The sequence below is a fragment of the Cyprinus carpio genome, chromosome A14 (genome assembly GCF_018340385.1).
Source record: "Cyprinus carpio isolate SPL01 chromosome A14, ASM1834038v1, whole genome shotgun sequence".
Classification (NCBI taxonomy): Eukaryota; Metazoa; Chordata; class Actinopteri; order Cypriniformes; family Cyprinidae; genus Cyprinus; species Cyprinus carpio.
In genome coordinates this window covers 16,178,521-16,300,416 of record NC_056585.1, presented here as the reverse complement: position 1 = coordinate 16,300,416, position 121,896 = coordinate 16,178,521, and the positions used below count along the sequence as shown (strand labels likewise).

General features: G+C 37.3%; 2 protein-coding genes and 1 long non-coding RNA gene across 4 annotated transcripts; all 3 read right to left on the bottom strand.

Moving 5' to 3' along the window:
• Window positions 1-433: 433 nt before the first annotated feature.
• On the bottom strand, window positions 434-21,456 carry tapt1a (transmembrane anterior posterior transformation 1a). Its single transcript, XM_042770020.1, is given in 16 exon segments — window positions 434-1,135; window positions 1,270-1,433; window positions 2,291-2,367; window positions 2,603-2,671; window positions 2,826-2,885; window positions 3,017-3,126; window positions 3,634-3,714; window positions 4,458-4,479; window positions 4,481-4,528; window positions 4,675-4,772; window positions 5,100-5,235; window positions 5,457-5,619; window positions 8,134-8,166; window positions 9,592-9,710; window positions 17,887-18,035; window positions 21,229-21,456. Coding segments are annotated over 16 exon segments (1,770 nt in total). The 5' UTR covers window positions 21,425-21,456; the 3' UTR covers window positions 434-890.
• Window positions 21,457-23,458: 2,002 nt separating this feature from the next.
• LOC109074957 (LIM domain-binding protein 2-like) lies at window positions 23,459-85,362 on the bottom strand. 2 transcript variants are annotated; one of them, XM_042770019.1, is made up of 9 exons: window positions 85,105-85,362; window positions 70,414-70,516; window positions 46,067-46,239; window positions 38,033-38,155; window positions 35,947-36,030; window positions 33,925-34,048; window positions 30,811-30,864; window positions 29,992-30,125; window positions 23,459-25,399 (listed from the first exon to the last, which is right to left on the bottom strand). In XM_042770019.1, the coding sequence occupies exons 1-9, from the start codon at window positions 85,234-85,236 to the stop codon at window positions 25,169-25,171; spliced, it is 1,158 nt and encodes a 385-aa protein (XP_042625953.1). In that variant the 5' UTR covers window positions 85,237-85,362; the 3' UTR covers window positions 23,459-25,168. The 2 variants fall into 2 exon arrangements, with proteins under 2 accessions (XP_042625953.1, XP_042625952.1); XM_042770018.1 differs by having other exon boundaries at window positions 29,986-30,125; window positions 85,105-85,361.
• Window positions 85,363-103,115: 17,753 nt separating this feature from the next.
• On the bottom strand, window positions 103,116-105,826 carry LOC122147439. The gene is made up of 3 exons (XR_006161627.1): window positions 105,728-105,826; window positions 103,462-103,548; window positions 103,116-103,386 (listed from the first exon to the last, which is right to left on the bottom strand). It is a non-coding gene; the product is annotated as an uncharacterized LOC122147439 (long non-coding RNA).
• Between the last annotated feature and the right edge of the window lie 16,070 nt (window positions 105,827-121,896).

Genomic DNA, 121,896 nt, shown 5'->3' with positions numbered 1-121,896 from the left:
TGAAACAGTTATTTACTCTTTCATAGCTGGTGTAAACATGTCAATATCATACTTAAAACAAAAATATTCTGTACAGTTAAGACAATGTGGTAAATCAGTGCAAAGTTAAGTCTGCTGGATTGGCACCATGTATATATACAGAGCTGAATTATCAAGCAGCCTGGCATTACGTCAGCCAAACTTCCCTTTCTGGTCATGAGTCACGAGTTTTAAAGAAACTTTTAAGAAGAAAATTAAAAACACTGTATCTGTACAAATACAGACTTCAACTGAAACAAATAATACCTTTACTAGTTCTAAAATCAAATATTTGCCAGACTGATCAAATCTAATGGCAGCATTATTGGCAAACCCGTTTAGCATATTATCTAAACAGGAAAGTGTGTGAATATATACAACTTTATCTGTTTATTATATGAAATCAGTTTTATAAATTGCTCAATTGTTTTTTTTTGTAAGTGTTTGAAAAACTAATAATACAATATATGTTTTTTAGTTTTCACTCAAAGACAAATTTCTAATGGGAAAGCTCTAGTTTGTAAGAAGTTCATGTCTCTTTAATTGTTCAAGATGTTCTGTCTCTGTTAAAATCGAGACAAACATATCCTATGCAACACTAGATTCTATGCCATGTTGATATGCCCGGCTGCCGAGGGCGAAGAGATTCTTTGTTTTGATTTAAAATGCTTTACGCACAAGATCTGCTTCCTTTGAAAGATATTCCACAGGAATAGAAGCAGTGAGGATGGCAAATCGAGTAATTTTCCATTTAGAGATAAAATAGTAGCAACCTCTGAAGAACTCACTCGAAAGTCAATTATGTCAGACTCAGACTCTGAGTCTTCTCCACTTTCGTTCCTGAGCAGTTACTATGGTGATGGGGTTAAAGTTCACCCGATTCGGTTGCCGCATATTGTGAAGCGGTCAATCTCCAACAGATCTTTTTTGATGGTTCTGTGTTTAAGTTCAGTAGGCTGTGGGGTCTCGCTACTGCTCTCCTCTGGTTTAGGAGGAGAATCTGGGGGTGGATCACTGGTCACCTCAGTTACAGGAGGTGGAGCCGGGGGAAAAGGCTTCGCTCTTGGGCTCGGCTGCTTGGTGATGGAGGTGGAGGGTTGCTGCACTTTAGGCTCAGCTAAAAAGAGGTAAAGAAACAAAGAAAAAAAAAAGATTCAAAAATTCTCCTCAGCACACACACAGAGAAAAAAAACACCAGTTTGAGAAACTGACAGAATGTCTGAACTACTGAATAGCCAAAACTGGTGTTACCTGAGGGTGGGGGAGATTTGGCAGGGTTTGCTTTCTTGGGAGTTTGTTTTGAGGTTTGAGCAGTCTGTCTTTTAAACAGCTTACCCTCCATGTTAGCTTCCTTCACATAGCGACAGGACTTGCCCAAAATAACTATATTATTCAACACCTTCATTGTTATCAATCTGCAGAATCAGACCAAACAATCAAAACATTTTTATTTAAACCTACAGCTACTACGGCATAATCTTGTGTTGGGCAAGCTACTCACAAAATGTTTCCAAAATGTTACCAACTACTCTACTATCACACTATTACTCTCTGTACTATCATACTATTACACTACATTAAGCATTTCTTTCTTAAAATACACTACCATTAAAAAGTTTGGTTTGGCAAGTTTTTGAAAAGTCATATGTTCACCAAGGCTGTACTTATCTGGTCAAAAAATACAGTACTATTGTGAATATATATTGTGAAATGTTATTGGAAGTTAAAATATCTGTTTTATATTTTTAAATGTAGTTTTTTTGGTGATGGCAAAGCTGAATTTTCATCAGCCATTACTTCAGTCTTCATTGTCTCATGACCCTTCAGAAATCATTCTAATATGGCGATCATAATCATGAATTTTTAAACAGTTTTTTGAACAGTTGCTTAAAATCTTTGTGGAAATGTGATACTTTTTTTTCTTTGGGATTTAACATTTTTATTTGAAATGGAAATTCTTCTGAAATATTATACAAGTCTTTACTGTCACTTTTGATCAATTCAATGCATCCTTGCTGTATAAAAGTAATAATTTTCTCAGAACAAAAAATTATAAAAAAATTACTGACCCCAAACTTGTGAACGGTATTGTATTTTTTTTTTAAAATCAGCCTTTCCCTACAACTTAATCATATCGCATCACTTCATGATTTCAAAACTGCAAAAGTGTATCCACCTCTATTGTGAAATGTAGTTTACACACTAAATCATGCAGTCAAATGTACACATTACTGTATGTGATACAATACACACTTTGAGCTAACTCATTTACCCAAGATAAAAGAGGAGCAGACAGACAGATGAGAGAGCCCCCTGGATCTTCACTGAGCTCATCACCACTCGAATCAACTGAAGGAAACAATACCATATCCTCAGTATCACATATGCAATCCGTTACAGACTTGAATAATACCTGTAACATATCATTTGTTGTTTTAATGTGTCATTTTGGAATTACTATGTTGAAAAAACACAAAAAAAAACAAACAAATATTGTTTCAGAGAGTACCTTACAAATAAATTGTTATAGTTATGTGCAATAATAACCCAGAGTAGTTAAACAAAGTGAAAAATATCTTCTCACCAGAACAGCTAGAGGTAAAGGAATGAAGCCCATCCTTCTTGCCACTGAATCACTGTAGTCTGAGTAGGCCTGTCCATGAATCAACCACATCTCCTCTTATTTTTTTTTTATTTTTTTTGTCATTTTATGCTGGTAACAGATACTAAGGATAGATTTTATAAAACAAGTGTTTAAAAATGATTACATAGTACATTAATAACTCAGACAATAAACTTTTACTTGCATTCTGTTGTCGACTGCTGACTAGTTCAAAGGCCAAGCTGGCTTTATATTCACTGTAGACCTGAAGAACATGATGGAAAGGGAAAGTTCATATGTGGCGACTATATTTAGGGCTATGTTTGTTGACAACCTCAATGTGTACTTTTGAGATTGATTATCTTTGAAAATCAAATACAAATCTGTGGCGCTCACATCGGCTGTGATGTCATTGAACTTAGTAATGAAGGCGTGCTTGATGATGTCGACTGCAACCTCCGACAGGATTACTATGAAGACATCAGGGAGCAGCACCCAGAGGTGATCTACAAGCAATATCAACACTGTTAACAGATTCACCAAGCATTGTGGAAAAATTTGCTGACAATGTACTTATCCTCAGGCCATCTAAGATGTAGACGATTTTGTTTCTTTAGCATTGCATCACTCGCTCACCAATGGATCCTCTGTAGTGAATGGGTGCCATCAGAATGAGAGTCCAAACAGCTCATAATAACATAATAAGTCCAGGGAAGCGTGTGGATTATTGGTTTTATCAGCTGTTTGGACTCTAATTCTGTTCTAATAATGAAACAAACTCATCTACATATTAGCTGGCCTGAAGATGAGTCAATTTTCCAGCACAATTTTTTTTTTGGGTCAACTATTTCTTCAGGTAAGTACCACGGTCATTATGAATGAAAGTGATTGGATCTGCCTCATAAAGATGCTAGATTGCAATAAACCAACTACTAGACTAAAAAGGAAATAGATTTCACTTGAAAAATGGTCTATTTTTAACTAAGAGTTTTAATCTGAGTCTTAATCCAGACCTGAGTTCCAAGAAAACTGCTCCATGTTCCTCAGGCACACGATGAGGAGCAATACAGAATTGGTGAACCGCTCCTTGATATCTGTATGGTAGAAATATAAACTAAAAAGTCTGCACATCTTATATTCACAAAGCGCCTCTCTCTCCAATCCCTGCAAAATGTGAGGGGAAACGACGGTCAGCAAATAAAGCTCTCAGATTGTAAGATTTCAAAGCACGGTAATCTGTACGATGCACACACTGTTTCCAGCTGGTTGTGTATGAATAGTAACTTGAGGAATTATTTCCTCACAAAGGTTTGCATGGACGACCACAAGACTCAGTAGCCGTTTGAAAGTGGGGAGAGAGTAAACAGCAGAGGGGACAACAGGTGCTGATTACAGTATATCAGTGTGTCTTTCATAAAGAGGATGGGTGCTGTAGGAAACAGGCAACTCAAAATGGCACCACAGTCTGTCAGGGTGTATCTCACAGAGCGTTATCAGCAAGCTCTCGAGAGCTTTGATTAGCATTTCAAAAAGATACTATAACGTTTCTGAGTCAGCCCACACACAACGTTCAAGACTGCAACTTCACCTGCCTTGAAATCAAAGAGTCGCACACCCTATTAGTTACTTTGAATCACCAGAACTGAGGTAGAACAGGGTTTAATCCACATTTAAAGCTTGTTGTACTAACAAAAAGGGAATTAACCACCATTATTTTGAGGGGATTTTGCTTGGTTAGTAATATAGTATACTTTGCAGCACCTTAAATAACACAAACATGGTAAGTCACTAGTAAGATGACATAAACTAACATTTAACAGTTTTGGATTTGACTCACCACTGTTGGACATCTGAAAGAGGGTTGTTCTTCTCAAACTTCTTGAACACACTTCCCTTGATTTCCACAAACTGAAACGTGAACAAACACATGCCTATAAAAACCCTCTTTACACAATTTTAAATATAGTGACACAGTAATTGCTGATCTGGATGATTCTGATTTTGGCGATTCTGCTGTTTGCACAGAAAATGTTTGTGTATGTGAAAATACTCACGTTGTTCGACATCATAATGGTGAGCAGAGATTTGTTATGGGAGTTGAAGGCCACATTTAGTGTAGAGGCCTGGACCATGATGAGGATGGCATGCAGAACTGAGACAAATATATATTGAGGAAAACTAAATCATTTATCATTGATATATTATTTTATTGTGCTACAAGTTGTATATTACTGAATCAGATCCAAAAGAATGTTATTTATAACAAAATCTTTAGAAGAAAAAAAACAAACAAACAAGAAATCGGACATGAAATTGTGATTGGATGAGACATTTGACCAGGACTGGTGAAAAAACCCAATTGAACTACTACACCACAGCTCCAACATCAATACTGAAATAAAGAGTAATGATACAAACACTAAATTATGACATCATATATTCTGAGCACTACAGATGTCTTGTATACTAACAAGGATACAGACATAGAAGACGGCCATGAAGAAATGGGGAATGACTCCAATATGGGCTCTCTTCCGTGACTTTGGCTCAGTGGCTGTCCAGTAGAGAGCGTCCAGAATGTCTTGTCCAAATGATGAAAAGAGACGGTCTGCCACCTGAGTGATGAAATGACAGATATTTAGTTCACAACAAAAAATTTAAATCTCAGTGTTGTTCTAAACCAGTATGCTGCTTTATGCTATATGGAAACACTGCATAAACATTCTTCTACAGATTTGAAACAAAACAAAGAGTGGGTAAAAAAAAAAATTTTCATTTTAATTTTTAGGTGAATTCCTTTATCAGAACTGAAATGGATTTGAGGTCTGTTCGATACCTCTAACATGTTGTAGATGATGTAGAGTTTGATGACAGACTGGCCACGGATCAGGTGGTACATCATGGCGTAGTCGACATAGTGCATCATGGAGTAACAGAGCACCATTATTAAACCTTTCAGCAGGTCACACACCTGAGCCGGCTGCAGGAACCGAGAGCCACTGATAAACACAAACACACAGCAGAAGTGTATTAAACAAGCCAGAGAGTCAAAACAAGTTGCAGAAAAAGCTTAATGAGCACATTAATTATAAATAGCACTTATGAATTTACAAAATGAGGCCAAATGCAATGATTAGACACATCAGCTTCAAAACACCATCGCACTGAAAAAAAAAGCTCTGGCTTTCTTTCAAACCACAGAAACTCACAGATGGGCATGTCTTCAACTACAGCCGAGGGACTAACTAACAGACTTGGCATTCTCTTTTTGTATGAATGTCAAAATTAAAATGGTTTATCATTATTTGCTACTTTTTCAAATTTTTGTATAGAGTTGTTTCATACTTTCTTTGTCCAAGACCCAGATTTTAAAATAAGAAAATCCATTATTCATTTATTTATTTATTTTTACATTTTAAAAAATATGATGACCCAAACATAAAGTGAAATATTCAAAGTCTAGGGTGCTATATATATATATATATATATATATATATATATATATATATATATATATATATATATATATATATATAATTTTGTCTGTTGTTGGAAAAACACCCAGAGAAAACACCAAGGAACAACTTAAAACCCATGCAGATGTTTGATGTATGGTCTTCATGTATAGACAACAAGGGAAAAAATAACACAGGTTCAGCACTGACATCTATCACACCGTGCCTAATTCCCAGTTAGGACACTTTCAGCAGAAAACAAATGAACAGAAGGTATCAGATTTATTTGTGGAGCTGAGCTGCGATTCAGAGGTGTGCACAGATCCTGCGTCTTGGGTGTGGGTGGGAGAATAAAACAGGAAAAAATAGCTGGATGTTTCATTTTCACTTAAGGCATCACACTCCCACTCACAAGGAGGAATCTACACAAACATCCTCAGGAAACAGCAAGACTGAGAACTGGCAACAAAATGCTGAAAGAAGCTGAGCTTTTTTTGTCATAGAAAGATTATGATTGTAAGACTCCCCCATACACAAAAAAGCACTGTGGGGATATCATGGTACAAAAATAAATTAACAGTAACTATAATTTTATGCAGGTAATGCCAAAAGAAAACATTACACTACTGTGCAAAAGTCTGGGGGATTTTTTTTAAATCTTAAAGTATCTTATGCTCACCAAGGCTGCATTTATTAAATCAAAATACAGTTGAAATGGTAATACGGTGAAATATTATTACATTACTATATTATAAATATTTTTGTGCAAATTGGGACTTTTTCAGAACTCTTCAAAGGTACAGCATTATTATTAGAAATAGAAATCTTTCACAATATTATAAATGTATTTACTGCCACTTTTGAGCAATTAAAGGATGCTTGTTAAAAGTATTAATTTCTTTTTTTATCTTACTGAAACTTACAGTTTTTTTGACAAAGCAACTGACAACGCAGAGTTAGTTTACTTAGAATAATTGTGAAGCTTAATAACTACATAAGTACAAAACAACATAAATACAAAAACTGACATTGTTAAATATTTACATTACAAATATGAAATTCATACTCAAAGTTGACAGCTGGGATATGAAACCTGTGTCTCTGTAAACAAGAACTAAACACATACTGATATGTGCCTTTCATCTGCGAAAGCTTCTGCTTGAGCTAAAGTGCCAGGCTTATGCGTAAGAAAGCTTTTGTCCTTTATATCCTTGACTCATGTTGAAAGGATGGGATGCAGAATTTTAATGCTGAATGGTTGTAATTCTGCAAACTGTCCTTAAAGGCTACTGTGATTTTACTTGAAAGGTCTCATTCATTGTGAGGGGTCCTAAAGGCAAAAGTAAATTTGATCAAGATTTTAACAAAACATGAGTGTGACTTGTAAGCTCTTCAGTTACATTTAAATAGGAATATTTTGCACATAATCTCCTGAAGCTGGAAATGTGACCATGAGGTATTAATAAAATCTTTAAGTGTAGCTATGGATCTGAGGATTCAGATAAACCTCTTTGCAGTTTGATTAAAGCGAAGGGAAAAGCCGCAATGAGTTAGGAGATCCTCACCAACTGCACCAGAGTAGAGCATTTGCTGGACTTGTCTAGTCTGAATTGTTTTGGCAGCTGGTCAGGGTGGGAAAGCTGTTGGCCAACAAACTTAAGCAGCTTAAACTAACTAACTAAACTCTGCATCTTAGGCTAATTTAAACTGTTATTTTTTTTCTCCAGCAGGATGGCGTGTAATGTAGCACTTCAATGTCATATTGGTGCCAGACACAGACTCAAGACAGATTCTACAGTCATGAAACACAACCACTGCCAGACTTGACACTTAACAGTTCAAAATGCAACCTCTTCACTTGCCAGCAGATGAGAGTTAAAATTACTGCACTGTCATATTCCAAGCTAAACTGCTGGATAAAGAGTTATCACTGGTATAGTGACATACACCCTCCACCAGGTTGGCAAATGCTTCAGTCACATGCTCGTTATATAAAACGTATGGATCAAACAGAATGAAGGATGGGACTGTTTGAAACACTGAAGTCAGGCATCCTACCTGCTCCGTCTGCAATAAGGGCAAACATTAGCGCTGATGGGAGGAGGGAGAGGCACAAATTAGGCATTATACTGTACTCTGATATGAGGAAAAGTCAATAATAATACACACTTGTTCATTATGATCCTAGCAGAGTTAAAGCACAATGAGAATATTTGGTTTCTAAAACCATTAAACCATCATTTTTTTGACTGATCATTGCCAAATACAGCACGCCCCACTCCTTTCTTGTGGTTTGAAAATGCTTTGCTGCTAAAGCCAAGCGTATACTGCACTCTTTTACACTCTGTCCTGTATAATTGTTATTTGTCAGACTGCATGACAGGCGAGATCTTGGGTAAGAACCAAGACAGACTGAATGACAAACTATCTTTTGTGTTTGTAAAGTATATGTTGGTAAAGACTGAATGGCCATTTTAGTTAAACGTGTTATGATGACATCTTAATTTATATGTAAAATTGAGATTATATTGCACAAACCCAGTAACACTGGCAATGTTGTTCGTAAAAGAAGACAAAAGCACGTCAAGAATCAGAGTGTCAGGAGTCAGACGTGGATGGGCAACCGAGGTCACTGATTTCAATGCAAGCTTAAGGTCGTTTTGATGGTATGATCATAATGTGAAGGGAACACTATGTTGTGTATCATGTAGTATCAACATTTTTAACTAAATGTCTCTCTACTTTGTAATAAAAAGACTAACAATTACAAAAATTTGTCTCAGTCAGCAAAAAATAAATGAAAAAATGAATAAATAAAAATAAAATAAAAATTGTAGCAGAAATTGCACAGTGTGCATATGACTTTATTTGAATCTAAACTTTAGCTGTAAGGTGACTGGTAGCAAAACATCCTCAAACTTTAAGAATTTAGTTTAGCTGAAATTACACTACTGCTCAAAAGTTTGGGGTCCGTAAGATTTTCTTTTCTGAAATAAATTTTGTAACATGCTTTCATTCAACAAGCATGAATTAAATTGATCAAAAGTAACAGAAAACACATGATTTGACAAAAGATTTCTATTTCAAACAATGCTTTTTCTTCTATTCATCATATAATTCTGAGACAAACATATCAAATATTGATCGGCACAACTGTTTTCAACATTTATAATTATTAGAAATGTTTAAGAACACAAATCAGAATATTAGAATGATTTCTAAAGAATCATGTGATGCTGAAGACTGGAGTATTGACTGCTGAAAATTTAGCTTTGCGTCACAAGAATCAATTACCTGTACATTTTTAAATATGATAAAATAGAAAATACCTATTTTATATTGTAATAATATTTTACTGTTTTTACTGTATTTTTTATGGAAAAAAATGCAACCTTTGTGAGCATAAAAGTCTTTTCAAAAATATATATAAAAAAAAAATCCCAAAACCTTTGAACAGCAGTGTCTCTTTATAAAAAAAAAAAAAAAAAATTAAAAATGTAATATTATGCATGTTACCCAAGGCCGCAGCAGGGTATCGTCAACAACCTCAGAAAGGCCAGTAAAGTTCTCAGGGGCAGCAGGGTGAACACATACAGAAAGGCATCCAGACACAGGAAGAACCCGAAGCTCATCAACTGTAGAAAGACAGAAACAGCGACATTAGCACCTGCACACAGATATGCAATATGCAAAGCAGAAATTCATTTGTTTTGTTCGTGTTCAGTCATGTTATACAGAAATAACAGTGACATCATGATAAGAAAGCCCTCAGCCCTGAATCCTGATGCTTCACATGCTTGAGCACACAGAGGCGTGTAATGTGTTGAAGGAGGCTTTGAATATATCTTCCAGCAGTCAGGAACCTTAAAATATTTCTTATCTTTAGGAGGCACTCCTCCGTTTCAGAGAAAGACTGTTAAGAACAAATTAAAATATTAACATGCTCCGCAAGCAACTGGCTCTTTAAAGACGAGTGTGAATCCTGGGGGACAATTTTTACCAGCAGCTAGAAGACAAAGAGAGCTTGTTAGGAGATGAACACAGACCACTAGAACCCTCTCAACAAAGGACAAAGAAAATAAAAGGCAGTGGAATATAAATGAAGACAGGGCTTAATAATAAGGAGCTTTTCTGCAGGGCTGTAGTTCAGATAGGAACTTGCAAAGACACTGTCATCAACCTTTCAATAAAAATTTATTTTAAATATTTGTATATGTCATTTTTTCCCATTACATTCATGGTGTATTCATTCTGTACAAAAAAAAACCTAAAATAAATAATTACAATAATAGCAGGAACTATACAGCCATGTAACGCTGTGATCATTAAAATTTTATAAACATACTTTTATATTGGTTAGTATACTTTTTTTTTTTTTTATTATTATCGAGCTTAAACTTTTGAACAGTAATGTAAATATATATGTTTTTGACAAAACCTCAGCTGTTTAAGTTTGCAAAGCATAAAAATATGCACATGACAAACAAGTGTAAAATATAACGAAACCAAGTACTGGTCAGTAGATCAGATGACAGTTTCAATAGCTGGACCCATCAGCTATTCTTATCATTGAGCTCTGCAAGATGATGAAAACATGCTACCTGCTCAGAGTGAACACACTGGCTGTAAGTTATCATTCTGAATCAACGTGGAATCTCTCTCAGGTATGCAGCTCAACTTTTTGACCGACTGGATGGTGCTTCCAGAAAAAGCATGCAAAATCATAGGAAAGGAAAACAGCAAATCTGTTTTTGGCGTATATGGTCTTCAGTCTATCTGTACTGACCAGGAATCAGTAGTACTAGATCTAGCCTCTCACCTGTGCATTGCAAGCATAATGAACAAACTGTTTCCAGGTCAGCACAGAACTTGAAAAAGCTCTTTCTATGGTTTGAGGGGCGGAGCACCTTCAGGGTCACAGAGCCGTCTTTGTGTGCACATACCTCAGCTATCAACGTGCACAGCATATCACACAAACCTGAGAGTGATCCTGAGGTCTTGAGCTGAATCTAAAAATTCTATGAGAATATTTCAATTCAGACATACTGCCCATTATATGAACCATTACCATCTCATTAATACTATATGCTTAAGAAAATAAAAACTATATACTTTAACCAGTCTTAGTATTTTTCAATAACTCAATATCTCCATCTAGTGGCATTCAACAATTCATTTCTGAGGAAGAGTGAGGCACAGGACTATTTTGCAGATTCCTTCTCTTTAATCTAAAATACTCTTTTGATAAGATCTAAAAAGCATTGAAATTTAAATCTATAAAATATAATATTCTTATAATGTTATATATAATAAGATATATAAAATTACATAATATTAGATATATAGTAATATCTTGACTTGTAATGCAAAATAACGCAAATCATGTAGTCTTATGACTAGGGCTACACAACATAGTTTTGGATTCACAGATCATTTATTAAATGTTTGGATAATGACTAAATTAAGAATAATAGTCAGGAATGTGAACCGCTAAGAACAAAAAAGATAAAACAAAATAAATTATTTAAAAGATACTTTATTATTATTTAAATTATAAAATTAAATAAAAACGCTACTATTGTAATATTACTATTGTAAATAAAGTATTAATAATATTAATAATTATTTTCTTTTACAAAACAACTAGGGATGCGCCGATCCAATACTCAGCATCGTTTTTGGCTCTGATACTGCATTTTTTTCTCCCGGATTGGGTATAGGTCAGACAAGACCGATCCAAATCTGATATTGTGCGTATACTATTCCGTGTTATTGTTAAGCCCCAAGAAAGGCACAAAAACATTATAAAGTACCATAAAGTTTTCGTGCACTATATTCCAAGTCTTCTGAAGCAGTTCCATAGTTTATTGTGAGGACAGATATTCAGATGAATATTTAAATCGTCATATTCGAGTTGACGTAATCTCTGCTCTCTGCAATGGCTGTAAGTCATCCTCCATTCAAACTTTGTGTCACGTTCAGTTAAACAGTCAAGACAATGAAACTCTCTGCAAGATGATGCAATGTTCCTATTATTAAACTTGATCTGTAGATAAAGATTGATGGTTTTTGCATAAAAGGACTTTATCTTGCTGGAGTATAGTGCTGTTTCTAAACCATGTTACATTCTACCACTATGAATTGCTCTTCACGCACACACAACTGAAATTTATGACTGTAAAAAGAATAGGCTCAAACTATTGCACAGATATAATACACTATGCATCAATATCTTCACTTTGTGCTTTGAACTTTTCTATGCAGCTGTGACTCCATGTTGCTTTAAACGCATAATTTTAACAGATTTAGTCCTACACTTACTCACTTCTCTTTGTTCCCCACTAAATAATGATTTTTCACTAAATGTTTAGATTTTATAAAACTGTTGTGCACTCTTGATTTTCCTTAATTATTCTGTTTAAGAAGCCACATCATCTCACAGAAGGATTTATTTCAAACACTCGACTGACGTTAAGAAGTGAGTTTGGAGTAAAAACGTTATTAAATGTGGTATTTTCACGTGCTCTCAGATGGAGCAGCATTTACTACACAGAGGCGTAGTTCACTGAGAAGACACGCAAAAAGCTGTTATAATCGCGAATGATTTTGTTGATTACATAATCCTACAATTATATCGTCTGTGATTATGAACACGATTTGCATAGCTTGTCAGAGAACTATGGCACTGTGTAGTAAATGCTGCTCCACCTGAAAGCAGGTGATGGTGATTTACTGGTAATCACAGAACCGGCTTCACTGACAAAATGTGCATGACAATTGCGATTAATTGCATCTGATTAATCGTGCAGCCCTAATAAAGTCGTTTTTTTTTTCTTTGCGCACAAAAACTATTCTCGTAGCTTTGTTTAATTGCAGATGAACCACTGACGTCACAACGATTATTTTACAGATCTCCTGGCTATGTTTCTGGACTTGGGAACATTTCAGTTGCGTTGCTGTCTATGCAGGGTCAGACAGCTCTCAGATTCCATCAAAAATATCTTAATTTGTGTTCCGAAGATGAGCGCAGGTCTTACGGGTTTGAAACGACATGAGGGTAAGTAATCAGAATCAGAATCAGAAAGAGCTTTATTGCCAAGTATGCTTGCGCATACAAGGAATTTGTTTTAGTGACATAAGCTTCCAGTACACAAAAGACAACAACACACAGTCAAAAAAATAAAAAATAAAAACCCTTTGCAGATAAATAAGTGTATAAACAATTGTGCTATAAATGATAATGGAATTGGATTGAGTAAGATGCAGGGATGTACTAGGATGAAGGGGTAACAAATAAATATAAGGATATTGCACATTTTTATTGTATAAGTGGGGAACATTTAACTGTTCATGAGGTAGATTGCCTGGGGGAAGAAAAAACTGTTCTTGTGCCTGACTGTCCTGGTATTTGCGGCTCTGAAGCGCCGGCCAGATGGCAAGAGTTCAAAGATGGGGTAACTTGGGTGTGAGGGATCCAGAATGATTTTCTGAGCCCTTTTCCTCACTCTGGATGTATACAGTTCTTGAAGGGTGGGCAGGGGAGTACCAATAATCCTTTCAGCAGTCCGAACCGTTCTCTGTAGTCTTCTGATGTCTGATTTTGTAGCTGAACCAAACCACACAGTTATTGAAGTGCACAGGACAGACTCAATGACGGCTGAGTAGAACTGTTTTCAGCAGCTCCTGTGGCAGGTTAAACTTCCTCAGCTGGCGAAGGAAGTACAGCCTTTGTTGGGCCTTTTTAACAATGGAGTCAATGTGATTGTCCCACTTCAGGTCCTGAGAGACGGTGGTTCCCAGGAATCTGAATGACTCCACTGCAGTCACAGTGCTGTTCATGATGGTGAGTGGGGGGAGTGCAGGGGGGTTTCTTCTGAAGTCCACGATCATCTCCACTGTTTTGAGCGTGTTCAGCTCCAGGTTGTTAAGACTGCACCAGACAGCCAGCTGCTCAACCTCTTGTCTGTAAGCAGACTCGTCACCGTCCTGGATGAGACCGATGAGTGTGGTGTCGTCTGCAAACTTCAGGAGCTTGACAAAGGGGTCTGTTGAGGTGCAGTCGTTGGTGTACAGGGAGAAGAGCAGTGGGGAGAGAACACATCCCTGAGGGGCACCAGTGTTGGTGGAGCAGCTGTTGGACATCAAAAACCCCAGTCTCACTAGCTGTTGCCTATCTGTCAGAAAGCTGGTGATCCACTGACAGATAGAGCTAGGAACAGAGAGCTGGGTCAATTTGGTCTGGAGGACTGTTGGGATGATGGTGTTGAAAGCCGAACTGAAGTCCACAAACAGGATCCTCACATAAGTCCCTGTTTTGTCCAGATGTTGCAGGATGAAGTGCAATCCCATGTTGATTGCATCATCCACGGACCTGTTTGCTCGGTAAGCAAACTACAGGGGGTCCAGTAAGGGTCCAGTGATGTCCTTCAGATAAGCCAGAACCAGTTTTTTAAACGACTTCATGATGACAGATGTTAGAGCCACAGGTCTGTAGTCGTTAAGTCCTGTAATCTTGGGTTTCTTTGGAATGGGGATGATGGTGGAGCGTTTGAAGCAGGAAGGCACTTCACACAACTCCAGAGATCTGTTGAAGATCTGTGAAAAGATGGAGGCCAGCTGGTCAGCACAGGTTTTCAAAACGGCTGGTGTAACGCCATCTGGGCCTGGTGCTTTTCTTCTTTTGTTCTTCCTGAAGACCTGGCGCACATCATCTTCACAGATTTGAAGAGCAGGAGGTGTGGAGAGGGGGATTGCAGGAGGTGTTAACGGTTGTGTAGAGAGATGGTCAGAATGGGTGTTGGGGGTTTCAAATCTACAATAAAACTCATTCAGGTCGTTAACAAGTCATTGATTAGCCTCAGTGCAGGAGGATGGTGTCTTGGTAATTAGTGATGGCTCTCAGTCCACTCCACACTGAAGTTGAGTCGTTGGAAGTAAACTGGTCTTCCAACTTTTTAGCGTAGGTCTTTTTAGCCGATCCAAAATCTAATTACAAAAATTAAACTTCCATATAGTACAAGACTCTGTCCCCATTTCTGTAGGCATCCTCTTTGGCCTGACGAAGATGTCTGAGTTTTGCTGTAAACCATGGCTTATCATTGTTGAATGTTAAATAAGTCCTGGTAGGAATGCATATATCCTCACAAAAACTAATATATGATGTTACGGTCTCTGTGAGTTCGTCCAGATCGTTGGTAGCAGCTTCAAAAACACTCCAATCAGTGAGGTCAAAACAGGCTTGTAAATCCTGCTCTGTTTCATTGGTCCATCTCTTTACAGTCTTTACTACAGGTTTAGCAGATTTAAGTTTCTGCCTGTAGGTCGGTATAAGATGAACCAGACAGTGATCAGACAGTCCCAAAGCTGCTCGTGGAACAGAGTGATATGCATCCTTTATTGTGGTGTAACAGTGATCCAATATATTACTGTCTCTGGTGGGACATGTAACATGCTGTCTTGTATTTTGGCAGTTCACGGGAGAGATTGGCTTTATTAAAGTCCCCAAGAATGATTAAAACAGAGTCCGGGTGTTGTTGTTCTGTCTCTGTGATCTGGTCAGCAAGTTTCTGTAAAGCCAGACTTACGTGCGCTTGCAGAGGGATATAAACACTCACCAGAATGAACGAGTGAAACTCCCGCGGCGAATAGAACGGCTTGCAGTTAATGAAGAGTGTTTCGAGATCTGAGCAGCACATCTTCTTTAACAAAGTTACATCTGTACACCACCGTTCATTGATGTAAAAGCATGTCCCGCCGCCGCGCGCGATTTCCCCGTTGATTCTGCGTCGCGATCCGCTCTGAACAGCTGAAAGCCCGGCAGATGGAGCGCGCTGTCCGGTATGGCGTCATTGAGACAGGTTTCCGTGAAACACAGAGCAGCAGAGTGTGAGAAATCCTTATTTGTCCGAGAGAGCAGAAGGATTTCGTCCGTTTTGTTGGGTAGAGAGCGGAGATTTGCCAGATGGATGCTAGGCAACGGCGTTCGAAATCCGCGCTTCCTGAGTCTAACGAGCGCACCAGCTCGCTTCCCCCGTTTGCGCGTCCTGAAGCGCTTTATCAGCGCCGCTGCTCCGCCGACAACAACGTTCAGTAAAACGTCTGAATAATTGAAATCCGGTAAAAGATCTTGTGGTGTGTCCTGCCGAATGTTCAGCAGTTCTTCCCTGGTGAAACTGATCATGTTTGTTAAACAAAAAACAGGAAAAACGAACAAAAACAGTACAAATACTGGAGAGCCAAGCACTGAAGCAGCCGTCTGCGGCGCCATCGAGAGCTATTAAACAACTCTAATAACTCTAATAACAGAATTTTCGTTTTTGGGTGTACTATCCCTTTAATCTGTTAGGCCAGTCTTGGCCTAATGGTTAGAGAGTCTGAGTTAAACCCCAAAGGTCGTGGGTTCAAGTCTTGGTACCGGTAGGAATTGTCGTGGGGGGAGTGAATGACCTCGCTCTCTTCCACCCTCAATACCACGAATAAAAACAACAGTAATGCTAATATTTATGGTTGTCTTAATTTCCTTGCTTTCAAACATAACACTAAAGAGCTTTTACTATGGCAGAAAAATTGCTGGGAGACCTTAAAGCTTCTTTTTTGTCGACAACATATTTATAAATGTTCTCATTACAAATTTGGGAAAGTATCCATGCATTAAATATGTGTATTTTAAATGCATTTGAAAACGCAGCAATTTTTTCTCCCAGTTTTACTTCATTCACATGGTTAGAAAATACAGAAGTCTGTTTAAATAGGGAAAAATAACATCCATGATAAGTGTGAAATGTTTGACCATATTTGAAGGTAAAGTTTATAATTTCTGTGTTTCTTTAGGTTACAGTCTAAAAGAAAGAAGAGCATTGTGTAGGAATGCTCTGATTGATCGGCCAATAATCATATTTTATGACTCGATCGGTAGTCACTAAACTAGGCCAATCTCATAAACCGACTGGAATGTGATGTCAACGTGAAAGGACGTACATGATGCGTGAGGACATAAATGATTTGGTGCCGCAGTCTAGTCATCGACATACATACAAAATTAGGTCAAAATGCACATCCTGAATATTCACGTAAACAGTCGATTTATACTAAACATTGTTGGTATATAGGTTATTAAGTGAATGTAAACAGTTAAACTGATGTGTAACAGTTAGATCCATGCATAAGGTCTTAAAGAGACAGCAACCTAAATAAACCTGCTGCTGTCTGTCATTAATGTTTATTTACACATTGAAGACTAACACGTGTTATTTTAAAGTTAAATAGATTATTCAGTTTCTGTGGTATTTCTGTACCTGAATATTACTGTTATACCTACCTGAGAAACAGTTAATTTTAGTTGTATCTTGTTATTGTATTTGTTTGTGCCATTGCTTGTCAGTTATCTATTCTTATTTTATTACTGACTGTTCACTTGTCTTTTTTTAGTAAAAATAAATTAAATTCAGAGTTTGAAATCAAAGTTCTATTTAAGTATCTTCCTCACAATATAATTATGAATCAACAACATTATAAATCGTAAAGCACAAATACACTGGGTGACGAAACATTTGGGTTGGATGATTGTAATTTAAAAATGTGTCTCAAAAAAATACCCTAACTCTCCCCTGTAATTAAAAAATTATAAGAGCCACCTCAATGAAATTCAAGCCCTAATTTAGTACTCCGTTAAAAACAATAGTTACATGACACATATTACAGAATTACTAAACAAACATCTAACAAAGGCAACATCTATAGGATTACTTTATCGGTACTCCGTATCGGCTGCAAAAATCCTGATCAGAGCATTCCTAGCATTGAAGGACTCACCCTCTCCAGCTCTCTGGGGATCCTCATGCAGGTGTACACCCTCTCCCTCCGCTCAGTGTACTTGGCCTCGTTGTGCTCCAGGAAGTAGCCCCTGGTGAGCTCTGCACACATGAACCTCAGCAGAGACGGCTCGTCAGAGTCATCTGAGTCTGTGGGGTAAAAAGTAGGGATGGGTATCGTTAAGGTTTTAATGGTATTACTACTATTACTGCTTATCGATCCGGTACTTTAACAGTATTTTTACCGGTACTTGTGTGTTTTTATATATATATATATATATATATATATATATATATATATATATATATATATATATATATATATATATATATATATATATATATATGAAACAATTTAAGAGCTGAATTAACATTGCTTTATATTGTGAAATGTAAAATAAATATTTAATTAAATGAATATAAAACATCAATTAGTAAATGTCCCAGTGTGCAGGCATTTTTAGTTTTTTTTTACATTCATAAGATAACATACAGTAAGAGCATAGAGAAATAATTAATGACGTAATAGTGTGGTTAAACACCACCTCTGCAGAAGAAGATCAACGCATGCTTCAACATCACTGTCTTCCTTCTGATGCCAACACTATATTTTAAATTAAGTTCTAGACCATATCAGTAAGAGCTTGGTCCTTTGTTCTCTTAATTTTACCACTGATTAGTTTGTAAACAAGGCACAGTTCAATGAAGGATTTTCAGAAAGATTGAAACTAAGAGACGATACTGTGTGACTATATTGGATCTGACAGTAATGTCGCACCACACAAGTGTGAGTAGCTGTTTTTATTGCGTGGTCACTACTGCTTTGTCTGTTGTTACTGATCGATTGATATGTTCTGAGTATTTAATGCGTTTTTAACCTAAATCACTATTTGACGTAATAGCGATGTTTTATATATTAATTTGTCAAACTTGTGTAGCAGTTCAAATAAATTATGTGTAAAAATTAATAGTATAGCATATGTTCAGCAAACTGAAAAAGTTATTTTGAGTTACAGTACTTTTATAAATCAAAATGAGTTCTGTATATTGAATGAATGGAGACTTCGCTGAAGAGAACACTTATTACTATAATGGTGGCTTAAAACATAACAAAATGTAACCGAAAACATTACATAGAACTAAAACATCTGTTTATTCTAAATAACTAATAAAAAATAAAAAAAATCCCTAAAATTTGTCATTTGAATACAGACACGGCTGTCACCATACTTTGCACTGACTGAATCAGTTAACCCCTTAACTGTCACTCACATTTTTGAACATAGACTTGAAAGTGCACTTTCCAAACTATTTTTTTTTTATAATTCATGAACAAAAACATTTTATAACATGATATTGATGTACCATTTTCGTGGAAATGCAATGTCTGATTTTAAAATGGGTTTTAAAGGATGAATTTTTATATTTTAAGTTTTCAGTTGATATATAATTTCTGATTATTTCTAAAGTGTGACAGAGAAAAAGGCAACGAAGAAGACTTTTTTTTGACAAGGTCACAACTCCTGTTATGATGTAGATTTTTGAGGGTGCACTCTTGTCATAAATTAATCTATTACTTTTCCTACATAATTTGTAACAAAAAAACATTGGTAAAATATCTATTTAGGAGTCTTAGACCTTTCCAATGATATATAGTTTGTCATGATTAGATAAGGATTTAGTGAAGTAAATGATGGCATCCCGTATACGGGACGGGGGGACAGTTAACAGGTTAATTGGTCACATGAGCACAACTACTGACTGATGTCGATAATGTCAAAATGAAGAGATATTGGCTAAATAGTTAGCCTGGCATTCACTATTATCTTTTCACCACTCGCTTGATTTCTTGCCACTTGTCAGTTTTTTTTAAATAATTATATTCTTTCTGTTATGGATATATTGTGATGTTTATATGCTTCTGCTTCTTTAATTTTGCAGAAATTACCTTATGCTGAAGTGATCACAATACATTTTGATCACTATAAATGTCTCTTCAATTTAATAGCATTGAACTTTTTTTATTTTGCTCTTTAGGGATCTGATTTTGAACGTATAGCTGTATATTCAAGTCTTCACAATGCCAGAGCGGCCTAGATATAAGCTACACGGTAAAGAGTGGGAGAGTGACTCAACTCTCACAACGTGAATTACATCAGTGAAGGGAGATGACACGAAGGTACTAATATCATTGCAACTCTGAAATCAGAGCAAAGTTGAATAAATTAATCAAAATTTAAATTAGGACTGTAAGATCCTGTCCTGCATCAGGACATCTTTTAAAAGGTCCAGACTGGTAGTGGTATATCCTTGAAAGCTGCTGGACCTTTTTGATTTCTGACTGTGAAAAGTTCTGTATTATGTTCTACAATATGTACTTCACAAAAGATTTTCTGTAGTTCTGTCTGTTAAAGTGTGAGACGAAGTTAAGCGCATTATTGATGTTGTTACTTTTTTATTTTCGGATTATCGTACAGTATCTAACAATGAATGACACAGTTTTGGCTGTCATCGTGTGTGAAATACTGTACCTGATAATTACAATGTTTTTTCCAATCACTTATATTGGACAGTTCACGCTCTTATTCAGACTGTTGACACTGAAAATGGTGCATGCGTTTTTTCAGTTATTTTTTTGGTTGCTTAAGGTACTTGCCTTGATTTGATTCATTTCCCTAGGAAACATCTATTTTTATATTATTTTGTCTTAATGGGTTAAAATGATCCTTATCAACCATGATTGACATGGGAATAACATCACACTATTTTGACAGTTAAAGTTTTGTTTACAACACTTTTTTTTTTTTTTTTTTTTTTTTTTTGTCAACACTGTTGACATATATAAGCAACAAAGTTGTGCGAGCTATTTTTTTTCTTAACTGCAGCACTTTCTTAAAAACATATCCACGTCTTGATTGGGGCACAGCTGGAGGTTATAGTTTTTAAGTGCACATTTCTGTATGAATGGGTTTCTAACACCATGTTTGGACCAGAACCAGACATGCTGTTTAAGAGAAACATCTGATGACCCACTCAGGCTTCCAATGAGCACTTTAGACTAGATCTAGAGACTAGGAGTTTTTATTTCTGATGCATGTGTTTAAAATGAATACAACAACATATGCGCCCTGTAAACGTTTACTCAACAAATGAACAGAACTTAAAATTAAAGCTTGTTTCAACGATTGCTTAGCAAAAACGCTATCAAAATATTAGCCAAAACAACATTTGAAATTTAGATGTGGCCACAATAAAGAGATTTACTTCGTAAAATCAGGTAAGTTAAACTTGAAGTCACGTTGGAAGCAAAGGCAAAGGTCAGTTGTCAGATGCTCGAGCTCACCTGAATGCTCGCGCTGCTCGTCTATAACGGCGGGTTTATCATAAAATCCGAGAGTTTCCGTCATTTTCGCCGCCGCCCCAGACACGTCTGTCTTCCTCGATATGGATGCAGCAGCCCAGGAAGATTTTACCCCTTTGTGTTCTTCATTTTCGGGATCTTTTTCGTCTGACACCCCACCACACATCAAATCCGCCATCTTCGCTGTGGCGTCATCACATCACGCACGTGATATTGATAAACACTACACGAGTGGTTTTCAACCTGTGGGCCGCGGCCCCCTAGTGGGTCGCGATGGTATTGAAGGTGGGCCGCCAATTACTATTAATATAAATAATAATATTGTTAATATATGTAAAAATGTCTTAGTCATAACATAATAACATCATTTCATATATATAATTAAATAAGCCCGGGTTATTTTCTGTTCATTGCCAGTTCATTCTAGGGCTGTGCGATAGAAATTGTCATAAAATCACGATTTGAGCGTGCGCGATTTCTAAATCGCTTTATAGCACGATTTTCCGCGGCCCTGACCTCCCGCAGTATGCCATCCGATCTAATCAGAATGCAACGCGCCTAGCGCGAGAACAGATGTGACGCGCCTTTTTTCCGACCCCATGTTAACGGATCAGAGCGTTCACTGCACGCGGTAAAAGGCTAGAAATAAAAACGTGCGAAAATAATTAATATCTAGCACATGAGCACAGAGAGATTTGTGACTGCACAGGACGCAGTTTGAGCGAGAGAAGACACGTTTTAAGTGCGCGCACTTTCTCCGGGCAAGAGCAGCGTGTATCTGAGCAAGCGCGTCTGGTTTTGTGACAGAGCAAAAGAAATGTGCGTGCGAGCGGACAGATTCGCGCTCGCGCATTAATTTAACGTGCTTTCGCGTTACAATAACGCGCTCTCGCTGCTGCTTCTGCACCGCATACACATACTGTATACGCACTGCTGACGGAGTAGGCCTACGTGTGAACCTGTATAATGTATAACAAATCTATTTCAACACCTGAGGCACCACTACAATTAATGAGCTCTATGAACAATGTATGGCAAAAAAGAAAAAAAGTCCCTGGACACAGGATTTATTTATTTATATTTTATTTGCCATAAGTCTAGAAATGTTGTTACACCTTTACTATGATTATTTTGACTTATGTCTGTTCTAGAGACGTTACAACTTTTTGATAAAGCTCTAATTGGTTTTCTTTTGGAAATATGTTTCAAATTCATCCTGAATGCATTTATGACTGTAAAGCATATCTGTGTGTGTCAAAATTGTGATTAAAATCGAAATCACAAAATTGATCAAAGAAATCGCGATAGGTTTTTTTTTTTGTCCATATCGCACAGCCCTAGTTCATTAAATAAATACAGTTAACAATCTAGCTTTTGAGTACTAAGTTATTAACCCAACAATAGCGGGGGCAGTTAATTTTTTTGCAGTGGGCCGCGCAAACATGTGTTTGGTTGTGTGGGCCGCGAGTTGAAAAAGGTTGGGAACCACTGCACTACACTATCTTTCATGTACCGTGATTAATACTTGTTTTGATGTTTTTATTTATTTTCTTTTTTTTTCTTTATAATCTTCTTTTCTTTACTTGTTCTGTTTCTGCTTTTTTTCTATCTATTCTCATCCATTTGTTCAGATGACGTTGGATGTATTGATGATACATTTTGTGTAATGTATGCATAGTTGTTTTTCATTAATGTCATCTTTGAATTTGCAATAAAAAAAACACTACACTATCGCGATATAACAGCACAGAGTAATAATGTATAAATTTTGAACCATAAATAGCTTTCTTTTTACAAAATTAATGTATATTTTTAATTGAAATATTTAAAAAGGCATACTATTATTAAATTATATATATATATATATATATATATATATATATATATATATATATATATATATATATATATATATATATATAGCGCATCTATAAATATACAAAACACAGGCAAGAAACTCATCTTGCATTTTTGATATCGAACACAGGGTGGCGCCATTGAAACCTTTACGTTTTAAGAGGACCAAGATAAAGTGCGGTTAATTTACCTGGATGCTGTCAAAACTCTGCATTGTAATGGCCATTGTTGATAGATCGGTGAGAGATCTGCACCTCTCTTCCTTAAATCAGGTCAGAGCAATATAGAAAACATGATGGAAATGTTGGGGTAATAAAGCTTGAGCAAGAGGGGGCAGAAATATTGCGGCAAAAGGTTTTGTTAGCACAATTTATTGGCACACAAAATGGCAAAGCATACATACAAGACTTTGGATATGACACAAAAAAACAGCTCTGCTAAATATTTTACAAACTGTGCAGAGTTTCAATAATACAAGGTTTAAACAGTGGGTGGCTGATATTGTGTCTTGTAATTTTGTTGGTTTCGGAAATATCTTAAGTCTTTGTGATAATATTCAGGAATATGTTTTGCAATGACAAAATACAGGATCAAAGAAACTGATTAATTAAAAAAAATATTTGGCTGTTTATCATCATCATCATCATCATCATCATCATCACTGTAATCTTCAAAGTAAACTGCAACTCTTTAAGGGACTTTAAATGTACAGTATATGAAAAATGAAAACAAACTGTGTATCTAGCTGCAGAAATTACCTAAAGCTGTATAAAACTGAACACATAATTTGATAGAAGGGCATTCCATTTTTTTGAATGATGACTTAAATAAAAAGGCTATTTTCCTGTTTAAAGTATAAGCTAGACATAATGGATGTTATTTAAACTCATACAAATCTAACGAACAGTAAATTTGTGGCTGAATTTACAGTAAGGTAATGTACTTATTTCTCAGTATGGTGTTACTTCCTGAGTATGAAATCCATTATTCAGATAAAAAAAAAAAAAAGGCCAGACAAGAAGTAAACATCAAAACAGCTGCCGTTTACATCAAGGTCTGATGACTTGAGTGACATCATATGAAGCAGAATGCATTTTTATTGTCACAACCCTGGTTACTGTGCTTCCAAAATGATAACCAAAGTCCAACATGACCTCAAAAGTCTGGAAATAAACATGTAACCAATTATAAAAAGTCATGCAGAAACATATCATTTTCCATTATGAAAATAAGTCAGAGAAATAAGCGAAAGATGGACAAATATGCTTCTCACATGTGCCTGCCTGTCAATAAAGAAACTCCTAATCTCGATTGTACAGTACAAGCAGAACACAGAATAATCATAAATGAATAAAAAAAACACATCAACTCTGAAATCAAATAGGAATTTTTTGATTTAAGTACAATCTGCAAATGGCAACTGGTGATGTTTTTTTCTTTCAATGCAAGCTGTCTTTGTTGATGCAGTCTTTTGTGTTGCAGGAATGCAAGGCAGTTGACTTTTAATTGAAAGCAGAGGGAAAAAGACAATAGCCAAACGAATTTCCAGTAAAAATGCAAATGTTCAGGGACTGGTCTCAGTGGATGCCTCTGCAGTTCCAGTCTCCATTGAGAAGGCAGCCAACATGACCGTCTCTTCAGCAGTTGGTTGATGTCGAGTGTGGTTGCCGACTGGAGTCTCTATAGAGATGTGTGATGAACTGCAAGACTGGTAAATTTTTTACATGGATAATTGGGCTAAAGTTGTCCCAAATTCAGGTCTCTGTTAATTCAGATTGCTTATTCAGCCTTGATAAAGTCTCCAAGAGTCACATTTCTTGGGCTGCTTTGTAGCCTAGCTAGATGATTTCGAAAAAATCCAGTGAGCAAATATTGCTGCCAAAGTTTAGTCTGTGAAGTTCTTAAATGTTACCCAAATTAAGAAGTGGAACCATCCGTTTCTGTTGAAAATGGATGACATCAATGACACCATCACATGGGATTTACATCATCGAGGGTAAAAAGTGAGGTCAGAGAGAAAGTGCGCCACCCTGGTGGTTTAACGGGACATTGCGCATGTTGTCTCCTACTGAGAGGGCTGTGAGGCCGTACTCTCTGGCTTGCTGTCTTGTCCTGTGGGTGGCTTGCTGTTCCAGGGACCGTTGTTGCCAAGCGCCGGCGAGCTCGTGAAGTCATCGTCATCGTCCAGGCCATTGTTGGCGTCATATTGTGTGTTTTCTAGTCGTGTGATCAGACGCTCGTCCTCATCGCCAAACTCCCCTCCCATGAGAGTGGGTTCACCTACCACCATCACATCCTGCAATATATACAGCTATACAGTCAAAAACCTAAGAAAAGAACAACAATATAAGGCAGGTTTCATATATATGAAGAAACTTTGGGTACAGATAAAGAGAAAACAAGTAAGTCTGTAAGAAAACTAGTTGAAGGAATAATTGTAGACCGACCAGACCTAGAAATACATTAGTCAACACTACCTGTGGTGGATGGTGAAGGACCGGTTTGGTGTTTGAAATCGCTAACCTTGACCTTAGCAAGTACCAGTAAAAATGTTTCAATTATGGTTGGGAAATTCATTTGTATTCATATTAAAATATTTGTAAATATATTTAAATACAATATTTCCGACACATTAAAGCGATTTGTATTTGAATGTGTTGAAAACAGTGTATATATTTATTTATAAAATGTATTAAAAATATACATAATTAAAATATATATCTAATAAAAAAGTATATAATTAAAAAAAGTATCTAAAAGTACATGAAATTAATTACAATTGTTAGATTAGTAAGAACTTAAAAAAATATTTTAATGTGTTAGGTACAATGAACTTTTTTAATAGTATTTTTATGTGTTAAAATAATTTATATAAACATTTCTAAAACTGTTGTAATATATTAGAAATATATTAAATAATATACAAAACTGATGTTATTAATTGTGATTAAACTGTGATGATTTAGAATGTTTAAATTGTATTTTAATATGTTAAAATAATGTATATAAATACATTTATTTATAAAATATATCTTTAATTAAAATACAAAAGAATAGATGTGATTCATTATGTCAAGATGTGATAGATCTGATAATTGCAATAAATTGTGTGATTAATTAGTTACAACATTTTAATCTATTCATAGCCTCACAATATCATATCTGGAGCTTTGTTCTAGTGCAGTCTTCTGCTCTTTTCTTTCTCTCTCTCTAGTTGAATCCTCAGGCACAACTGATCAGTTAACTGGAGCACATGCTTCACTGATCATGTGTGTCGACACACTACGCCATGGGAGCTCTTTATCTTTATCTGTCTCCCTCTCTGTCTACTCTTCTTCTAGCTTCCATTCTATGTACGATTGGCATTTGTCCCATGCAGAATTGTCCTGTATTTAAGGGAACAGAATATTAGATCCATATTTGATAAGTATGGGGCAGAACTACATCAGCATTCATACATTGGGAGCCCACAATCCATATGCATGAGCAAACACAGATGAGACACATGGATGGAAACTCAAACACTTATTTCTTTATAGGCTATGAAAGTGTTCAACAGATAATTTTGCTGCCCAGGCTTTAGCGTCAAGTGAATTTGCATTTAGCTCGGTTATAGTAGACTGCATTAATATTCGTTTTACTGAGACACATTAATGTGGGCAAGTGTAAATGAAATGTGCATATCCAATCAGACAGCAGTCCAGTCGATCAAGATGCAAGAAGGCTGACAAAAGTACTGCTGCAAGAAAAAAGTACATATGGAAAAATTTTGTACTGTTCATCAGAATGTTTTGGTCAAATGCAGAGACAATTTGTCCAGTATCAGCTTCTTGAGCATTTTTACCACTGGATTTGTAGCTTTTAAAATGTCTAAAATATAGGAAAATATTTTCCTGTTCATTCTCAGTTTACTAGTTACTGTGAAAGTCCTCGTACCCTTTATGCTCCTGGTTCTGCTCTCATTGCTTATCCTGCCTCTTGATTCAGCTCTTTTACTGTTCCATTTCTGTTTATTTGAGCGCTGATTTGTGTCATCTTATAAGAGCTTTGGCTGAGACCCCAGAGTCACTGTCAGTCCTTCCCACCCCTCTGCTTCTTAATTACTCTCATTCATTAAGGTGGGCTTTTTGACTAAATAACAATATCCACACACTGATTTGTCAATTTGCATAGCTAATTAAGTCATTAGCTAAAATGTTACTGATTAGAAAAAACGAATGCCGCTTGCCAACGAGCCTTGAATTTGCCATCTGTTTTTGAAAGGCAACTGTCGCCCTGCAGTCTGGGTGTTAAACCGGGGGCCTGGATCACAAACATTAACACACACACATACAGACACACTCACGCAACCTACAGGTTTCCAGCTGCTGGTTTGACTGAGAGCTCTAATTGCTATCAAATGGAAAGGCTGTCCAGTGCTCTTGTCTAATTAGATGTAGCCCGTGGCTAAACCCACACTGAGCCGCCCACAGCAAAACAAACTGACTACCTGCCGCCCTCAATGACTGATCCAAGACTAGGTCTGCATCCACCTCGATCTGAGCTTGAGGAGCACAGAAAGTCCTCATTTGAGCTGGACATTATTTAAAACAAGAGAACATTTCTATGCATGTGCAAATCCAGACATGTTACACATGAAAATCTACTGAAATCATCATCAGCCCAAAAAGATGACCACAAGGGGGTACTGTTGTAATACTGTTGACTACAAGAAACCACTACCCCCCACCCCACCCCACACCCAACAAACCTGGTGGTCACATGATTAGCTCATTGTGATTGGGCTCACGTAGGAGGCCGATCAGGCAGCATGCGATGACTGCACAGACAAAACCAAGTAGCCACACTACATATGTATCCAGCATGTTCCTCTCCACGAAGCAGGCAACATTGCTTACAATGAGGCTTACTGCTTTCGAATGGGGAGTAAAATGCACACACACACACACACACACACACACACACACACACACACACACACACACACACACACACACACACACACACACACACACACACACACACGGGATCTATATGATAATGAGCGCTGGCACAAAGCCAGTTGCTCACACCAACACTTTTCTCTCTGTTTGTGTGAATGTGTCTGGTGCCCTCATTGTGATGGTTGTTAAAATATAAGCAGGACAAAATTTGTGCAATTAGTGTTACATACACAGAGAGACGAAACATTCAAAGCGAGAGAGAAAAGAAAAAAAAATTGTGGAAGTTAAAATATTTAATTTTAGTATCTATGTACATATATTGTCAATTTATATGGCCATTCACATGAATATATGCTATAATTGAATGGAGTAATTTCATTTAAATGAACTAATTTCAAATAGAATAAATTTTCATATAATTTCAAATAAATAAAATATAAATATTGGATTAGAAATTTTGCTTTAACCAATTTACTGAAATAAAATAAGTTTAGGTTTAAGTACTAAAAATGTAATAAAAATAAATTAAAGCTAAACAGAAATATATATATTAGGCTGTGCCGCAAGAGCATGTAAACAGTTTGACAGACTGAGCGGGAACACGGCTGTTTCTCCTCACTAATCTCCTCTACGGCATTCATGTATCCAATTGTCTCTGAACTCCAGGGGAAAATCCACGCACTACAAATCCCATCATCCATCTGCAAACAAATTTACCGCCTCACTATACCAATCCCCAAAAACAGCTTTAGCACTCGTGCGCTGTGTTTGACCCTGTAGTGTGCGAACTGGGAGAACACATCAACCGCCAGAGTAATGCCTGAAGAAGAAGCCTGGGGGATAAAGAGGCACTCTGGGATAAATGCCTCTGAATTGGGGTTAAACACTGTAAGTGGGTAATATAGGAATTGAAAATGAGGGCTAAGGAGTCTCTCTCCGTGAAGGTGCTGAGAGTGTATTTACTTTGGCATTGGGATTAAATATGCTTTATAATTGTATCATGGCTCAAAAAACTGACATAACATTACTATAACGTGTCATAGCAGCACTGCAATGTGTCATTAGTTGTGAGAGACACAGAATCAATACAGATAAGCTACAGTTTAAGGGATAGTTCACCCAGAAAAATGAAAAGCCTGTCATTTAATCACAAACTTGTTATTACAAACCTGTATGACTTACTTTCTTCTGTGGAACACAAAAAGAGAAATTTAGTTTGTACATTTTTCAATGCAGTTACACTAAACTACGATTGGTGCTTTTTCAAGTTACAAAAAGGATGTACAAGGACCACAATATAAAAACATAAAAGTGCTCCATATGATCCATGCTCTATATTTTAAGTCTTGGGAAATCATTCAGTAGTTTTATGAGAAGAACAGACTGAAATTTAAGTCGTTATTCACTGCTAATCCCATTCAGTGGACCAATGCAAACAAATCATTCAATCCGGTTTTGTAAGATGAATCAGCTGATTCACTGCAAGATTAGATTTAAAGAATGATTTGTAATGAATCAGATATTCTGTCAATCTGTCAGATGATTTATTTAGTGTGTTATGGATGACTTGTATGTTGGTTTTGTGGGGGTTTTGTCATTTTGGAGATTTATAGCCATTTGTTTTCATTATTTGCTTGATGCAAATAAATTATTTTCTTAAAAGAATATATTTTGTGTTGTATGGCAGAGAGAGAGTCATATGGGTTTGGAACAACATAAGGGTGAGCAAAAATTACAAAACTTTTTTATTACTATCCCTTTGAGCACAGGTCACAGGGATACGACTGTCAAACTGTCTATCACTGTGAATCAAAACTATAGCACCTCTTAATATGTGTTTTAAGAGCATGATCATATCCTTAACACAGCAATCTGAGCAAATTTGTTTTAATGTTTTGGATGGTTAGGATGTATGTAAAGAAGAAGATTTGATGCTTACAGGTACCTGGCTGGTCAGATTGAAGTTGTTGGCAGGGCTTCGTTTCTTGCCGCCAGCGCTGTTTCCAAGGCTACTGTTAGACGCACTGTTGGAGGAGTTCTTCCTCTTTCTTCTCTTGGTCGTGGTCTGTCGAGTGGGCTCTGCTCTCCACAAAACACACAAGGAGGAAGACACACAGACATACAGATAAAAAGTATTAATAAAACAAAAATAGAACACATCCACATTCACAAACATGCCGCAATGCATGCACACAGAGGAAGAAAAAAGGCTTTTCCAACATATACAAACACATATGGGCGATTACACAGGGAAGGATAAAGACATGCGTCATGCTTTTTCTATTTGTTTTTTTTTTTGAAAGAGAATCAAACGGCATTCAAACATCTCCCAAGACATGCACTAGTAAGAGAGAACCTCTGCTTTTATTTGCATAAATGCTCAACAGTGCACACTGCAGTCTCTGCAGCCAGCCATGCATGCATACTTATATCATTAATGCCTAAATGCTGTTTACTTTCAATAAATAGCACTAACACTATCATTAACCTGTTTTCTAATTCCTTTTGTTTGAGGACAAATCCTTAAAAAAAAACATTTAATGAAGAAGCTAAACAATTTTGATTAGGTTTCAGCAAATATAACATTTTTTAATCAGACAAATGCCTATTTAGAGTGACTCCTGAAATATCCACCTGTAATATCTCTCTTTTGATGCTGAGCATTTATGATTCACAGACAGAAAATGTATTTCATGGGTTTCAATTTAGATACAGAATCTACAGTAGCTTCCCTATTAGATGATGTAGAAGATGAGACAAGTACCTTTTTTGTGATTTGAGGGGAAAATTTCCGTTTTGAAGTTCTGTGGATGTCCAGCTGAAATCATATCCAAAGCAAGATTTATTTCCCAGATAATACTTAAGACAAATTAAGTTGTTATGCATATCTAAGACCAGAAGACATATGCAAATGTAAACTGCAAGACTGCAGTTTTCAAATTTCATTGCAAAATCAGTGGGTCTCATTCGCTAGTCATACAAACACATATTTCTGCTCAATCCCTGTGTGTGAACATTTCATGCAGAAATCTCTATCATGAATTAGTTCATTTTTGCTTTATACACTACTACTCAAAAAACAAACATGACTAATGAAAGTTAATGAAAGGTGATCATTATTAAAGGTGTTTATTGTTTTTTAACTGCTTTTTGGGAATAATACATAAGTATGAATGAACGAAACCCAGTATGCCTAAATGTTCAACTCAAACTGAAAAATAATAGTTAGTTAATGTTGTAAAGACTATATTTCCATTATGTTTTATTATAATGATCTAATTTCAGTATAACAATCAAAACATATAATCAAAATATACACATTGCAAATCATTACTGTAAATTTTAATGCACTGATGCCTGTAAAATGAAATACATTTTAGAGGTTCTTACTAACCACACCCAGGGAGATGCTTCCACATTGTTTGTACAAGATTTCACCTGAAGTCATACAATAATAAACAGACTGTACAAGGACATCTGTTTTGATTTTCTGGGGAAGAAACTTTATTTTTGTATGTTTATCAGTGCTACTAAAATGCCCTCGTTTCCACACATACACACGAAACTAGAGGCAAAAACACTTATCAGCATATAAAGGCAACCTTCTTTCCTTCCTGTTCCTGAACACAAACGCTCTCCAGATTTCAAAAGAATGGGAGGAAAGAGGGAAGCGAAGCTATTAAGGAAACAACAATTACAGAAGATCCACTTTGATATGGACTGTGAGAAGGGCAGTGCTGACGAGTGGAGGGTGGTCATACAGGGTTTAAACCACAGGGAGCAGATGGAGGATGTGTTTCAGTCTCATAAATGTCATGTTGTTACTGCTTAAATCATATTGCATATGTAAACCCATCATGTGATATAAAGACAAGTTTAAATCATTAATGTTGACTGATCTGACCCCCTGAGGAACATACAGATACATCAAAAGCTGGAGATATCCACTACCAAATTTAGAAAGGATATGTGAAAAAAAGAGAACAGCTATTCTAAAAATTCACAAACTGACCCGTAACCGTCCTGTTTCCATTAGATACACATAGGCCCAAAACTATATGGACACTTACATTTGTCACACATCACTGCTGTACTGCAGCTGTAGTTTTCAACAGATATTGGCACTAGTTGAAACATGTTTATCTAAAATAACTTGAATGTATGTTATGTATGAATCCAGCAGGTAAAGTAACAGAATATATTGTAATGCTAGAAGTGTAATTGCACCTTAATATTTTCATATATAAGGAAACATTTATACAGAAATCTTTTATAAATGTGTTAAGCTGACGCTGCTCTTTTTTGACGTATCTTATCTCTCAAAAGAGTAAAAAAAAAAAAAAAATTAATCACATAATTTTTTTTCTGAATTTATTATAAATTAATTTATTATTTAAGAAATAAATTAATAAATAGTTTTTCTATGCTTAATAATAATGATGATATTTTATATATATATATATATATATATATATATATGTGTGTGTGTGTGTGTGTGTGTGTGTGTGTGTGTGTATCAGGGGTGTTTTAATTTACATTTAATGAATTTACATTTGATTTAAAACAAAAACTGATCACTTTGCCTCATTTCAGAACACCACTGCACACCACTGATATATATATATATATATATATATATATATATACACACACACACACACACACACACACATTTCATAAGGTGTGTCCGACTTGAAGCGGCAGTGCGCAGATCGATTGGTGTATGACATTAAAGTACCGCGAGAGTGATTTGAAAGCATGCAGAACCATCTGCTGTCTATAGCTCTCACAGTACTTTGATGTCAAACACTGATGATCTGCGCAGCGCCGCTTCAACACGGAACACACCGATACAGCTGATTGGTGACGAACATGATGCAGGAAAACTGACCACATGATGAAGCTTATAGAATGCAGTTAGAAGTTCCTAAAACTCAAGATACTGGGGCAAAAATGCCGCTGTATGAGTTTCTATCTCAAATCAAAAACTTATATAGTCCAGAAAAACAAAACAACAAATGTTATATCGATTTTGTAAAACAGTTCAATAAAAACAGTTCAATAATTCGGATGAACCAATGATGAATCGGATGAACCAATGGCCCATTCATAAAGAGAGCCATTTACTTCCTTCTTGAATGAATCAGCCTTTTGAAAGAATCAAATGAATGAATGAATGAATGAATGACTCAATTACTTATTCATTAAGACTTAATTAGATTTAATTACTGTCACCTATGGGCAGTTCTTATTTAGAGTATCATTTTATAAAAAATAATTTCATATTTACAAATTAATAAAAAAAAAAAAAATCCATATAAAAAAAAGAATAGTTCGCACAAAATTTTAATTTCTTTTGAAAGCTACTTTTTGTAATATCTATCTCATGATTTCATGCTATTTTTATGTAACGCAGTAATGGCTTTAATTTGTCTCTTGTGGGTAATTTCTTGATGTGCGATTAATTAGATTAATTATGCCACATTGTGTAATTAATTAGATAAAAAAATTAACAGCCCTATATATATATATATATATATATATATATATATATATGTGTGTGTGTGTGTGTGTGTGTGTGTGTGTGTGTGTGTGTGTGTGTGTGTGTGTTTGTTTGTTTTTTAGTTTGACTTAAGTGACCAAATACATTTTGGGGTCACTGTAAAATTTGCAGGATGTCTGTTCTAGTCCACCTAATAGTGTACAACCACAGAATTCCCACTTGTTTTCCCTGACAGGTCCCACCAAAGAGCTGAATTAGAGCATATTTCCCCAAAGACCATGACGTTAAACACACACATCCATAGCGATCTGATAGAGCACAAATTGCTGCCGTTAGGAGCATCTCGTAATACAGAGGACGGTGATTTGCTCTTACCTGGAGGGGCCACCATTCTTTGCCACTTCTGGAACAGACAGGTCTTTAGACAGTCTCTCGGGCTGAGGTTGTAGGTCTTGTGTCGGGACATTAGCTCTTGCATCGGCTCCAGAATGACACACAACTAAAAGAAACACACACAAGAAAAAACATCATTTACTGTCAGTTTAACCATTTTAAACATTTAACAATAAAATGCTTAAATCACAGCGGGTGGCCTGAAATTCACACGGATGCACATACACACAAATCATTTCCCATTGACAGGATCGTATCCCAACACTGCTGTATCCTCTCACTTCCACAGGTCCAGGGAAACAATCTCTGGATCTGGGCCCACAAAGCAGGGCTATTTCTAGTCTGAATGCGAGGAAACCTACAAGCTTCCTTGTCCATCTCTCCGGACAGTGGTCTTATTGCGTCCGTGAACAGGAAACACCCTCGATATGCATTTACTGATAAACGCAATGAGAGTAATGCAGGTTTTTCAATAATGAGTTTTTTTTTTTAGGCATTTTTATAGCACACCAAAGTAAGGATCGTGAGACATTACCCTGATGAGAGGAAAAATTATCTTGTTTACAGGAATTACAGTGTGCTGCTAAAATCCCTGAGGTTGAGCCCTCAATTAAGTCAGTCTAAAAATTTTATCTTTTTCAAAATATGGTTTACATTTTTTTTTAAGAAATAAAAATAGATGCCAAACAACCTGACTGTATATACTTTATACAACATGGCTGATCATGTGCAGTGAAATATATTAATTAATTGCCACATTGTGCTGCTGAAAATACATAATGCAGCTGAAATATATAATGTACAAAAACCATCTGTCCAGTCCAATAGTGTAAAAACAGGTGCAGATTTGGCTGAGGGCACACAGACTTGCTGTTACAAGAGCTCCGTCTAATCCAAATTTAATTCACAATTGAGCTTAGGCTGCGCTGCTGCATTTTAACTCTGCATTTATAAGCAAAGCTGTGCATTTAATGCGTGGAACTACAATGGAGAAATACACACTCAGTGGGAGAAAAACGGTTGTTTCGAAAAACCATGAAAGAGCCTTTTTTTCCTCGATTTTTCCAGCAGCTCGCTATAAACAAGTTTGTGTTTTGCTGAGCTCGAGCTCAGTGCAGAGAGAGACCCACAATGCAGCACCTCAACCGGGAACACTCATTAATGTTATGCTAATTTTCTCTATCCAATTCATTTTCTCTCCCTCTCTTGTTCTCGAATTTGCAAAACGGAGCTGTCACTCATACTGAAATGACGAGAATAAACAAAGCCACCATGAAGCTGGCTAATAAATTCTGAGCAGTTTTAACACACACACACACACACACACACACACACACACACACACACACACACACACACACACACACACACACACACACACACACACACACACACACACACACACACACCACACACACAGACACACACACACACACACACAGACACACACACACACACACACACACACACACACACTTTTAGTCACTTTTTAGCCTCATATAAATGTACAAAATGTACAAATACATACAAAGTTTACATACATTTTTCAATATATATGCACAGTCTAATAATTAACAGTAACATACAAAAAGTAAGTTGCTATGTTTTTGTTTGGACATGGTATCAGGATAATATCATGGTTTTTAGATATATACCCTATTATAGAGCAGTGGATCTCACTTTTTGACTTTAACGCCCCCCCTTGTCTAACACAATATCCAAAGTTCCTCCCAATATTATATCTAAAATGGTTTCAGTTTTTTGAAGCGAGAAAAAAATGAAACATGATTTCAGTTTGATTTTTGTTTTCAGCACTTAAAATATCAATAATAATTTATTAATATAAAAAAGTCATCCTGCAGCACCCTGATTGAGAACTGCTGACATATAGGATACCAAAATACCATGGTATTTTCATCTGATACCATCAACACACCATGGTATCTCCACATTACTTTTTTTGTAAGGGAAATTGAACAAATGAACTATTTTTGTTCTACCTACCCTGAGGTAGTTAAGGGTGAAGTTGGTCAGTCCCATGCGGGTGATGTTTTTCGAGAGCTGCTCCAGGACTTGAGGGTCTTGTGCCTGCAGGTGGACAAAAAAGGAACCTTATAACTTTATACAAACCCCCAAAAACCAATGCAGGTTACTGACCAAAAGCAACACATAATGCTTGTTCTTCATGCTTGTATTATAAGACCCTGGATGTGACCACATATTCAGAGTTGTCAGATCTTTTTTTCTTTTTTTTTTCTTTGAATATCTGTGGGGATCTCAATGTCTATGGTGGTTGTGGCACTGGATGAGATGCTTTTTGTGTGCTGGAGAGAATCCAGTGATGCAATTTATCTGAATCACTGTGATTACACTGAATACATACAGTATCTGATTCAGATTTGGGACATTGAATCAGAAGTGTGCTGCAGCTGCTAATTAATATTTATTGACTAAATGTAAATTGAAATTTTATAGTGCATTTCACTAAGAATTACAAACTAAAGCTGTTTGTGTACTTACTGGGAAATCATTACCCAGACTCATTAAGGTAAATTGTGCTAAGCAGCGTGAGTTTAATCGACCAATCATAGAGCTCCTGTCATTTGATTGGTCAAGGCAGCCTAAAATAGCAAGGTATAGAGCATGTGAAACGCGGTTGCTCACTTTGCTCATATTCTCATTAGCCTTGATCAGATGAGTTTGACTCTGTGCAACTTTACCCTTGTGTACGAGAATGAGACGATCAAACATGCTGCAGTAACTTTTACACTATCCCTGTCAAAAATCTTTCAAAGCCCTTTCTCCCTCATTCACTCTCTTTCCCTCTCCACCAAAACACAGGGCCCCAATGGGCCCAATTTAAGAGCATGTGAATTTCACAAGTTGCTATGAACAAACTTTCTAAAACGACTCTATTTCTGAATATACAAGGAGGAGAAATGAGTTAAAACTCGAATGTGGTTTAAAGCTCAATATATTGGGCTTAAATAAGCAATGAGTCATTAAAAGTTGAGATTAATGAGGAGAAAATGATACAAAACCCCAGGTTTTTAGTTGCTTTATTTCCTTCATCATAGTATATGAGCAGTATTCATTACTCACTATAAATTACTTATTTGACCTTTTTATTGTACATTTTTATTTTTCATCAAAGACAGCTTTTATGTCTATGAATAAACTGGTTGTAAAAATAATTTCTTCATTTATGCTATATGTGAAAATATATATATATATATTATAAAGTATAGCAAGTAAGAATAATGATTTTATAATGATATACTGATATTATAATGATATACTGGCTAAACTGGATGCCACACTCTATTTCTGACATACTTTAGTTAAAAAGTAGAAATGGATTCTCAACTTTTGCTTTGACACGTGTACTAGCAACTATGATAGTGCCTGGTGTCGACACGTTATAGTGCACACATGATCTGAGCGCAAAATCTTAACATTATTTTTTATTTTTTATTTAAAAATTGATGGATGCAATCCAAAATATACAATTATTCATTATAAGTTGGACATTAGTACAAAAACAAACAATGTACACTTACTACCATAAAAAAAGTTAAGGATCAATAAGACTTTTTTTTTCAACAAAAATATTATGCAGCACAACTGTTTTCAACATTGATAATAATAAGAAATGTCAACTGGGCAGAAAATCAGCAAATTAGAATGATTTCTAAAGGATCATGTGACACTGAACTGGAGTAATGGTTGATGAAAATTCAGCTTTGCTATCTCAGAAAAACATTTTGAAATATTATAAAAACTATTATTTTAATAACTGTTATATATTTCATATTATTACTGTTTTTACAGTACTTTTGATCAAATAACACAGCCTCGCTGAGCATAACAGATTTCTTTCAAAAACATTCAAATGTCTTACCATTCTCAAAATTCTTTAAGGCTTTTTTTACTTTTTTAAACATAAGCTCATTATGTGAGAAATTATAACAGTAAAACTAAATATTATAAAATGAATAGCCTTGTAAAGGAGCTGATATACTGCACACACACCTGCAACCAAACCATGTGATATCAGAACCCAAGGATGGAGTGATGATATCAAACTCACATGCATGGCGAGAATGCTCCGTGGGATAAGTTCCCGATACTGTCTGATGTTGAAGTGCCATGTCTTGATTCTCATCAGATCATCGAAGGCGAACTCCAGAATCAACCGGCCCTCTGTACACACCTGAGAATGCAAACATTTAGAAACCTATAATGTATTTAAAGACTACAGACATTAAAGACTACGTCTATTTCTCATCAAGAATAAATAATTTTAGTCAAAAAATGCAAACTCAGAGACTGACAGAATGCATCACCTTTACACAGGTGATATTTTTCAAATATTATGTCAGAGTAGTTGGGCTTTTCAAACCAGATGATTGAGTTTTGAAGCCATTTCCTAATAAAAGGTGTTTATGTTGTATACGTGAACCGAAGGCCAAAAAAAAAAAAAAAAGGAAAATCTTGAGACAAGCTTACACAAACACAAAACAACAAAATGCTGAATACATGCAGAGGTCATTAACCATTAGCAATAACAGAAAAAAAAAACAGGAGAAGAAAAACATTTTTGCAGAATTTAGTGCTGCGCTACTCATATCCCCAATGTTCTGTTGCTGGGGCAACCAGAGGATGAGGAGGAGGAGGTGGAAGGAAGGGAGAAGAAGGGGAGTTGGGGGGAGGGGGGTGGGAGCATCAGCTGATTAGTTGGCATGGCAACGGCAAAGATGTAATCCCGCCAGAGCCACTCTAATCAATGCCCTCAGCACAGATGGTCTCTGGAGGATCAACAAGAAAAGAGGCTGGCGGGAGAGCACAGCGCCATCACATGACCACACTCTTTCACATTCTCTCGCTCACTCTCCCCAATTTTTTTCATCTTCTGTATGCTTCTCCTGCTCTCCGAATCTGTTTTTGTTTGTCTCATTCTTTCTCTATCTCTCCTTCTTTTTGTCTGTCTTTCCATCCTTCGTTCAGTACTATCTCTCAACATTGTAACAAGCTGGGGTAAAAGCAAAGTGAAAATGAAAGCACCTGTCTTTCCCTTTCCGTCTGTATTTATTGGACACTGTACTGCAGTGTTCAATAGTGGATATACTAATCTGTTGTTGTTTTTTCTGCCATGACCATGTCATTTCCACCCCATCTGAAATCATCATTTACTTTGTGAAGGAAATTACATTTTGCAGTCTCCTTAGTCTTGATATGGTTAATTTCATAGCTAGCATTTTATGTATCAAAAATACACACAATAACATGTTATTTTCACAGATGTACAGTAAACCTTGATTGCAAATAACATGCCTTTGGAAAAAAAAATCTTAACAAGTTGGTTTAAAAGTACACTAACTTTTGAACAAATTTTATTGGGTGAAAAATTGTTATTGATATAACTTTCACATAATAAATACGTATGTACGAAAAGGCGTATGTTTATTTAACATTTTATTTAGGTTCTCATACATTGGTAATTTTATAATTTTATTATTTCATAGATTGGGAATGTTGGTCTGGGTGTGGGATGGGGTAAAACGTCTCTAGGTTACGTATGTAACCCTAGTTCCTCGAGGGAACGAGACGCTGCGTCGAGCGCTTTGGGGAACGCGTCTAGCGTGAGCGACTCTGAATATCGTGTGAAATCAGTCCAATGGAAGAGCGTGACGTCACGGGCGGGGTGACGTAAGCGCGACCAGGAAGCTATAAAAGCACATGCCGCGCAGCTGGCATCAGCTTCGAGTACCAGCAAGCGCCGGCAGGGGTGCCGGGGGGTATGGCTTCGAGACGCAGCGTCTCGTTCCCTCGAGGAACTAGGGTTACATACGTAACCTAGAGACGTTCCTCTTCAGGAACTCGAGCTGCGTCGAGCGCTTTGGGGAACGAGTACCAACGCTGCCAGACTCCCAAAACCCCTGCCTAGTGTGTATCCGAAGAGCACAGCTTAGGACGAGAGGACGGATGCGCCTGGAGTGACCGGCATGTCTAGGCCGTAAAATTTTGCAAATGTAGAGGGCGTGGACCACCCCGCAGCGCTGCAGATGTCCAGCATGGATACACCTGCCAAAAAGGCCTTGGAGGCCGCCATACCCCGTGTGGAGTGAGCCTTGGCTCCCAACAGCGGGGGACGACCAGAGGACTCATAGGTGGCGTTGATAGCCTCGACTATCCAACGACTAATAGACTGCTTAGAAGCAGGAGAACCCCTCTTGGGGGGACCATAGCATACAAGCAATTGGTCTGTTTTTCTCCACAGGGCAGCTCTGTGGACGTATGCGTCCAGTGCTCGAACTGGACACATACAGTTTAGCTTCTCTTGGCCGGGCTCCCGAAAGGGAGGAGGACAGAAAGCCTGCAGCACTACAGGTTGTGGTGTGACAGAGGGGACCTTAGGAACATATCCCGCTCGAGGGTATATGAACGCTTTGGTCATGCCAGGTGCAAAGTCCAGATATGTAGGGGCCACTGAGAGGGCCTGCAAATCTCCTACTCTCCTCAGAGAGGTAATGGCCAACAGAAAGGCGGTTTTTAGTGTCAGATGTCTGTCTGAAATATCTTGAATAGGCTCAAATGGAGGTCTGCACAAAGCCTCTAGCACCACAACCAAGTCCCACGGGGGAATACGGGACCGTACTGGAGGTCTCAGCCTCAGCGCACCGCGGAGGAAACGTGTAACTAATGGATGTCTTCCCAAAGACTGACCATCGAGAAGGGCGTGGTAGGCCGCAATGGCCGCCACGTAGACCTTCAACGTGGAGTGGGTCAACCCTGCAGAGAACCTGGCCTGTAGGAACTCCAGAACTGTACCGACTGGGCAGTTTACTGGGTCTAGCTGGCGGTTTCTGCACCATGAGGTGAAGAGTTTCCACCTCAGGGCGTACAGTTTCCTCGTTGAGGGAGCTCTGGATTGGAGGAGGGTCTCAACAACCTCGGTTGAGAGACCGGATGCTATGAACTGCGCCCCCTCAGGGGCCACACCCACAGCTTCCACAGCTCCGGGCGAGGGTGAATTATCGTGCCCTGCGCCTGTGAGAGTAGGTCTGTCCTGATCGGTATCTCCCAAGGAGAGCCGTCGAGGAGCGAGACCAGATCTGCGAACCATACTCGGCCCGGCCAGAACGGGGCTACTAACAATAGACGGACCCCGTCCCGGCGTACTCTCGCCAGAACTCCTGGGAGCAGAGCAATAGGGGGAAATGCGTACAGATGAAGCCTCGGCCAGGTCTGTACCATAGCGTCCAGTCCCAGGGGAGCTGGATGAACTAGAGAGAACCAAAGGGGACATTGTGCTGTCTCCTGAGTTGCAAAGAGGTCTACTTGAGCTCTGCCAAAAATTCTCCATATCTGCTCCACCACCTCGGGGTGAAGCTTCCATTCCCCGGGCCTCGGCCCCTGCCTCGACAGTATGTCTGCTCCCACATTCAGTTTCCCAGGAATATATACTGCTCTGAGTGAGAGGAGTTTGCCCTGGGGACCACACAAGGATCTGGTGCGCCAGCTTGTACAAGGGGCGCGAACGCAGACCTCCCTGGTGGTTGATGTAAGAGACCACCGATGTGTTGTCGGTGCGCACCAACACATGGTGATCCCTTAGGTCTGGGAGGAAGTGCTTCAGTGCACGATAAACTGCTAGCATTTCTAGACAATTGATATGCCATGTCAGATGGCGACCGCTCCACAGACCGCGGGCAGGGTGGCCACTCATGACCGCACCCCAACCAGTGAGGGAAGCATCCGTCGCTAGTGTTACACGGCGACCAGGAGCTCCCAGCACTGGGCCCTGATTCAAGAACCAAGGTTTCTTCCACATGTCTAAGGCACGGAGGCAGCGCCGCGTGACCTTGATAGTTCGAAGTGGATTGCCCCTCGGGGAAAATCCCTTGGTCTTGAGCCACCACTGTAGGGGTCTCATGTACAGCAGGCCAAAAGGTATCACGTTGGACGCAGCTGCCATCAGACCCAACAATTTCTGAAATTGTTTGACAGTGAGTGACTGGCCTTCTTTGACTCTCTCGACTGAGATGAGGATCGACTCGATACGAGCAGGGGACAATCGTGCCTGCATCGTGGTCCAATCCCATACTACGCCTAGATAGGTGGTTCTCTGAACTGGAGAAAGTACACTCTTCTTGGCGTTCAGTCTCAAACCCAGCTCCCCCATATGTGCGAGAACGACATCTCGATGCCGAGCCGCAGCCTGCTCTGACTGAGCTAAAATCAACCAATCGTCGATGTAGTTGAGAATGCGGATGCCCTGCATGCGCAGGGGGACCAGAGCCGCATCTACACATTTCGTGAACGTGCGGGGTGAGAGTGCGAGGCCAAAGGGAAGTACTCGATATTGGTAAGCTTCGCCCCCGAAAGCAAACCTCAGAAACTTCCTGTGTTGTGGAAGGATGGATATGTGGAAGTATGCATCTTTGAGATCTATTGTGACAAACCAGTCCTCGGACCTGATCTGCGCTACAACATGCTTGATCGTGAGCATCTTGAACTTCAGTCTCATAACTGATCGATTTAAGACCCGCAGGTCTATGATCGATCGGACGCAACCCCCCATCCTTCTTTGGAACTATGAAATACCGGCTGTAAAATCCGGATTCCCTGTCTTGAGGAGGGACCACCTCGATGGCCTCCTTCTCTAATAGGGCTTTCACTTCTTGTTCCATAACCAGACCCTGCTCGGGGCCGACTATCGTCGGAGTAACCCCGTTGAACATCGGCGGTGCAGAGCAGAACTGAATACGGTAACCTTTCTCTACCGTGTGCAGGACCCATTGAGATACATTTGGCAGTAGTTTCCACGCTGGCAAATAATCTACTAAGGGAATCAGTCTCTCGAGACTGACCTCTGGTGTAAGAGGCCCCCGCAGGGGTGGCGAGCGTCTCAGCCCCGCTACGCGCACGGGCGGAAGATACTGAGAATGATGCTCGCTGGGGACCGCTGCGCCCTGGAACACTGGCAGGGTTGGCAGACCGGCCCCCAGAGGGCGCTGAGGCGAGACGGGCACCGTGTAATGCGGTGTGCACCGCTCTACCACAGCAGAGGCTGCCCTCTGACGCCCTGGCTCTCTGGCGTCAGGGCTTCTTGGCCGAGGCCTTCTTAGCATCAATGACTGCCCTCAAATCTTGTTTGGGCCTCGAAGACCTCGGCCGAGAGCGTCGCTGCCTTGGACCGCCCAATCGCTCGGGCGGTCTCCTTGGTGGCGCGGAGGGAGAGATCAGCGGTCCTTCTGAGCTCAGTGATGTCATCGGACTTGATCTCCTCTCCCTCATCAAGCTCCTTCAGCAGGTCAGCCTGGTACGCCTGTAACACCGCCATGGTGTGCAGACACGCACCAGCCTGACCTGCTGCCGCATACCCTTTGCCCACCAAAGCCGAAGTTGTTCTGAGCGGCTTGGAGGGCAATGCCGGGGCCTTCAGAGACGATGCCGTACCGGGGGACAGATAGCTCGCGAGCGTCTGTTCCACCCGGGGCATCGCTCTGTAGCCGCGCTCTGCAATCCCCACTACATTGCCGTAGTAATCTGAAGAAGGGATATACAGGCGGGCTGAGAATGGCCTCTTCCACGATCTAGCGATCTCTTCATGTAGATCGGGAAAAAAAGGAAGGCCCCGGCAAGGAGGTGGCTGACTCGCCCGCAGAAAGCGTTCGTCGAGCTTGCTTTTCTGCGGTTCGGTTGTTTTCTCGGCGGGCCAGTCAAGACTCAACTTGGCCACCGCACGAGTCACCACCTCCAAGAGCTCCTCATACCTAGGCGAGGGGGGTGGCGAATCCCTGTCGACAGACTCCACATCGACCTCCTCGGAGGAAGAGAGGCGGAGTGTCGATCCCTCTCCCTGGGTGGAAGGAACCGCAGAGCGTGCTTCCGACTCCAGAGATTGGGCGCCGGATCTGGCAGAAGTGGAAAGGAGATAGGGACTCGCCCGTCTCCATTCCCTCTGTCAGATCCACTTGCGAACCCCACGAGTGCAGCTGCCGTTCTGGCCTCGGCAGAAGCGGGGCCAGCACCGCGGGGAACGCTGGCGAAGGCTCCCTCCTCAAAGAGAGCCCTCCGGGAACGAAGCAGCCGCACCGACATCCTCTCACAATGCGGACAGTCGGCCCCCTCGAGAGCCGACTCGGCATGCTTCGAACCCAGGCAGACCACGCACAGACTGTGTGTATCCCCGCTCGTAATATAGCGCGGGCAGGGAGGGACACACAGTCTGAAACGCGATCCGGATTCGCCTTTGGAATGTTTAGATTTCGCCTTGCACTTGGACATTGCTTGGAGCTCTACTGGACAGACAACAGTAAATAAGACTCACAAGACAAAATGACATGCACACACAGAGCGCTTGCTGAAGACGCGAAGCTGATGCCAGCTGCGCGGCATGTGCTTTTATAGCTTCCTGGTCGCTTACGTCACCCCGCCCGTGACGTCACGCTCTTCCATTGGACTGATTTCACACGATATTCAGAGTCGCTCACGCTAGACGCGTTCCCCAAAGCGCTCGACGCAGCTCGAGTTCCTGAAGAGGAACTAAATCTACAGATAAAAGTCATTTGAAAAGTGCCAAAAATAATTAAATAATGCATGGTAAAATAAAATAATAAAATAAAATAAAATAAAACATAAAATGCATACAATGAAAGAAAAATAACATTAACAGTTCACAAGATAATTTTTACCTTCATATAAAAAATTAAAAAGGTGAAATGTGTTTTGATTAAACCAATCAATCAAACAAACAACACCTGGGACATAAAAGTGCCTGAGATGAAAAGAACTAAATGTATGAATGACATTTTCTCCAATTGTGTACAAATATGCAGATGACTGCAAAATATCTGCTATTATGTTTTTGACAATTTCTCTGAATACAGCACTTGATTAATAAAGTACAGCTGTGATTTTGTAATCAGTTGCTCAAAGACTAGTGGGTCTCTATTCCTCTGTAATGATAAGTACACAGGCTCTTGTATGGATTAGAGTGGATTAGTCCATATCAGTGTGTGAAAATAATCCAAAGTGCTTGATGGACAAGGTGGAAACATAAAATCTGTTGATAAGTGGTTTAACCCTCTGATGCATGATGTCCACTACAGCTAGCTGACAGATCTTTAAAAGCTATTTGTAACCACTGAGGGTGTGACGTTACATCCAAACCACCATGGGCCGATGGCCTTTGAACCTTTCTTATAATTCTACAATATGACTGTCCTCTTTATATGTCATTGTATTTTTTATTATTACTACTTATGACAGCAAGAATTCAATCTGCAAAAGTGGTGAAGCATCAAGTAGTTATATCTTATATTCCAGAAGATCTAGACAGCCTCTCCTGAGGCATAAACCCTCACACTAATAGAAATACAAAACTTATAATGTCAACTGGAAGTGACCTTTATAGATCAATTGCAAACTGCATAATATATAAAGAGTAAAACAGTTACACATAGAAAATTACCATGGCTTGTAATTTTGTCTCCACCTTTCAAATGCAGTGAAATGTTTGTGTTATGCTTGCTTTGGTGTGCTTGTTTAGTGCATTCTGACTGTAATGCTGAAATAAGTATAAATAAATAAATTCTATTAGTATCAATTTTTTTACTATGACAAAGAAACTAATCAAAAACTAAAGTATATGACAAAACACGGACTGAGTACTGAGTAATAGATTCATAAAGAGCTTTCTCAGCAGAGTCCAAAGCTGCCTGAAATATGTCACAAGGATTCCTAACAACCTCCATCAGTAAACACATAGAATAATGGCTGTGATTAAAGTAGCACATTATCATGCCTGCCATGTTTGTTTGTTCTATTAGACAGTTTATGAGGTTTATCACAGGGAATGTAAGAACCGAATGAAACAGATAACTGTGTCATTTCTCCTGTTCTTTGAGTTTATGGTAATGAGCAAAAAAGCACAAGGAGAACAAAGGACTAAGTGTATCAGCACCTCATCATCTATTAATTCATTTCAAAACATTGTGCCTGCTTAGAACATGGTGTCACACACACACACACACACACACACACACACACACACACACACACACACACACACACACACACACACACACACACACACACACACACTCTCCCTCTTTACCTTTGTGAACATGGGCTTGCCATGTTGTGTGACCATGGTGCACTGATCGCAGTCTACAGTGATGCAGGAGTTGTGGAAGGACTCTTTGGAGTGTTTCAGGATGTAATAGAGGTCTGACACGCCACCTTCAAATACTGTACTGAAGTAACGGGGGATGAGTGTCCGGCCAATTGCTGAGGAGGAAAACAAGATGTCATTTTCATTGCATTGCATTTTGTTGAATGTATTCCTAAAATGACTCAAAATGTCTCCACATCTCTTAAATTCTCACTGTTTGTTCTGCTACATTATTAACAAATAAGACTGGTGTCCTACATCCAAGCAATTTCTTGCAACTTCTGAGATACAGTCATGTATGAACAAAAACTGTTCCTGCATTCCCTCAAATGGTGTCATCAGCACTGACATAGTAAGACTGGTAATTTCTGATAACAATTGTTATATATTAGCCTAACTGATATGAAATATGATAATTTGTTTTTGCAAACTGTGTTTACAGTAACCTGCCTGAGGTCTTACAAAAAGTTGAGTTGGAATACTTATTCTTTCCTGCAGCTGGAGATAATTATGCAACTTTTTTTCTGTTGTTGTTTAACAATGAACGAAGACAGAGCCCCTGCCTGGATGTGTGGCCTCAGGTTTATCAGCACTGTTTGATTTATTTTTTTTTGTTTTCTATGCTTGTATTCTTGCTTCACTACAAAAACTATGGAATCCATTAAGTACATAATGCAACAAATAATTTTCCTAATCAGTATTTTTGTCAAGGGGTCTAATAAAAATGCAAATTAAAAAAAAAATAATAATAATTGGATGTGACGAGATCTCGTGGTACGAGATCTAGTTTGAATTGTTTTGTAATAAAAATGAGCGGCAAATTAGCATATTAGAAAGATTTCTGATCATGTTACACTGAAGACCGGAGTAATGCCTGCTGACAATTCAGCTTTGAATCACAGGAATAAATTACATGTTAAAATATATGTAATGATATTACATAATATTACTGTTTTTACCATATTTTTTATTAAATAATTTCAGATTTGATGAGACTTCAAAAACATAAAATTTTTTTTTGAAAAAACTAACTTTTGAATGGTAATAATAAATTAATTTCATTTTTTCCCCACTTTCATTACTCTTTTTTTTCCTTTTCGATATAAATTTAGTGAGATCTATGTTAATGCTTTATGCATGTTTAAAAAACTTACATTAAGATATATTCAAAATATAAATATTATGCTATTTTATAGGGGTGTGACGAAACACTTATCCCACGAGACGAGATGAGACACGAAACAGGGTTTCAACGCACAATTCAAACATCTCGTAGTACGAGATCTCGCAAGATCCGATGTGTCCCGCGAGAACTTGACAATGTCCTCGCAAAACAATTTGCAGTTTATATTAGAGCTGCACAGTTAATCGTTTAAAGATCGTGATCTCAATTCAAACACACGCAATCTTATTCCTGAAAGACAACAATTCAGCCATGACTATTACATCTGTTTTACATCGCGAGTGTCAGTAGAGAAGCACGTTTTGTCACTGCCCATGTTAATGAATCATTCAGGCTGCTGCTGATCCAGAAAGTGTATATATATATATATATAGATATATGTATATATATATGTATATATATATATATATGTATATATATATATATATATATATATATATATATATATATATATATATATATATATATATATATATATATATATATATATATATATATATATATATTATAATACACAACTCACAACTGGATATATTATATTATATAGATATAATAGAATTTTTATTTCATAAAGTACAAGTTGATTTCAAAATGCTCCTACATTTTTAGCATTTTGTGTTTTTCAGTTGAATAAGACTATTTTTCCCTATATATTTCAGCATTGAGGATTTCTTTAAAAAAAGTCTAAAAATCTTCTCATGAACCCAGTTTCGTGTCTCATCTCGTCTCGTGGTATAAGTCTCTCGTCACATCCCTATAAAATAGCATAATATTTATATTTTTAATCTTAATGTCTTAATGTAAGTTTTTTAAAAAAGCATAAAGCATTACCATAGATCTCACTAAATTTAGATCGAAAAGGAAAAAAAGAGCAATGAAAGTGGGGTAAAAAATTTAATTAATTTATTATTACCATTCAAAAGTAAGTTTTTTCAAAATTATTTTTTATGTTTTTGAAGTCTCATCAAATCTGAAATTATTTAATAAAAAATATGGTAAAAACAGTAATATTATGAAAAATCCTTACATACTGTATATTTTAACATGTAATTTATTCCTGTGATTCAAAGCTGAACTGTCAGCAGCCATTACTCCAGTCTTCAGTGTGACATGATCAGAAATCTTTTTAATATGCTTTTTTTCTGCTCATTTGTATTATTATCAATTTTGAAAACATATGCTGCTTAATATTTTTTGTGGAAACTATAATATGATGTAAAAGTCTTATTTCTGATCATTATAATGCATCATTTCTGATTTAAAAGTATTAATTTCTCTTTCTCTGAAAAATAAAAACTTGCTGACCCCCAGATTTTGAATGGAAGTGTGTTTGTATATATATATATATATATAATGAAAATGTATATACATACATATATCTGGGTAACCGATTGAAAAGCTTTACAAAACATTTTAATGTGCATTTAGCTGGACATCTTTGGCCAAGAAAGTAGCAGACACACCCACTGAGACAACTTGTACTTTTGCGAGTGGCTTTGCAGTGTAAACTTATCATTTTAATATTGAAACTGAACGGACGAGCAGCCTTATTCAGCTTAAGTGTCTGATTTCAGGCAGAAATAATCCATCTTACAGTCAAACTCCCCTTTGAGAGAAATTATGTTTGTGCCACCAGCCCTGAGGGACCAGAATGGGGGTGGTGGAGGAAAAGAGAGAGAGAACTTCATTTACCCAGCTTCCCTTAAGACAGCCGCCACTGCCGCCACCAGTTAAAACTGCACGGACAGAGGGAAAAAATGAAACAGCTGCAAACACGGCCAGTTTCTTAAATTGGCTAAAGTCTGGCATGACTAAATCAACACATAAATACTTGGCAGGAGGGAGAGAGTGAGAAAAATGGGAGAAGAGGAGAGAGCGGAGGGAGAGAGAGCCCTAGCTGGAGTGTATAAATGAAGGTCTCCCTAGTGGTTAAGACACAGAATGAGCTGACAACGGGAGCTGACTGTTAATGAGTGAGTGCAAGAGAGAGTGTCACGGTGCATGTGGAGAGATGAGGCGAGGACTTAAGTTTCAGGAAGAATGGTCTTAATAAAATGAAACAAAAATGAACAAAAACCACCCCGAGGGGGAAAAACAGGCAGGCTAGGAACTGCACTACAGGCAGACATAACACACGACATAAAACAACTGATGAACAACAATGGATCAGCCCAGGACTGCAAACACCAGGAGAATAAATAAGGAAACAAACGAGCAAAACAAACAATAAAAAGATGGACAAACCAAAACAATAAAATAGAAAGAAGAAAGCGCCCAAATAACAGACAGGAGAGGGCACATGGCACCAAACAACACAAGCCATGTGCTCACAGAAAAACAGTGTCATCTGGTGGCCATCCTGGGGACACCAGCAGAAGACTGTGACAGAACACCTCCCTTAAGGAGCGGATTCAAGATGCTCCAACAACAAAAAAATTCCAAGAGGTGGAACGGAGGTGGATCGGGGGAGGGATGGCGGGCCAGGCCCATGTAGTGGAAGAGGGCCTGGACACAGAGGAAGCCAGGGTGGGGCCGGCAGGGCATGAGGCCAGGGCGGAGCATAAGCCCACCAGGGCAGAGCCGGAGGGACAGACCAGTGAGGCTCCGGCCAAACAGGAACCCTGGCGGACCACCAGGGTAGGACCTGAGGAACTGAACAATAAGGCTCCGGGTAAACAGCAACCCCGGCGGGTGACCTGGATAGAGCCAGGAGATTGGCAGGCAGCAAGGGCATATCAGATGACCACCTCAGTGGAGTTAACAAGGCAGATGACCGCCCGGTAGCTCAGGCAGGACTGCAATGAAGAGCACAGAGAGGTTATTAACAGTTTTGCAACAGTCTCCTTGGCTGGGACAAGACAGACTGAGAGTTCAGGAGTGGGCACCACTGCCCAGAGAGGAGCTGAAGTGGATGCTGCCACCTCAGGAGATTCTGTAACAGAAGTCGCAACCTTGGGGGGAACTGGAGCAGGCTCAAGAGTTGACTCTGAGGGCTCCCGGACTGGAGCGGATTCATGAGTGGACTCTGAAGGCTCCCGGAGTAGAGCTGGCTCTTGAGTGGACTCTGAAGCAGTCCATGCCCACAGAACAGCCATGAGGTGAAAAGCAAAGACAGCCTTCTTGATTATAGCAGCAGCAGTGAAATTGAGCAGCTCTGTGGTGACCTCTGAGACCACCGGTGTCAGGTCCTCCAGGACCACCGGACTTTAGACCACTGGAGATATGCCAGCTGCTTGTACTGACATCAGTTGTGGGTCCCCCAAACTGGACACCAACTTCAAACGCCTTGGGCCCACATTTCTGACTCCATGCTGCACGTTTATAATACCCAAGAACACTGAAGTGGTATCCATGATGGCTGAAGACTCTGGTGTGGAGGCCATGATGGCTGAAGTCTCTGGACTGGCGGCCATCCTGTGAAGAGACTCTGGACTTGCAGCAATCTTGTAGTGGGGCTCTGGGATGGTGGCCATGTTGTGAAAAGGCACTCCATGAGAAGGCACCTCTCTTTGCATTGCTGACTGCCTTCCAATGCGGATGAGGTACTCCACAAACCCTTCAAAAGATAAATGTTTGCAACCCTACATCCTCCAGTGACTAATGGGCTCATCAAGGGCATAATTAAAGGGAACTAGGGAAGTCGTGGCCTAATGGTTAGAGAGTTGTGGGTTCGAGTCTCGGGCCGGCAATACCACGACTGAGGTGCCCTTGAGCAAGGCACCAAACCCCCAACTGCTCCCCGGGCGCCGCAGCATAAATGGCTGCCCACTGCTCCAGGTGTGTGTTCACGGTGTCTGTGTGTGTGCACTTTGGATGGGTTAAATGCAGAGTACAAATTCTGAGTATGGGTCACCGTACTTGGCTGTATGTCACGTCACTTTCCCTTTTTTTTACTTTCACTTTTAAATAAGTCCTTTAGAGCTTAGAGTTATTGTAGCCCAGCCCCTCTGCAGCATTACTAATCTCCATGGCATACTCCCTTAGATCAGTCCCTCGTTGACATAGGGAGCTCAAGGCATTGAGCTGGAGCATGCGCTGGTAGAGGGGCTAAAGAGAGTGGAGACAGGTGGATGGTGCAAGCCCTTCTGGTGAGACCTCATTATGGCTGATCCCTTTCTGTCACAGTGCATGTGGAGAGATGAGGCAAGGACTCAAGTTGCAGGGAGAATGGTCTTTCTTTTTAATAATAAAATTAAACAAAAATGAACAAAAACCACCCCGAGGGGGAAAAACAGGCAGGCTAGGAACTGTACTACAAGCAGACATAACACACATGACGTAAAACAACTGACATAAAACAACGGATCAGCCCAGGACTGCAGATACCAGGAGAATAAATAGGGAAACAAATGAAAGTTACGAGGGAGACATATGTGGAGCAACTTAAACAATAACGAGGTAACAAGATGGGCAGGGTCAGAAAATAGACAGGAGAGAGCACATGGCACCAAACAAAGTGTCATCTGTTGACCATCCTGGGCACTCCAGCTGAAGACTGTTACAAAGAGAATAGTAGAGCAGTTTGAAAGAATGGTGAAAATAAATATGAAATACCCATGAATGAAAGAATGGCACATAATGCAGGCAAATAAAGTTCTACAGGGAAGGACGAATGTGAGAGAGATACAAAATGAAAGGCTGACAGGCAAGGTGACAGCAAGGGGTGTCATGCTGAAGGAAGATGTTGTTACTGAGGGCACACCTGACTGCCCGCTAAAGTTCTAGAGCACTGTGGCATAGCGGCCCCATGCCTAACCATGGGGCATAAAATCACAGACACACTCGCACACACCAAAAATAAGAGATGAGTTTGTGTGGTACCAGGGCAGCTTGAACACGCAAGAAGCTCTATAATACCTAGAGAAAGCTATCTGTTAGCATTCACATCCCTCTAAATAGTCACCAATCACCTGGCACTCCAGAAATATGGGTGCTCAGTTCTGGGCACAGAACTGGGTTTTTGAGCCAATCACCTAAGCCGTAAATTCCATGTAACTAATTAAAGGGGTCATATGATGTTGCTAGAAAAGAACACTATTTTGTGTATTTGGAGTAATGAAATGTGTTTATGCGGTTTAAGGTTTAAAAAACACATTATTTTCCACATACTGTACATTATTGTTTCTCCTCTATGCCCCACCTTTCTGTAACCCGTCGATTTTTACAAAGCTCATCGGTCTGAAAAGCGAAGTCTGCTCTGATTGGACAGCTATCCATTGTGTGTTGAACTGGCCAAATGCCTCAAGCATGTGACGGAAATGTTACACCCCTTGCAATACTTTGATGCATGTCCCGGTCAGAACACCAGTGCGACAAGACAAAAACAATAAAACCCATCACAAACGAGCCATTTGTTGCATCCAGTGGGGATGTAATTATGCATTATTATGACTTATACTGTCTTTTTATGCGTTGCGTTGCATCACGCTGCATAAACATAAAACCATGTCTGCATATGTGATCAAAGAAATGACAAACAACAAGCGCTACTCTACACTGCTTAAAACTCGTGTTTGAATCATCAGTGGCAAATCCTTTACATAAGTACATGTACTTACAGACTCAAATATTTGGGTTGAACTGTTCTGGAACAATGTTGTAAATGCGACTTAACCACTGATTTATAATTGTGTCCTCTTTTGGAAGGCCAAACAAAGTAGTTTCTCTGTCACAACAAAACAGTGTCTCCACAACATGGCGCCGGCGGCAACAGCGAGAATAAAAGTTATGCCTTCTTTCTTTGCGTGACCATTTTGGCGGCGTTATGCAAATCCAATGTGGGGTCGTGTTTAAACAAGGCGTTTTAGGAGGGCGTAGTTGAGTCTTAAATTTTATAAAGAATATCTCTTTGGGTTTTTGAGACATTAGTCTTTGCAACTTTAGGGATCTTATCTATTCACAAACAGCTTGTAACACTCCAAAGAGAAAGGAAAACTTGAAATCGCATCATATAACCCTTTAATAGGAATAAAATGACATCATGGCAATTCTGATTGTAAGTCCAACAAACAAACAGTCACTGGCAAAACCCCTATTTAATAATTAAATTTTACTAATATCATGAAATTATAGAATTTGTTAAAATATAATGTATAGAAAATTTATAGAACTGTAATTTATATGTATACATTTTTAATTTCTGTGTTTCTGTTAATTTTCATGGTAAGATTTCGATAAAAACAGCTGAATTTTCTATTCATCAAAGAATCCTGAAAAAAACATATCATGGTTTCTACAAAAATATTAAGCAGCACAATTTTTAGCATTCATAATAATAAGAAATACATTTGAATACTAAAATTATACAGTGGCAAAATGTTAACAATTTATTTGGTCAGAATTAGTTGTTTTGCACATTGGTGTAGTTATTTCCTCTATCAGCAAGGACTAACTGGATTATTCCAACCAAACAAACATTGACCACTTGGTCCATTAGCATCTTATGGCCAGACTATAAATACACAGTAACATGTCGCCAAGATATGTTTTGGTTATTATATTTAAAAAATGTAAATATATAAACTTGTATTACATTTATAGAACTACAACTATACCATGCAGGGATTGACCTCCACTGAGACAAAAACAGAGAACATAGATGTTCTGGAGTTCTGGAGTTGGACTAAGTAGGACTAAGACTCAGCACCTACAAACGAATCTCGATATAACTCTGAAATATAGGCCTATGCATTTAACCTGTAACCTCTTTTGCCAGTAACAAACCAATAAAACAGAAAATACTTTCCTCAGGTAATTTTTATGGTAAGCTTAATTTATCCACTTATTCTGACACCATTGCACATTTATTCTTTTATTATGTCATGCTGTATTCATAATCATCTATGCCAGACGAGACAGAAATTGCAAACAAAGTCCTGCTGGGATGTAGATTTCTCTTTGCCTCCTGTAGAGGGAGCACTTCAAACAACTTCTCTTTAAAATAAAAGTTAGCCTCAGCAGGATTCTGACAATAACTCACATGCTTTTGTGAATCTTTTTTGTCTGAGCATGTGCGGCTCTTTTTGCGTGTTGTGAGAGGACTCCAGACTGATTGGCCCATCTACAGAAGCGAGCACTCCAGAGGCTGGATTAAGCAGTCACTTGTTTCAGCTAACACGTCGTGCAACATATGCCTCTCAAGTAATGTGTACCCAAACACGCAATTTACAAATAATTAACGTTGTGTTAATTAGGCACATTAATTCACACTGAACATAGGCTCCAGGACAGATGCCAACACTCGCAGCCAAAAAGACAAGAGAGGACTTCAGTTTCAAGTAGCACAGCAGACGGGGAGGAGAGTGTGAGAGGGACAGAGAGAAAAGAGAGACAGTCAAAGACACAGAGGGGTGGACAGAAAGGTTATGCAGCAAGACAAAACATGAGTAAATAAAGACAAACAAAAGTGATTGTGCATGCAAAACAAAGGTCAATCTTACGAAACTTCCAAGCTTCATACAAGACACAAAAGCACCATAAATGTCATAAAAGTGGTCCATATGACTAGTGCACTATATTTCATGTCCTCAGAAGTGATAGCTTAGTGTGATGTACACACCAAAATTTAAGTTGCATTCAGTGAAAAAATTGGACAAATGCTCTTGCTGCATTTAATCAGATTATTTTCAATCAGAACCTACTGAATCAGATCTTGATAATGAATCACTGTTAAAAAAAAAAGCTCAAAATGCCTCAAAATGCCTATGAATTCACTGACTCTGGTTGCAGCTGTTAACAGCTCACTGGACGGGAGGGGAGATTCGATTGATTTTAGTCTTATCTGTATCTGGGTATTTTAGGTCCTTTTCTCTGTTATCAGGAAAAACTGCAAGTCAACGTGCCGGCGTTGAGAGGGATAAAGACCCTGCATTCAATTTTACCTTTAGTTGATAAATTTTGATTTCAAATTCAATATTGATTTTAGAACTGTAATGCAAATACTTCATAAGTAACTGTAATTAAATTACCTAAAAATGAACATTAATCCCTTTACATTTTCAGTGGATAAGTAATTTAATTACAGTAATGCGCAATGGAACCACAGAGCTTAATTATGTTATTAAACTTAATTTTGAACTTGTCACTGTGAAGACAATCCCAAGGAACTGTTACAAATTCAGTGGGGTTGGGGGCAGATGACAGTATAGAAAATTTCAATTAATTAAATACTGAAAAGGATCAATACAAAGAGTTTTCAATAATTATTATAATTATTCAAATAATAATTATTTACTCCAAACTAGGGATGCACCAACACGATACCTGATATTGCGCTTCTGTACTCATACTTGTACTAATAAAAATGCTCCGATACCAAAAGCCGATACCACACAGCGTGTAAACAGAGCTGAGTCCAGACAAAGAAACACTGACAACAGAACAATAGAGAGCATAAAGGAGTTATTAGAGATTAGGGATATCTATGAAATATATGCATGTAATTAACATAATGTTAAACATTCAATATTCACGCCTGTATAGCTGATGTGCGCGAGCTGATAAACAAAATATGCTGAGTGGATTGAGCGTGTGGTGGCACAGATTTTCAAGCTTGTCGAGCGAATTTCCCTTTCTTACAGACATCACTGAAATGTTTGTAGTTCGGTTGGACATGTCAAAAGCAAGTGAGTAAAACAATAGTTACTAAAGTTACTAAATGGTAAGAGAGAGAGAGAGAGAGAGAGAGAGAGAGAGAGAGAGAGAGCTCTTTTTATTTAATATTTGTATATTATTATATGTATTATTATTAAACTGTAATATAATAATATTATTATATTAACTGGTTTAGGGCTATATTTTTATATTTATTGTTGTATTTCCCCTTTCAATTGTATCGCTTTACCTAATTAACATTCTGTATAATTATTATTAATTTGGTGCACACTTGTGTTGCATCATCTTGATTGCTGTTCACTCAAAGCACACGTATAATTTTGATTACAACTAAATCTTAAATATAAAACAGACAAAAAATATAGGGGCATTTACAATAAACAACACTTATTTTAAATGTCAAACATAGCTGACTTTCAGGGCAGGACTTAGGGGGCCATGGGGCCCCTGGGCTTGAGGTTATGTTTGGGGCCATAAATTATGTTGTTTAAATATAACATTTTAATCTAGAAATATTAAATGATTGCAAAAATTAAATAAGCTACTTTTTTTAAATATGAAACTACAGCCACCAGTAGGTGGCAGCAAGTAACTGTTTTAATGAGTGAGTTAAATATTTAAATCCACTGATTCATTTAAAATACTAATTCATTTAACTTTGCAAACGACTGTGCTTATAGCCTATTTGATCTATTTTCTTTTTGATGGAGCAAAATGCTATTTTGTGTCTGAAAGTTACTCAGTAACTTGTTTTTTATTGTACATTTACGATCATGCAGATATTCGGAAAACCAGGACTCTTGTTTGTGTGACAGGCTAACTACTAAATCATAGGCATATGTTATAAAAACAGAAACTCATTAAATTGCTATTTTTATATTTTTTAATAATTTTGATGAAATTTCTGCACCATTGTGTGTGATGGCAGTGAGACGAGAGAGAGAGAGCACTCAAAACACTTCAGATCGCATAATTTAGTGGAACATAAATATAATGTAGTATCATCCTCTGTAAAGAAATGAAACCAAGAGGCCTAAAGCAAGTCTGAAGCAGTTGCAGGACATTTATGACAAAGAGTGGTCATTGTGTGCATGACAACATCACAAATTCTCCACAAATGTGGCTTGAATGGAAGGGTTGTAAGAAAGGCCACATGCAGTCACGACTGAGCTTTGCCAAAACACACCTTCGAAGAATCGAGCAGATGAGACTAAAATTGAATTAAACGGCCTCAACACCAAACAATCTGGCATAAATCCAATACAGCTCACCATCCAAATAACAGCATTCCTACAGTACAGCATGGAGGTGGTATTATCCTGTTATGGGAGTTTCTCTGCATTAAGGACTGTAGCACTTGTCAGGATAGAAGGAAAAATGGATGGGGCAAAATACCGTCAAATTCATGAGGAAAAACTGCTGCCCTCTGCCAGAAAGTTTTCAATGGGTAGAAGGTTTACCTGCCAACATGTCAATGACCCAAAGCAGACAGCAGAACTGAGCACACAGTGGTTGAAGGAGAAAAAGGTGAATGTCCTTGCATGGCCTAGTCAGACTCCAGACTTGAACCCCATTAAAAATCTGTGGAATCACCATCAAACTGAACTGAACTTGAGCAATTCTACAAAGAAGAGTGGGCAAATATTGCAAAGTCTAGATGTGTAAAGTTAGCAGAGACATATGCCAAAAGACTAAAGGCTTTAATTAAAGCAAAAGGCGGGCAACAAAATACTAACACAAGGGGGTGATCCTTTTTCCAACTCAGTGATTCAGTTTTTTTTTTTATTTGATTTTTTTTTCTGATATGTTGGTGTTACATCTTTCACTTGGATGTTATAAGTTGCACTGAGTAAATATAGCTGGATAAAACAAAAACTTTGTCATCTTTATTTCAGGCTGCAAAGCAACAAATTGGATTATTTTTAAAGGGGGGTGATTCTTTTTATACCCACTGTATATGATGCACAGAGTTGCTGCCAATATAAAGCATTTAATTTCATTTAGGATGCTGCCTTTGAGGTCCACTGCCTCAAAAGGTAAACAGCAAGGCAACTCACTGTGGCTGGCTCTCCCCAGGTGAGATCCCATTAAAAAACAGATGAATAATTTTAGAACTGAGAAAATGCTGAAAGAACTGCAACAACAGCATCATTAATTGTACTTCAGCATTATGGGAAGGGAATATTGCACCCACTATTTTTAGGTCACACTGTGACTTTCCAAACAGTGGTCCAAAAAATGCATAATCCCTCCTGCTGTGTGCGAGCTAAACTTTTTTTTCACCATTACAAATGACTCTTTATAAAAATTATTTATAAAGCGTGCTGTTAGAATGTATGAGGTCGTACCAACAAACGTGTAAGCGAGTAAAAATGAAGAAAGGGTGTCAAAGCATAGCGCAACATTGAACTGACTGACTGCAAGAAGCAAAAAAGAGAAGAACAGCTCTCCCCCTGCCCTTCCATGTCAGTAATTATCTCTCTGGGGACAATCGCTCTATTCCAAAACACAACCCACACTTACATTCTCTCTCTCTTTCTTTCTCTCTTTCACACACACAAATTCTAAGCCGACAATGCAGAAGCAGCTCCCATGACTCCCATGTTTTATCCTCTCTGGAGGGACAACACTGAGGATGAATGTGTGAATTATGAATAGATAATGATTAGGTATCGGTTCAAATAGAGATGTGAGAATACACAGTCTGCCCCTCTCAGAGGAAGACTTGTCGAGGTGAAACTGGAATAATATATACCAGAGAGATGATTTGTCAAAGGATTGCTTCTGTTATCGAGCTGAATGTTTTCTAGTTTTCAGTTCAAGCGAATGTTAACCTCTGTTTGAAATAATTCTGTTGTTTGCATTATGCAATTCAAAAGGTTCTGTCAAAAATACGCAAGTAATAAATCTATATTAAAATAAACAACAACAACATAATAGCAGTCTTTCTACAGTGTATATTACCAAGCAAGAACTTAATTAAGAACCCAGACCTAAATGAAAAATTCCACATGCAACTGCTTTCATTTGCTTAAATAATTTTATATATACACTACAGTTCAAAAGTTAAGGGTCAGTTAGATTTTATTTTGAAAGAAATTAATACTTTTTTTTCAGTAAGCAGGATGCATTAAATTGATCAAATGTGACAGTTAAAGCTGAGGTAGACAGTTTCTGTGCTACTAGTGTCACCTAGCAGAACTACAAAAATAAAGCATGTTTTTAGACAACCTTTGCAAATGCCACGCGCTTCACACCTCACCCAACTCAAACATCACAAACACGGCTCTTACAAGTCTATAAAAGTCAAGGCATGTCTCAACAGGTAAACGTAGACTACTTTAAATAAAATGTCCTACATATTAGGATTACTTTTAACTTGAAATTTAAATTACCTGTTGAGAAAAAAAGTTTCCTAAAAATATTCAGCAACACAAGTGTTTTTAATATAAAAAATAAGTCTTGCACACCAATTCAGCACATTAGAATAATTTCTGAAGGTTCATTAAAGGATAACTAAAGACAGTAATGGCTGTTGAAATAAATTACATTCTAAAATATTACGTTTATTCAGTATTTTCGATCAAATAAATGCATCCTAGTGCAACATAAGTGATTTATTTCAAAAAAGAAATCTTAATGTTTATAACTTTAAAAAAAAAAAGAAATGTATTCAATAGCTTATATAAAACAAACTTGAAATTTCACTTGTATTTGTATCAGCAACTGAAATTTTGTTACGACAACCATAAAAATTTCCACATAAACCTTACAGAAAATTCCATAACCAGAATGCAAATAAGTTATTAGCAATATGAAATTAAGACGTGGAGTCAAGTTAGTGAGGTATGAACATTGTGGATACCTAAAGTAAAGCAATTGGTTGTATATATGCTAATACAAATCTGGTACCATCACCATAATAATAGAACTAAGAAATAAGTCTGCAAACTGTTAAAAATGCACATAAATGTACACATACACATATACACAACCAGGGTACTAGTATGGAATACAGTGCCCAGAATATGAAATATTCATCTTTCATAAAACTTTAATTCAATCCCTCTTTCTCTCTTCCTTCCTTTCTCCTTATCCCTCAAACTTTCGTCATTGATCTCAGAGAATAAAATATTGTGAGTGAAAACAAAAAGAGAGATAACATGAAATGATGACATCTACATGGTCGATAGGGCAAACAAGCATGTGGTTATGCACAAAATGTCTGTCTGGAGTATCTGGACACCCAAACCCTTGGGTTGGTCTTGCTGCTGGTGAGTCTGAAAACTTTCTTTGAGTCATATTGACAACTTTTATGATACGTTTTTGTGATTTATTATTGTTTTTGTCTTTTTGGAGCTTGGCAGACTCAATATGACAAGAGCTGTGTAACAATTCTTTTTGTGTTCCATTGAAAAACATCAGAGCGTTTGGATTTGAAATGACATGAGAGTGACCCAGTTTAAATGTTTGGGTAAACTGCTCCTGAGAAAACTCTAGGTCACAGCTCAAAATGAGTTTTTGTTATTTTTGAGGTCCCAGTGTCTGAAATGATCTGTGCTATGGTGACTGATTAGAAAACAGATCCAGCAGATAAAAAGAAAGAATTGCGCTGTGATTATGATACGCCACAGAGAATATTCTGACTCATCACATCTCGGTCTCATTGATGCGGAGGATGGGAGAGAGCGGGAGAGGGAGGTTGTCTGATAGATTCCGAGTTCTCCCCTCTCCAGCAGTAATCCCCGAAGACATCCGCACCAAAACGAGACACAGGCGAACAGCTCCACTCACCCACAACCGCCCTCACAACACGCTTGGACTCACACCACTGCCTCTGTGTGTGTGTGTCTGAATGTGTGCTGCGCTTTCCCATGAGTCTTGATCCACACCTCCCCCTTTCCCCATTCATAATTCAGGAGAGGCTGGCTTGGCCCACTCTCCCTCCCAGCTCCACTGTATGCTCATGGGGCACATACTTCCTCAAGTGCTCCCAGACGGATGCCACCAGAACCGAATCAAACAGTATGATTTCCCATTATCTTCCAGATTTGATTTATTAAAATGTCTATCCTCCATCGACATTGACAGTGACTCGATAAGAGAGAGAGCTGGAGTTTCACTTTCAGTATGGCAATGCGTGCTGCAAAGTTTTAGAAGTGAAAAACACATTTAGCCCCAATAAAGCCTGGCATTTGAAATCATAGTCCGAAAAATCTGATTTCAGATCTGCAAAAACAGATCTGAAAAGTAACAAAAAGTAACCAAAAAGTAACATGAAATTCTGATAGCTTGTAATCAATAAGATCTTTATAACAGTATAGCAGACCGCTTACAAAAAATGCATATAAACATCAGTTGACATTCCTGTATATCCCAATAATATTTCTAAGTAAGATAATATTTAATGCTTAGTTTTATGATCAAAGCTCTGTAGTTTTTATTGTGGGGGGCAAAACATATAATTCAATGGTTGCATATAAGCATGACTGAGAGATGGACAAACATTCCTCAAAAGCCTGATTTTGATACTCACATTTTAACATGATTTTCCTAAAAATGATGTATGGAAGTAAACCTGTTGCTTCAGTCCAGTAAGTGTCAATTTAAAATATAACTAACAATATAAAAGTTATTCTTAAATTTACATTATAAAAATCATTAAAGATTTTACTGCAAAAAGACATTATTACCATGACCTGAAGTGCAACATTTTAAGAATAATATTATTAATAAATAAGTCGTTTTTCATTATTTATTTTAACTCTATGCAAACAACTACAAAATAAATAAAGAAAGAAAGAGAGAAAGAAAATAATGAAATAATAATAATAATAATAATAATAATAATAATAATAATAATAATAACAAAATAAAAATATATATATATTCTTCCATTAAAATTCTTCCATTGTTTACTGACCCACATGTCATTCTAAATCTGTATGAAGTTCCTTTTTCTGTGGAACACAAAACATATTTTGAAAAATGTTCCCCATATAAATCAATGTGGTCCAAAAAAGAAGAAGCTGTACCCCACTGACTTTTATAGTATGGCCAAAAACAGTTTAAAGAAATTAGGGAAAAAAAAAAAAAAAATAAATAAATAAATTAAATAAATAAATAAATAAATATATATATATATATATATATATATATATATATAATATATATATATATATATATATATATATATATATATATATATATATATATATATATATATATATAAATTCTGGGTCATTTAAAACATCAATACATACAATATACTATACATCCATATAGTGGTTTTCTAGAGAACTCATTCCAGAGAATTAAAAGTTCTCTATGGAATATAAAATGTTCTCCTACACCATCATGCTGGAAAACCCCAACCTTTCGGTTCTTACTGGAGCCATTACTTTGAAGATTTAGGCACAATATGATATAAACAATCTCGTCAAAGTATTCCGTGTCAGAAACATCTCCTAAGTTTCTGTCACACCCGAGCGGCAACCTCCCGCTCTCTCTCGTGAAGCCAAAAAGGAAGTGACTAAAACTGCAATTCATCTACTGGCCGCTTGAGGCTGGCTGCAAAAGGGAGTCAGTCCCATAGACTCCCCATGTTAAAATGCCCCACTTTACAGCAGAAAAAAAAACATGTTTACAGCCTGGTGCAAAACATGATTTTGGTCTATATAAGCAAATTTTGCCCTTCACGACAACTGTGAGGGGAATTAATTTTTTTATAACTCATCCGTTTAAATTATATTAAGCCTTAAATTTCTGCATAATTAAGGGCATGGCCACTTGAGTGACAGGTGGATTGCCGCTGCTGACAATGCCGTCGTGCTAGGTGGGCGTGGCTTCAGCAACCAGCTCCCGCCTTTTTGCCCATTTTCGATTATCCGGCAGAGTCGCGTGGTGACGCGCTGCCAAGATGGCGACGGCCCGCTCTGCACACTTTGAGCTTCAAAACCGCTATTGAAGAGTCTATGGGTGACGTCACGGACACTACGTCCATATTTTTTTACAGTCTATGGTCACACCACAAGACTCTTGAAGCCTGTATCATTGTCGCTGTCAGGATTCAGTGCAGCATTTAAGCCTCGCTTAGCCCTCTGCTGGGCTCAAGATTACGCTTGTAGATATGGCCTTGTCTCCGCCGCTGATAAAGAGGACGTGGGAAGTCTTGTTCCAAGAGGTAATTCCTCCTGTTGTGCCACGATCAATCCAACACCTCCCTCCCATTCCTCTTGAGTGAATTATGGAGTGGGAGGGGAGGGGAGGTTTCCTGCCGGGTTTGTTTAAATAACCTCCTGCTTTACTGCTGCGTGCACCTGACGCCAGGCCTACAGGAAGAATGCCTCACATCAGGTAGAAAAGGAGACAGAATGGCTAAATGAAGATCGGAATGGCAGAAGAAGCACAAGATAATTGATTATATAGCAACTTAATATACACCTCTGTTCAAAAGTTTGGGATCAGCAAGATTTTTATATTTTGTATCTTTTTGAAAAATTAACACTTTTATTCAGCAAAGATCCATGATCAAAAGTGACAGTAAAGGCATTTCTAATGTTACAAAAGGTTTAATTTTTAAATAAATGCTGTTTTCAACAATGTGATATCATGATCAAGAATGATATCATGTGATACTGAAGACTGGATTAATGGCTGCTGAAAATTCACAGGAATAAACATTTTAAAATATATTAAAATAGGAAACAGTTATTTTAAATAGTAATATTTTTTCCCCTACAATATTACTGTTTATATTGTATTTTAATTAAATGCAGCATTGGTTGACTTCTTTTGAAAATATTTTAAAAAGTCTCACCGACCATAAACTTTTGAAAAGTACAGTAGTGTGTGTAATAGTATATATATATATATATATATATATATATATATATATATATATATATATATATATATATATATATATATATATATGTGTGTGGTGTGTTGTGTGTGTGTGTGTGTGTGTGTGTGTGTGTGTGTGTCACAATTCCTTTTGCTTTTACTGTATTTTTTTTAATCAAACAAAGTATAATAGAAATCTTACCAACACCAAAACTAGTTTGAATGATATTAACTACCAACTTTGAATGAAATAATGAACATTAAAAACATCTTGAAATGTTTCAGTCAATGGGGACAAAAGGACTTTTGAAACATCAGCAGAAAACACAAAAAGAGGGAGGTCAGGAGTGAATGAAAAGGAAAAGAGACGCTGGAGGTTGACCTGAGTCCATATTCGGCACATAACAGCGATGTGGAGGGGAAACAAGAGCTACATAAACATTTAATATCCTGATGACACACACATATATATTCTCCGTCCATTAGTTTTACATTAGTCCATTATAAAAGAGCCAAGCCAAATGCATGCATTATCAATATAGCTATGTGTCTCTGCGAGACTGTATACGTCTACAAACTACGTGCCAAAGCTTCCTTTCCATACAGTCTCTGAGCATATAAGAGGACAACGCCTCTCGTTCATTATGTATGGGCCATGTTGACTTTCTGGAAGGTTCTGGGCTCAAAAGTACACAAGGCTCCTCATAACTCCTAATTTTTTCATGAATCTGTATTTACCAAATCTACCATGCAGCGTGACTGCATGTCAGCCCCAATTCCTGGGTGAAACACACACACACACACACACACACACACACGCACATGTACAACAATAACAACAGCCTGTTCTTTTTAGAGAGCTTTAATGGACATGGTAAACACTCAACCTGTTACCTGATGACACAATCGACCAATTTTCAGGGACATACACTTTCTGTGCATATCTTGCATGGCTTCACATCAGGGACACACTGAAACATGCTCTCGCATGCACACGCAGTCTGATGCTGATCCGGAGGTGAATTAAGACAGACAGTGCAGTCGATATTGTTGTGTTATTGAATAAGGAGCTGGAGAGAGAGAGAGAGAGAGAGACAGCAGGAAGAGCAGAGAAAGACTCATCCTATTACACAGCTGTTCTCTTTTTCTGCTACCCACACATACACACAAATGCTCGGAAACAGTGCCATTAGACACACACACATTTTCATCCAGGGCACAGATACATTTAACATCTCTCAGTAATCTTAACGGTATCAATCCAGATCTGCAGATACAGCATATGAGAGCGCTCATACAAACACACAGAGACCATCTTGAGGTTGTTTTGAAACTTGGGCTGTCAGTCTTTGAGACCTGTGTCTTTGACAGCGCCGGACTGCAGCAGAGCCTGCTCAACCCCCCACACTGTCAATCACAGCTTGCCCTGTCTCTCTTTGCTGTGCTTTCCCTCACAAGTCATCTTATACAATAGACTCTCCACCAAAGAAATGTGTGAGAGGCTTATGTAATCTAGGACTGACAACTGATTAAAATGTTTAATTAACTTAACTGTATGCTAATTAAGCAAAAGCATATTCAATATGCATCAATATAATCAACAACAACAACAAAAAAATCATTATTTGCTGATGAAATCCCTTAAGTGAAGATAATTCAAAGACATTACTGTGGCAGTGAAAAACATTATAAGTTGCTTTTTCAAAATCAATGTTGTTTGTTATTTCCATATCATTGATATAAGCCTATCACTGGCCTACAGTCCATATCAATCCATTTTGAAATCAAGTTTGTCTTATAAAGAATTACAGGCTGTTTATGCAGGATGTGTCTATGTACACTTGCAGACTGACGTCTTTTATGGTTGCACCATGTCTCGCTGTTGTTTTGGCATTATCAGTGTGGAATGTCAAGTTAAAAACTAAAAATTAAAAAATGCATTCATGCTTTTGAATAAAGGAACAAGTACTGAGTGAATGGATCCTATTTCATTCAGGGTAGTTCTCATTAAAGCTGCGTTCACCCTAGACTTTCAAACCGAGCAGCTTCCTGTTGGTCAGCATGGAAAATGCGAGTCTGATGTGAAATCTAAATGGGGGAATCTTTCCCTCATACAAAATTCTTGATTGCGTGAACTCCTAATGACTGGATTTTGCATGCAATTCACAGATCTGTTCCAAATACCACCCTTGTTGAGAACTATCAGTAAAAAATGAAAATAAAATATAAATCTAAATATACAACAACAAGTGTAAACACAGAAAGTTGCCCTGGTCTTTACTAATCATATCTACATTAACAGCAATCCTGGGAAATAATGCAAAATGCATGCTATTCAGAAATGGGGGGAGGGGGGTCACAAAATACCCTAATAATTGTTTGGGGTTACATTACATCAAACCCCAAACAAATGAAAAGATATTTTAATAAAAAGAAGAAACATTACATTACTGGGCATAGTCCACCCATCAAATAACAACTGTACACTTATTTTGTAGCAGGCACTGAAGTCATGCATCAACAACAGCACCATAAAGCCTTTAATTCTTACTCTGGGAGCAATATTTTTTAATTTTCTTCATTACTATTATTGTGTAGCATTAAGGTAACTATTATTTATTATTTAACCATCCTTAAAACAACCAATGACAGCGTCCTAAAAACCAGCCTACCATTGTGGTACAGGTGCACCATGGTATATTCATATAGAACATAAATGTTACCGTATTAAGGTACATTCTAAAAAAAGCTGGGTTGTTTCAACCCAACTTTGGGTGAAATATGGACTAACCCAACTTCTGGGTAAAAAAATTAATGTAAAACTTTAACCCAACTGTTGGGTTAGTCCATATTTGATCCAAAGTTGGGTTGAAACAACCCAGCATTTTTTAGAGTGTACCACAGAATTTACATTGTATGTGTCCAATAATATCATAGCACCATGTAATAGTTCTTTTCGAGCACTGCTAGTGTTTTGATACTGTTTGCTGCCAAGTGCTTATACCCGTTCACAATCTTCACATTTAGTTATTTATTCTAATAAAGACTTATTACTTCTTCACTTGTATACGACTAAAAGTATTTGAAGGTTTGTTTCAATCAACTGTATCCACTTAACCTAGTGATCTTTTGCTATCTGTGTCATGTCACTGTTTCACAGAGTGAGAAATTGGTCCAAATGGTTCAGTCCGTGTGTGAGCTGTTTGAATTATTCAGACTCAATCGCAGAACAGGTTGACCAATTCATTAAAAGGAATGGACTCAAATGAGTCAATCGGGCATTGCTCATTCTGGACTGCATTTCCCCAAAGCATTAATCTATTTAGCTTTCCTGCAGTAGCAGTGCTTTTTTAGAAATCTGCCAGAATACAGACATGACATGATCACTGGAAGATTATTAAGTTTCTCAGGTAGGTAAACAGTAATCTCTGTGAAATTTTACTAGAGCTGTAAATTGTTTGGTTCAACTTGAACCTGATTAATAAGCCTAACATCCTGAGGTTTTTGGCTAGCACAGACACTTATGCCATTCTAATAAAACAACTGCGACCAAAAACAAAACAGATTTTAACTGTCTTCAACCAAATCTGCTAATAAATTCGTTTTAGGTTTGTTTGTTATTGTCTGATGAAGTGTTGCGGTTCAGTGGTAGAAGGTTTCTTGGGTGTCACAGTTGCAGGGGCATTGCATCACGCTTTGAAACTCTTCTCGCCTCAACCCAAAACAAAAACAGTGTTTCAGTTCAGATATTAATTATTCCCCAGCTAATAATGTCCACGAGGAGAGATGTGAAGAAAATACTGAACTACAGCACTTCACAGTATTTAAGGAGCTACAGAAATATGTTATAGTGCAGTCCTGTGTTCAGGTTTGGTTGCTGCAGATCAATGAGCCAAAATGTTTATTCGAAAGGTCCCTATCTTCAGGTGGTTAGGGTGGTACATGCCAAACTACATTGTAAGTCCTATTCCGAAGTGAACGAGTTGCTGTCTGTAGCCTATATACTGTAGGCAGCTGCCTTCAAAGGCAAAATCCTACCTGAAATGGAAACGCATAAGTGACTGATTTGGAACGGTTTACATCGGTAGCAGCTCTGGCTCCACATGCTTGTGTGAAGCACACGGGGGACTTGACCCACTATTGACTTCAGTGGAGTTTGATGGTAACATAATGTTATTAAGCTAACCTAATATACATAAAAATAGCATTTTGTGTAAAATATTGTATTAACTTTTCATAGATGTATTATGTATAAAATATATATATATATATATATATATATATATTTTTTTTTTTTTTCTATTAAAATAGAATTAGTCTTTAACAAATAGATATGCAGAGAAACATACAATGGAGAAACTAATCTTTTATCACTTCAGGAGACAAAAAAATAGAAGACTAAAAGGATAAGACAGAATTGAGCTTCAGTCCTGGAGAGTGGAGAAGAGAAAAGAGAGAAAAAAGAGAAAGAGAAAAGAGATGGAGAAATTGAGGCCATTTGAACTAATGCATTTCAATAATCCATCCATTATCTATCCATCCACAATGGTACTGCGGTGAAGTAATGCCCATATCTTATATTATATATGGTGGTGAATATAAGTGCAAAGTCTTTGTCTCTTAAAACTTCAAATGCTTCTTGTTTTTATGCTTGTAAGGGATATTTTAAATTTGTTTGGAGATAGTCTGAGATTTCTCATTACTGAAGAGAGTTTTTAAGTTTAATCATGTTAAGCCTTTAACTTCATTTATTCAGCTATACCCATTTCAGTTTTAACAACCATTAGGAGTCTTTCTTTATTTAAAGCAGTTGTTAACATGCAATGTGACCAGGCATCTACGGAACTATGAACGTAAGATAAATAATGAGTAACAAAGATATTCTCAAAATTCTTCATATTTACAACACATAGTAAAAATATAACACAGAAATCATTTCATTAGACCTAAGTCAGTTATTGTACATTTATCATTTATTTAAGGTTTGTTTGCAGTGATGACTGGCATGCTGACCGTACATTATCCACTGTACTAGGCTAATTACCAAATAAATAAATAAATGTACATATTGATTTAAGATTATTTTATTAGTTTACTTGTAGATTATCAAAAAGCTTAAACTAAGGTTATCTGGGACAACAAAATAAATTCTACAGGTTAGTGGACGTAATACAAATCATCTGACCACAGAATCATGTATTCCAGAGAGTGCATTTAAAATGCAACACTGGATGTGTGCGATATGACCTTATTTTGAATAAAGAATTCATAAACAGGTAAATACATTAAATCAGGACATGGTGAGCAAAAAGTGGATTAGACTATCTTTGATCTGATGTCTTGAAATGTAAAGCAGAGGAATGAGTTACTCAATGGAACCTGAACAGTGATTACTGTAAACATGTCATACAAAGACAAGCAAGAATAAAACAAGCATACTGATGTGAGCTGTACCGATGCAGAAAATCCTTAATGATGCTTGGTGGAGTGAGGATTGAGAAATGTATAAAAGGCCCGAGCAAATGTGTTTGTGTGTGAGTGACATTGATGGAGTGAGGGTGTATGTTTGTGGCTAAAACTAAGAGGAGTCATTTCTGAAGACTAAAGATGAGCTGTCACAAGAGACGGACTGAACTCCCTCCTCAATCGATATGGGGGATTGGGTCCCTATGTGCCTCCGGAGCCAATGCAAGCTTTGGTTTTTAAATGGTATATGTGAGAATTACAAAAGATTACATGTGGCAATGTAGAATTAACATACAAAAACCCTTTGAAACGTGTCATATGCTGGGGGAAAGACACATTAAATGACAAATTAAACATTTTAGTGTATGAATTTTACATCTTTGTTCAATTAAAACTATTCAAACTTGACCAAATGAAGAAAAATAAACTGCCATGTTTTGAAAAGATGCTAAAGCTGAGGCTATTGTAATGCTGCCCACAGTCTAATGGCATATTCAGTTTGCATAATAAAAGTATATATTTCTGATTCTGTCAGCACTACAAAGAACCCCGGGAAGGAAGGGGACTTCAGTGAATGTTTGACTCACACATTCTTTGCAACAGGCAGAGTGTTCTGCATGACTAACCAAAAGCAGAGAACTCAATAAAAACAAACAACACAGATAAATAATCAGAGGGAAAGATAGAAAAGGTGTGCAGGAAAAAAAAATGGACAGGCTAGCAGAGCTATTGCAAATGCAGCCAAAACTACATTAGGGATCCCACTGCAAACAATTACTCTCTCATGCTTTTTAAGGTGTTTAGACAAATTCTGGTAGAGCTATAGATAAAATAATTCACAAATATGAACTTTCAAGTCAGTTTACCAATTACAACACTTTCTTAGTCTAGTTCTCTACAGTGAGATGCAAGGCCATTAACCACAGTGTTGTTTTTATGTGATGTTTAGGGAACTTGTTTCCTGGAAGACCAATAAAAGTCAATAAGATCTGGAACTGGCTGATTTAGTTGATTCAAAGCTCTCTACAGATTGTTATGGATCATTACCTTCTACTGTAAATTTTCAGACTCCATAGACACAATATCACAGTCAACTACCATCAAGCCTGTTTTTATCTGGCATCCGCACAAGCAAATTTGCAGACAAGACAACAATGGCACAAGATAAAAGCATAAATCTTACTGTATCTTTTTGGTCCATCCTCCAGGCAGAAGGCCATGGTCAATGTAGCGTCCTCCTCAAAGAACTCTGTAGCAAATGCATCCCACCACAGACTATCACTCTCCTAGGGAAAAAGGAGAGTCACAGTTAATTAATAGGAGTTAATTATATTGTGTGATATGCTTTGTCATTCTTACAAGTCAAGTTAATACGAGTAAAAATTACAAAAAAAATATTTTGTGTATAGCTCCACTCATTTTTGTGATTAATAAAACATTCAAATGTTTGGTAAATGTTTGAAATTAATACTTTTATTCAGTAAAGATGCATTAAATAGAATAAAAAATAAATTAAAAACATTTACAATGTTACAAAACAATAAAACTGTTAAATGCTGTTTGAAAATGATAAGATTCCTGAAGAAAATCACAGTTTCTACAAAAAATATTAAGCATGTGATTTCTTGGGGTTGTTTTCAAAAGCTCAAGGTTAATATTAATGTAATCATCCACTGACATGTACCTATATGTGCTTTATGAATTACCATTTATAATTAATAAACACAAAATCCTAACCCTAACCCAGAGAACATCAGTTTATAACCTACTTTCACTAATGTCTTGTTCTTTTCTCCTAAAAGCTAATTTTGAGACCATTCTATGATCTAGCATATAAAGTACATGAGCTCAGTGCTTATAAATGCAAGTTTTCCTTAATTAAATATTAAAGGTTATGCAGAGAGCACCGGTGCACTGTTATTAAAAGTCGACAATAACAACAAAATTCATTATAAATAATGTACATCCAGGGCACCTAGATCCTCCAAATCCACTACTAATGGGAAAATTCGCTAATCGACTTGAATTAAATTAAGGCTACTCCATCAGATGGCATGCTAGCTGAGAACATACTCAGCGTATGTAAAATTAGACTCTGCTGCAATCCTGTGATTGACAGAGCTCTGATTCTAACAGACGTCGTATAGGCCAGTGTTACCATCTAGCCGATGTTGCCTGGTGACAGATCACAAGCCCTCTCAGATGTTTACAATTAGGGCTGTCAACTTCAGGCAGCATCACATTGTATAGTGGCCGACCCTGGAGACCTTTAGTCCCGCATCCCATATTCGAGAAGTGCTGTTTTCCAGTGTGGAGGAAGTGGTCTCGTCTGCTCCGTGTTATGGGAGTGAGTCAGTGCCCTATTACAGCCTGCCATTTTAGTCACTGTAAGTGAGTGATCTGTTTTGACAACGGTGATCGTTTTTCCATTCAATAAGGCAGGAGGCTGATGTTGTCCAACACAGCTGGTTATTAGCACAGCACTATTAACCCATGACACATATTTCTGGCTAACACTCTTTCTCTTGCTTTCTGCTTGTGTGTTGTGAATGAGTGAATGTGTGTTTGTGTATATGATTAAACCTTGTAGTCACACTCAGCAGGATGCATGATTTCATCAGATAATCCAGCTTTCTTTGTTTTTATCTTTTTTCCCCATCTTGGTCTCTTGTGTGTTGGCAAAATACTGAGGTTAAAACAACTTTCGTAATCTTCGTACTCACTAGGGCTCGGTATTGACACAGATTTCACGATTCAATTACATTCCAATTCACAAGCTCTTGATTCCATTCAATATTAATTTGTATATATTAAGTAATATTTGTATATATTTAGTCAAGTTTATATACTGTATATTAAGAAAAACTGCTGTAGACTACTACAATGCCCTACAAAGGCAAAAGACCTTAACTTGCTAGAGTGTGAAAGTGAGAAAAACGACTTTATTATATGTAGGACACTGGAAATTTAACAATGAGAAGTTTTAGTAATTAAAATTATCTACATAAAAAAATTGTGAGCTCAAACTTGATTTTTACCCCTATTTTGAAGTTAATGTACTCTGCCTTTGCATTTTCTGCAAAACATGAGAAGTCACACCAAGGCAAAAGGCAGTAACTAACACATTATCAATACTTGGTTGCTGATCACCATTTAAAAAATTGCTAGAGTGACACCTGTATAAAATCTAGTGATCATGTGCTGTCTCATATAGGCTATTGCATATAGTAATGTGACTGTATTAATGTTGTTTTCTTTTTCTTTTATTTTTTGACCTAAACAAGCGGACTAAAAGTTAAACATGAGTGGATACCAATGTATTTGCTATGCTCAGTAACATAAAAGAATGCTAGACAGCATTGCTTTTATATTGATTTGTATGAAATAGCCTAACCTAAAAGAGCGACTTGTGGATTGATGTGAACGCCACCAAGTGGGAATAATGCTCAGAATGCTTGTGGATTAAACATCTCAGATGACATTCACCACCATGGATTGATTTTATTGGGTTACAAGAAAAGGTAGGATATGAATTTAATTGCGAACTGTTAGTAGGCTACTGATTTTATGATTGATCATGCTAGCTACGGCATTCGAGTCCACACGCGTCCGACTAGAAGGGACAGCCTGGTGAATAATCTGCATTACAAAAAGAAAAAAAAAGGTTGTTCGCGATTACGTATTGCTGTCAAGGTGTCTTTACAGTGCTTTGTTATATGGAGCTGTTTGGTAGATTGCGATCTATCTAATTCGTTTGTCGTTTGACTTTAATGGACAGCAAAACAAAGGCAGAACACCCTAACTCCAAACTGGCACCGTAACTTCATATTGAGCACGGCTAAACAAAGTCAGAACGCCGTAACTCAATCTGAGCGTTCCAAACAAAGTGAAAGAGCGGTAACTGGTGTTATATGGTGTTCTGTCATGGTGTCTCCGGGCCTTATCGAACTTACGGTTGAGACGACCCATTATTTTCTCGGAAAAACAACGAAATTGACTCAAGATGATAAAGGATGTCTTGAATGTCCCAAAATATCAATAACTAATTTTCGACAAAAATCGAAGTTACGGTCTTTTGCCTTTGCACGGCAGTATACATTTCTATTACTATTATATAAAAGGTTAAAATTAACAAAACAGTAAAATTCAATTGCTGTTTATTTTAAGATACAATAATCAACACTCAAATAAAAACTGACTTGTATACAAACATTTAAATTGCACATAAGGTTGGTTTTATATTAACTTTTTAAGTGATATCAAGTTTCTACTTGAATTGTTGTTGCAATATAAATATACAAATAACTAACTTTTTATGAAAAAAATTATTCAAACAAAATAAATGAAACATCACTAACAGGTTAAGTAAGAATATAATGAATATGTTATCTACTGCATATATTAATCAAAATGCACCTCTCTAGAGTTATTTTTTTTCTATGGACACTGAATGGCTATCCTGAGTTAAATGTAATATTACGTGTCATTGTTTACGAGCTGTTTTATTGACGTATTTTCACAGCTGAAAGACCGAATAGGTGATTACATGAGAGATGATACATTTCAACAAGTTGTACTGTATCTTTTAACATACATTTGACATTCATTTATGCTTATTTTGTGCTATAACTAGTAGAAAAGAGGAAGAGATGATTGGTTGAAATGAGCTCCGTGCTGCTATTTGAACTGAGGCAGCTACAGCAATCTCTAATGCCATATTAAAGAGTGCCAAATGATATTCATTGATTAAATTTCATGATAGGATTGACAGAATTTGAAAGCTGAGACTATGTTTCATATATATATATATATATATATATATATATATATATATATATATATATATATATATATATATATATATATATATATAATATATATACACACACACACACACAGTGTGTATATAAACACAAAGCTTATTGCAATTATTGGATAGGAGGTGCTCTAGACATAATGTTAGTGAAGTTTAGTTCACACTTCTGAACAGCACAGAAAATCGATCTTTAAATTTAAGTATTCATATTGGTTTATCAAAATGAAGACTGATTAAAATCTAGTAATTATTGTCAACCCAGCCCAACTAATGACTGACTCTTTTCCTCTTTTCAGGTCTGAAAAACAGACGTTGTTGTTCTGTATCTGACTGAATTTGGTAAGTATGTCTCCTTTTCAGTCATATCGCATCACAATATACAGCCTCAATGTAGTGGTGATTGAAATCCCACAACTCTCTGAGCTCCTTTACAGTTCAATATCTCTTTGCAGCTCATTGATGGCCACTCTTGAGCTGAGCTTATCAAACATTGTTTGTATCAGCAGGTGTTGTTGACTGCTCTCTTTGAGTGTTCATTGATCTTCTCCACTCTAACATCTTCCTGATAATGGCTCAATGGCCCGCAGAGGGATCCATCTTACTGTACAGTCACCATCAATGACCTCCTCAGCACCTATGATCTCTGACCTCAGGTTAGGTCCTGATTAATAACTGTGATGGAGATCTAAAATTGAATAACATTCATTTTGTTTATTATGGTCTATTCTAAAAAGACATGTCTAAAAATGCACTATACTGTATATACTACTGTTCAAAGTTTAGGGTCAGTAAGATTACTGTCAATACGAAATTTCACAGTTTTACAAGTATAGTTTTACAATGATTTATTATCTTGTTAGCCCTTTTTTAGCCTTGTCTTGCAAATCACAATCAACAGTGACATTCTGTGAAATCACTTCAGAACGTAATGAATACAATGACCCACATGTTCAAAAATGGTGAAAGGGCCCTCCATTATGTTCAGAAAACAAGATATTGAGCATATACAGGTAGGTTGAGATAACACAGACAAAATATTGAGTTAGCATGTAATGGAATTACTTTACACTGTCATTGTTTTAATTACTTTGATATAAGCTAATTACGGAAGGGCATAAATGGCCGCTAACAGCATTATCAGTATCTGCAGCAGGACTCAGAGTTATAGGATTTCATTTATCTGGAAGGCAATCTGCACTATCACAATCAATAGGAAATCTGATCACCCATTTGCACTAATTAACCCTATTTAATGCCTCAGCGGACCTAGCAAACAGTATCAGTAAACCTGTGTACAGGTATGTGTCAAAGTTGGAAAGGACTGCATTTTTTTTATAGTTAAATAGGATAATTTCTTATACTGTATCATACTTACCTAGCGATGTGATTTGCATTTATAGTGATATATCTGTGCACCCCTGTTGCTCTATTCTTGTATTCATTTTTTATTTTTATTTTTTGCTCTTGACTGACTGATGGAATAAACCAAAGCTGCTGCATTTCAGAGACATAGATCATGTTTGATAAAGATGACATATAACACTGCAGCCCAGGGAGAGTCGGATATAGATCAGTAATCTGTAGCTGACATGTAAAATGAGAGGTTCCTGCCTTCAGTGCTGATTGTAGCTGTCTAGCATGCTATAGCTGATAGTGAGCTTTGATGTACAGCGCACCGATCAGTTCTTCAGGACCTCAGGTGAACTAACAAGGGCGTCTGCATGGGTTGCCTGAAGATAAAGCTGTATTGATTAGAACATTTAAAGGGATTCATCAATGTGCCAATGGTGGCTCTCGACCCAGACATCGCTCTGCAGAGGCCAAGCAGCTCGGATTTATGGTAGATCCAAGAGCTTAGAGAGACAACAATGTCCCATATCCTTGGTAAATAACAATAGTGGCTGCTTTTTACAACACATACTGTACACAAACCAACTGATATTTATACTATTTTCTCTCTCTCTCTCTCTCTCTCTCTCTCTCTCACACACACCCACACATGGTGGTACAGTATATGTTGGTAACCTACCCCTCACAGAAAACTACTGGATTTTTTTTGATTTCATAAAACACCATTTAGTATGGTTTTTAAGCCTTTTGGTTTATGGGGACACAGCAAGTTTATGCTGTAGTACCCATGTCATTACACACATTTGTGTCCTCATAAAGCACATATACCAGAACACACACACAAACACTAATATGGAGGTTATTATTTTTTTCGACAGTTCCACTAGTTTTTATTTTTGTTTTAAATTTTGATTTTTGAAATGTTCTCAATTACAATTCAGTTATAATGGTGCACAAATTTATTTCATTTGTAAAAAAAAAAAAAAAAAAAAAAAAACACACAATGTAAGTCGGTTTGGACAAAAATGTTGCTAAATTTGTTAAAATTTACAAGATTTATGCCACTGAATCTTTGCAAGTTTTGTTTGAGGTTGCACCATTAGGCTTTTGCCTAAGTTTGTACATGCTGGTGTATTATTGTGGCGTCTGTGTCAGATTTACCTGCCACTAGTGATGTACAGAAAGCTAACTGTGGACTATGTGGACACAGTTAACTAAAATAAACAATATAAGATAAATATTAATAATATTACTGAATCAACAACAGTTTGTCCTATCTAACCTTAAAAAATAAATCATCCATAATTAACCGAAAATACATAAACTACAGTAATTTTCCTGTAATCCTGTGTAGTATTTTTAGCATTGTAGAGCACATTTATAGTTTTGTTTTTTTTTTTTAATTTTATTATAATATTTTGATTTATTATAATATTTGTATTTCATTTCATGAAATAACATTTTATCATGATATCTTTCCTCATTATAGTTTTTGTTTAAAATGTCATCATTTACATGCTAGTTTGGAGCCCAACAAACTCCAACTTCTAGCAGTTATTGGATTGTTTTTTCCTGTTTCTTTGTCATGTTTCCTAACCACTTAATTCCAACAGTAAGTTTTAGAATGGTCGGAATACTGATTTTTTATTTAGAGGCAGTGTGATCCAGCCTTAATAATACTATGAAAAGTATTAACATCTCTGTTTTGAATGATACTGCACTGAAGGCAACCTAATCATTACTGCCACATGGGAATTGGTGTAAATTGTCCTTATATATCCACATCTGTGAATTGACATTTAAAAAGTCCTCAGCCAGGCAGACTCCATTTAGACTCACCTTTCAGGACTCATGAAATGTACACAAGGTCTTTGATGAGCTGAACAGAGCTGTGTGTGGGCAATCACGCGCAGGGTTTGTACAACTGCTGTTGAACTTCTTCTACCTACATATCAGTGACAGCCGCTGACAGATCTCAGGGAATACTAACAACGTAAACAAGCCAAAACCACGGTAAAAATGGCAGTAAGCATGTAAACAATTCATGCATCGATTCATGATACCTCATTTTAGTAAACAACGACAGTATAAACAACATCTACAGTATAAGTATTTTCAAGAAAGCTATTCTCGCCTGCCTGCCGTGTTTTGCTGTTTTTTTTAAGAACAACTGAATGTCGACAATATTTGGGACTGTTATAAGGTTAGGTGCACATGATTTAAATTATGCTACTTAAATAAGGCAAGGGGAAGTAAACTAATGCCCTTCAGAAAGTCCTCACTGTATGACACACAGCGCTGGACCACTGAAGCCAACATTGCACAGTATACCATCCAAAATTTTGGGGTCAGTATTTTTTAAAGAAATTAATACTTTTATCCAGCAAAGATGCATTAAATTGATCAAAAGTGACAATTTTTTTTACAAGATTTCTATTTCAAATAAATGCTGTTCTTTTTAACTTTCTATTCATCAGAGAGTCACGGTTTCACAGCTGTTCACAGCTGTTTTCAACAACAACAACAACAAAAAGTTTCTTGAGCAACAAATCAGCATATAAGAATAATTTCTGAAGGATCATGTGACACTGATGAAAATTCAGCTTTGCCATCACAAGAATAAATTATATTTTAAAATATATTTAAACAGTAAGCAGTTATTTTAAATTATAATAATATTTCACAATATTACTGTTTTTATTGAATTTTTGATCAAATAAATGCTGCCGTGGTGAGTTGGTGAGACTTCAACCTTCGACCTCAAACCTTTGAATGATAGTGTATACAATTCTAAATGCATATTTGTGTTAGTAAACATAACATTCAAGCTTTTTGAGCTAGTTTAGAAAAAACATTTATGTAGGTTCACAACCCATCCAAATTTTGATGAAGTGCACTGAGAAACCAACCCATGCAGAACACAGCTGAGAACTTTATATTTTATCAATGATAACATCCCCGAGGATCTCAAACATCATCGCTCAGGGCTGGACAAAAGGAATAAAAAATATAATCTGTACAGAAAAAGTCTGAAAACAGGAAGTTGGTAAAAATGGGCGATCCCTCTTTATCTGTTATCAGCGCAACAGTGTAGCCTGGAAGGAACTTTGGGAAAGCCGCAGGAAAAAGGTGGGACTATTGTCCTAGTATCCTGCCAGTTTGAACGGCACCTTATTGTTCCAGAGAATCCATTTTTTTTAGTTTTGTTTTGTTTTCAATCAAATAAATAACACACAAATCAGCCGGGACCCCATAAACTGTTTTTTTTTGCATAATGCAGCCAATTGATAAGAGGTTTGTATGTTACCTTCATCCCATAGAGAGCGCAAAATAAAGTTTAAAGACTTTTAAGTCCACTGCTGCCATTAAAAATGAAAAAAATAAATAAATGATACATTATTGATAGTGAAATCATTAGATATTTCTCAGTCCTATACAGCTTAACAAAACTCTTCAATTTGGGCACATCAATTTATGCTAGACTTTTCATGTGCTCTTAAAACACAATCTGTTGTCCATCACCTGCTTCCTACAAAATCAATTAGGCAGCATGTAATATAAATGATGATGGACATGGTTAGACTGATTTGCCATTTGGTGCCATTTTAAGCCCTTACGGGACTGTGGAGGAGCTGCGATAATTGTTTTACCTTGAGGACTTTGAGACTGAGTTTCTCCACAGTGAAATGCATTATCGATCGCCCTCAGATCAAAACAAAATGCAGCTGTGAACTTGCACTGCTTCTTTGCATAAATGCATTCCATTCCAAAACCATTAGACAGATTAATAAAGTTAGCCTTTCATTTGTTGCCTTCTTAGTGACCTCTCCTTTTATCTTTATCTTCACTCTTTCCAACCCTGTGAATATTAAGAAGCGATATGCTAATGAGCTTATACCAGCTGAGGTTGATGAAACTCCTCCTCTGAATGTTAACCAGCATGCTTATTTGCATATGCTTATGCAGCAGGTTATCCAGCAAACATGTTAAATGGCAGCAAATATGTTTGATGCTCTTTCACCATGCAGGCCTCAAGGAAAACATGGCCAAATGCACATTTGAAAGAGTACAAAACTCAATATAGCTTCTATTAAAGGTGCACTCAGTCTTTTTTTTTTTTTTTGGTTGGACCTTTTTTTTGGTTTTTTTTTTCAGCTTGGACCTAACATAATGGATGCAGAATCATGCAAAAGCATGCTATTGTATAATTGTTGTTTTCACAGTCAGTCATGGTTAATTTATTCTGCAAGTTCAATTGTCCAAAAACAGCAGGGTAATGATAAAGATAAAGTAACTAGTACCAAAGTCCATTTCAAGGAAAGCCAATTCACTCTGCTGCCATATTTGCAATGCATCTGGGCAGCAAACATTTTGGGCATGCAAGTGTCCTAAACTACTTAAAAATGCTTGCAAAAATCACAATTATTTCAAATTAGCAACAAAATCTGACGTGAACTTCTAAAGCTTCTAATGGCAGCTGCAGGGACGCAATGAATTAACCAATTGGCGATTGGCTCTTATAGGTGTGACTTATTCCATTATATTTTGCTTTGCGCTTTCACCTATTCATAGTAATATGAGTAAATCATCTTGGTATACAGTATATACAGTCTTTCATACACTCTCAGAAAAAAGGTACAATAACTGTCACTGAGGCAGTACCTATGTATCTAAAGGGAGCATATCAGTGCCTTTTGAAAGGGTCCTGCCCCAGTGACAGCTTCTGTACCTTTTCAGCTGGTCATGTGATCTTACAGCTTTTATTAGACTACTGATTTGAGTTTTCATGTCATGCCAGAATACATGATTTTAAAGGGATACTCCACCCCAAAATGAAAATTTTGTCATTAAATCACTTACCCCCATGTCGTTCCAAACACATAAAAGGTTCATTCATCTTCGGAACACAATTTAAGATATTTTAGATGAAAACCTGGAGGCTTGAGACTGTCCCATAGACTGCCAAGTTAATAGTATCAAGGTCCATAAAAGGTATGAAAGTCGTCGTATGCTCTTCTGCATCATCCGCGCCACAAGGATGCGCTGTTTCTACATGTATTTAGCTTTGATTTGAAAGAAAACAGCCCATCCTTGTGGTGTGGATGATACAGAAGAGCATACACAGCATACGGTGATATGAAGAGACACAGAGGAGACCGTTGACAAAGGAATTATTGAATGAAGTTATTATTTTTGTTTTCTTCGCTTTCTGACGATGCTTTTCATACTTTCCTAGACCTTGATACTGTTATTTCATTGGCATTCTATGGGACAGTCTCAAGCCTCCAGGTTTTCATCCAAAATATCTTAAATTGTGTTCCAAAGATGAACTGGGTAAGTGATTAATGACAAAATTTTCATTTTGGGGTGGAGTATCCCTTTAAGCATTTTTAGAAACTGCTTAAACGTACCAACTGTTTTTGGAAAAACATCTAAAAAATTTTGCTTTTACATGAAAAGAAAATGCACAGAAGTTCTTGAACAAGAGAAGCTGTTAGTTTTAAGTAGGAAATTTCCATAGGCAAATCAGTATCTGTAACTAATGCTAACAATTTAACTGGTGAAATATTTCACATAATGCAAACCACTGCCACTACCAACAAACACAACTTGAAGGGTGTAAAATGAATGCTTGCAAGCAGGTTTCCCAAACATGCCCCCTTTATTAAAATCAAATGAAGTGCCTTGAAATGCGCAGAGTTATTCAAAAGTCATAATTTACAGGACATATCCAGTGGCTCATTCCCTTTTTTATTCCAAAAATAGCTTTTTACAAAAGCAGCCTGTCAAAAAATAGTGCAATCATTTTAAAATAGTGTAATTTATAGGTGCGTGGCACCAATGTTATCTCTTCTACCAATCAGTGCTGTTTATAATGCCTAAAATCTAACAATTTCTGTTATTTGATCTCCTCCATTGCTTTAAAATACAGCATTCTGCATAAAATTCAGATGGGTCGGATATGATTTGTGGTCCACGCCAATGGATGCATATGATCCATTCTGTGGAGCTTCGCTTGACACTGAAGCAAAACCAGACTTTATTCACCCCAATGGAAAGCATGTTTAAACTATACAAATCGCTCCCTATCCCTTACATACTGTGCTATGAGTCTTTTGCCATATAGAACATACAAAATGTGTGAATAAGCGATTGATTTCAGCTGACGATTCAGCAGCTTAAGGGGGCGGGATGCTTCAGATTCTTGAAAGCATTTGATTGGGCAGAAAATCTGAAGAGAACTGAAGTACAGAATGATGACATCAAAATCGATGCTCTGTATTGATGGTAGAGAGAGACTACATTTTGAATGCATACATCTTCTAAATGCAAAGTTTGTCAGTGTTTTGGAGCACACAAACTTATAGATAACCTTAAGGCTAACATATTCATACTAACATCCAAAAAAAAAGCTTCACTTTTGACTTTAAAGATCTAGATCTATCAGATAGCAACAAACAGTAATGTTTGCACCATAAAATCACATTATTTACACTTTCAGGGCTCTTTAAAACGCAAGACTCTAACTGCTCTGCTCTGAAGTTAGTTTGCTGCCAGCAAATAGGCTGAACAGTTTTAGCCTCTGGACAATAAAATACATCAATCACCAGCTTCTGTACTGAGAACTCTCAAGTCAAGAGTCGGGACTCTTGAGCCCTCTTGTCTAGCTTTACTCCTAACTCCTTCCTGCTTTTGTCCAATTCTACTTTCACTCCAGTCATGTGATGTGCACCATGGAGCGTAATCCCCATGTTTTTAAGCACTGATACATCGATTAGCTAGCTTTAATGTACAGTCATTAAATGACTGATGTAGAGAAATATAGAGCCAAGTGGTTATTAAACACCTTTGTTTGACAGTGGCTACATTGGCGCTTCGCTCCCCCTGTTGTTTCAGTGTTTGCCTGCAGCTCTTAAACTAAGAAAGTCTGGATGTCTACATGATGGATGGCTGTGGGGGGAACTCTCCCTTGTAAAATCTGTGCTAAATTACCACTGGCTTCAAATGCACATCAGCTGGCTTGGTTAATAAATATTGCACTCACTGTTTGCAAAGATATTAGCAATAGAGTTGCGGTATCATGCCGCCGTGGCAAGGCGCTAGACCCATACATGCTACAATTTACAAAAAGGATGCAAGATATCAGACCTTTTATAAACATTTCTACCATCTGCTAGATGGATATGTGTGCACAGAGCAGATATGTTTGGTTTGTTCATTTCAGCCTATCAATCTATACAAAATTCTCAAAAAAAGGGAAAGGTTAGAGGTACCAAATGTTGCACTTTTAAAACAGCAAACAAGGTGTCAGAATGTTTGTTCCAGACTTTTCTAGAATGGTGCAACTGTTGAGTGATGCGCAGTATATGTTGCAGAAACGATAAACGTTGCTGAACTGACTGCTGTGATACAAAGTGTGACACAAAGAGTCAGTTATTGATTCCAATAACAATGTGTTTATTCATTTTGGAAACCTTGATGAGTAATAAAAAACAAATCTGAATCTGCATTAAATTAAAATAAATTATACTTTAACAGTATTTTTAAATATATATTTTTCTTACTTATATTTCTCTGTCTACTTTTTCTCTTTTTACCCTTTTTGAGTCCCAGATTGCAACAGTTTCCAGAAGCAAAACACATTCATCAACTAAACTTATTGTTACCCTCAAAATGAAATATCTTATCAAGATCAATCACACATGTAAAGATTTAATCTTAGCAAATGCCCTTTTATGCCAAAGTGAGGTTGGGAAGATTAAAATGATATATTGGCACATGTTTAATATAGGCTGTTTGGTAAGTGGCGTTTCAGAATGGAAGTCTTCAGGGTTTGGGCCGCTGCTTATGCATTATTCATGATGTTGTTCCATTGCATCTCTGCAATACAGCCCAGGTCTCCTTTAAGTTACAACACCTCCATCAAACACATATGAGCAGAGGCTCAAGTGCCAGAACTGCAACAGCATTAGGCTACAGTACACTTCATTAGCTTATTTAATGCTGATTTTTAATGGGACAATTAAGATAATTTTCAAATTATGTTTTGTATACAGGTATAACATCACAAATGTGTATGACTGATTGTGATAGCAATAAATACTGTAATTATTTATCTTTTTTTTTTTGACAGGTGAGTGGAATTCAGAGATGGTTTGAGGAGTTAGAGGTTGCAAGAGGAGACCCAAGGGGAATTTGTGGGCAGACTTGCATTGTAACCAGCAGATCTTTGAAGAAAACTATTTTCCATTGGTATTAGAATTACAGACACGTCTGTGTATCACAGCACAAATATTTACAGCTATTATTTATAGCTGCTGTACTGTATTATTTTAAAAGTACAATAAATGGCGAAAAAATGCTGGAAGTGTTTCAAGTGCATAAAGTCTATGCTTTGTTGTCATTAAACTGATTTCACTGTTTAAAAAAGGCAAGCAATTACATTTCACCCAGCATATGGGTTTTCTGAGTCACAGATACAAGGAAATGAAAATGACTCTGAATCTACATAAAAGCACATGTTAGACCAACAATATTCCCCCCAACTACAGAGTTGTCTGAATAAACTTAATATAGAACAGTGCTGCTGATTTGCTAAGTGTATATGTGAGTTCCCAACATGCACTGCAGAATAAATAAATGATGTGTTTACTGTTATAGGATTATTGTTTTATTCTTTGCTGGATTTATTTATGCTGTTTTTGTTGTCATGTTTAGTTTTTTTGTGTGGTGATGCTGATATCTTATTACGCTTGTTTGTTTTCACCGTTACTGAGATTTGTGGGCATCTGTATAAAACTATTTCATCTGATCTCTCCATCAGATTGAAAAATTCCCTTGATGTTAAATGCCACAAACAAAATACATGACAATGAAGATTAAAATATTTTGCGTTATTAATTGAAAATTTGAGAATGAGAAATATATAGTTATCTTGAAACAATTAATTGAATTTTTTTTTTATATTATTCATAATTATTAAGATCATCTGTTTGGTGCTGATGACAACAGGCAGATGTTGAAGGTCTGAATGCATCTAAAATACAGAAATCAAGTAATGCTTTCAGTCCAATGCTGACATCACTTTTGCAGGAAAGTTTGTAGGACTTTTTGTGTTCTCTTACATACTGTAGTAAATCAAACGCTTCTGCTTTTCCATAAAGTGCTTTTGGCATCTTTCACACATTTTACTATTTTCCTTTATACTTTAAATCATCAGTCAGGTTATTAGTAGCCACACTTGTAAAGTTTTAACTGTTGAATTTAATTCGAAATATTTATTTAAAACAGTTGTGTTGCTCTGGGAGAGAAGCATCATTGCTCTGGGCTCGTGAGCTGTTCATTAACTTACTATCTCCACGTGGATTTTAATTAGTGATCAAAGTTCCGTATACAGTACAGTGCCTAAATGAGGTAAATAAAAAGGGCTTTATATATATATATATCTTCTGTTTTCCCGTAGTTGGAAATAATTCCATATGGCAATATGATGCACTCATCATTATCACAATACACTTATGCATCCATGTAACTTACAGTGCTCACAAAGTCAGTTACAAAACTAAAACATAGTTTCATCACTTAGTTCACGCTCTCAATTTTGTCCAATTAGAAAAGAATGAGAATAATTTTGCAAACGCACTGGCTAATATAACTTTTCCCAAACTACAGCTGTCACTGTCGCATGTGGAGCGATGCTAAACTCACCTCTGTCCGGGACTGGAGTCGTTTGTTCATCTCATAGATTCTGTACTCAGGCTGCACCATGTACGGTGAATGTCTCCGGTAGAACGGTCCGAAAGGGGACGAGTAGAACGGGTCGTGCGGAGGGTTGGACATGTTGATTCCGTGTCGCGTTTACAGCAGCGCCAAAGCTTCAGCATCCATACAACGCGCGTGCAAGATCTCCAAACGCCGCGAGACAGCAGCAGTCAGTGGCTGCACGCGGAGCGGAGAGATGAGAGCTCGCGGAGGAGGCGGGAGAGGAGAGCAGGGGGAGGAGGGCTGGGCTCTCATTGGATAGCCTCAGGCTGCACTGGAACATTGTTGAGGGTGAGCCAAGCAAGTCTTACCATCCCACCAAAAACGACTGGCCTTTTTTGCTAATGTTTGTGTTCGGTAACTTTCAAATTAGCGTGGTAGTGTTGCACACAACTGGGGCTAGTTGTCACATGGGGAGTCATAAGGACTATTCGTCAGTAACTAAACTGTTGTTTTCTTTTAGCAGTGTTGGGTCAGACAAGTTATGGGTTCCATTCCCAGGATGAGCAAGAACTGCCCAAAATACATTAAATGCAATGTTAGTTGCTTTGGATAAATGTGTCTACCAAATTTGTAAATGTAAATTGGTAAATAAAAGTGAATACAATAAAACCACAATGAGATACTGTAAGGCCAAATTCAGTGTTTAATAACCTCTGAGTTTAAGATAAAGGCCAAAGAGAATTGGTGAGGGGAATTTGCATTAAGCCACTCCCCCGTACACACAGATATATAAAGCGGCAATCATTCAGATTTTTGCTTCAGAGCCAAGTGGTTGTATGTTTACAAGGGCTGCCCCCTAACAGTCGACTAATCGTCAGTCGACCAGAAGAGGCTTGGTTGACCAAAATTTTATTAGTCGCTTAGTCGCAGGAAAAAAAAAACCTCCACAGGCAGTCACGCAGTCTGTGACTAACAGATCGTTAATGGTTAGTCTATAGTAATACATCGGGCAGGACATTCCAACGCTTGCCTATCATTCATTGACCTCAAATATGGCTTATCATCTGAAATATCAAAGTATTAGCAACTTTACATGTCCGCTCAATGTAACGTTAATCTAGAGAGATGTGCGTTATTGTCTCTGTGCGGAGTGTGAAGCTGAACAGTAGCTCACTGCAGGACAGATGGAGGCGCTGGTGCAGTCATTTGCTCTTAAAATAAGTAATTTTTGTTCATACAGATAAGAGTAATACTTCTTTCGAATCTGTAAAGACTCTACATTTATTTGTGTGCTCTCACAATAAAAACAAGCTGCGATTTTGTGAAATAATGAAAGCAAACAGGATGCGCTTTCTGCCGTCTTAGTCTGTGAACTTGAGTGCGAAACACTGTATATCTTTAGCTTACAGGCATAAAAAATATATTTATAGAGAATGAAATGTCCACTTTCAAATGAACCAATTCAAATGGAAAACATTATTCTCAGATTATGTAATCCGTATGAAACATGCATACTGTACTGCGATGAGTCAGTGTCACTGATTTCATCTCTTTAACCGAGAACAAAGACCAAAACCAACTTAGTCGAGGACAGCCCTAATGTTTACAATCCACAAAGCCATACACCTCGTGAGTGCACTCTCTTCAGTTATAGGTGTGACGGCGCATTCAGCAGTGTTCCCTGGTGTAGTGATTGGGCGCTTCAACAATAAAAGAGAAGTTTTATTTATCAAATTGCGGATGATCTGCATCTTTTTCAAGATGCCATTCTGTCCATGTCCTCTTGGTTGCAGTCATTTCCTTTCCCCTGATGATGGCCACGATTGCTGTCTTCTGTGTCGGGGCATAGAGCACACTGAAGACTCATTCATGGGTGGTTCATGCCCGTACTATGAGAGCATTATCATGGCGATGCTGCAATGGCGTCTCTCCTTTCTGAGGAAAGGAAGAGACCCCTCTGTCACTATCCATTTTGTTTCCTCTGCACAGCACAGGGCCATGTTTGTAAGTGTTCTGGGAGATTTGAGGATTACAGTGGGAGCAAATCCACCGGGCCAGTCCCCACAGACCTCCCACTCCTCACGCAGCGCTTGTCCCATACAGCTTCCAGATGATTCCGCTGGCCATCACATAGCGGTCCCCGAATTTCATTCGAGGCTCCCCCAGAGGATCAGATGTCTATAGCAGCATCGGGGATAGGCTATTGTCCTCTGAGGATGAAGATTCCACGGCGCCCATTGGGTATTGCGGCTTCCGCCGAATCTCAAAAGTCCCAAAGTTGATGGCCATGCTTGCCCGGGCAGCCGTGAGCATTGGATTGAAGGTGAACACACCACCCAGCCCTGAGCACTCACGGCTGGATGATTTGTTTCTTGGCATGGAGCACGGTTGGAAGAATCATCTGCGCCTCCCGTCCAAAACCTGTAAGCTGATGTCAGCTCTTGCTACCAAAGCTTACAGTGCTGCGGGGTAAACCGCCTCTGCCCTGCACGCCATGGTGATTCTGCAAGTTCAGCAAGCCAAGTCACTCAAACAGATGCACAAGGGCAGTACTGACCTGAGGTTGAAGCATGAGCTGTGCTCGGCGACTGACTTTGCCCCGCCGGGCAACTAAAGTCATGGGGCGGTCCCTCTGGCAGGCAAGTCCCTCCAAGAGCACCATCTCTGGCTCAACCTGGCCGAGATACGATACTATTCTCTGACCGAGGCCCCCTCAGCACAGATGCACTGGCACACAGTTGGCCCCAGGGACTACACAAGTATGCGCTTCCCCCAGTAAGCCTTCCCGCACAGAAACTGTGCAAGGTCAAGGAGAACGAGGAACAGGTATTGCTGGTTGTACCTTACTGGCCCACCCGGACCTGGTTTTCGGGAACACATGCTCCTCATGACAGCCCCTCCCTGGTGGATCCCCCTGAGGAAGGACCTTCTTTCTCAGGGGCAGGGCACCATATGGCACCTGTGTCCAGATCTCTGGAACCTCCACATGTGGCTCCTGGACAGGACGCGGCAGACTTAAGTGATCTGCCACCAGCAGTGGTAGACACTTTGACTCAAGCCAGTGCTCCCTCTACCAGACAAGCTTATACCTTTAAGTTGAGTCTGTTCACTGACTGGTGTTTCTTCTCACCGAGAAAGACCCCCGAAGATGCCTGATCAGAGTCGTGTTTTCTTTCCTGCAAAAAAGATTGGAGTGTAGGCATTGCAGCGGATCATGATGCAGTGGACGGCTAATTCCTGTGGAAGCACGACCTGATCACCAGGTTCCTGAGGGGTGTCAGAAGGTTAAACCCTCATAGGCTACCCTTCGTGCCCTCCTGGGATCTCTCTGTTGTCCTGACAGGACTTCAGTGGGATCCCTTTGAGCCGCTGGAGTCAGTTGAGCTTAAGATCCTGTCTGTTAAGACAGTGCTCCTGACAACGCTTACCTCCATCAAGAGGGTCAGGGACCTGCAAGCAAAATAGTAGAGCTGCTCTTTGTCTGCTACAGAGGCCAGCAGAAGGGGAAGGCTGTCTCCAAGCAGATATTGGTCCACTGGATAGTGGATGCCATCACTTTGGCATACCAATCCCAAGGTTATCCGTGCCCACATGGCGCCTCTCTAACAGACATGTGCAGAGCTGCCAGCTCCAGTGATAGAAAGTAATGGGGGCTCTGAGCAAAAATGCAACCGTAATTCAAAATGTGGGGGCAAAATATACCATAATTATTTTTTTGTAACATAATATGTATCTTAAAATTCTAGGCCTAGTTATAAGCTTTTATATATTTATTTTAAAGGTGACCTATTATGTAAAAATCACTTTTATAAGGTGTTTGAACACAGTTTTGTGGCCGCAGTGTGTGAAAACAACCGGCCTATAATGGTAAAAATCCACCCACTATTTTTTTTTATAATCCCAATAAATCATAAACAGTCTCTCCAAACGAGCGGTTCCAGATTTCTCCCTACGTACATGTCATCTTAGGGAAAATCCCACCCATTTGTGACACTCTCTGCCATATTAATATAGCCACAGCCCTGAGTGAGAAGCAGCAGTCTGCCATAACTGTTTTCTTTCTGTAGATGCTGGAGATACAATGTCAGCGCCAAAGAGGCATTACAAATGTAGTGTGTTGGGATGCACCAACAAACATAGGAGTCTCCATAGACTCCCTCCATCTGCTGAGGACACAGTGGTTACATTTCATTTTCAAAGGAAATGTCCTGGAAAAAAACAGAAAAGTCCTATATGTTTGTGCTAATCATTTTATGACAGACTGCCTCACAAATGAGGTTCAGTTCAGCGCTGGAGTTGTGCAAAGGTTGGGACTTGTAAAGTTACTTGTGATAGCACACGAAGGCACCATGAGACCAGCTATGTCGTTATTTTTATTGCACAGTGCTCCCCGTCTGTATAATTCATATACGCATATTTACTATTTACAGTACAATGTGTTTTGGCTCATACCCTAAATCTAACAAAAATGTGTACCTAAAATGATATACAGAGACAGTAGGAGAAATTAAACTAAATAACTCCACTGAAAGGTTATATTGTCTGCAGATATAGAGGACAGATGGAATGCTTGGGTGCATGTTGACCCATGTTGAACTAGATTGACAAATGGACAGCATATACTAACAACAACACTATTAATCCCACATTGTAAGACTTTTTCTTATATAGGTTTCATCTGTATATGTGATTGTGCCCTTCTGTTAATATGGCACAACATACTAATACATTATAGTTCCTTAAATAACCTGTATAATTTAAAATTAAAATAATATAGCAATTTTATAGCACCAAATTGCTATATACAGTATCAGAATAATGGCCACACCTGAGGCTTCTCAAGTTTGGCTGCATCAGTTGTAAATAGATACAGTGCTGTACAAACTTGCTTGAAAACTGAAAAGAAGGTTACAGGAGTTTTTCAAATTGGAAAATGATTTTGATGACGTCTATTTCTTTTTATGCTAATTTGTTAATCTAATGCTAAAGCCCATCCATATCTTTTCATATTGAGCTTTAGAAGCCTTTTCAAGGCCACAAATGCTCTCTGAAATCCATTTCTTCAATTTATGCTTATTAACCATAATACATTTTTATTATTATTATTATTATTCCTATATTACGTGTTCTGCTGAAGTATTTGAGGCTTAGCCATCTTAGACAAATGAAAGTTGAACTACAAACACTCCAGGCACAGAGATAGGTAATTATGAATGTTGGGGTGAAAATCTATTAATAAAACTCTTAATTAAAAATTACATTATTTAATATCTCAAAACCTTTCCATTCAACATTCCAGAAGGAATGGGCTTGTTTGCCTAAAGCACTTTTTTGCAAAGTCTATGCAGCTTAAAAAAAAAAAAAAAAAAAAAAAGTATGTCTTTTCTTTGGTTGACATTTAATTACTTTTAATTTGGGGTGTAAGAAGAGAGTGGCTGGAATTTGAGTGTTTTTTTTTTTAATTAGAAGTACAGCCCAAGCGTGGAGTTAGTGGTGCTGAGGGAGATATATGTGGTAAGGTGAAAGAGGAAGAGCACTTCTGGGGGAAATCGAAATGGGTCAGGACACATATAGACAATCCTTCGCCAGGCTCCCCACTGTTACTATGGTAACATACCATGGTGCGTGGCGGATGCCGCCTTCTCGGCAGGTTTGAACCCAAACACACACACACACACATACATAAACAGAGCTTTTACCTGCAGAAATCTTCTTGCTAGATTTATCTACCTAAGTTTATCTACCATCTACCATGGTCTTGAGATCCATGATTTTACCAGTTTTAACTTTGCTGAATGTAAAAATCCACATAATTAGCAATCAAACATCCATTCTGCCTTTTTTCCCAAAATGCTCCAAAACACATAACAGTACAGTCGTTTCTGACAAACAGCAGCATCATCAAGCCTGCAAGATCAATTTACTTTATCCAATTTATGAAAAAGCATCTCCATCAACACAAACAAACTTACTGAAATTAATAATGAATAATGGTGTGATCTTGTTGATGATTAATTACACAAATCTTCACTGCAGGACACAGGGGTAAATGCAAGAACAGAGGTACTGAACATTGTGATTTTGACCTAGGACATGCATACACACACACACACACACACACACACACACACACACACACACACACACACAAACACAGTAACCACAATGATTTTCTGAATATGGATGAAATGTACCCCTGTGCTCCAGGAGGAACTGCTAGTTTTGCTGGAGAATCTCATTAGCATCGTAATAGCTTGCAGCCTTATTTGCATATTGCCAAGAGTGATTTTTTTTTTCTTTGGATAAAGGGGGGGGAGAGAGAGAGAGAGAGATAGAGAGAGAGTAGGTAAAAAAAGGTAAAACTTTGAAGCCCCATATTTTATTTCATTATTTAAGTTAAATAAATTCTAATTGAAAGACACATTTCGATTTTGTTTCCCTACTTGTATTAGATCCAAATAGTTGACTTGTTGAGCATTTGCAGAGAAAACAGCCATTACTGCTGAGATAAACAATATTTAGTTTTTTTCTCATAAAAAAGAAATAAATAAATCACACGATAAACATAAATATCATATTTTGAGTTTCATTCAATCTGAAACTTCATAAAGCCAACAAATGTATCACATGAGGGACATTTAAGCATTAATGAACACAAACACATTTTTGAAGGACTACTGACAATATTATCTCAAAATTAGGATAATTAAAGACTGACATTTTGTGTCATGTACATTCGAACTGTTTTCATGCACATTAGACAATTTCATTTGGTGCTTTCACCATAAGGGTATGAAATCCCCTTTGCATACTTCAATACAGCTGACATTTCCATGTGGTAATTATGTGTCTCCATTTGTTTGACTTGGATATCAGACTTCATTTAATGGCGTATGACATATTTAAAAACAATATTTACTTAAATGCGGTGGCCCCGTTGGTGGTCACCAAACGGCAGTATCTCAGTCTCACACATATTTATTTTCCTTGATGGTGACAGTCTAATGCCAAACCTTGAGGTCTGGAAACCTTTTAAATTTCCAACTGTAATAAAAAACAGAAAAAATTCTAATTTCACAGTTTAACATGCTTGGCTTGCCTGACTTGTGTCACTTGAGCATGCAAAACCTAACTGTTGACTTCCTCCGAGTGATTTATGGGAAACAATTACCTTGACTTAGTTTAGATGCGAGCTGCGTAGCATAATTTATTTGTGTATTTTGTACATACATTATATTTTGTGCCTGAGTAGCAGACATTAAAGTAAATTAAGGAAGGCTGTACTCGAAGAATCAAGGTAATTATTCTTACTAAACAACAAGAGTAAACTAAACTGATTGGTTTTTATAGCCCTATTGAGGTATATAGCCAAAATCTATAATATATACCAAATGTTGTCAGATGTCTGTTTGAAAGAAATCTGTATTTATTCTGTATTTATTTGATACATTTGATACAGTAGAAACATTAGTATTGTGAAATAAGTTTTCTGTTAATATATTTTGAAATGTAATTTATTTCTCTGATGCTATTTCTGAATTTTTAACATCAGCCATTGCTCCAGTCTTCAGTGTCACGATCCATTCAATCTAATATGCTGATTTGATGCACATTGTATAATTATATCATTTATTATTATTATAGATTTATTATCTATAATCTATTTAAATCTATATTATCTATAAATGAAACATTAAAGAATATTTTTCAAAGTTTTTATATTACATATTTTGCAAAAAAAAAAAAATCTTTTTCAGTTTTTCTGCTTCAAAATTTTACTTGCTGTTTCTTTTTGCTGTTTGCAAATTTAATAGCAATTTTTGAGTGAAAATGGTTTCTAAATGTTTTTTTTTTTTTTCAGTGTAAAATTGATAATTGCTTCATTTTTGGTATCAAATAAACTCTGAAAATCTTCCTGCTGTTGTTTCTCCATCTAATACCACTACAACACTGAAATACGCCAGCGACTGGCATTGCATTGATTGAGTATTGAAGCCTTCTATGTTTCTCTCTTCAGGACACAGTTTTTCCCTCTCGACATTTTCACTCACTCGCTCACTCTCACCCTCTGCCCAGTCTTGAAGTCTACATAGATCTTCACCAGCATCGAACATCTGTTTACAATTTCAGTCATGGGTTGAGGCCCTTCATGAACACTTACATATCAACTAACACAACAGTCTCATGGTGATCTTTACCGAACATGATAAATGACTTTTTCCCAGTGTCCTGTGATTTGATTTGATCATTTCGTACTGGGAAACACCCAGTTTTATTGATGGAGAAAATGGAAGAGGGAGGGAGAAAGAATGTCAAATACAGTACACACATCTATAAAACCAGCACCACACACACACACACACACACACACACACACACACACACACACACACACACCCGATTTCCTCCCCCCATCTCTACTTCCTCTCCTCTCCTGAAGCTTGCTTCCCATCCCCCTGCAGGTCAGTTAATAAGCGAGGAAGCCTGCCTGAACCTCACAGTCTGACTGAATCACACACACACACACACACACACACACACACACACACACACACACACACACACACACACACACACACACACACACACACACACACACACACACACACACACACACACAAAACAAGCATGTAAACCATGCAACACCCACAGACATGCACATATGACAACTGTTCATCCACATGGACAAATATGTATTTAAAACTATGCGATCATATTGTTTTTGAGTATGTGCTGTGATTTCTCTCTCTCTCTCTCTCTCTCTCTCTGTGTGTGTGTGTGTGTATTTGTCTCTCTAGGGCAAGCACAGTCCAGTCTCAAGGGAATAGTCTCAGGCTGAACGTTGCTGGAACGAGGGAGTGGAATTTTACCCACACTCCACCTCAGCAGGAGACCCTAACACACACACACACACACACACACACAAGCACACCTTCTCTCTCTCAGCCTGTCTGTCTTGTTCTCCATAGCTGCGTCATGATTATTCCTTCTATTCCAGACAACAGAAAATGACTAGCATGTGTTGACACACATTCCCACCTCTCTGTGGATTCAGAAGCGGTACTGGTGACTAGCATCTCACTCACATCTGATGGTTTGATGTTTCACCTGACTATAAAAAGTGTTCGAACGAAAGTTACACTACAGATGCATACCATTCGGCTTATTTGCCAGATGTGACACTGCGATGATTGAGCTGACAACGATACCTTTTAAGTAAAAATGAGAAAAGCAACGGATACATTAGATGCCAACCTGTTTTCTGCTGTCTTTAAAAACTAAAAATAGTTAGCAAATTTGACCACACTCATGAGCAGAGCAAAGGAAAAAGCAGATCCAAGTTGCTACATTGCTTGGCAACCATAAACAATTCCAGTTAATGAACAATTCTCTGTTCTGATTTCTTGATGTAAAAATGTATTGAATATTAGTGACTTTTGTTTATTCCAATTGCCAATGTTTAATAAAATCTTTGCATTATTCCTACATTATGAATTTTTGCTTTGTAAGGTGACCTAAATGTGCTTCATGTGGTAACATCAAAATTAACTGTTTTTTTTTTTTTTTTTAAATGCATACAAACATACATAAAATGGCTGAATAAGTCTGAATTTCTTACTGTAGGTTACACCAATGAAAGCAATTTTTTTTATCTCTTCGTAAAATGTAGAAATAGATCCTTTGCATACCTTCTAAATTGTAAAAAAGTGGTAAAGTCACTGTAAAGCACAGCCTTATTTCTGCATACTGTACATAAAATGTAACAGATGCAGTGCAGCCGGTAATTGAGGAACCACCATTCTGCATCAAGAAATGCACATACACACAAGCACAAACACAGACAGCATGGCTGTATGAACATCAGCGGTCAGAGCTGCAGGCATTCAGATACAGAGAGAGTGAGAGAGAAAGGCAAAACCCACCATATCGACAGATTACTCTCTCTCTCACACACACACACACACACACACACACACACACACACACACACACTGCAGATTACCTCGACAGCCCTGATGAGATTATCATTCTCACAGATTCTGAACTCATTTTGTTGGAAGATAGCAGTTTGCTTCTGCACAAAACATTCTGACTGCACACAGAATTGGACCTGATCTGGATGCACTGCTGTTATGATTGAAAAACAGCATCTGATACGAAACTGAAGTTCATGTTAGTATGTTATGGCCCCAAAAGGATCTGGACATTTGGACATGTCATTGCATTAGATAACAAAATATCAAAATAAGTGCAAACAAATGATGGCAGTCCATTTCTTTAATGTCACTTTTACTCTAGTCCATTTTTACAATGATTTTAACTGGTCTCAAGGTGACTGTGAATGGATGTACAGTATGAAGTCATTTTCCCATAGTTCATACAAAAAGTGGTAACCTGCAATTGTTACCTCAAAGATTTATTTCTACATTCCTGAAGCTCAAACAGAAAAGCATTCCATGAGAAATGGCTAGGTCATGGGTTTGATTCCTATGAATGCATGAACTGATAAAATGTACAGTATATTCTGAATGCAATTCAATTGCTTTGGATAAAAGCATTTGCCAAATGCATAAACGTAAAATGTGCATCATCTAACCCATAAACTCTATGTTTGTTAGTGTAACCTAATTTATCAGGTTGATTTAGTCTGATTAAATTACTTAACCCTTTAAAGCTGGACATATGAAGAGTTTATTGAAGATATGAAATGCTAAAAGGACTTTTATATGCTAAAACTATCCATCAGATGACAGAAGGTACAGTAGAACAAATTGTTTCAGCAAAGTTTTGATCATATTGATAATTTTTTAATAACTTTTTAAAAAGCAAGCTTTATAAGGTTAAAATGAACTCAAAAATAAAACCAGTTAATTTAGATTTTCCCACATGAAGCACATTTTTAGGTTACCAAAAAAAAAAGTATTTTCACAGTGTACCAGAGAAACCACAGGTGTTCATCACACTAACTATGAAAATGTTTTACTTATGCTGCACGACCAGAAAGTGTGACAATATTAATCTGTTCAACTTGAAAAACATCCATATCATTCAAAACTGAGCAAACACAAAAAAGTGTATGTGTGCTATCTTTATAATAAATGATACTTGTAGAGCATAGGAGGTGTGACCATCCACATTATATAAACAAAAAGTCATTTCAGCATCTGAGCACCAAACCAGTTTCTATCTGTGTTGTTTAAGACTGGCTCCTTTGCTGTTTTTTTTTCTCTTTTGGATTTAAGCCTTCAAAAATTCCTTTGGGGATTTTCTGTGCTTTTCTGTGCAGTCACAGTAACATTGACCCCTCTCTGCCTCTCTCTTTTTCTCTCTCTATCCCTCCAGCTTTTTCTCCTGCTGCATCTCCTTTTCCAGAATTCCTCTTCTCCCAATATCTCACCCAACTCTCATTTGTTTTCCTCTCCTGTCACATATATCTTAATGTTTTTCATCAGTGCCCAGTATGAGTGTGGTGGTCATTTCTCTCTGCTGCCATGCCACAATGACCAGCACTGATGCCGGTTTGGCACAGAGAGCACAGACCACATGACAGGGGTCATTTGAGGGCCATGTACCACACTCCAGGGGGCAAAAGCCAGCTTGTTAAACTGCCACCCGGCCAATCACAGCCACTAAGTCGCTCATTTCACCCAATTGGAGATCAAAAAGACCCACTTCATCATATAACATGTATTTAATGACTTAGAGTTTTGCAACCACTTAAAACATCACAAAAAGTTATTTTACAGTTTGTGGAATTAAATCCATTAGACAAGGAAATCACTGAAGAGTCATTTTATAAAATAGCACATGAAAGACATTTGTGATTATTAAAAGAAAATAAAGGAAACTCTTAATATGCAGTAAATCAAATGAGTTGATTATTACTATCATAAGCTCTACCTCTTTCTCTCGTTTTCTCATCCTTTTGAGTCTGGCCATGGTCCTATGGCAACACAGATGTCTGCCATAGAGGAAAGAGCACAAATAAGAAGAAGAAGAAAAGAGAGAGAGAGAAACAAGTATGGGAGAAGAAGACGAAAAAAAAAATCAAGGAGGCAATCACATACGACGGAAACAAAAGGGAGCGAGAGAGAGAGACGAGCAAAAGGCTTTTACTTATTTTCTGTTTTTTTTTTTTTTTTTTTTTCCAAAACTGGTAGTTTGATCTTTGCAATAGGTTGTACAAATATATATATATATATATATATAGATATATATATATATATATATATATATATATATATAAAAGATTTAAAGATTTAATAAAAAATAGATGTATATTTTTTTCTATTGTATTACATTTAACCTTTTAAAAATCAATATCAAAACAGTTTCAAAATCATTTAGTCAATTCATTTACATTTTAATTAGGATTAAAGTTACCTTAATTAAATTTGAACATCAGGCATAAAATTACTTTCAAAAACAAAAAAGGAAATGAATACTATTTGGTAGAGAATACTATGACTTTTATGATTTTATATATTAAAATGAACATTTATTTTCTTATTTTAATGTCCAAGTAAATTGCTGGTGTCACCTCAGCTAATTTTCCCATAGAACTCTGTTACACTTGATATCGATAAACAAGTTAATGCCTCTGAACGCTCAGCACAGGTGCAGATACACCACCACAATGCAATTCATGAACTCATTAATTCATAATCTGAATATTTCTAAAGGTGGCAAAACCAAATGCTACATTATAGAAAACATATTGTTTCTAAACTACTAAAAAGAGAGAAAAAAAAAAAGACAAAGACAGAGCAAAAAAGATTTTCCCGAGTCCTGGATTTGCAATGGCAATCCGTGTTCTTGGATGTGCCGTTGCCAAGGCAAACAGTAACTTGGTGACCCTCGTTATTTTCAGCCTAATCCAGCGCTGAAATTATGGTTGCTCCACCCTTTTGCCTGGCTGCCCTGATAACATAATCATTGCAAATGAGGCACAGGAAGAAGAGAGAGATAGAGGGAGAGGGAGAGAAAGAGGGTGACAGAGTTAGACCGAGATCCAAAGATGAGAAGAGAATGGGAGAGTGAGAAAAAGAGAGGGAACCAAAGCACTAACATGCAGAGAATGACTGCATGAGTTGAAGGAGTGTTCGTGTGACTGATGAATAAATCAACAGTGAATCAAACCATAAAATATAACTACTGTAGTTTTGAGTAAAATAACTCTTGAAAATTGCTTGGAGACCAACCATTATCTTGTTTTTCAAACAAGACAATTTGGCCCGGCTTGCCGTAAGATTTCATAACTGTATTTTAAACTGTAATCGGAGAATACTCCCTTTTTATAATTAGTAACTAACAGGCTGCAAATTCCACAGTTTACATATCTGACATGCATTCAAATAACCAGACATTGCAATGCAGCTGAATAGAAAGTGTGTATTGTATTTAAAGCGAAGGGTTTAGCTGCAGATATTTATTTGAAGTAAAATGGAAACTAATATGAATCTTCGGCTATGCCTCTTTAATAATTCACCAAATTTGCATATCATTATCTGCATATCTCATTACCTCTGACAGAGACACTTGCATATTCAAAAATATCATTAGGCTTATATTCTATTGCATAAATTAACATGAATAATGGAGGACCGAACCCTTTAAACTGCTGGAAAAAAATTGCGCTGATTTTGTTCCTTTTTAGATAATTTTGTAAATGTAAATAGCACTTTTTGACAATTTGATACAAGTCAGTGTCAGATGTTTACACAGTAGTGTCAACCTGTCTGTTAAAATTTACTATCACACTAATTTCAGAACACAAGTTTTTTTTGCAAATGCTATACATAAAACACTGATATCATACATTGTTTTAAATATTAAAGCAACTGTATGCAATTTTATTTAAATTTTTTTTTTTTTTTTACTTTGAAACATCATTTTTAAATGTTGGTCCTGGGGACCCACCAATCTGCACATTTTGCATGTCTCCCTTATTTAACACACCTGATTCAGATCATCAGTTCATTAGGAAAGAGCTCTGAACTGGGTCCCCAGTACCAAGATTGAAAACCACAAGGCTTTAATATAGACTATAGCCTTAAAGTGACTTTTGTATAGCTATCCATTGTAATTATGACAGCGAATTCCACTCACTTAACTGTATTGGGCTTCAACATCCCAAAAAATGTAGTAGCTTTAGGGGGAAAGGCTTTGGATTATATTTGCTTTAAACCCAAAAGTTGATGCAATGTTACTGAATGTGGCATATTACTGTCTGAACTAAGAATTGTATAAATAACTGTGGAGAACAGAAATATGTCACTGGGCTTAAGCACATATCATCATTATATATCCGATTGACCAGTGAAACAGCGATCACAATATGAAACCACTGTCTGTATCTTCATTCAGAGTTTATGTCAATTTTTTGTCTCAAAACAAACTGAATATTCTCCAAGAAAGGCCTAATATTTATAAAATAAATAATTAACAAAATATACAGAGCAAAGGCATTGAGCAGTTCTGCATTTGACAGTGCTGAGAAAGCAGAGTAGGTTAGCGTTAGTACCCAAAAAATGTTTTTTGCATTTGTGAATAATTGATAGCCTAATTATTCTGCAGTTCTCAGGCACTGTTAAGTGAGACTCTACAGTTCAATATTATCTGAGGACTTCAGTCCTTTTTTATAGCATGTCACGCTTGTAGAGAATCTGTCATTTAGTTTGATTGACGCTGGAGTGTGAAGGAATGTAAAGTTTCTATAGAAAAACCTTTTATGCATAACTAGTGCTTATGTAGAGTATGGACAATCATTTCCCAACAAGGCACATAAGATACAACTGAAAGTAGTTTGTAAAATTATTTGTTGAAAACTGCTCAGCATGTTGACATTCATGTGGATATTGACTCTGTTTGAAGCAGTTCATGGCAACATTAACAATGTAATATGTCTTTTTTAACAAAGCCAATTTTATATTTAAACATGAACTAAAAAAGGCTTCATCATCTTCTAGTTGAAATATCTGATATAGCTTTTGCCTGTGGTGGTTTCTGACATCATGCACTCATTCCAGATTGGTTCAAATATACAGAAAGCCTGGTACAGGTGAAATTCTGCAGAGACATTAAAAATGTGAGAGCAAAACACAACAAAAAGTAAAAGAGAGTGAGACAGAGGAAGATCTAAAGAGACCAGTACATCTGAGAATAAGAAAATCTAAATGAGGACATGACATAAAGACTTATTTTATAGACTTGTATACTGTATATAAGTTCACAAAAATAAAAATGCAAAAGTTTTTTTTTTTAAAAAAAAAAAAAAAAGTAAAATAGCAAATTGACGCTAGCAAAATGTGTATACTTGCAGTTTAGAAAGCATGTCAGCTTAAATTTACACCGCATTACAACCATTTCTGCATATAAATATTATTCTTATATTGACCTTATAAACCTACCTTATTTACATTATAATTTTTTGCATATAAATTTATAAAGTAAAGAACAGATATTGCAAAAGTAATACATTTCTATTGTGACGAGAGTCTTATATGTATGAATAACTGCCTAGGATATAAGCAGAGAGAGAGAGAAAGAGCGAGAGACAAGAAACAGTTCACCGTGTTGATTGTTGTCCAGGTCAGCGCGGTTGCTTACTAGTGCCATCTAGAGGTGATGTCGCAGCAAACACTGCACATGAGGCGAATGTTCTTGTGATTATTGTAACTGTACAACATCAAACATTTCAGTGTACATTTGTGAGCAGGATACAAATGACCTGTGCCAGCCAAGATGTGCATGCTAAACATTTCGAAGAAACAAACTCTATCCTGTCTCTCACACACACTCACCTTCCAATGTCCTCACACTCAAGTTACCACGGCTGAACTAAACACTTCCATCTGTAAGCTCTTCATTTATACAGTCACCACGCTTGCCAGACAAAATGGCTTCCACATGGCAATCGGACAGAAAAACAACAACTGCAGGGACAGAAGGAGATTTAGCCAACAAAATCCAGCATTGTAGTGAGAAACCATCAGCCAGACGAAACAAAACAAGACAAGATTCAAGACAAACCTTGTCCTCAGCACATCCTCCTGACTGAATACAAACCATCAGCAACTATTTGTTCAAATAAACCAGCAGAAAATAAATAAATGAGGAAAAAGACAAGAGCTTATATATATAATAATTGACAAGGCTAATTGACTAATTCTATGTAATGCTAACTGGGTAACTTGCAACATAAGTGAAAGAAAAACAGAACAATACATTGTTAATGTCAATATATAGCTTCTATTATATAAGATATGCCTGATATCATTTAAAGGACAAACACGTGAAAGATTGTCAGACCAAAAAGAACAAAAGTTTTCTTGCATTATATAAGGTTTATGATGTCAAATAATGGCTTAGAATAAACAAAACTTAAATTTAAAGTCACTCTGTAAAATTGAAGATGTTATTTGCTATTTTTCCCCCTCCATTGCAGCTTGGATATCTCAATCATGATTGTGATTGTGTTTACATCACTGATGCAAAAAAAAACAACAACAACAAAAACCACTGATAACATACATGATATGTCAGTTTCAAATATTAGGGATGAAGAATAAGGTATGAGAGATGAGAAAAAAAAAAAAAAAAAAAAAACAGCATATACACAGTAGGTTTGAACTGACATGGGGGAAATAATGACATTATTAGGTAATCTATTCCTGCAAATAATATATTTTAACAATTAAAATGACATATGCAGACAATCAATATTGTTTTTATTTGTCTTTATTATGCAAGTATGGTCCATACTGCACCAACACAACACAGTGGAGAGAAAATACTTTGAAGATGCAGCATCCGTATATGAAATTTGAACCAGTAATCACACACACTCACACTTACACAAACTAAGGCCACTTCTCTGAATAGAAGACTGTACGTTTCACATACGACAGCGGCACACCTTTTATTGTCGAGCTGAAAGTCACAAACATACACTCATCTAGGCTGTTTTCTTATGTATAGACTGACTCAACATTAAACATGTAAGTTAATACTTTGGTCAATTCAGAGATACTGTACTGTATATTTCCAAAGAGATTGGATGGTTGGAAATGCCACATCTCTCATTTCCCATCTGCGTTCTGTATGACCGCTCTCTCCTCTTCTGCAAAGTACATTGGTAAACATTGCTCTCCTCCACTCCTAATCTTTTTGTTTTTTATTTTTTTCTCTGTCGCCCCTTTACTGAGCTGCTGAGGCCTCAGTTTTCCCCCCCAGTAGTCACCAACTGTATGAGGCTGCCTGAGGCAGGCCGACCCGACCCAGTGGCCCAGCTGTAGAAGGTTTCTGGAGAAACACAGAGAGAGTGGAGGGGGATTGAGAGACAGGTGTACAATGATGGTGTGTGCACGCTGGATAGAGAGAGAGCGAGATAATGAGAACAGAGATAAGGAGGGAGTCGGAGAAAAGAAAAAAATATAAGAACTGAACGACAAGCCTTGTCTATTCTGGAACATTTTGGAGAAACTGTAGATGTTTAGCCCACTGTAGCAACTGAAGTGAGACTACACATTAATTACCTCTAACACAAAGACTATTTATACTCCTCCTTCACTCATGTGCTTCTCTAATCCAGTCGGGTTTGCTGCGGCTCCTCTGGGATTATGGAGTTTGCATCAAATACTCATCCTAATCTGTGCTGACTGGCAGGAGAGATTTGGCCATACTGGCCACATCTGAGCGAGGCACAGAGATATGCTAAAAAAAGTACAATCCCTCACAGTGCAAACCTCAAAACAGGTAGAATCATTTTGTGACATTTTCTGAGAGGCATTTGAGTTAATATCAATTCCACTGAATATAAATGCGTGCGTTTCTCTAAAAGGTCTGTTCTTGGGGTGATGCTTGACATTATTCACTTAAATTTGGATGTAATTCAATCATTCATGCAGGGTATGTTTGCTACTAAGAGGCTTTTACTATTGCTTGTGGCTTTTTTGGTTAATATTACTGAATCAACATCAAATGTACATCTGAGGAAGGTTTTTTAAGACCTGATTTAAAACATTTCTATTATCTGAAAGCAAGATTTTCTGTTGAACGCAAAATCTGGTATAACAATAATTCTAACATGAGACCTACGTGATGTAATTCATAACAATGGATTTTGGATTAATGTGTATTTCAAAACATTCAGATCTTAGCTGAATCACATGCTGCAGACATCAGGTCTCTTTTGGAAGAACATTACTGCCCTCTTCTGGTGAGGAATGGCCACTTTCTGATTTATCCAGCTGTTGAGGCTTCTATTTTCCAAACAGGTCAAATCTGCGATTTATGATATTATCAGCAAGCATAATGAAATCTGGTGCTCATAGTGGTACATGATAAACATGTACTCACTCTGCGATGTATTCCAGCGGTGTCCAGCTCCCAAAAATCTCTGCGTCAGGCATGAATTTCCTGTTCATTGGTGTATCCAAGGTAACCCTGGAGAATGATGTCAAAATGTTGTTATCTCAGTGGAAAATGAGACTGTGGAACAGAGCCTGTGGCAATAGCTTTAGACTAGCATGGCCTTTTGAAAAAACTCACACCCCCATATGTTAATGCAATCAGACAGCAGTCAAATGTGTACCGCACAGATCACTTACAGTAAAAATGACTGCAGATGCTCACACATAAAAAAAAAGAGAATTTATTGATATCTCACATATGTACAACACAGATTAATGAATACTAAAAGACAGGCCTCAAAAATGTCCCTATTTCCTTTCTTCGTGCTCCTTTTTTGGTGTTATTGAGAATTATGTTGATGCACATTTTTTCAAAGAAAAAAAACTGCAATACATTGCTCTCTGGATCTGAAATTTTCAAACATCTTTTTTTCAGGTCAAATGTCCTGTTTCACTGTGAAATTGTGTCATGTTATGGACGTGAAATGAGTTTTGTGAATGCCTTCTTGCACTGACTTTCATGAGAACATTATTGTATCAATAATATTGGTTAGGGATGTAACGATTCACTCAACTCACGATTCAGTTTGCGATTTGATTTCACGATTCGATTCAATTCACGTTTTTATTTTATTTTTTAAACAAAATGAGATTTAAAATAAATTATAAATTAAATGTGTCCTTTTATTATTGCTTTGACAAAGTGCTGCACATTTCTTTGTGAACTTGAAATATAACTATAATAATATACTAATATAGCACTTGCATATTATTCCTCTTTTGTTGGTTTTGATTGCTTCTTTTGTCCTCATTTGTAAGTCGCTTTGGAAAAAGCATCTGCTAAATGTCAAAATTTAAATATAATGTAAATGTAAATAACAAAACTAAATTGAAATTTTAAAACAAGCCCTAAATCAAATAAATAACACAAATCAAATAAATCTCTTCATATAAACAAAAGAAGGCTTTGTCTGTGTTCTTTCCATTTAAAATTAGAGGCAAACACTGCATTTAAATCATGATCCAAACAAAGAATGCTGCCATACATGCAACACTGAGCAGTTTTTTAATCGAAATTAAATCAAAATTTTTGAAGCAAAAACAGAATGGTTTGACTTCTGTTTTGTGAAACTATACATAAAAATATCTGCCCTGAAACAGCGGACGAGCTAAATGAGATGCAGATTCACTCTCTGCCAGCAGGACGCTTAAAGCGTTCCTTGGTTTCTACTGTAAACAAAAACAGCGCCGCACTTTATTTATTTTATTTTTTTTACTATTATACTATGCTTATACAGAGGCTAGATAAAAAAGATGAAATACCATCTAAACTCTTCCTAAATACAGTAAGCATACAAACCATCCCCCAAGACATTGCATTCATATAAACTCCTACCCTAAATGAATCACAATTTTTTTTTTTAGCATCCCAGCCGATTTGAATCGTCACATATTTGAATCGATTTTCAAACGGCTCGCGGTTAATCGTTACATTCCCTAATATTGGTTAATAATTACTTATTAATATAAATTACTGTTCAAAAATCTGGGGTTGCAGAAAAGAACTATTTTTATTGTGCAATGATGCATTTAATTGATCAAAACTGACAGTTAAGGACATTTATAATGTTACAAAATATTTCTATTTCAAATAACACTGCTGTTTTTTGAACTAGTCAACAAAGAATCCTGAAAAAAAGTATCATCACCGTTTTTCCACAAAAAATATTAAACAAAAAATACTTTTTTCAACTGTGATAATAATAAGAAGAAATGTTTCTTGAGCAGCAAATCAGCATATTAGAATGATTTCTGAATTATTTTGTGACACTGAAGGCTGGACTAATGGCTGATGAAAAATCTACTTGCATCACAGGAATAAATAACATTAAAAATATATTAAAATAGGAAACTGTTATTTTTTGGTAATCATATTTTCACAATATTATTTTTTTTTTTTTACGGGCTGGTATTTTTTTATTAAATAAATGAAGACTTGGTGACCATAAAGAGACTTCTTTCAAATATATATAGATATTTATATATATAAAAAAAATCTTACTTGCTCCAAAAGTTTCAAACGCTAAAGTAACATTTGAGCTAAAAGTACCTTTAATTCACTTCTGTAAGAAGTACTTGATATTTATCACTTTGATCTTGACAGACAGATCAGTGTATATAGACAGATATGATAGACTGACAGATGCTCTTACGGAAGAATGGCCACAGCTCCAGCTCCAGATGGAAGACCGCTATTCTCACCAGCCAGACTCTTGCACAACTGATGGACTGCAGCTAGCCTTGGCCATCCCCTGCCGTAACCCAACCATACCTGCAATCCAAAGAGAAACATAAACAGAGAATGGAGCAAAGAGCCCTCTTCACATGTTGAGTGCTGCAGCTCTCGCTCCATAAAAAAAAAACTATGGGACACAATGCATGCGCACACAGCACTTGAGAGCATGCCAGCTACACAATTTGCCTAACAATGTCTCACAGGCAACAGCTGTTGCTTTGAATTTGGTCAATAACCATTTAGTTGGATGCCTCAAGCAGAGAATAAAATGGATTTTGCAATACAAAATAAGCTAATTGAATGTGATTCCGTCCTACACAGACACAGACTATTTTTTTTTATCACCAGTGAAACTCTATGCGCAGAAATAGACCAGTGTATTTAAAAGGGGTCACATCATGAGGAATTAACTTAGATTTTCCCAACGTACTTTTAATCACTTAAAACTGTAACTTAAACTTGACACAGGAGTAGTACACAGAAATCGTTGAACAAGGAACAGCTAAAAGCAGTTCAGTTTAATTGTAAGGCTCAGCATGTTTAGAGTGGAAATGTAGTTTTAAAATACTATTAAAGAATTATTTCCTCACTGTCTATACTAGCAGCATTTTAAGCTTTATATTTAAGCTATATATATATATTATGTTTGTATCAAAAGCTGGTGGGGGTTTTGGTTGGGGAGGAAAGAAAATTGTTAAAATGAAAAAAATTAATACTGTTTACAAATAAATTTTGTATAATGTAACAGGGTTTTCTGCAACAAAAACAATAAAAAAAATAAACAAAAATATATTATTATTACAAGTACAAATTTTTTTATTATATTATAAGCAGACCTCAGGGAATAAATAAATAAATGATATGATAAGCGAAAAAGAAGGGAAGAAGGGAGGCTTTCCAGCTCGATCTCTTTAAATACCAAAGAACAAATCTTAATATAAATTGATGATGATGTATTACTGGGAATGCTCTGGATATTTTTTAAGCAATGTTTGTTTGAAGTGTGTTTGTCTTTCCAGCTCCCCCTCTCTAGATGTTTGTTGGCTTGGCATCTGGAATCAATAACCAGCATGCTTGATGTAATGAGGGGGTAAATGCTACTTTTTTAAAGAATTTTTTTTTCAGCCTCAAACCCAAAATGCATGACAGCTGTTCCAAAAAAAAAAAAAAAAAAAAAAAAAACACCCTTTAGGCAATAAGAAAGAGGGGAGGAGAAGCTCCATATTTTTTCTTTTTTTTTATATTATTCTTTCTTTTTTGATTTTTATTTTCAATATTCTCTAAAACTTGAGAATTCAGTATTTTTGTGATCGTTTCAGCCATGCTGCATGACCCCCCGTCATAACTGAATGAACTTTGTGGGTCACAATTTAAATCACATGCTCTATCCTAAGGATTTAGCTTAAACTCTCTTTGGTATGTCTGATTTCCAGACTGAACTTCAGCTTTGAGGTCAGACGATCCCAGCGCACCCAGCATATCCAGCATACCAGGACTTTGCAGCTTAGCACAGATTTTATGCTTTATAATATATAATTATATAATATGTATATATATATTTATAATAAATAAGTTAAATGCATAATTAAAACGGATTTTATAGAATATAACAGAAAATAAAGTCACCTAAAAATCATTTAAAATGCAACATTACATATTCTGAGGGTTTGGGTGAGATTTATTTATTTATTATAATTTTTTTTTTAATTTCCCATTTTAATTTAGATTGGGTTTTACTATTAGGATGATGATTCTTTTAATCATTTTCGTATGCAATTAAACATTTAGTTTTTGCATGTTTTTGCTTTGTAATTAAAGTCTTTTATTTTTTATTTTAGTGAAATTTCAAATGAAAATATTTAAACATAAAATGCAACTTTAATTAGTTAATCAGTTAGCTACTTAACCATTACTGCAGCTGACATTACTATCACGACAGCTGTCTTACTTTGCCGTCATCAGTGTACTAGTTTTTCAGCTTGTGGTGTGACTAGCACATGGTACTGATCATGTACGGTTGTAAGAGCTGACAGCTCTATCAGAAATGTTCACCAGAGCTTGCTCCTGTCTCTTTGAACAAGATACATCAAACGGTCCAACTACAGGTTCCCTTCATATCATATCAAAGCAGTGTTCCTCACTGCAGGGCATTTCCTGTCTAAATCAGTTCTGTGTGGGTAAGGAATACAGACTCCAAAACACAGTCCATATGTGTTCCCAGCTCCAAAAAACCTGCTGACTCATTCCCCCCCCTTCCTGGCCCCTCAACAAATGAGAGCAGTCTGCTGATGCTGGAGGTTTTCAATAGTCTGGAGGCGACCTCTGTTGTGGTGCTTTATTGAGTTTTGTCACTAAAGATATAATGACATGAGTTGAACATTTCACATCTGGGGCTATGAAAAGATTTGGGATGTGAGGCAATACGTGAAACTAATCAAGTACAATAGAAGTGACAGCCAATTCAATACTACAGTATATACACTTTCAATGGTAGGAAAAATGTGTTTTGCTATTATAAATGAACATTATAACTGACTTTACCCACCTAAGGGTAAAACCTCATGAAGACTGACGTGTTTTCCTACATAAACAATATGATTTAGCCACTCTGGCGGTATAAATGCACCTTTATGCAATTAACATCAAATTTTGAAGTGTCCTCAGGTAAACCTGTGCTGAAAATACATTTATAACATGTGTTTTCCAGTAGGCAACCACATCTCAGGAGTATAGGGATGGATGCTCCTACTGTACCTGGAGTGCCTTCCAGTGAGGCCTTTGCTCCAGAGAGGGTCAGCAGGCCTCCTGGCTTCAGGTGGAGCGATGCAAGATGACTGGAAATGGTGGAGGTCCAGACACTCTGTTTCCACATCATATCAGAGTTCTTATACAAGTCTAAAACAAGTGAGAGAGAAAGAAAGTTTATATTATTAACTCCAGCAAAACCCATTATATTATAAACTGATTGAAATCTACTATAAAATATAACCTAGGAGAAAAAAAGCTTAAACGCCTCCCAAATACTGTATGTAGCAGACATGAAGGTATTAAATGGACCATCGATAAATATTCATTAGCTCCCCTTTAGTTGTGAAATGTCAAATAAGCAGGCTCACACAGAATCTATACCCTCTTTCTTTGTCATTCATAAAATTGTACAAATCTATTAATAATTTTTTTTAATAAATCTATTAAAAATGTGCTTTCAGCTACTAATAAGTGTAGTACTATCAGCTCTTTTTAACACATTTTACCATGCTCCATAGAAAATGCAACAAATAAATTAATATAAATAAATACATAAACAAATAAAAAAACATAAATTTAAAAACAATAAAGAATAAATTTAAAATAAATGTAAAATTACAATAATAAAAAGAAAGTCTGCAAATTCTGTCCGGGATGAGAGATAAGATATGCTGACCTTTTTTGAGCCACAGTTTCCTCCAGCCCATCCTCCTGCCACACAAACAATGGCGTCAACCTTGTGTTCTCCAAGTAATGTGGCTACATCCGATGTCACCTGCATCAAATCACTATATTGATGAGACAATACTCTACATGCTCTATGTGCTTTGTACACCCTTACGAAAAAGAAGTTTATTCAAGTGTGCTATTAGTATACTTAAAATAGGAAAGTATGCTTTTAGTTTACTTTTTATGTACTTCTCAGAAATGGGCTTTATGTACTCCTCAGAAATATACTTAAAATGACATTTAAGTATACTTGACTTATACTTACAAATAGTCTAAATATATTTGAGCTAAACTTTTGCTCCTACAATCCGTGTTTTCATTGTTATACGGTAGAGGGCGCGAGTACACATCTTCTGTACAGAATTTCCAAAAAAAAAACACAAGTGAAGAAGAAAAAGAAACAACAGATACTAACACATGTAATCTAACACGATCATCTGACATGAAACAGCATCAAAACTGTAATGTTACAGAATAAAATGTAGTCCGATGAAGAGGTAATAATTACAGTCAAGCTTTGGGGCTTTGATCAACTCCATCTACGTTTTGATTATCATTCTGAAACAGATTCACAGTCTTTTTTTCAGCTTTTTGTTCAAAATATTATTTCTTTATTTTTTATGAAACTTACCCACATTAAGGTGTTGCAGAATGCATGAAGCTATGAGTATACTTGCAGTATAAAACTACTAAACTAGTAGTTCACTGAGAGTATACTTCAAAGTGAACAAAGTATTTAATTAGTAAACTATCACTAACCTATAAGTTCATTTGCAGTACAAACTACAAACATAGAGGTAAACTAGTTGTGTACTCAAAGTTTGCTACTGTTATACTTAAAGTATACTTAAAAGTATACTTTTATATACTAGAAAGTGGGCCAATTTAGTCCCAAGGAGTATTAAAATGGTACACTTACTAGTATACTACTAGGACAGTGATATTTGTATACTTGCTACATAAAGTATACTTAAAATATACTTGAACTTTACTTACGTATACTTAAAATAAACTTGAAGTATACTACTTTTTGGTAAGGGCAGTAAAAGAAAAATGAATGCCATGTCCAAAGGAATACAAAAGCAGAACATCGACAGCAAGGTTTATAATGGCCTAGGGTTGATAATTTCAAGTGTGAAAGCACAATAGTATTAGAAGACCATAAAACAAGAGACACAATGCTGTGGCACAAGGAGGACAGCTCCAATGGGTGCCATATAACTGAGACTATTATTAACAGCATCTGAAGTTAATGGCAGACTCAATAAGGCCAAATAATGAGAAAAGAAAATAGCTTGTCCAGAACACTGGGTATGTCATGGCAAGACAGGTAATTATTTCGGCAGTGTAAATGGAAAGCAAATGGCAGCATGGCAGGCAATTTAATAAACCCTATGTGCTGACAGAGACACGGCGATGTGACGTCATGACTTTGGCTCCACCCACCTGAGCAGCTTGATCGGTGAATGACTCGGAGAGTTTCACCAGCACGTTTGCGTTCGCTTCTTCTTCATTCGCGACGATGTCAAATACTGGCAACCCACTTTAACATAAAAAAAAAACACGGGTTTTAGCAATGCTACAAGTTATAAGCCTACATGCTATTGAAATAAACATGCAAGCATAATAATGCAAAATCCAGTCGCATCAACAGGTGTCAGTTTCAGCACACGCACCAACTCACAGTGACTCAAGAGGCGTTTTTCTACTCACCCATCCTTTTGACTTAAAATAATGCACACATGCCGAGCCGAGAGCTCCTTTTCCTCCGTAAACAAGGACACGGTTCGCAGCTGCCATGGCTTTTCTCCGCTGTGAGCCGCTTCAGCAAAGATGATGAGTATCCTTTCAGCAAACACACAGACAGAGAGAGAGAGAGAGAGAGAGAGGGAGGGTGGGACACACACGCCCTTGTGTAGCGGTTAATGATTGGTTCAATCCCGCATTCCGCCCTAAACTCCACAGAAAATGAAAGACATCTTTAGAGAAGACGAAGCTAAAACTAATTATAACGAAAAGTAAAAAAAAAAACAAAGAAAAATATCACCTTTATTACCCAGAAGAACAAAACAAACTTTCTTCATCCTGTCACTTGACAAAGAACCTACTAATATCTATTAATTTATTATAAAAAATATTAAATATTTTACCTTATGTAAATTTTGAACTTTTAGTAGTCTACATAGACTAATAGTTATTTTTTTCTTATAGGCTGTATTTGAATCACTACAATATCTACAAACTGAAACCAACATTAGGCTATTGCCCTTTAAGCATAGATAATAAAGTACAAAGTTCTCTCATCTCATTTGCCAAGTCATGGTGATGTAACTTCAGCAAGCCTTGCTGTAGGCTACAAGCAAAATTATATCGGGGAAATAAAATAAAATAAAATAAAAGGAGCAAGGAAACACATGCCTTACCCAATTACATATGCAGTGGCCAAAGGTACAGACTACTGTCACTCTCTTGCTACACAAGTCATTTTACACTTTTCTTACTCTTTTTTTTTTAAATTCAATATTCAGTTTGTTACAAATACTTTTTACCTAAATAAAAAAGTGAAATGAATGAGGGTGTCAAAGTACCCCCAAAACCAAGAGCAAGATATATCAGCCATAAGCTAAGGATGGTGGAGAAAAAAATGTGCTGATAATGTTAAGTCAATGGTAGTAAGCAATGTAATTGTGCAAGATTACTTCATACATTTTATGTAGTTATTTTCTAATGTAATTCACAGTCACACAAATGCAGTAATGTAAAGCTTCATGCACTTTGATTACTTGCATTTAATACAAAGCTGAATGTGTACGTTTTTGTTTTGCCACAAGAGAGCAGCATACTACTGTGAAGAATCAGCGATGCACTTCCCAAGTGCTCCTGAGCAGGGGCATCACAAGCGGGGGAAAGGTGGGACCCAGAACAGGGGGTCCTGAGCCGATTTCAATCAAGATGTTGCTTAGTATGTAGTTCAGTATTATCTAATAGGCATACTATAAGCACTAACCATTACGCATTGCAGCCTTAAGTTATGTGTCAAAGATCACCAGCCTAATTGTATATGCTTTTAAAGATAGATAGATGCTATCTATGCATCTTCAAAGAGAACATTAGCTGCATATTGCCAAGAATGGCTTTTGGGTTTCATATTCAAACGCTGGGATCTCAACAGGCAGCAGAGCAGAGTTATTAACCCCAAAGGGAAGCCTGTCTGTTTGAACCTTTGCTCTCTCTACATTCAATATTCACCAAAGAGTTTCTTCAGGCTCTGCAGGTCCCCTGAGCGAGTGATGAATATATTAGGAGAATACATCATGTTTTTGAGAATGACAACAACAATAACAGTAGTGCTGGAAACACAGCTACAATGGTTCTTGCCAAACATGCTTTGCAAAAAATGTACACTAATTTTTCTGCAGTTTTTAATGATATCTGGAATACATGAAACGTAAATGAGATAACGAAGAGTTATAATGAAATTGTCAGGATGTAATTAAGAGCAATTAGAAACATACAGGATCTTCATTTAAGCCTGCTATAATGAAGTGTGACGGGACGAGCCAACGACAGACACAGTGGGCGTGGCGTCAGGCCTCGGAGAGGTTTTTATTTAACAGAAAAACCAACAAAAGAGGGAATAAAGTGTCCAAAAGGGGAACAGTGTCCAAAACAACAGGGAATCTGGTGTCCTCGTCGTGCTGCGGGGTTCGTGGGGGTCTGGCAATGTTCATGGAGGAAGGGTTCAGGTAAGGGGCGGAGTCTGGCGCCGCACGCGCTCCCCTCTTTGGTCCGGGGCGCGAGGGGCGGCGGCTTCTTCTAGCGGCTTCATCCTCCTCGCTGGCCGCGGCGCTTGCAGGGGATAGACGGCCCCGGCATCCTGGCCCGACGGCCGTGTAGACGGTGTGCGGTTCTCGACCGGACCGCGGGTCCGGCAGCTCACGTCTCTGGTGGCGCGGGAGTCCCTCAACGCACCCTTCCTGGACCCACGAGGACACCAGTGTGCATGCACGGGGAAGAGACCGGTCTCCCGAGGAGAGGCGCATTGGGCTTTTAAACAGCGGCGGTGATGAGGCTCCATTTCCTTCAGGTGTGCCCCATCACACGCCGCCAGCCCTGACTCGTCCAGCGCCCCTCCTCTCTCCCACACCCACTCCTATCGGGAGCCTGGTGCAGGGCGGCGATTTAGGACGGGGTGCCGGTGATTATCAGGGAGGAGGCAGCTGACTCGTCACAGAAGTCAAAAATAACTGAAAACAACCAAATAAGCTTTTAAATGAAATGTCTATTTTTGCGCTGCTGCAATAGTGCTTTACATTGCAGCAGATGATTATCTAAGCTCATGGCCAGAATTTTTATGAGTTTATATGTTATGAAGAAAAGCCATGGGACTGGATTTGCTTGTGGCCGTCTTCATTTGTCTTATTGCATTAACGGGCTCATCGCTTGCCGTCATGGCTGATAATAAGATGTCATGGCTGACAGTCATGCTACTGTGGGCCTCATGATTATGAAATATGATGAATTCAATTTAGCCAGGATGCCCACTGAAAATCTACATTTTCTAATCAAAGGTTACGTAGAAAGATTTTGACAAATATTCTATCCATCAAATCTTATATGTAATGTTTTGTTTGTATAACAATATGTACTGTATAGTGCATTCAGAAAATATTCAGATCTTTTATATTCTCAGTGTTTCTGTTACACAGCCATATGCTCACGAGTTTTTTTCCACATCAATCTCAATACATTTTCCACATCAAATTATTTTTTTAAAATAACAAATACAATGCTAAATGTACTGTAACTTCATCAGCATTACACAATTGTAAAAATAATAAGTGAAGTAAAAAAAAAAAAAACACAATCTCACTCCACTCTCTTCCTCTTTGACACACCAGGACACTGGAGCAAAATAGACCTTAATAGTACTCTATAGTATGCACAAGGTTGTTAGATTACAATGAACTCGCTGACTTGAAGACTGGAATCTCTCGCTGTGTGCACAATCCTAATGGGCCCTGAAAGAAAAGAAAGAAGGATACAATAAAAACAAGATATTTGTCCTCTGCTGCATCTTAAGAGAAACACAAGCCTATTGCTTGCCTGCTGTTTTCTGGCGTTAAAAGCACAAAACCTCAAAGAACATCTGCTGCTTGAGTAAACAGTGAAAAGATTATGAACTTTTCACTTGATTCACCTTTATACACTTAAAGAATGAATCCAGTGCAGTGGATCCCAGTTCTGGAATTGGAAACCACTGGTCTTGTGGAATGATGTGTGGACTGATGATGATTAGCAAACTTATAATCTACAGAAGTGAATGGCCTCATAAAACTTGAAGTGGGGTTTTGTGGCTTTTAGTCCATGTCTGTTAGCTTTGACAAAATAACAAAATTAAAACTATACTGACATACTTCATGATTTTTAATTCATGATATTCAATTTATGAATTTCTAAATGGTCCATACCACTGAAAGTGACAGGACATTATATTCTCCTATCTGACATTGTCCTGTCTGAACACCTCCCTTTATCTCACGCAGGCAGACTGTTCATTAAATTCATAAGTGTCATGGAAGAGGTTGGTCAAACGAGGGCGGAGGTTTGACTGATTTAATGAGTCTGCTGGCGAATAGAGAGATGAGTTACAGAGAGTCTGAACCTGAGCTGATTCATTTAGTGCCCACCGTCACTCATTTTAATGGGGAATTAAATTAGACTGACAGACAATAGGCATCAGAGCGGGAAAGCTTTTATTTATGATTATTTTCTCCTTCTCACAGAAGCCAAATGCTGCATGGGTAATAATAATAAAATAATCAAACAACATTTTAAAAACTCTTCTAACTAATTATATATATACATAATATAAAGTTATATAAATCCATGACCATTTCTCCTTGCACAGGACAAATGCTGTCAAATGAAAAAGAAATCTATCTATCTATCTATCTATCTATCTATCTATCTATCTATCTATCTATCTATCTATCTATCTATCTATCTATCTATCTATCTATCTATCTATCTATCTATCTATCTATCTATCTATCTATCTATCTATCTATCTATCTATCTATCTACAGGTGAAAATAAGTCTGATCATACCCAGGTCACACACACTTACAGTATGTCACACTCCATATGACAAAATGTGTGCCATGAATTATGATCAAAGTTTAATACATCCTACACTGTAGTATGAGCAATATTAACCATGATTTTGCCCAAGCAGTTGATCATTGCTATAGCATGCAGCACTACTGTAACAAGAGGCAGCTATGACATTTCTGTGAAACAAGGTAGCCTACGGCATCTCCACACAGGCCAGCGAGTTGAGCTCAGAGCGAGATGAATCTGGGAGGCAATTATGGATGACATTCTCTGATGTTTGCTTGGTGCACACCTCTGAAGGTTAGAAAGCAGTTCAAACTTACTCCATCACTCTTCATATATATTTCCTGTTGTGGATGCCATAGTAAACAAAATCTATGGTAAATATCAACCATAATTACCAAACTATCAAACACATCTAGTAATGCAAGTGGTGCAGGTGCTCTTGGTCCACTGGAGCAGCACTGACCAGATCAAGGGCTTCAAACTCAAGCTTCTTCAGTTTTTTCATCCTGAAAAGACAGAAACATCTCTCTACTTCAGCTGACCTGAACAAAGTATAGAGCTTTGAGTGTCTGCAATGGACAGATGAAGGGACGTGCCTCGCTTCTCTCAAAGAATCTTTTACAGCTTGAAAATATTGCTGCAACACGTGCAGTCATTTTTTAAATATATATTTGATATATCATATATTTATATCATTGTACCTTCATTCTATGGATTATTATTATTATTAACAGCAGCAACAACCACAACATAATAATAATAATAATAATAATAATAATAATAATAAGAAACAACAACAGACAATTTCCCTTTAAAGTAATAAAAAATAAATGTTTTTTAGATGCTGTAAGCAATGAGTTTCATCCTGCCTCACATAAATCACACACACACACACACACACACACACACACACACACACACCACACACACACACAACACACACACACACACACACACACACACACACACACACACACACACTAAATGGGGACATCCCTTAGGTGTAATGGTTTTTATACTGTACAAACTGTATATTCTGTCACCCTACACCAACCTATGAACCTACACCTCGCAGGAAACTCTCTGCATTTTTACAGTTTTAAAATAAAAACTTTGTTTAATTTATTTTTTATACCAATTTCACAAATGAGGATCTCCCCAAAGGGAGTTTTTTTGAGATTTTGTCAGGTTTACAACACTTTTGGGTACAAATTTGTCCTCAAAATATGGTTATGTACTGTAGGTACACACACACATACACACACACACACACACACACACACACACAAATAAAGTTTTATTTATTTATTTTTTGTACTTTCTAACTTACAGATAAAACATTCATATACTGGTAATCTGTCCGTGAAAGCAAATCTTGTACTTTACCAAATTAGCATCTGTCCTTAGTGTTCCAAACTATATGTCCCTTCTTCAGCACTGTTGAAGCACAGAATTATGCTTTTAGATCATTTTAATAGCCCTCTTCCAATTTACTTCTCCTTCCAAGTAGAGTTCCTGACAGATCTGTCAATCTATTTCATACCTTTCAACCAATTTAACTAATATATCACAAAAATGCTGCCATTTGAATGTTTTACTGAATTCAGTCTTTTTCTATCAACCTTTGTCTTTCTAGAGGAACTACAGTAGTCCTTCATGGCTGAAGTTTTGCTGGACTTTAATGATGTTTTTCTTCTTATTATGTTGAGTGAGCTCTTAATGCAGATCTATATAGCATGATGGCTTGTCCTCCCTCTTAGCATGCCACTTTGAAGCTTGAGTTGTGAGATTTTTCAAAAGGCCCATCATACCGAGAGTATTTGGATGTCTTTAATTAATAGAGATGTCTCAATCAATCCCCCTGTTCTTTGCCTTCATCCTTTCTGCCAGTCTACTTTGAATGCAGAACTGTGGGACATGATATGAGTTGAAAGCTCTATTTGGATTTGATTGGGTTTGTTCTATGCCAGGCTAACTATGCTCCTCCATGTTTAAGAAGTCTCATTTTCCTTTTCTTATTATGAGCGACTTTCTGCAATTAATCACCTTAAATCCTTAACATGATTACAAGGACAAAAGATAATCAAAATGATAAAAAATTTGCAGCTCAAACATCCAAATTCTTGAAGCTAAGCAGTTGTATACTCCATTTTTCTTGATAAAAAATCAATAAAAAGTAATAATAAAAAATAAATAATCACAGACGTGATATATATTGTCACACTTCTACTTCTGATAAACTTTTTTCAACTCTTTCTTTCAAAATATAAGCATTCATTTAACAAAGAAAGGCAGTATGTGCCTTTTAACAAATCCTTGCATTAACAGTGATTCACTTACATTGAAAGTCTATCGAGTGAAGCAGAAATGTGCAGCTCATATTTCATTAAAGCATTTATGTTAAGCCGCATATTCTTTGTATTAAGCCCTTATTCTTTCCTTAGTTTTACTACTACTGTTTAATGTTTATTCTAGTGAAATATATAACCTCATATAGAATACATATGCAATACTGTACACAATTTTTTGGTTTGTTTTTACAGACAAGCTGAAGATATTGTCTGTGGTAATGTCATAGATGCTGTCACATCATTTTATGCTGACTGGTCAATCCTTTTGTAGATTTCCCGTACCAGTAGCGTAAATATTTCATATTTCTATGGTGATCAATTTAACATACTGATCTTTATAGGCCACACTGATTAATTATGCCAGAGCTAAAAGAAATCTGATTACAAGTGATTAACCATACAATTACAAAAATCCATTCAATAATACACAAACTAGGCAACAACAGGTCTTATCTTTAGCATGCTGCTGGCATCACTGTGACAGTTCTGACACTAACTAATGAATAATGAAAAAAGAAAAAATGCTCTGCAAAAATCATTCGGAAAAAAAGAAACCTCATTTGTTATGTTAGTCATTATCAAATCTGAAGTTCACTGGGAATGCTACTACAGTATATGAACATATTTACCATTGTAAAAATAATAAAAATAAAACAAAATAAAATAAAGCACTGTTGAATAAGACAAATAGTATTAACTTTGACCTTGCAAGCCATTTTATTAGTATTCTTTTGTGCTTTATAAAAATATTTTGAATGATTACTTAAATTCATATTATCATGGGATTGATATTTCTCTAATACTATCATGATCATAGGTACAGTAATCACTCAAAATTTGCTGCAAACATGTAAAAACTACACTAATAGTAGAGCGTGTATCAAGGTGGATCATCTGACAGGCCAGAAGTGTGTCTGAAAAATTAGACTTGGAACAATCATTCTGAATAATGCCAGGTGCCCCTCCAGGAACTGACGTCTGGAAGTGACTTGTTTACCACACAACTTCTGCCATAACAGCCTCGTAAAACATCCTCTCAAACCAACCTTGCTGTCATATTCATAGCCTTTAAGATCCCTGCTTTCTGTCCTAATAAATTCTTGGCTCTCCGTTTAGTGCTGAGAGAGACAAAGAAGTACTTATAAATGTCTGCCCCCCACATCCATGTTGCTCGGTGTAACCTTGAGCACCGCAATGTAATTCCTTCCCCTACACACCATTTTATTGATTTCTGTAAAGCCAAATTCTTCATATGCATCCCACCCTGTCTCATTTACCTGGGCCTTTAAGGTCTCTAAGTGCTAAAATTGAATTTCTGAAAGAAATGGATTCAATCCGTCCCTTCATATTCAGGATCAGCAACAGAATGTGGTGTGGTGCAGAAATGCAAGGAGATCAGTGTGAGATGTATCTGCTTATGAGGACACGGCTCAGCTCCATGCTCTGAGATGCTTTTATATGAGTACGTAAGGCCAGAGTTTTGCAATAGATGGATAGATAGATAGAATGATAGCTAGATACATGATAGATAGATAGATAGATAGAGAGATAGATAGATAGATAGATAGATAGACTGCAGGACCAGCTCTAAGCAACTACTTTAACAGTTCGTGCAGAGGCACTAAGGACATAAAAAGAAATGCTTGATCTCATTATCATGTCTGGAGCAAGTGCACATTGTGAAGCATTGTCCAGATGCATTACCTGTGCACAGGCTCGAGTGCAGTAATTATCACTGGTGTGACCTGAGTGTTTGGTCATTGTCTCCTGGTATTGCTGTTTTGATGAGATCAGGCATATGCTTCCTCCAGGGCTGTTCAACACTAATCTACAGCATGAATTACCTTTATATGACAGGAGAATTAGGTAAAGACAGCCATGAAAAGGTCTCCTGGAATAAAAAGTCTTTATAGAGGCACTCACTGTCAGTAATGTGCACTATTATACAAATAAGATGTTCCATCTGCTGTATTGCTTTTCATATAAGAAGGCACTTGTACTTTTCTCCCTGTGTTCAGGGTTGTAAGGAATAAAATGTTAATGTCATATGTTTGATGTTCTGATGTTAACAAGAGACATAGTGTACTCCTTCTGTCTCCGCACACAATGTGTACTGATTACACTATAACACCTCCCTGATGTTCCTTTTACAACAGTGACTATCATGGCACATGTAAAAAGCATTTTGTATCACTATTTCTTTTGTCATCGTAGATAAAAACATCATAAAATATATTTATGACAAGCGTTGACAAGACATCTTGAATATTTCAACTTTTCAAGTAACAAGCTCTTAGCAAGCACTGGCTATTTCTGTGATTAGTGACAGAGGGGTAAATGCTCTTCACACCACCATCTGTTCACCAAATCTTTTCTCCGTTGCCACTCTTCTGCCTGGCTGTTCCCCACCGTCTAAATAGAACTCAGCTTGGGATGATTGCCACTGGTCAGTACTACTTCTGGTGCTTGACTCTAGCCAAGGTCCCTCTCAGCTGCCCAAACCTCAGTTTGGTTCTGTGCTAATTGCATTAAATGATGTCTGATGTTTCATATTGAGAAGACATTGCATATCCTGCAATTTCTTGCTGTTAATAATAAAAGTTCCAAAAAGGGGTTTTGCAGCAAAGCCTTAGAAGAACCACTTTTGGTTCCCCAAAGAGAACTGTTCAGTGAACAGTTCTAAAAATAAATTAGTGTGAAGAACATTTTAATAATCCAAAGACCTTTTTGTTCTTTTGTGGAATGGAAAGAATCCATGGAACAGATGCCAATAAAGAACCTTTATTTTTAAGAGGTTATGGGAACTTTATAATGTTGCTGTATATGGATAAGCTGCATGAAGTTTCTTCAAAATACAAGATTTTCCTTGTTCTGCTGAAAGCACTGTAAAAAAAATTGTGCTGTTGTCATTGTTATTAGTTAGTTAAGTTATATTTTATTAGTTAGTTAAAATATTTTTATAGCTTTAATTTTTATTTCAGTTTTAGTTTTAGGAGTTTTAATACTTACTTACTGATCTCAGTTAGATTTTACTTCAGCAAAATTTTAATTACCAAAAATAATTTTTAATAGTTTTAGTTTGTTAAATAACAACATTACTGCCATCAAGGAAAGACAACATATCACTTGTACTCTTGGTATTCTGTACTCTTGGCCCATTCTAATGAATTTAAGAGTCACAGTTCTAGTATTTTTTCAAATAAGAGCTTTAGAGCTAACAGTGGTCAGTACACATACAAATCTTAAAAGTAACAATTACACAAGCAGCCCATTTAATTTGTAAATTTAATTATGAATTTGGTGCAACTCATCTTGAAGTATTTCTTCAGGAAATAAAAAAAAAAAATGTATAGCGTTTGGTCCCTTTTTATCAATTCTTGTACTGTCCTCATTGGTGATAACTGCCCAGCTGAATCCAGATCAGATATGATATTATGTCACAAGTGCACTCAGATGAAGGCATGATGTGGGCTATAAGTGATAGAAGAGCAGAAGAGAACAGAGAGAAGTATGTGTAGCCCTCTGAGTTTTCAGTCCCACTGAGTAAGAAGCTGTTTCAGGAATTGAAGTCCAGATTTTGTTTTTTACAGACTCTCTTCACCTGGATGACTGCAGTGATACGCTGCGGCACTCACAGAGTCCGTAGATGGTCACGCCTGAAAGCACTTCATTCTGATCTTGCCTGTGAATAGTGTAACCTGCTGAGAGCTTTAAACCTGATATCAACCCACACACACTTACTAGGGTGATCTTTGGATGGTAGTTGCTTTGTTTGTTGATATTTAGTGGGTAAATGAGGCCTGTCTCTCTTGTAGAATATAACCTCAAAAGAGGACTAAATAGCCTCCATTTCTCTTTCCTTTCATCTCCCATCTGCTTTCCTCAGCAGGCTGTTTGTACCTGCTGCGACATCCTTTATTAAGCTTTATAGCAAGTGCCTTTCGAGGGAGGCAGCCATTGTATGATCAGAACTCAGATATTTTGCTGCCTGGCTGTGACTGCAACTGTCTATTCTCATTTTCTGAGCAGTTCAGTTTATCAAACACCACCATCCAATATTTGAGTCAGAAACAATGAAGGGGTTGCGACAAATAGACAAAAGGAGAGGGTAATGCAGTTCAGGCATATCCACGGC

Excerpts from the sequence above, each read along its gene's own strand:
- LOC109074957 (XM_042770018.1), bottom strand. The coding sequence starts at position 85,236 with ATGTCCAACCCTCCGCACGACCCGTTCTACTCGTCCCCTTTCGGACCG. Across the intron at positions 38,156-46,066 it reads GCAAGCCCATGTTCACAAAG|GTGTGTACAGAGGGCCGGTT; the intron begins GTAAAGAGGGAG and ends TTGCATTCTCAG. Across the intron at positions 30,865-33,924 it reads AAGAATGGTGGCCCCTCCAG|CTGGACATCCACAGAACTTC; the intron begins GTAAGAGCAAAT and ends ATATGATTTCAG.